We start from the raw sequence: 144,179 nt of genomic DNA on the forward strand, positions 1-144,179 counted from the left end.
ATCTTGCGTTCGCCAAGATCTCTCGCGAAGAGTGAGTTTTTTTTTTTTTTTGAGTAACCACTTGAAAGTCGACGTCAATATTGATACTTCTCGATTACTGATTTCGTTCAAATATAAGAGAATACTTTGAAATATGCTATGAAGTATATCCTGTAATTTTGGTGCGATTTGGTTTAGTGAAATTTGAGATATCTACATGGATAGAACAGTACACAAGCGCCGCCTGCTAGCTAAATTAGGCCTAAGCGTCGTCTGCTACTCGATACGAATTATATAATGCACGCGTATGCGAGCACTTGTAATCAGTAATAGTGAGAGCACCTGTGACATCATAACATCCGGGCTCGTCAGCTCATTAGCATAATTCTCACCTAAAAAGTTCCATTTTTAACATTAAATTACGGACTTAATCGTTATGAAATTTTGATTATGTTTGCACCGCTGGGTCTTTTAAAATTAAAAGAACAACATATAAAAAAATAAAAAAACCGGTAAAATGCCCTTTTAAACCGTGGTAGCTGTGCGATGAATGGGACAAAAAAAACAGCATGTAAACCACTGGAGCAACAACAATGAAGGGATTATCAGATTAGATTGAAATTGAGCATGCTCTATTAACATAATATGTTAATAGAGCATGCTCAATTATTCTGTCCATGATAAATGCCAACTTTCAAAGCAGTAGCATTATCCATTCCAAAGTTATTAGACTTGAAAGTGAAGAGTGTGCAAAGGGTCATCAAGAAATGAAAAGGAGCCTCTAAGGCATACCTGATCTCACTTCTCTACAAAAAAAAGGGTTGTAGACAAACTCCTGAAAATGCACTTTTCCTTTCATTTCATAATCCCAAACTTAAGAATAGTGTAGAAGAAGGGTAACTCTTTAAGAAGATATGAAAAACTGAATATGGCCTTGGTTGACCCATTTCACTTCTTTTTTTTTTTTTTTTTTTTGAGTCCTCACGTGAAATCAAGGGGTGCGACTTTTTGTTCGTTTTGTGATGCACGGTCACATCTATAATTATACAATCATGATTGTAAAAGCGACGTATATCGCATGAAACGCGAGTGCAAATCGAATTTCTGTAATGTGGACAGCAAAGTTATTGAATATCAACCATCAACAAGCAACTCATTTGTGAACAATTGACAATCAAATAACAACTACCAATTATATGAGCCAGCGGCTATCAACTATAAACAAGGGAGTTTTCACTTTTTAACTCTTGACAAGCAACTATCAATTTTTTTTTTTCAATCACCAACGTCGAACAATCAAAAATGAGATATCAACTATCAACTTGCAGATACCAGCAAGCAACTAACTATACACAAAAAGGGGAGAGGGAGGGGCTTCAACTTTGCACCTTTAAAGGGGAAGGCTAGTAACTGATCAGTGGGAATCAGTGGGAATGCTGGAGGATGATTGTTCCAATCCTTTTGGGATTCATTTACGAGTACATTATATATCTATTGTTGTGTGAAAATTATTTGCTTCAGAATGGTCTCATATTCAAGTAATGTGCAGTTTAATGTTTCGAGGTTAGCGTGCCTGGTCAGTGACGGGGCATTAATCTGCACATTACTTGAATATGAGACCGTTCTGAAGCAAATAGTTTTCACACAACTGTAGATATATAATGTACTCTTAAATGAATCCCACAAGGATTGGAACAAGCATCCCTCAGCATTCCCACAGATTCCCACTGATCAGTTACTAGCCATCCCCTTTAAAGAAGCAGACCAATTGCATTGGACCAAAGCTGCACCTGTCAAGGTGCTTCCTTTGTTACAAGGTGCAAAGTTCAGCCTATTTTTCTCAGAGTGTATAGCAACGATAAACAATAACAAATAATTAGCAAATCAACTATCCATTATCAATAAAAAAAAACTGATATTTAAGAAATATCAACAATAAATTCTTAACTACCAACTATCACCTTACATCTCTCCTCTTGGTTTCTACACAAGTCTGTGACCAATTTCATTTTGGGGGCAATGATTCTGTAAATTATCATTTTTCTGTCAAAGATATTTGAATTGATGACATTGCCTTTACCTTTTGGAAAACGTGGTTGTGCCGAATGACAGAATTGTGGAAACATGGGACATTTTGAAAGCCCATGTTTCTTACTAGGTTTCTTACCGCTTTTCAATGTTTGTGTGACTTCATTCTGTTCAGTAAAATTAGCATAGATATAGCTTGTTAAACAAATGTTGAAGAACATGTCAAGTTTGTTGCGTCGATATACATCTAGTTGGGGCAGCTGTTCAAATACATGAACTATGATTATTTGCCATGTTAACTCTCCTCGTTGGACCCTGCGCTGTTGATATCACTATGTGTATATTGCCTCCTCTTTGTTTGCTAAGCTACTACCAGGGGCGAGCGTTTTCAAAAGTGTGTGGGGGGCACTTCCGGGCCGGGTTTCATGAGCTAACAAGCAAAAAAAAAAAAAAAAAAAAAAAAAAAACCGGTAAAGGTCCTCAGCTTATCTCTTCCCTACGATTACGGGGTTTCTTCAGCTGACAAGCAAGCAAAAAATAAATGAAATAAAAAAAGAATAAAGGTCTTCCGACGAAAAAAACATAACCTTACCACGCGCACACCTCAAGATCTATTTCTATTTAGTGCCACTTAAATACTACTAAAGTGGGGGGGGGGGGGGCAAAAGTGAGCACACCTTATGTGTACCTATAGTTGGAAATCACTGATCTCTATGGAAGAGCCCAAACAGCTCTTCCCCAGTGGTGGAGAGGAGAAAAATCTTTTTGGGAAGAGCAAGATCATCAGGGGAAAGTAACCACTTTCATAATTATTATGATTCACATATTTTTAGAACACAATCACAGAAATAAATAATATTGAACACGGCATAAGACCACCACCTCACTACTTACTAAACGGTTCAGGCATGACATGATAATAATATGTCATGCCTGAAACGATATCAATCAAAAATTCATCAATCGCTGTTAAGAAACACACACACACACACACACACACACACACACACACACACATATATATATATATATATATATATATATATACTCTTTTTTTTTCAAGTTTACACAGCACAAGGCATGTTTATTTGATGATGTACAAAATTCTTCATGAAATGGCACCTACCTACTTACGTGATAAATTTATTTACAAAGAAACCGGTTACTCTTTAAGACAATGTGAGAAACTGATTTTACCGAAACCTAATTCTCAGAATTGCAAACGTACATTTTTATATCGTGGTAGTACATTGTACAATGATCTACCTTTGTCTATTAGACAGTCGAGCAGCCTTACTGATTTCCACAGAGAAATCAAAAATCGTATATGTAGATTTTGAACCGTAAAATAGTATAATTATTGCAAATGAATTGATGAATATATGTTGTATGTATTTACATGTATATTACCCTATGTCACCAGAGATCTAAGATGATTCGGGGGGGGGGGGGGGAGGGGGTGTTTGAGGGATTGTTTTTTGATATGATTTTAGATATTATGTTTGGTATGAATGAAAGACATGTTAGTTATTATATGTTTATAAATCTTGGACCCCATGGAAGAACAGATCTATCATGTTGACAGATCTGAAATGGGCTATCCACCGTTACATGTTATCATCATTATCACATGTCAACTTGTTTTCATTGTATTTTGATACTTCAATCTTGATTCATGTTTCAGTTATGTCATGTTCAACGCTGTTTATCTTGTATATGATTTTATTGTTTCGGAAATAAAAACAAACAAACAAACAAACTGCTATCATTACTATATGTCATAATAGATTTCAATTACAGAACACTTCCATGTTAGAAATACTCCTCTAAAGTAAAGCGTATAGTAAAAAAAAAAAAAAAAAAAAAAAAAAAAAAAAAAAAAAACTTTGGTGCTTAAAGACTTATGAAGCCATGTCTCCATGCATAGGTTCAACAAACGGTTGCAGGAGCAGACTACCTAGTGGCTTTATACCTATATTTGCATTATGATATCAGACATGTTTGCTCTACCATCAATTGTTATGTGGACAGAACAGTGGCGACGCGTGGTTGACTGAAAATTAATGTAAATACTCATGAAATAATATTGTTTATTGATATTCAAGAGGAGCAGGTGTGCGGTAGAGCTTGTAAGGTATCAAGCTACTTTCGTTTTGTTTAACTTGTTTTCACCAAACCTAAACGTAAATAATGTAGTAAACTGTTCTGGCTCCCAGAATTACATTAATGTCTTATATTTAAAGAACTTTCAACCAAAACGCGCTCAATTCATTGATAAATGTTGGATATAGCGCCTTTTGGAAGCAAGCTCTTCACTTACTGATTGTTCTACCTTTACCAGTAACATTGCTAGCATTAAAACTATGCTGGCTCCGAGAATTATTAATGTTCCAATACTTAATGCTTGTACTATATACCATTACCACTAACAATGCTAAAGGGAACGCAAACCCAAAGAGCAATGTGGTTTGAGTGAAAATAGCAACATTAGTAGAACATATCAGTGAAAAATTGAGAAAAATCGGACAATCGATGCAAAAGTTAAAAATTTTCAAAGGTTTGGTGTTGGAACCGCTGGATGAGGAGGCTACTAGAGGATATGACGTATGAGTAGACAACAATAGGAAGAAAATATGAAGGAAATTCCACAAAAATTCATTTTTCATTAAAATTAAAATTTCTATCAACTTGATATTGACATATTTAAGGGTAGCAATGATTATTCCCCTGCTTTCTGAAAGCGTAGTCAAATGCTCTTTGATATCGCTAGAAAAGTAAATTTTTGTTGAATTTTCTTTACATTTTCTTCGTTTTGTTGTCCAATCATACGTCATAACCTCTAGTAGTCTCCTCGTCCAGCGGTTCCAACAGCAAATTTTAAAATCCATAAGTTTTGCATCGATTGTCCGATTTTTCTCAAACTTTCACTGATGTGTTCTAATCATGTCGCTGCTTTCACTCAATCCACATTGCTCTTTGGGTATGCGTTCCCTTTAACATTATAGGAAATATTTACCGTCATATGAGCTTCATCCATTTGTTAAAAAAACAAAAACAAACAAACATAGAAACAGAAACAAAGAAACAGAGAGAAATAGATAGATAAATTGACATATAGATAGATAGAAAGATAAATAAATAGATGAATACGATAGATAGATACAGTAGATAGATACATACATATATAGATGAATGGACAGATCGATTCGATGGTGACACCTATGGATTAAAAACAACAACAACATCGAGAACAGACTAACTTACTCCAGAGAATTGCAGTTTTCAGATCTATCTTTATTTGGTGTGTAAAGTGTTATTATGTACATCTAGTCTACATTGAACACACAAAGTTACGGCAGCCGTCGAGTCAATGCAAAACAAAGTCAATAACATTGGAGATTTACAATCATGATCGAGCGAAATATGACTTAAATGATCTTGACACAACCACTGAGCGGGAGCAGATGACTCTCTCTGATAATGTAGGCTACACACACATTATGGGTCTGTATAGAAAAGGGGTCCATTCAAACTTTGCAGTAAGCGCCGATATGATACCGATAAATCACCCTTGACCTCTGGGTGTGTACTGCATGGCCAATAAAACCAGCTGGCGTAGAGTGCAAATTCAAGTAGTCGTCTACCGGTCGACCGGACTGGAAATGAACTAGACTTGACGAGGTCAATTCATTATTTCACACTCATTCTGTTGCGAATGTAAAGGGTGCCACCCCTTGGCCGGAAAGCGAGATCTTCCATTGTTTTGCTTTTTCGTCACTATAATTGACAACAGTCATATCTCGTGAGAAGAATACAACCGGTTGTTATGTTATTATTTTACGGCATACACATTAAGGCTGACACGACGTTGTAGTCACTTGAACAAACAGAAAGAGCAGAAAAGAATAAAACGCAAGAACATACAGAAGTCCCATGCAATACTGTTCTAAGCGAACATAAACGCTACACGTATTTTCAATTTGCATAGTATCAAACAACGGTTATAAGTACTTTTCCTTGTCGAATCACATTGTAACATCAAATAAGGGAGAACATAGCATTTAAAGAGTGGATGGAAACTCACATTCATTGGTGTTTCTGTACTACTGAGTTTGACTACACGCTTGATGTAAACTTCTCTACACCTTGACAAAAGTCGTAAGGGACATCGCGTGCATTAGAAATCCACCAGCTCGTAAATCTAGGCACTACACCAGCACTACTCGGACAGTGTCGACAAGTGGGACACCATATTAAAGGATTTAAACACGAGCAGGTGTCAGGTGTGTACTATTGTATATGAGATAATGGTACACAAGACAATACACGTGTACATCTTCAAGAGTCGTGTGTAACACAAGGCTTACACCTTTCAACCTCCTTGTGACAGCAAAATACCGCCACCGTTAATCCTAGTTTGAGTTATATAGCTCAAAGTCGTTCCTATTATACGTGTTCAATACCTCACTTTTTGAAATAAACTTTAACAAAACATAAGATCGTCAGAACAAATCAATCCAAAGTATAGGGGAAACAAAACTAGAATAAGACCCTTTAGCTAGGGCTGTTTTGTTTTGTTTTGTTTTGTTTTTTTGCAGAGAAAAAATACCTTGAAAATAAAGGAGTAAAGAAACGAAGAATGACACTGCGAGAAAGCTCACACTGAACTGCTGAGAAATGAATGTATTATGTTTTATTCTCAACGGTTATAATTACCATGGAAACGCGGACCTGCACAGAATAACAAATTCATTTTTTCATGCTTTCAATACCTCCATTTTTCCCATTGCTTTCTTATATGTCACATAAACTTTTTACATAGACACATGAATACAAAAAAAGATACAAAATATCATGGTATGGTTTTACCATACGTTTCTTAGAAAAAAAAAGCACGTAGTAATTTTCCTCCTATAATACGAAATCGCTGCGGTATACGACTATGTATTTACACTTAAAAATGCATACATAAACTTTGTTACAATTCAGAGTACCGTCATCACATAGTATTATCATCTGTTATCGTCTTTTCGTAAGGCTGTAGATTAAAACGCATGCTGAAAAGCGACACTAAGACGACATAATAATCGTTCAAATTAAAACGCCACATAAAGTGAAAAAAAGAAAGCAAAAAGACAACTGCAATTAAGAACATCGAATGCCAGAAATAAACTAACGGCGCAGTTGAACCTCTTTCCCCGGTCCAGTAGACCTTTACACTGCTACGAAATGTCCTGCGATTTCTTTTAACCCGCCGTCTCAACTAAGCGGTTCAACAAAGACTGCGTGAACCTCGAAAAGTTTATTTCTGAAATAGCACTTTCGTTACGCATCTACATCTGAACATTTTCTAAGATATATCAATGTTTAAGTGAACACTCATGGTCTGCTTGTGATATTAAGCAAAGTGAATGATTTCATCATTGATATCATACTCGTCAGAGATGATAAATTCTTCTATCTCTGATTCTTTTCTTATGTTTTTTATCGATTTAAATATGCATTAGTATGGGACAGCAGGATTTAGTGTGAATATTAGTTCCAAAAGGCATTAAGTTTAAAATTTACAAGTTTTTGGATTGACCTTACTGTCAATATAAACACTGTAAAATTGGTATAATGGTAAGGGCGACATCTGAACGAGATAACCTCGTGTAATTTGTTCGAAAAAAATCTCCCTACGTTTGTTCCCCTGTGGTAAATCCTTACAACTTACATCAAAGACTTTAGAGCAGTCAGTTCAACAATATCATGATGAAAAAAAGGAAAGAAGCAAAAATCATCAAGGACATTCTTTGTGCGATATCTTAGGTACTTTTTTTTCAGGAATGACACGCAATGTTATGCTCCATTGTCAGTATTATAACCTCAATTTTAGAATAATTGCTTTGCCCAAAACATCACTGTTCATTACACCTTACGTCTTACACTTAATGATTGTCTAGATTATACACATTGTCTTGCAAGAAAAGCTTGTAAAAAAGAATCAGTTACTTGGACTGATGACAGTACAAACAATCATTATCGCTTTAAGTTATTTTAAAGAACGGAAGTAACGAAGACACAAAATAATACGTCAGATTCCGCTTATCAAAGATGTAATCCCATGATGACGTAGAGGGCAGGCTATTCAGTTGTCCGGTGCCCATGCACCCAGCGTCCGACACTGTACGTCTTCAGTGACGACGTGCCCCATCGCTGGAACAACGGACTGGATTTCGTACAGAGTCGCATACGTCCCTCGAGCATGATAGCACTCACTGTGCTTGCATCAAATACATGTATCCTCAATGGACGGACACACCTTGTAAGTAATGTAACCGTTCAGCAAAGGCCTAAAAGAGACCTCAAAACTGCCCGCCACTTTTGACGGGGACATACCGCTCCCGGCGGGCGCGGGATTTCCTGGGGCCATTCCTTTCCCTGTCCCGACCTCCTCGCTCGCGGCGCCTGCCACGCCTCGCGCCATTTTTTCTCCGCCGCGGCGTAGGCGGCGTCTCGTCCGACATGACCTGCTCCGCGTTTGTTGGCACGCCCTCACGTGGTGGCGCGTTGGTCAGCTCGGTCACGGAGTCCGTTTGAGCGTTCTGCGTCCCAGCGGCCTGCGGGTCGTCGGCCTCAACTGCGTCAAGATCAGACGCGTCCGCATCTACGGTCGGGTCGTGTCGTCGGCCATCGCTCGCGTTCTCCGTCATCGCGGCCAAGTCGGCGCAAACGTCGGGGTCTTCGAAGGATTTGATGGCGCGCCGGAAGTCACGTGTCTTCTCCCAGCTGTGTACGAAGTGAATGAATAGCTTCTTGGGGTTGTTGCGATCCCGATGACCCATGATAAGTTGGTAGTTCCGGCTATTCTCCAGCATGTCACAACGACAGTTGGCTCCTTCACGCACATAGAAAGTTAGCCGCTTCAGATCCTTATTCTTCAGGCTACCTTGTTTCAGCACCTCCATCTTTTTGGGATTCGTGTCGCCAAGGTATTTCTTCCCGTCAGTCTTGCTCGTTCGCACTTTCTTGAACTTCATCTTTAAAACTGGAGAGGGCAAGAGAAGAGAATGGAAAAGAAAATTAATGACATTCCTTGCTGTGGAAGACATAAAAAGCATCGAAAAAAAAAAAAAAAACATTACAAATGCACCCAAAGCACTGTCGCGGACAGAAATATCGTGCACTAAAAGCACTCGAATATCAAAGCCGGCCCTCCCTGCCCTCTTCATACCCACAACCATTGACGTGGGGCGGGGGGGGGGGGAGGGGGGAGAGGGGGGAGGGGGAGGGGGGAGGGAAGGGAATCAGTCAGTTTTGATCGTGTCGTTCATAGCAGTCTGTAGAGGGCGCTATATCGACTTGCTGCAGCTGAAACTGTTCTGTAGTTCTTTCGAACAGAATAGTCTTTCCCTCTGCCTTTCTTCATATCATTTCATTTATTACCTCATCTTGGTGAAAAAATACAGGACAAAACAAAACAAAAAATAGCAATAACAAAATAAACGAAACAGCATAATGTATAGGACCTATCAGTGCAATATTCAAAAATGCACTACGTACAAATCATCACATCAATTCAGTGTGGGAAGAAGAAGCAAAGGCCGTTGACCTGTAGTGTCATTTCTGCTTTCTGATATCAATTAGAATAATATTGCTAATAATAATGATAACAATCATAATGATAATAATAATGATAACAGTAAAAATAATATGTATAAGATATGATAAAATAATATGAATAATAACACTTATGATTATTATAGTTATGTAACTGAATTTCACACGAACAAAACAACATAACGCAGAACAAAACAAAAATTTCTTCAAGCAACATCTCTCTAACTCATATATCGCCGGTCACCATGCAATCCTCCTCACAAATTTCGTTACTCAATGATTTTCAAATTTTACTGCTGCTGCTTGGACTCTTATGGGGTGTTGCAAGAAAGTTGCAATCAATTGCAAATAATTGCTAATTTTGAAACAACCATTCTGATTGGCTCAGGGTCTGCCCTATTAAGAAGACATGCATGCAAAAATGATTTTGATTGGCCAGTGACAATCAGTTGCAAGTTGCAATCGATTGCAACTTTCTTGCAACACCCCATTAGAGACTCTTTATGACGTAACACTTTATTTGCAAAGGAAAACCTATCATAGAAGTAATATGAATCTTATTCATAAAAAAGTAAGTTTACACGTAGTGATACAGTGATGAAATGATATCTGTACGCACAGAGACAAAATCAAAACATATAGGCCCGAATTCACGAAGATGGTACAAATGAAACCATGGTTTAAACCATGGACAAAAACCATGGAATGCCAAGTGTCGCATGGGATATTTCGCTACGAAATCGGTCATTTCGTCGATGAAATGATTATTTTGTAAAGAAATGACAACATTTTGTAACTAAATGAACATTTCGTCCACGAAATGATAATTTCGTTAATGAAACAGTCATTTTGTCGACGAAATGACCAATTTCGTAATGAAATATTCCGTTTGACACTTGGCGCTCCATGGTTTTTGTCCATGGTTTAGACCATGGTTTCGTTTGTACCACCTTCGTGAATTCGGGCCTTTGAATGTTACATAGTTCTATAAATGCTGAAGTTTTGGACTGGACGCAAAGCCCTGTATCCTGTATGAAGCGCAGAGTCGAATTCTAAAATTATTTTAAACTCTGAAATTTAAACAGAGGGTTTTTTTTTTTTCTTTTTGATAATTATATCAATTATAATAATGATAACATTCAGTTTATAGAAACGGATAGTACTATAATTTTCGTAATCTGTGTGCGTGTATAAGAAAACATAACAAACAAAAATTCAATTTTCACATAAACATGGAATCAACAATAATCAAAAAGATGAGATTGCAGCACAGATTTTAGTGATGTGAATGAGTCTCAAGTTTAAGGGAGACAGTTCAATAATGCGGATCTCAGGTTCAGAACTTCTTCTCTATCCATATCAATAACACATTTGCATTTGAATACTATTGTCTTTAAAGGACAAGTTCACCTTCATTAACATAAGTATTAAGAGAATGCAGCAATATTAGTAGAACACATACGTGAAAGTTTGAGGAAAATTGGACAATCGATGCAAAAGTTATGAATTTTTAAAACTTTTGTGCTGGAACCGCTGGATGAGGAGACTACTAAGGCTCGTGATGTCATATGAGTACAACAGTATAAAGAAAATGTAAAGAAAATTCAACATATTTTCACTTTTTTCGCATAATAAAAGAGCACTTAACTTGCTTCTTTATAAAGGCAATGGGAATAATATTACCCATAACATAATGTCAGTAACGAGTCAAGGGAAAGTGCACTTTTTTCAAAAGATGAACTTTTGTGAAATTCTCTTTATATTTTCCTTATATTGTTGTACGCATGTGACGTCATACACTGCAGTAGTCTTCTCATCCAGCGGTGACTGCACAAAAACTTCTAAACTTCATATCTTTTGAACGGATTATCCGATTTTCCTCAAACTTCCAATGATGTGTTCTACTAATATTGCTACATTCTCTCAATCCTTATGTTAATGAAGGTGAACTTGTCCTTTAATATTAAATTTTGCATTCGTTTTTCGTTGGCGTAAACGGTGACGGGTCATAACTACAACGCGAAATTTGCTTCCCACAGGAGGAAAAAAAAAAAGACACTATTCAGTTCAATTAAGGTAAAACAAACGAGAACAAGGGACAGGTGCAAAATGTATGGCGAAAAATAACACGACCTGAGAAATAATACCATCTGGGAGCTATTAATTTTCATTCGTTTACATTGAAATCCATTCTTCCTCGGTTTCGGCATTCATCTTCACCGAAATACCCGGAAAATGCCAGAGACGCAAAGCTAAATCAAACAACAACAATTAAATCACGCCATCCCTTTTCGGAATATTATTTCTGCGGTATATCCGTGCCCTATATATTTCATGTGGTTGTTTATATGACGTCTTCTCTGTTTGCGCCCTCAGTTGTCATCTTGAAACAACTTACCCCCCAAAGTACGAACAACTAGTCTTCCTATACAGACTTTTCATTCAAGTGTTTTACGAGAACGAAAAGTGGCCAGAATCCATTAAATTGGAAATATGTTTAGGAAATATGGGATATATTTGGGTGTTGGTCTTAAAAGACTGTAGAGAGACACCACTGTCAGTCGTCGTTCTGTTGAATTGTGATTTTGACGTCCGTTTGTCGTTTCCTTTACGGCACGGAAACGGATTGAATAAACGTTTGTAGTTTGATGTCCCTCAGATGTCAAGACAAAATAATCCTCCGAAACCATGGAAAAGGAATGCGTCTTTCTTTCTTTCTTTTTGATCTGGACTGACATGTCTTTTATCGAAAAAAAAAAAAATGTCTCGATAGTATGTCTCATATGGTCTCCATGTAAACCCCGTCGCTCCTAAAATCCAACAGAGAAGAAGTCAATTACAAGTTCTACAAGAGTAAACTGACTATGTATTGATCACATGAAAATTTGTACTTCCTAGACAAAGTGATTATAAACTTGAGTCCATGAAATATTTTCGATATGCTATTAGAATATTACTACTTCATACGAGTTGCAGCAAGACGCTATTTTATGCACTCTCTTCAGTAAATATTTTGTTTGTTAATACGATAAAATGTCAGGATAATTCTGTAATCGTAATCCATCATGTAATCTTTCCATAATACATTTAGCCTTGACCGACTGAGACTTTACACGCTCGTGTTGTAAAAGATATCACGCTTACCTGCGATGTTAAACCACACTTTCCTATTAACATTAGGTCTAGCACACTAAGTATGAGCACAATTAGGGAAGTCTGTTCTTCATACCCAGGACATTTTTCGCTGGAATATGATATTATTGAAAATCGCTAAAGCTACCACGGCGAGACTATGCGAAAACATTGTTTTTGCCCCCAGACAACGGCGAACAAAGCTCGTTGATCAAACGAGCTATCACGGGAGCGAATTTGGGTCAGAGACTGGGGCGATAATTGCCTATTTTTGCAGATAAATCCGCTAAAATGGGTACTAAATCTCCGTGGTTATGAGTTCTTGTTTTGATTACTGAATACCGTAGTGGTGCCGCTGTTTGTTGTGATAACAATTCACCTCCACAGAGCTTCCACTGCAAAATGCTCAGCATTCAGCAAATCCTAATTCTGCACTTTAAAGGTAGCAGCGCACTTTTATCAGTCCTGCTAGTTTGCAGCAGTACGCCGAGAGTTCAACATCTTACCTCAAATAATGATTGTCAAAGGGTCAAAGAGCGGCCTGTGTCATAACCAATATGCAAATAGGTGATTTAAGAAATAACTTTAAACATCGATCATGTTTCTAACAGATCACGATACACGCACTGGTAAAGAGGTGATGGCCGTAACAGTTATTATGCAATCTTTAATCTTCAACCATTTTATTCAATTTTCTTTTGTTATTACTTCTTCAATTGCAATATTTATTCTTTCATTGCAATATATTGTAGACATTCAGCTCTTTTCTTCGAAGGCGATTATTAGCATATTTCACATTATAATCTGATCGTACACCACATACAGAATAAAGGTCGTCAACTTATTTCATTCAATGTTTTTATCGTAAGAATATTTCACGTTTCGTAATTGTTGTTTTTCTAAACTCCCCTTTAGTCACCACAGTCGATATACTGTTATTAAACTAGGCCAAAGTATCAGTCAGGAAAATCGTGCACAAACAAACAAAGAAAAATAAAACAAAACAACGGAATGAGTACCATTCTGAGTGCCCATGGAATCATGTGTGTGTGTTTTATCACGAAGGTACTGTTTTATCTTTGCAATTAGACTGCATGGTAGTGTTCTCTTTACCATCTTCCCTTTGCAAGATCGCTTGTACAACTCAGTATGCTTTCGCGTGCCATTGTCTACGTGACTAATGATAAATCACACGCTAAACCCTCCGAGGACCACCCTCTTCAAGAATATTCATTGCTTTTCCAGACCAAGAGATTTCCCATAGAAGTGACGGTGTAAAGAATCGCGTTCACTTTACACTTGGCATCCCACCTGGGCACTTTGGGGCTTAGCGCAGACTGTCTTGACTCTGAATAGCGCCATCTTGTGTTGCACTCAGTTCCTGTTCACTGGGCAGTTAGTACTTGCAGCAATTGCAAACGGAGTGTATTCACGATAATGTGCACTTTTATGACAAACCACGAAGTTTCTTCACCAACTTGAGGACGAAAGTGATTTTACCCAGAATGCAATATGATTATGAGGAGGTAAATGTAGGAGTAATGATGTGGCTGGTGCAGGCGATGGGACTTGCATGATTCTGGAACTTTTTTTTTTTTTTAAAGTAGCCATGGTAACGGCGAATACAATTTTTTTTATGCTTCGTTTGATACAGGTGGGCTTGAGCGTGGTATCATATTGATCAACTTTACAAAAAAAAATGATAGCAATAATAACATTGATAGCACTGATTGATCTTAGAAATGTTTCTTTTTATTACGACTTAAAAATGTGCGACAAAGTAATAATCAATGTGAATTGATTAATTCAACGTGCTTGACTGTTGACTGGACACTAATAATCGTGCCCTTTCAAAGAAACAGCGAAGTCCTTACCGAAATCGGAAGTGCAGAATTTCTGTCTCAGAACCTCGGGCGTGCTGTCGTTGCGGCACTGTGTAAAGAGCGTCATGTACCGCTCACCCAAAACTGTGACGAGAAAAGACAAGTAGAAAGTAAGAAGCAACTATGATAAACGTCTCGATATATAACATGCATAATTATATGTGTATAATAGTGTATATTCTTTTGTTTAAAAAAAACGCATTACAAAACAAGCAAATACAGTTTTAGGTTAACAAAAGTAAACATCTATACATCATTTTGCAAAGCATCTGTCCCATGGAATATGGTCATGAACAAGCGAAAGATGACGAGGTAGGAAAGAGGAATCGTAAGTATCAAAGAATACTAATGCATGGAACTAGAAACACACATTTTTTATCAAGCCATAAGTCTTTTGTCTGGAATTTACATTTCAATAAAAATGTTCAGCTTTAAGGAGAAAAGAAACAACAAGGTAAATTACACACCTTTTCGGTTTTATTGCGATCTATATATGGATAGAAAGTAGTACTTATAACACACATGTCTCAATTTCCGTTATCCAAACTTGGACCCTAGTTTGGGTAACGAAAATATAGACATGATTGTGTCGCGACTCGCTGTAATACATGAAAGCAGCTATTATGTCTTCCAGTTATAGGTTAAGAAAAAAAAATCATCTTGCAAACATTCTCACCCTGTTGTTACGTAATGGAATGGGATTTCGTGACGCAGTTTTGAGACTGTAAATCGATTTTTGTTCTTGAGGTTTCTAGATCCGGGCTGCTGTCATCACACTCAATTAATTCATATTCGCATGCTTATACTTTGTAATTTTTTTTTTCTTTCTCTAGAGAATTTCAGTAAAGATATGAATTTTAATCATGCACATGGAAATGTCTTCTCGTGGATTGAGTTGAGCTGAGACGTTTATAACACATAATGAAACTCTTTCTGAAGACTTTGGTGGATGCAGAAACCTCCAGACCAAGACAGCTGCCACTTTTCCAGGAAGACAAGTACCTATAGAAAGTCGAGGGGAGATCACTAAATGTCGCGTCGGGTAGATCGAGAGATCGAGTATTGAGGAGAGACGCCAATATTTTGTCCTCTCCCATCTCAGCCCATTACTGATTACGGATGATGAGAAGAGAGCAAGGCGGCTCGTATCTTCCCCTGGATGAAGTTTGTGCCAGCCATCATGGCCATCCTTAGAGGATGTGTTTCGGTGAGAGAGAGGCAGGGGATGTCACAAGTCGACATCAAGGAAGGAAAAGTTGAAATGTCTTGACATGCCCTTCGTGCGATGTCTCGAAGTGAGTACGTGACTACTTGGAACGCTTCCGTCCTTATCACGCACTCTTTGTCCGCCTGTCCGTTTGAAAATTTATCTGTCGACCTCAACCCAAAGTACCATCATCTCTTCACCCTCTTCCTCCTCCTCCTCCTCCTCCTCCTCCTCCTCCTCCTCATCTTCTTCTTCTTCTTCGCCCCTTTCTATATTCCCTTTTCCTCTTTCTTATAGTTTTTTCATCATTCACTCTTGAGCTCCCCACCACCAGTCCTTCCCTCCACCTCGTCCTTCTCCTCATCCTAATCCTCCCCTCATCTCCCACCTCCTTCTACCCGCCTCTTTATCTTCCTTTTTCTCTCTTTCTCTTCTTTCCCTCGTCCGCCTTCCCTCTACCCCTTTTTCCTCCTCTTCCCCCATCTCCCAATACTTTTGAAATCAATTGACTCAACTATTTAAAATTCCTAGACAATGATAATTCTGACAGGAGGTCCTTATCAGCCCAACAGATCACGATCAACTATTTTTTTTTTCCTGTGGATTTATACAGGTATGTTTATTGCAAAGAAAGATATATCAATCAATTAAGAGATTCAAAAAGAGAGGAAAAAACAACTTTGGTAGTTTGTTGAATAGATTTCATATCAGAATTAATAAATCAGAAAGTGAGCCAATTACTATGGCTCACTTACTCAGAGCAATACAGTTTACTTCGTAGGTGTTGTGCTAGTCTAAATTAATACGTACCAAAATGACGTTAGTTGTCTCAAACACTTTCCTTTTCATGTTTGTACAGTCCCCCTTCATTGGAAGACGGCAATGTGGTAGGGTACAACTTACAAAGTACTCTGAACTGTACAGCTAAAACTGTATGGCTAAACGTCTGGGGGAATTATTCATTAATGTAACAGAGAACCTCGAGTTTTCCCTCCTTGAATATTCCAAAATTTTAAGGCACATCAGCATTTACAATGTACGAGACATCGTGGACATGGAAAGTACGTCAGTGGGGGAGAATTGGTTACATAATATTGCCACAACCGCTTGTCAGTTTATTGTACACCACAATCGAGTAGTCACTGCTTAACGGCTCTTTATACAAGGTTTTATATCATGTATATGCAGGTAAATTCAACACGGACCTCAAACACGAGACTACGTCACAGCCAAAGGCATTTCCAGGTCAAAATATGACGAGCGACTCGTCTTGGCGAGGTTTCAGAAACTCTGATACGAATCGAAAGTGTCAGGCGAAAGGCTGTCGACAAGGTCTATCGCTGGAGTTTGCCAGACATATTTGTAATAGTTCCGAATTTTGCCATCTCCCGTAACGACTTTCTTTTCATTATCGAATCCTCATAGACCTCTTTAAGACTTTTCAGACAGGCAGTTTATCTAACTCAATATCAAGATTTGATATTTTTGCTCTGAGGACCCAGTCAAAATCCAGTCCAATCCATCCGTATACATAACCACCCATACATGGGAATCTCCTTTTCTTTCCAGCAGTTGTTGCGATCACAAGCAACCCACTGGAAATCGGGCTGTTTGTCTACTAGAACAAGATTTGTAATAAACAATTCATAAAGTTGCTTTGTTTGATCACCGGTCTATTCAATGCATTTCGTTGTAAGTTGTAAAATATATTTGACGATGAGAGCAGCTGAATCCAATAGATCGTTACTATAGATACTCAATTAGGACGTGATAGGAGGAGAAGAAGCAGAAGGAAAAAAGAATATTCAAAAGAAGAAAAAAGAAGAGTAAGAAAAAGCGGAAGAAGAGTAGAAACATAAAAAGAACATGCTGAAGAAGAGAAAGAAGATTTCTAATAGGCCTGAATAAGATACAAATTTATATATTATAAACCTGAAAACGGATGAATCATGGCAAGCTGCTCTTTCATTCTCTCCCTGTTCCGCCCCTCAAAGAGTTGAAGACGTTCCACTAGACAACCTCATGAAGTGCCTCATTGTCAAAAAGGTATTGTCCAGTCTCGCAATAACATATCACCCTTTTTTATCCATTGTTTCATGTATAACACGGGACAGTTGTCATAACGAATTTTACGAAACAAGTCGTTCAAAACTGGGCGTATTTTCTGGTACCTCACTGCGCTCGCAGTGTAAAAGCGATTGACATTTTCTTCCCACATGTGATAGTTTTCAGCATGACTTACGCATAACGAAAGTACATTCGCTTTGTTTTGGTGGGTTTTTCTTCTTCTTCTTCTTCTTCTTCTTCTTCTTCTTCTTCTTCTTCTTCTTCTTCTTCTTCTTCTTCTTTTCATTCTGCGACTGAGGAATCCCAAACACGGGAGTCACAGCATGACGTATTCACGATTCTACGCGGACAATAAAATAGTGATGTTGAATCAGATTACAAATCAAATCAATGTAGAAGCCAACATTACATTTCTTCGACAAATGACAAACGGTAACTCAATGATATCCGAACTTTGTTAAAATACGACTCTCTGTCCTGTATAATGATGCGTCCGGTGTATACACTGCTATTATGTCCCTGATGCTTTCTCATCATTGTGATGAATGGAAATTGACACAAATGACGAATAATTTTCTCAAATAACAAGATGTTCTAATACAAATATTGGCTATTTCCTTGGGGATGAGTGAAATCAGGGCGGTTGAGAGAAATTCCCCAGTGGAGATTATTATGATATAGTAATAATTCATATCGTATCATTTACACATGGTGCCATCTATGCTGACAGTGTATTCCCAGAGGCTGGGGCTCTGCCATCATTATTACATCCTTTGTGACCAAAACCCAGTTACAATAATGTGAACCACATTAAGGGTGAAAACAACTCGCCCAATGACGTGCGCGCCTGGGAGGAATAGAACCCCGCGTATCATCTTCAAGTATTCCACTACATGTCCACTACACCACAGCCACAGACACCATAATAAAAAATAAAATTAAAAAATGAGTATAAGGCCTACATGTACAAGTACATCATCTAGTCCACGTAACCTTTTTCATCCCAATGCTTTAGAAAATTCCAAGAACGTTTGATGTAAAGAAGAAAAAAATAAAAGATCGAGGAAACGAGGAGTCTATTAGACTCATCGGTTTCAACGACCCCCCCCCCCCCTGCCCATTGCCACCCCATAGGCCTAGGGTACGATTTATTACTTTTTTTCTGTTGAACCGCAAAATTTATGACAGTATTAAGATTATCGGTGCTTCGATAATTACGGCCATTTCATCACAATGCGTGAATTAGACTGCTTTGTAGACGATATATTGATATTCGATTTGTTGTGACTTTAGTGACCTATAATGTCTGTAAATACAACCTAAGTGAGATAATGAGAAACCTCTTATGAAATAATTATGAGAGTGCATGTAATTTTAAGAAGGACTCAAAGTTTATTTGATGAAAATTGGTTTTCAAATGACTGAGATATCCACAAAAAAAAAAAGTGATAACAATAAAAACGTCAGGCCACGCCTTTTTACTAAGATCTCTTTGTTTCACCTTGTTTTTGGATATCTCAGCCATTCCAAAATCGATTTTCATCAAATAAGCTTTTGATACCTCTTAGAATTGCATGCTATATTTGACAGCTCATAGAGTGGTTTCTGAATATCTCGGAAAACGTTGAAAGCTATTCTAAATCCTCATCTAAACCAGAACTGTACACCCCTTTAATTCTCTCAGGACTATAATTTCAAACTTAACGTTCGAAGACAGACTGTCAGTGGGAAGGTAAGGGTTAATCTAAATCATATCAGGAAAAGCAGAGAGAATAGGAGATGAGTAAAAGGCGGCCTTCCGTAATGACATTCCGACAAACGATCGTCCCCACACGAGACGGCTATTCCGCTGTAATTGGGGCTGCTAACTCTAATTTCCTATATTTTCAGATTACTTTCCCCCCGAATGACACAGTATAACAGCAAGAACATTTTACTCTCTCCCTTTCGTTTTCTATCTCGCCCCCCCCCCTCGTTCTCTCCCCGCCACACACACACACACACACACACACGCACACACAGACACAAACACACACACACACACACACACACTTACACACACACACACACACACACACACACACACAAATCTCTTTCTGACATTACAGCACATAGGTACACCTTTACCCATAGGTGCACTTGTACCTGACACATCAAGCACATCTGTGCCTAGTTTTATTTTCCAAAGATTGTGTAGAGAGTACTGCAGTATTTCATGAATTCACAGAAGGAGGGGCTATGTGCGCGTGTTACAGCTGCTCGTAGTGTGTAATTATGGAGCTACCAAAAAGCTCCATGGTGTAATCATGAACTTAAAGGCTCTTACAACTTTTGCTGTGCTTCAATGTTGACGGTAACGCGGACTAAATCTCGAATTAGAGGCATTCAGAATCTCGGCAGCAGCGATGAAGCCTTCAAGTCAATAAAGCAATTATCATTACCATCATTATCAAGTCCTTCGAAGGCATCTTACATACAGGTTTTTGTTTTACAAGCATCTGACGTGTCTGATTGCTGCCCCTAGTTGTCTTTGTAACATAAATCCTATAACTGCAAAGTCAAGCCACAACTCGTGTGCCCTTTTCAGTCTTTCTGACGCAGGGCACACTCCGTACACCTGTACCTACTATGACGTCAGGTTAATGAGATTTGCACCTGAGATCTTGCACTATTAGAAACCACTCATCATGCATCACCGTCCGGGCGTTCATGCTCGAGCCTGTAGCCCAGCCATGCCCGTTCTAGCAATTATTGTGCGAGCATGGTCATCCTCATTTACAGTCAAACATGTCGTAGCGAGCAGCCTGCCGTATACGACCATGAAAACAATTTCCTCCTAGAGAAAAAGCATGTTAATAGAACCTGTCTATGGCAGCCACCTGTGTATCTAACAGCCACTTTTTTGCCGGGTGCTGTTCGTTATTCCGAAGGCTCGCTATTCCGAAGATTCGTTATTCCCAAGGTTCGTTAATCCGAAACACACAAATTTCCTATATTTTCGTTAATCCAAAAATGAAAAAGGGTTCGTTAATCCGAAAATTTGTGGCGTTATTCCGAAGGTTCGTTATTCCGAAGATTTGTTAATCCGAAAATGAAATTCGGAATAACTAACCTTCGGAATAACGAATCTTCGGACTTACGAGCCTTCGGAATAACGAACCTTCGGAATAACGAGCTGTAATATTTTTGCCTCCCTCCCTGGGGGGTGGTCGTTCTAGAAAGGTTTTACTGTACGGTTACAGTCACACCTGTCTCAGCGACTAACTATCTATAGTGGCCACCTGCCGTATACGACCATTATAACAGGTCACTCCGAGATTTAAAAAAAAACATATAAAAGACCCTGTCTATAGCGGCCACCTGTCTTTAACGACCACTTTATTCGTTTCCCTTGGGTGGCTGCTACGGACAGGTTTGACTGTAGAGTTTTGAATAGGAGGTTTGATGACAAATGTTAAAGCTCATCACATTAAGGTCAACGCATGAGTTCGCGTGAGCTTTCGGTCTGAGAATTAAGCAATTAAGTAGGCTCCTTAGTGTGAACGACCAGCGAAGCGTCGACTCGGGTCGGTTTATAGTACAAGGCCTCAGGTAGAAGTCGCATTAGAGTGATGTCATAAAATATACAGGTGCGCATAAACGTAGAATACAATCTCAGTGTAATCACACTGTGGAGTGACAACTATCTATACTTTCCCATACAAAATATGTGCATGTGATAAGCACAAGTTCATGTTGTAATGATGGCCTTCGACATGACAAAATAAGTATATATATAACCAATTTCCTTCCGAGTTCAGGGCATTCTCCAAGACATTGCACATGACTCTTGTTAATGCCATAGTCAATGGGTTCAGTGGAAGACTACCCGTAAGCACAAAGTCCCTCAGAGGGGCAGCGGCGGCTTGCCGCTTTATTTTGAACGACACGTGGATGTAAAGGGATGGTGATACGTACAGTCTTTGTCTGGTATAAACGTGCCGTCGAATTATTATACTAATGGTTTACAATGCATATCATTCATTCACAAAACAATCGGCCTCGTGGGCTTATGTGGAGTTAAGGAAAATGACATTAGAATATTTGCAGAAACATTCCCTCTGCTAATGTTGGTTAGCTTGTTCAATTGTGTTTGTTTTCCTGCTATTGTTCGTGTTTTTTCTGTATGTTTGTTTGCTTTTGTTTTGTTTTGTTTTTTCACAAGACAGGAAAAGCATACGGGCTTCAACACGGCGGGGGAACATGTTGTAGAAAATCGCGCATACCAGCTGCCCAAAATGATATTATCTTTGACTCGAGATCCGCTGTTTGTCCATCGCACTCGAGTCACGCTAGCCAGCCGGCTGGTCCCCCGATACATCAAGGTTGCGTGCCGATAGAATTCCCCCGACGGAGGGAACCACTATACGGTTATGTCCTGAAAATTCCGAAGGCGGAATGGTATGTGGATCCTGAGAATTGAGTTAAAGGTAAACTGGCTTTATCTATCAAATTATTGGTTGATCGATTGATTGGTTGCTTTACATATTCGTTTCTTTCATGTGATTGTGCTCTTTTATCGATATATCTAGGCCTATAGTATTAAAGACATTATGCAGATGAAACAAAAACTCAGAATTAGTGCTTTAAAATAGTTCTAAAATGTGATAGAAACAACCGCTGTAAAAAATTGAATCTGTATTATCGTTGTTAAGTATTGTTAAATACACAAAATGTGAACAATCGCTATTTGTTTCCAGACTAAACAGTCTACAGTTATGGTTTATGGAGAAAATACTGATATCCCCTTATATTTTAGGCTTCATTGCGAACATTTTATATGGTAGGATGTTTTGTGATACAACAGACACCTACAAATATGCATCAAATGTGACATCTTAATTTTAAATCACTGCTCCCAAAGGTAGACAGGACCTTTAATTTCTTATTTATTCAATTCCTTCGTTGTGATAGTTATCCTTTTCTTTTTTAGCCAAACTCAGCCATAACTGTTGTAAGACGATCGTCCAGGAAAAAATCCATCAATGGTAAGTTCAAGGAGTATCACCGTAAGACATTCCCTTCATATTTTTTCCTTCGAGCTCTAGTCTAATATATATGTTTAAGAAATGAAAAGAGAGACATGTATAAACGTAGATTCCAAGGAAAACTGGTATACAGTGTAATAAACTTCTACTTTACGATAATACCGCAGACGTTTTGTTTGATATTTCATTTCACAAAACCGTCTACACTTATGGTTAATTGAGAAAAACAGTGATACATCCTTATATTTTAGGCTTTATTGCAAAATTTTTACATGGTAGGATGGTTTGTAATACAGCTGACCTACACATATGCATCAATATTGTGATATCTCGAACATTTTTAAATCACTGCTCCCAAAGGTAAACTGTACCTTTAATGTACAGCTGAGTAAAGGGATGATTTGTGACAAAAACAAATACATGACAGGCAATTGGAAGATAAGGATGATACACGTTACCCTACAAACAACAGTCAACATCGTAACATCGTGAGACAGCTACCGAAATTCATCCATATAAAGTACAGTAGTTAATTTAAAGTGAAAACAACGAACGAATAAAAAGCAACAAAAATGAGTCCCCCTCCTAATGCGAATAGAAAATGAAAGTCAACAAAGATTGTTTTTTTTTTTTTTCGGGAGAATATATTACATGATAATAATTAAACAATAATCTTTCGATAATGTTCTGAGATCATGTGTATGACGATAGAGTGAAACTTTGGTTATTGTTTTCAGCGGGACGGGAGGGGGCGCACTACTAATCCAATTTAAAATAATGTGATAAATAATGGTCACAAATAGGATATATGATTTTAAAAATGGGATGACGTAGTTTACTTGCGTGAACATGTTTATGCCAACACTACTGTAATCTATGTCAATTTGAGCCAATAAAGATCTGAGAATAGACTTCCTCATACAAGAAAAAAAGAAGAAAGTAACAATTTAAATGATTATCAAAGCGGTTTGCGAGTGACAAGAATACCCTTTAAAATATCTGAACATATTTCCATATACTTTGCGCAATTACGAATCATATGCATTTTGCATCCGTAAAATTAACGTGGTTATGACATCGACAGCAATAATTTGTCCCAAAATCATTTTTCTTCTCATCTCTGTAGTCTCTCTCCATATCTCAAAATTGAACTTGTATCCAAATGAAACGCAATATCATGTATTTTGGCATAATATGTACAGTTAATATCGTGAAATACGACTAGGCAGTATTTATGCTGGGGCAGCAATGGAACGTCTCAGATTCTAAGAACACGGACAAGAGTGAAAATCATCTCGAACAAGGAGGAACTACGTCCCATGAGTGCATTATTATCCGTCTGAGCATTCGACGGACTAATATTTGTGCGATATATTCTTGTCCCTAGCGGTTTGGAAATTATTGTATAAATATGAACTATTTTTCCGTAGGGCCTCAGGAAGACAGCTCAAAGAAACTGGTATCGTGCCTTATACAAACAGATGCGCTCGGTCCAGACATAAACACTTCACACACAGCAGTGCGCTCGAGTACATCCGAAACGATCACGTAGTCTTTCTGACGCAGTCCCCTGCTCTTGAAAAAAAAAAAAAGTCTCAACACATTCCCCACGGGTGAGGAATGTTCTGAAAGAGTACGGCCATCTTGAGAAATCGTGTAAATACATACTCTTCTTTCTTGTGAGGTGGATGTGGGGAATGGTTTTCACAGTCGAAAGTTTACGGATTTTTCACGAAATTGATTTCGACAGATCGAAACTGTGTCGATAATATTCATGCTCGTCCCCATCTACATCGGAGCTTTTCACATTGTCATGATCCATGTCTACTATTCGAAGGCTATAGGGGTTAGATGGGGTTGAAAAGTGTGGTCTTGTTAACCTTTGACCTTTGAGGTCGAATTGCTTTCGGGGTCGAGGGCGCGGGGTTCAAGTGCAAGACAAGGTGGGGGAGAAGACAAGGAGATAAATACGGCAAGACAATTATTTGTGAGGAGGATAATCCAGGCTATAGAGTCCTGTAAACATCTGGTAAACAAACCAGCATCGGGTAGTCAAAGAGTCCAAACTCTTGTGATTCATAATTTTGTGAGTAAAAGTTGGTCATGCGCTAGTCTTACTCTGACTCCTCTACATATTGTGAGACTGGTTGCCCAAAGAAAAAAAAAAAGGGGGGGGGAGCACATGCAGAGACAGTGGAACAACACTTCGAGACGCTTTCATGATATAAGGGTTTTACAAAATAATACTGTGACTTTATACTAATTAAGAGGAAACACAAATGCTCCAAGCGGAATTAGCTAGCAGTCCTGCTCAACTTTGATACATGGAAACAAAATGACTGGCAAAAATAAATGTTGCATGTTATTAATGTAATAAGCAACATGTATTGACTTTATACAAGCATCAGTACAATATATCACGAAATAACCATTATTGCTCGATACGGGATGCGAGACAACACACTTTAGATCATGCAATCGTCAATCTAAGTACATTTGTACCTCGCATTTTTAAATGACTTATAGCTTGCGTACTTAATTCTTTTAAAGTTGCGAAGCATGATGGGCGCAGCTCATATCATTAAAATTCATAAAATGACGCAATTTGTCATGAGTGAATTTGCAATTATTTATGTATGTATATTTATTGCAGTTCCTCCCACGCCTCTGCTTTTCAAGTACCTTGAGTCCTTATTATAATATTGAATTATAATGATTTTTTTTCTTAGGAATGTAATGGTCAAAAACATTCACGAGCACTCATCAAAGTTAACTGGTTGCGTAGCATCACATCACGCAAACTGCCAATAAAACTCCGTGGGCACAACATTGTGGTTGATATATTACATACAGTGCATATACACACATATATGTCGTTTTCCTTTGCAACCGATCCAACGAGTATAAAAATAATCGGAGAGTTATACATCCTTTTTATTGTTATTATCGTTGAAGTGATAGTATCGTGTTAACGACCGGGATACGAGCTCGTTTGCTTGGGTTGTAAAGCATCTAGAGATAAATACTGAAATGCCATGTCCAAAATTTATCTTCGATTTTTATTGATAACGTGTGTGGTGGTCGTGCCTTTACCCATGGACGTGGAGGGGTATATAAGAAAGAATATAGAAATGTATTTAATGTTGCACACAGCTTAAAGGCATAATATCGACAAAAGTTGAGAATATATTATACTCATGAGTTCTTATTTGATTCATTCTATTCATAGCAGTATATTAATTGATTGATATCTCCGTCGTATTTTCAACATTTGGTTGAGAGTCTTCGGAAAGAATCAACGTTGGTTGAAAGTCTGTGGGAAGGATCGTCATATGGCAATTAATTGATTCCTTCAACGAATTCTTATCGAATTTATTGATTTATTGTAACTCTTAATCAGATCATTTGAAGAGTGTCTCATAATTATGTACATGTGATACACACCTAATATGGGAAAGAGGAGTTTCTTGGTTTCGGGCATCGCGTACATATAATTATGACTTGTGAAAAGAACATTAACCAGATAGGGCCTACATGGAAATGTTTCAGATTCATTCAATCTTCTTTTACGGTCTTCACTCAGACGTTTGCACAAAATCATTTCAATCTCGAGCACCATGAATATTAATGCATTTCCGGGATACGTTGAAATTTCCACAACTGTTGCACCAAAACCGTATACATTTCCCTCATTCAAAAAAAAAAAAAAATGTATTTCTCTCAAATTGATACTGCAGTGCACGTGTAGTGATGTATTACAAGAATGCCTTCATGCATTCGACATAGACATGATTTTTCCGGAGGAGGGATGGCTCTCCGAGCAATGCAAAGAGCCCAAGCATTATTGTAAACTTTCGCATTTAAGGAGATACTTGACATCCACGTCTTGTTTATATAAATGTAAGCAGACACACACACACACACACACACACACACATACAAGAAAATATCTCACTTTGTCACCCCCAAAACAAGGCAAAACAAAACAAAACAGAGACAAAACAGAGTATGTAATTAGAAAAGCCGCAGCCACAAGCAAGGAGCCGTATAGGATTAGTTTGGGCGACACTCGTGATAATGATGAAATTTTTACTCACCGGGAGCAATTCATTACAAGCAACAGAAATTTCCCGGTCCCCGCCCCCCTTTTTTTCTTCAAGATTATTATGTAACAGCTCCCGCAACGTGTCCTCCGCATGTCGGCTGGCGTGACGCAGAGATGGCGCATCAAGGCTGCGCGCTCTCACTCTATTGATAAAAATTTTCAGGAGCCGGAAGAGAATAAGATGGGTTAATTATTTTCACTCTTTCCCCACTGTGGTACCTGATGTGCACCTGTACGCTACGTACGGCTGGCAATTAATAACCACCGTCTGTGGCTTATGGAAGGGGGCCAAACGGCGGGCCTGACTTCTCCAAACTGAAGGGGAAATTCTCCATCGGATTTTCCAACGACAAGTGTTTTCATTAAAGGCAACGTTTATCATAGTGATTGTTTAATTCTGAGTGAGTTACGGAAACGACCGTGATAATATGCATGGAGAATCCTGAAAGAATGCTACAATTTTTGTTAGCATTATGCTGACCAATAATCAGATGAATCTAAGAACAAATTCCATTGTCAGTACACCTTTTCCGAAATAATCCATATACTGTCTAGCTTTATTTATTTGTTATTGTAAATGGAAGGAAAACATACATTAATTTCGGTCCCTTCCACATGACTTTTCCATTCTGTATGAAGACACCAAGGAACATAATTTTCATGAGCAATATTTTGTTTATAATCTCATGTCTTACGCAATATATAGGAAACACGAGTAACATGCAGGCCTATGAAGCTGAGATCGCGAATAATATATGGAAGTAGGTATGTTGGCTTTAATATATCCGTAATGTCACAAGCATGATTGTGCCGCGTAGGCTCCAGACACTTAATTAATAACCTGCTGGTATTGAGCGCAAGCCTCCCAAATTGCTGGCCGGGCTTATGAATGTTTCCTGGCAAAATGATATTTCAATGAAAGATTCATGCCATTGGGGTGACTGGTGGGTCAGGAATAACACACTCTGGGCAGTTTGTTATGTCTGTCTGTTTGACTGTCTCTTTGTCTGCTCGTTTGTTTTTGTTTTTGTTGGTTTTGCTTTCATTTCACTGTCGATTCAATGCTACGTGTGTCACCATAGTGTGGTTTTGAAGTAGTTGCTCATTTTAACTGATTAAATTCATAGCTAAAATCGAAGGTTCCTTGCTGGAATTGATCAGTTTACCAGTCCTCAGCAAGAAACTCCTCAATAAGAAAGAAATAGTACATTAACTGTTCTTAACAGTATGATAATATTTAAACGTTCTTAAAGCAAAGACAATAACTATTCAAAACTTAGCTGTGGTTTGGGCCATAAGGAGTAAGTAGGATCGTTTATGCCACCTCCTTGGTTTCTGTGTACGGTGAAATCGCATTGTTTCATCATCTTCGTGGTTGCCATGGCGACGTGCAATCACAATCACCGGCAAGAAGAAAGTGGGACGCCACCACACATACCAGATGTAGAAATACTGCTCAGACATCAAAGGAGCTACCGCGGGAGGAATTTATGATACGGCCATAAAAGTGAAAAACACGCCATTTAACCAATTCGAATCGGGAAGCGGAGAAAAAGAACTTTCGATTACAAACCGTGCCATAACATCAGAATTTATGGCCCTTTGCGACGCTTACATCCGACTGTCCTTCTCTTCAAAACGATGTGGTTTGATGCAGCAAATTCACTTCTTTTCGACACATGAGATGAGGAAATGAATCGGGCATGTTATTAGAGAAAGAGCTATAAACACCTCATCAACGATACAATCGTTGAATGCACTTTACTTGCAAGAGGTTACAGGGCGCCCTCTTGGGTCATGCAATTTTTTTTTTCATTTTTTTTTTTGAAGATAACAGGCAGACTCTTATGGGTGTTTAAGTTCCTCGAATTCTAAGAAGGGGAATTAATGAATAAAAACATTCGCAGAGCTAACTGTCGGATCATTAACTGTGTAGTCCAGTGTATACGGTCTACACTCAAACAAGTTCCGAGACTAAACAAAAACATACCGGTTATCACGATGTACAGTAGTGATTATTTAAGAAGGAAGAGACAGCAGTAACAACTGCATACAAATTATAGGAAACGCATTACTCTCTCCTTTTGGTTAAAGTAACAGATATATTAGTTTTTCACTCATATTTCATTATATCAGAGCGATAAATTACAATATGATATCACACTTGCTTTTCTTGTCTGTCTAAGGTTATGTGTTTGTTTGGGTTTTCTTTTTCTTCCTTACTTTCTTTCTCAGATAATTTGATAGCATCTGCGGGGAAATAATGATCATTTTGGTCACATTATTTTACAGTGGCACTCGTGTTCCTGTTCGAATTGACAATGGTTTAATTGTCATCGCAGGATGAAAACCGATGCCAATGCCTGTCTGGGGAGATCATTACACAGCGTGTCGTATTCGCATAGGCATTTCCATCTTTCTGCTTCTTGTTGTGTATATCCTAGAGGATGGGACAAACCGGAGAACTACATAACAGCTACTTCTCTTATTTACAATATCTGCAAACAAAAAAAAAAGCTAACCAGTGGTAGCGCGGATGAGGCGATGTAATTCAAAGTGCAAGGTCCACAATTCGAACCCCGTCAGGTGCGTTCTCCAAAGGACATACAATTTCCCCATGATCCTTCGTTTGTATTATTCCGTCCAACACCGGTGTATAAACAGAGATTTGGATTTGTTCTTTTGAAGAAAAATAAATGCATAGCATCTCTCAGTATCAAGTCGAGGAATAGGCCTATGTATTTATAAAACAACAAAACAAAATAAACCAAAATAACGAAGGTCTGTGGAATTCCTTTTAGGTCCGTGCGGAGAAAGAGCCATTTCAAAACCGTGTTTCATCAAATAAACTTTGAATCCCTTCATAAAATCATATGCTCTTTCACATATCATTATTAGTGGTTTCTCATTATCGCAAGAAATAAAGATGAAAATCTGAAGCGCCGACTCAAATAAAACGATATCATCCCTTTAAAGACACCCAGTCGCGAGGATACATGGACATATTTCAGCCGCGGGCGGCAGCAAGTAAACTCGCTTCCGAAGTTGCTACGAAGCGAAATGTGTGTGTGCGCAAGACATCCCTAAAGCAATGTATCGCGCTATAGTATCTCGTTTGCTCGCTTGATTGATCTGAGCGCTGGGAGTACGTTTTGTGTAATGTGAATTGAATGTATGGTACGGTACTGTGTGATGCAATGTTCGCATGAGCTATAGTAGCTAGCTGCCTATACTTGTACGACTACAGTGTACGCCTTCTCTTCATCGCACCGTCGATCGTCGTCAGTCGTTAACTACACTGTAATCGTCAGATCAGATTATATATAGGTAGGGTGGCCATCATGGACGATGACACATCGTCATGGGTAGCGGATATTACCGCCGAGTTGTCCATTCTGAACGCGGACGATTGGGTCGGAGACCCTGTGTCTTGTGTAGCCCTACTACATATCGACCACCCTTATTGAAACCGACGCGACCGCGTATAATTCGCGCACTGAACACTTAGTACGCACTTCTCTGCGCGCAAAGCACATAAAAATGGATTGGCTTTGAATGTAGATGAGGATGGTGTGGGAAAACGAGATAATTCATTGTTCATTAATGGTTTTAATCAAGGACAAAATTTCGAATGAATATTTTCACCGAATCGTAATGACAGCACAATGTAACGTCTATGGAAGTTTCTAAAAAGGCTTCTAAAAAGCTTCGTACAACACGGTGTTCAATACAACTCGGTTTGCGTGCATTGTCAATGCAAAAACAGCGGTCGATCCTATTAACGCGATTTACCGCGGGGAGCTGAAACGAGGCCACGCAAGTTCGTCGGCGATATTTTTGCACTGAAACTTCGAATCGAAAACGGAACAACGGCATTATTGATAGAGCTGGATTTTCTCAATCACGTAGGTCAAGTTTTTTTACGTGAATTTCAGTGTTAAATATTCTTATCAAGCAGATAAACATTAGGCGGTCGATTAGTAGTAGGTCCAACCATACTTGCCCTGGCGTGTGTAAATTCAGGACGGGGACCGGAAGCGACTGTGCCCGTGCAGGGCCAACGGCCACAGTTGCACTGCACAGTGTAACTGTGGCCGTGATAACTATACACAGCCCAGTCGCTGCACATGGTACGTCGAGTTTTCGCATAGCGTAACAGTGTCTGGTCGGGCTATGGCCGTGATAGAAGGGGGCCGTGCACCAACCGACATACCTTCAAGTCGAAGTAGGGCCTAAACTAGAATCTATTATTGTTAGATCTATCATCTTTGAACCTTTAGTTCCCCTGTTTAAACGTTAGAGTTCTACCAGATCTATTGGGTTAGACTACATGTATGATGGAGCTTGCGATGGATCTATTCATTTTTTTTTAAATTTATTTGCAAATCCTAAATCATATTCTTGGGGAATTTGCATGACATGATTGATATGAAAAACTTCTCATTTAATGGGACTAATGACATTAAACTGACCCAGCAAATGTCATTTCAATTACGGCATTATCATAATTTGACATAAATGAGAACGCGGAATTATACATAGAAAAATAGGCCTACTTGTCGATCAAACGCAAATGCCCTAAAGTTACTGATACTAGATTAGAAAAAGTCATTCCACTTCAATCACTGATTCATGTGTAGACTTCTACTTACACATCATCTGGATCTGGATTCCTTGAAGTTGTTGACTTGGCCAGCTGGGGTTGCTTGATTGGCGTAAGCCGTGGCAACACAATTCCACCGTGCATGTCGTAACACGAATTTGCACATTCTAAATAAAAATTCCTGCAAAACTGTTCATGCAACTCCAGCAAGTGGAAAGCAAAATTTTCATCGGCACGCTGACGCTGAAGCCTCCCCCTCTGGTCTCTTACTTGTCCTCCAGCTAAGAACACGTCTCTCTGCGTTCTCCGCTCGTCGATAGCGTCAAACAAGTAGATACGTTGCCTCGAGTTGGACGGCTGTTTGATCTCCATTGTGAGGTTTCATTACTAAACCAAAGCCAAGGCTAAGCCGAAACAGTACAGCACTTTTTATTGCAAACAGTACTCGCATACCACACACAATATTGATACTGACATACCGGTACCGACGATTTTCTATCAACTTTGTTATGTTACGATCCGGCCCAACGTACTGTAAGCTGTACGTATAACACATGCAGCTGACGCAGCAGACAACATTGCACGATGAGATCATAACAACCTGCCATATGGCCATATGCATTGCAACTTGCTATATATGAAGCTTAGAGTTTTAATATTTCTTCATCAAAGCATATTTATAAATACCAAATATTAAACAACGTAATTTATATGAATAATTTATGATATTGTTATATAATATTTTCAGACATTTTTAAATATTATTGCCTAGATTGCTGAAATTGGCACCATAGTGCATATAAACAGAGACTGGAGCCAGATACGTACGTACGTACACCCTACAGCTCTCACTTGTTGTGTCGCGGACCGGGAGAGATTTTCATGCGCATGGCTGTTGTGCGGTTTTGTGCATGCACCCATTCGGCCCCATTCGGTAGGTATTCGGGCGTCCATGTTGAAATTACAGTGGACAGCTCGCGCGGCGCTCGTGCCCCATCAGGTTTTCGCTGGTGCGCTGCGTAGCGTCGTGTTCGGCATTCGGTACGTACGGGGGTACAATAACGGGAGGAGCAGCTTGTCGTGCTTTTCTACTGAGCTGCGAATCGCCTGCGACGACCGGCTGCTTTTAAGCCGAAGAAAGAATTTATTACAACAATAGCAGGTGAGTGACTTAAAGCTGTGCTCTGGTGTGACGGCGCTCGAAGGTTAATGTTTTCAACTTATTGCCATACATTCGTTTTCAATTCGTGTAAACGTATGCGTTCGGCGCACATTTCGGAAATGCATTCGTCATGTGTGTATGAGTGTAACGCTCCCTCGAGATAATTATGATCATCGTCCATGAGCGTATGTCAATAGTTCATCAAGCATTATTATATGAAGAGTTTGTTTGCAAAAACCGATAAGTCCATATTTGCCAAATGGAGATATTTGCGATTAAAGGTCAAGAAAAATAAAGAGAATGATAAGAAAATGCTTGCTTCTTTTGACCATAACTTCAAAAATGTACCTTTATATGTAGTGACCAATATATCATTTTAAAGGTATTATTTTGTACTTTATGACAGAGACCGTACTTCAAAATCTTCAAAAATGGACTTATCGTTTTTTGCGAACAAACTCTTCAAATTTTGATCGTATCAATAAGCTAAGTCACGTGTTATCACGCATGGTGGTCTAGCAATATGACAAACGTGTGCACACGATGGCTAGGCTCTCACCAAGTACAGTGGAAACTCGATATAAAGAGATCTGATATAACAAAATACCTGATATAACAAACGAACTTCTCCGGTCGGTCCCAAGGAATTTATTTCCTTCGTTTTGTATTGTTTATTGACTACTGATATAACAAAATATTTGACGTAGAGAACGAAATTGTCTTGGTCCCATGGATTTTGTTATACCGAGTTTTCACTGTATAACACGAGAGTGAAAGAAGTAAACAAAGGGGGGGGGCAAACTTGCTTCTCATATTCCAGAATTTCGCGGGAGCACGTTCATTCGGCCACATCCACGTTTCCAACTATTTACCCAAGATCTCATTAAACCCGCTGGTCCGTATTCACAAAGTCAAATTCACGGTTTAAAGTGGGGTCGCCGAACTATACAGCAAGCTCGAAATAGGGGTCTACACCTTGCCAATGCGAGTGTCATCTTTGGATACCTGTAGCAACGTGCTAACCGCATATCTTTTTTTTTTAAATCTAAATTCGCATAATCCTAGAAGGATATTCAAATAACCTTCCTGCTATACGTCACCATGACCATACGTCACAAGCAAACAAACATGCATTATAGTAAAAACAATAAAAAATTAAAAAAAAATTCCGAGCAGTAAAATGACACAGTGTGGTAAAGGTCTAAAGTATGCAAATGGGATTGGGACATAAAATGAGAAAGGGATTTCAAATTTTGAAAACAGCAATCCTACGAAACGATGACAGTCGTTGCAATCACAAAATTAGAATAGATGATTATGATGTCTCTAACAAGTTCCCCAAGGAATTTAATACACATTTTTTACATCATGTTTGACATAAAGTGAAGACGAGTTAATTCGGAGCTACCTGCTATGAATAATGAATGATTTACTGAGGGCGTTGAAGTAGCATAATGTGTGTCCAAAATTTGATCTTGAGCAGTTTTCCCTTTGCTTAAATAAAAGAAAAATAGTCAGGCAATGACATCATCGGTATACCTAATCTGCATAACTGGTTCATTTGTTTCTGATTTGATGACGCTTCTTCCACCAAATTTGCTGCATTCACTTTGTTTACCATGTTTACTTCGAACAAACATCATTGAAACATCAAAGGATTTCAATGTCGCTTTAAGCTTCCGAAATTCCGAAATACATGTACCACATTTCCACCGCTTCGCTGCTGTTCCTGGTTTATCCATCTCGGCAACGCATTAAACACATTGGACAAGGGGTGATAGTGTCAATCGGTATAGCCGTGCAACAGGTGGCGCAGACCCCACTCGACCGCTAGACTCAAGTCACGTCGTTTGAAATGTATTTGCCCTCGTTTCTGCGAGGTATTATAGCAGCCATGTACTTTTGCAAGTGCAACTGCGAGAATCCTCTTTCTAGGGTGCCGGAAACTCCGGAGTACATTTCATTACACTTTCATTTTATATCTCACCGAGTTATAATCTTTTCTTTCTTTCTTTCTTTCTTTTTTTTTTCCAAAAATGTAGCATACATAAAAATTGTCCCTATTAAAAAACGACAAGATAATCTTCTTTTAACTGTTTTTTTTTTCTCTATAAGTAGGGCCTATCGTATAAGAGAAAAATGTGATTTTTTTTTTTTCGTTTTTGGCATAAAAGAGCCTGGACGAGAAAACTAGTTTGACGGCGGACCACCGTGCGCGCGTACGTGCTCCTGTATCGAACACAGGTGCTACACATTGTTGAATGTTACCACAGTTATGATACATACTGCGTCTCGCTACAATAACAGTCTAAGGCGAGTCATACTGCGCGCTGCGGGCTACCATAATTGAATCTAGGCTCCACGCAACCTCGTAGCCCGGAGGCGAAAGGAATGGCTGTTGCGTGATACGTATGGTCGTCTGATCACGGACTGCAAGTGGAAAAACATTGAACAGCTATACACCAAAAATATAGAATCATAATCCTAGAATAGGCTTGAGGGGTTACGAATGTATCAAACGAAGTTTCCTCTTCGCGTATCGCGCATAATTATCATGATAAAATAGCCTCCGATGTGTAAGATGCCGAATCCGGACTTTCCGTCAGAAGGTCTCGGCATACCGAAAAAGGTAACGGCAACGGGCCCGTGTTTTTGCTATGGTACGCCAAAAGAAACCATGTCTGATTCTGTTACTATATCATTTCCGCACTAATGATTGTGTAACAAAATACATCTTCACCTGGTGATTTTGTTGCTTTTAAATTATTGTTTTTGTTGTTGCTGTGTTTTGTTTTGTTTTTTAACGAACCATATACATGGTTTCTTTTGGCATCCCATAAAAAAAACCGGACCGTTGCCGTTACCGTGTGTGGTGTTTTGAGGCCTTTTAACACGCAATACCAAGTTGACCTCGTAGAAGTATACTGTGTCTGCTGACTACTGGTGGATTATAAGAATAGAAACAGAAATGTACAGCTCCCCCCCCCTCCCCCCCCCCCCACACACACACACATATCCCTGCGTTGTGTTGCAAAGTAGGTCTATAGCCTTAGATTTCGCGAAGATGTAGCCTAAACAAAGTAAAATTGCGCGTCATTTAATTAGGTTCATTACATCAAGCAGCTCTCCAAGTGGTGAATATAATTCAAGCGGACGCTAAAAAGGCCCAGAACTCGTCGTGAAGACTGAGATAACGCGAGATCCATTTCTGCAATAAATGCTGCGCATTCGCAGAACAGTTTTTTTTTTCATTTAACGTCCGCGTCACGAATACCTAGAGCGCCCAATACTCGCTGACTAGCGCTAATTGTGGTTTTCAAATGAGCACTCGATGTGTAGCGAATGCAGGTCGTTTCAATCCGTCATGTCACCCCATGCCACCCAATGCAACTGGGCCTTTAAAGGCATAATTTACCATTTGCAGATGAAACAAAAGCCAGCATTTATTTAGTGCTTCAATATAGTTTTAAATGTGAATTAGGGATAGGAACAACCACTGTATAAATTTGAACCAGTATTATAATCAATGTTATGTATTTTTGATATACAAAATGTGAACAATACTTATAATAACAATGCTTCCAGACTAAACCGTCTACAGTAATGGTTTTATGAGAAAATAGTGATATTTTCAACATTTTTTAATCACTGTTCCCAAAAGTAAACAGGATCTTTTAAACCATGAGGGTTTACCTGTAAACATTCCCTTATAGCCTTAATGGACTGCACACGCTGTCAAAATCCACACCGCTACGTTATACTCAGTTCGAATCCCATCATGGAGTCTCACTCAGCAATGTTGTATGTTATCATACCGTCCCCTCCATTAGAGGCAAAACATGTCCCTCGGATAGGACATAAAATGGAGGTCCCGCGTGTGACAGAGAGTCACAAATATTGCACGAGAAAGATCCCGCTTCTTTCATTCGTCGCAAAGAGCAGAGTGCACAACCACCTAATAACCCGATGAAGTGGTCCGTCCCCAATGACCCTACGAAAGACGAACTAAGGCAGCTTAAAAGGACAAGTTCACCTTCATTAACATAAGGATTAAACGAATGCAGCAATATTACTAGAACACATCAGTGAAAGTTTGAGGAAAATTGGACAATCGATGCAAAAATTATGCATTTTTTAAACTTTTGTGTTGGAACCGCTGGATAAGGAGACTACTAAGGCTCGTGATGTCATATGAGTACAACAGTATAAAGAAAATGTAAAGAAAATTCAACATATTTTCACTTTTTTTCGCATAACAAAAGCGCAATTGACTTGCCTCTTTTCTAAAGGCGATGGGAATAATATTACCCATAACATATGTCAGTAACGAGTCAAGGGAATTTGTACTTTTTTCAAAAGATGAAATTTTGTGAAATTCTCTTTATATTTTCCTTACATTGTTGTACGCATGTGACATCATACACTGCAGTAGTCTTCTCATCCAGCGGTGACTGATGTGTTCTACTAATTCAAAAATTCATAACTTTTGAACGGATTGTCCGATTTTCCTCAAACTTTCAATGATAATTATGTTCTACTAATATTGCTACATTCTCTCAATCCTTATGTTAATGAAGGTGAACTTGTCCTTTAAAGGACAAGTTCACCTTCATTAACACAAGGATTGAGAGAATGTAGCAATATTAGTAGAACATAATTATCATTGAAAGTTTGAGGAAAATCGGACAATCCGTTCAAAAGTTATGAATTTTTGAATTTTTTGTGCAGTCACCGCTGGATGAGAAGACTACTGCAGTGTATGATGTCACATGCGTACAACAATATAAGGAAAATATAAAGAGAATTTCCCAAAATTTCATCTTTTAAAAAAAAGTACTCATTCCCTTGACTCGTTACTGACATATGTTTTGGGTAATATTATTCCCATTGCCTTTAGAAAGAGGCAAGTCCGAGTGCTCTTTTATTATGCGAAAAAAAGTGAAAATATGTTGATTTTTTTTCATATTTTCTTTATACTATTGTATTCATAATTTTTTTAATGACATCACGAGCCTTAGTAGTCTCCTCATCCAGCGGTTTCCAACACAAAAATTTTAAAAAATCATAACTTTTGCATCGATTGCAACAATTTTCCTCAAACTTTCAATGATGTGTTCTACTACTGCTGCATTCTCTCAATCCTTATGTTAATGAAGGTAAACTTGTCCTTTAACTTGGGGCTATTCAGCCACCTTGTACAGATGACAAAACGAAAACAAACAAACATCAATCAACACTGATATGATTACGTGGCAGGCCAGTGACGTCACTTACATTTTATTCGTTTGTTTGTTTTGGATGTTCATGGTATGAATTTGAGTAACGCAACAGGTGCTCTTGATATTATGATTCTTTCTGTTTATACCACTGTTACAGAAACTTTTCTATAGATTAACTTCTCGAACTCTCAATGACGCTTTCTCTGATCTATTTCTATGATTTCATATTTTCCAAGTCAAACCAACTTGCTCTTTGAAACAAAGTCCAGTTTTAAACGGAAATTATACTCATCTATCATAAAGAAGGCACTTCACGCATTGCTCATGACTCCGGTTCCAAAATCTTTCCAAATATGACAGAAAAAAAAAAAAAAAACAAATAAGAAACCTCGAAACAACATTTTTGGTAATAAAATCTATCGGGATATAGAATTGATTTGTAAACTACGGACCATAAAAATATTTAGACCAGGGGGCTCCTCGTCTCCCTTTCAGGCCTACGTCATATTCATAGATACTAGCACCATGTTTTCATATGAAGAGTTTGTTTGCAAAAACCGATAAGTCCATATTTGCGAAATGGAGATATTTGCGATTAAAGGTCAAGAAAAATAAAGAGAATAATAAGAAAAATTTAGCTTCTTTTGACCATAACTTTGAAAATGTACCGTTATATGTAGTGACCAATATTTCATTTAAAAGGTATTATTTTGTACTTTATGACAAAGACCGTAACCTAAAATCTTCAAAAATGGACTTATCGGTTTTTGCAAACAAACTCTTCATATCATTAATATTCAGTTTCTTTATGATAACATAACCATTACAATTACATCTCTGCCAACCGGCCTAAAACCAAGGAAATATGGGAATAATTGGGAGAAAACACGGCAAATACAGAAATTTTAACCGTCTCCGTTGCATATACTAGCAGCAGGTGTTCACAAAAAATAGTAGCACATGCAAGGTTGAATGAAGCTCCGTCGTTCCCATGCAAGAGATAGGAATATTCCAATTAAAATAGTGACAACAGTTAGAAGGTACGCGAATATCAGATATTAGTTGATTATTACAGAACGTTTTGGATTCTGACTAATTGTCCATTTCGTTGCTCCGAATATAAACCCCAACATGCCCTTGCAGGGAACGAGAAATAGTCAAGAGAGAGGTGAAAAGCAAATAATTTGAGCTCCTCCGGAAATCGCCTCGCCACATTTTAGCCAGTGCAAACATAATGTCCAGAAGTACTGTCCGGTATTGTCCATCTGTTTGCTGACCATCCGGTGTTTACGTCAGACCACTCTAACCTCCGCCTCTTCCCTTTCAAATAGTGAAAGTTTGGCTAGTTGTTCAAGGAGTTAGACGTTGGGGAAAAAAGAGCAAACAATCGTCACTCACAAAGAATGAAGATGTATTCGGATTGTGGAATGTAAATCGGTTTTAAAAAGACAACAGTATTGTGGTTTCTTTGTCTTGTTATTTTCAGGTTTTTTTATTCTGTTTCCATTATTTTTTTTTCTCCAGTGACAACAGTTGACGGCAACATGACGTGTGCCTAAGCGTCAAACCACAACAAGCTATTCCAATGTGCATCCTCTTTTAAGAGAAGACCTCTACTTCATTGAATAGCAGCTAGAAATGTGTAAAACTCTAGATACCTTGTGGCATACATCACCACATCCTGACTTCAGTCTCCATATAGGACCAATCCTATGAAGATGGTCGTATGTAACCTGGCAGGGAAAAGTGACCACTGGAAGATGAAACCCCCATCGTGATGCAGGAGAAATGAATTCAATTCGCCCCATTTAAGGGACACGTACTGAATTCAGAGAATGACAAATTTCAAAGGATGGAATTCAGAGCGGGGGAGGACTTCAGGAATAAGATGTACCCCGATGTTTACCAATAATATTGAGATAGGTCTGTGTGTGTGTGTGTGTGTGTGTGTGTGTGTGTGTGTTTATGTTGTATAAGCACTACTTCAGAACTTCACAATGTAATAAAATGTTGAAATTTACGTTGCAAGTTCTGTGGTCAGTTAATGGCACAGTGTTTGATCTAAAGATTGTCAAACTATTTTTACACTTCTCTTGGACCACCCCCTCCCTCTCTCTCTGTTTAAAGGAAACCTGTATTGCAATAGAGCTATATACAGAATACTTAATTGTTGATAATGAGGAATCACACTCATAAACAAGTTTTACCTTTTGTTGAATGAGTTTACATTACCGCTAGCTTCTCCCCGCCTGCTAGAATGCTCAGCGGCGCGCGTAACTCTTCGAGGGCATAGGGTTGGAACTGAGGTAAATATATCTAGAGCTCCGTGACGTTATACGCAGCAAGTTCATGAGGTCAGAGTTGAAACATGCAACATGCATAAATCCACGGAGCTATGAAAGAAGATTCGTCCCCCCCCCCCTCCCCCCTCAGTAATAAATCTTAGCAAGGAGCGAGGAGGCTTTTTGGTTCGTATCCTTTCGTCTGCACCTAAAGGCTGAGCTATTTTTGAGGACTATTTGCGGACAAGGCGGTAGATGAGCTCACGGGTAGCTTCTTTTTCTTTTCCGACAGTAATCGCTCGCGAGTTTACTTATAGCGGTTTTAGATACACCGAGTTATCTCATATTCATATGACAGTATTGATTCAAGACCATTTGGACATCCAGTGACGTTCCGATGTGCGATTATCATAATGATAGCAGCATCCGACTTCGCATTCAGTCCTTTTTTCATGAGAAGTCATGAATATGTATGAGTCTCTCCCTTGCGCTGTACGAACTTTGCGCGGGATTTGCGCATTGTGATTTGACATTGCTTTGGATTCGCAAACAAGCCCAACCTTTGACACGACGTATGAATAGGAGAGCTTTCAGATATGAGAATAGTATGTCATAATCACCGAAACGATGCTCAAGCCATCGACATCCATAAGAGGTACCAAGATACTGCCCTTCAAACATGTAAAAAACGTTACATGTCCATACGCCGTAAATCCATATGAGAACTCTCTAATCTGAAAGAAGACTGTCTCCTGTATTGCCCTGGGACAAGCTCGTCTTGACAAATATTCGTCGACACAGAGTCTTGTCAAACGGCTAGTTGTCCTGTGACGGTTGCGCTAAAACTCTTCACGTGCGCATGCTCCCAAACTCATTCATTATAAATTCATCGATATCATCAGAGGGGTAATAACGTTCGACCACAAGTTAGCTGACGAGTACATTGTTCGAAATATCACTCATCGTGTTGTAGAGAGCCGTCCGGGTGAGGGACGGGGCCGGAGGGCGGGGCTACGGGAGGGGCGTAGTTTCAAAATATTTCCAGTACAGATAGAGTTGATATGCAGTTTGCAGTAATAGTCTTTTTACCAGAGAATAAATTGAAATAATACCATCCCTTAGATATATGAATCACTTAGTTCCAGCCATTTCAACATCTACTTTCATCAAGTAATCTTTGAATTCCTCGTAAATTGTTCGCTCTTTTGCATTTCATAAGAGGTTTCTCACTATCTCACAAAAAGATGTTGGAAACCTGAGGCCCCATCTAAACCAAAAACTGTATCATCCCTTTAAAGCACGAGTATGCACGCTGCAGTGAGGACTGCTAGACTCTCTCAGAAACTTACCTCATGGAGCTACAGTAGTTCCATGCTGTCTGTACAAGATAACTTCAAAGCCATAATATTTGAGACTGTGTGTTGTTGTTGTTGTTTTTTTTTTTTTTTTTTGGGTTAATCAAAATCAATCCAATCAGAGAGGGCGTCCTGAGGGAAAACAAATATTCAGTCATCATCTACGAGGAAACCCCCCCCCCCCCCTCCCGTCACCTTAAAAGCATCCCGAATCAGACGCCTCGACTGACCGACCTGGGCTGACATACGATTTCCGTTTCTTCATTATCACAATAATTGAAATGTCTCGGCTTGCCATCATACTTTTACCTTTGGTTCGGCAGAGTGATTTATGGGCGAGGGGAACCGCGCAAGATTGAAATCGGCGCTGAGTGAAGCACGCTAACCGCCATACATCTCCTGCAGTTTTTTTTTTTGAGCAAAATTAAGCTTTTCTTTACTTATTTTTTCCACATGCCAACCAATTTTTAAAAACAATCCTTAAAAAAAATGCGGTGGCTCTCCCTTCATGCTAAAACTAATGAGCTGTAAAATGACGTTTGCGTGGATAACGGAACACTTCGTCATACACAACGTTTGGGAATTATGCTGCTACTATAAAAATATCTATAACAAACATCACCATCCGATCAAGTTGATTTTTTTTTTCTGGGTTTATTCTAACAATAATCGGGTCCAATTAAAAACGATACGGATCGTGAGAATGGTTATGAAGATTTCAGTCTTACATGCAAACAGCATAAAACAAATTATATTTCATCCTTCTCAAGCTTTAATGAATTTCTGAGGTGGTTTACATCTATTTCAAATTATCTTTTACGGCTGACGTCATTATGAATGAGGGAACTGTGATATTCAGCTCGGCTTGGAACTTTAACCCGTTCTGTGCCACTGACTTTGAAGAGTGTGCATGTCGAACACCATGGAGCTGCTTGTGCCAATCGGCACTCGTAGCATATACTGGAGTTACGACACAGCTCAAAAGTTGAACGGACCCGTCTTTTCAGGGGGAACTTTGGCGTCCGATACTATTTGGAAATAAAAGTATACATTTTGTCGAGGACGGAGAGACTGGTTCGCAATAACAGCTGAGTACACTTTTCGTCCCATCGTGAGATGGGGCTTAGTAAAATAAACTGCATTTGTCATTTGATGACAGGTAAATCCCCGACGCTTTCTGCACTGCATTCTGACACGTGACTTAGCGAGGGGTCACATCTCAGCCTGAGTTATTAGGTTCAATTCCAGACGTACAATCGGATTGGGGAGGGGGGGGGGGGGTAGCCAGTCTGTGTCCTGTATCCACAGTCTATAGCGCATTTTATGACACAAGACAGCATTATCTTGATCTTACAATGATCAGGGTATAGTTATTAATCCCGTTTTTCATTATTCCCGACCGATTCCCGCGTAAGACGCGATTGTCCTTTCGTAAGTGTAGGACCTACGTGTAACGTCATAGTTCAATGCACTCGCCAATCTGATTTTCTCAGCTTCAATCACTTTTCTCATTTTCACTTCTTCTCTCATCATTTCTTCGCCATTTCCTCCTCTCCTTCCATATCTGTGCTCTTCCAATTATTTCCATCAATATCAAATTCTTCTCTTCTTCCAGCCATTAACGTTCTTTTTCCATGCAGTATGTCTGTCTGTCTGTCTGCCTGTCTGTCTTGTAAATTCTACTCCTGGTATTATTTTTCCTCTACCTCGTCTTTATCATTCATTAATTCATCTTCCTACTCACAGTACTCTTCTTCTCCTCATTCTTTTCTTCATCTTCATCTTATCTTTTTTTTTCGGCAAGGAGGGCGCACAACGAGTTCGCATCTTGACAGATTAACAGGGGAAAAACAAATGAGTGAGGTCTTTTCTTTTTATGGGAAGATTGTACACAACCTTGACATAAAGCTAAACGCTAGTAACTTTCTTTCCTCCCCCCCCCCCCCTCCATACGTCATACTTCAACTTCGCTATCCCCCCCCCCTCCCGCTTTCTACTCCCCCCTGTCCCGACCTCTTTGGATGTCAGAATGTCAAAGTCGCAGCCGATTCTGTGTATTTTTCCGGCCAGAAATGTTTGCTTTCCGCGGCGGCGACGGCCGCTACTCGAGCGCCGTTCCCTCGGCACTGTCCTTCCGGGTTTAACCGCCCTCGGCGGTGACAGGCGAACAAAAGAGAGAACTTTTCATCTTGCATATTTTCCCCTTTCTTGTTCCTTTTCCCCCTTTTTACACACTTCCCTTTAGGGTTTCATATACTGATACAATCAGGGGGTAGGCTTTGCAGACATCCAACAGATATGTCGATGTTGCTGCACGTTTATAAACTTTAGCGCAATGAGACAAAGTGATAAGAAAGAGAACACTTTTAAGTTTCAGATACTGATACAATCCGAGGATAGGCTTTGCAGACGTCCAGCAGAAATGCCAAAGTTACTATACACGATTATAAACTTTGGTGAAATGAGACACATTGATAAGACAAATAACACTTTTTAATGTCAAATCCTGCAAGGGAACATTTCCACCTTCCTGGTTTTACAAGAGGAGGTGGTCCCACCTCCCTTTTTTACACGTCTGTCCGTCAATGTACAATGTATAAAGCAAGCACTGACCTCTAAGTCAGTGAGAGCAAGAGAGTTATGTGGGATTTGTGCTTTGAGGGCCTATGGTGGCGTCCTCCACACGTCACAAACCATTCTCGCTTGCCAGCTCGATTGGCCTAATTAACTCGTTGTTACCGATACCTGGTAATCTCACATGAAGATCACACAAGACAAATTACAGTGCCCGCAAGCAAAGGTGCGATTAGTGACAGTGTTTGAAACGCGTTTGTGTAGTCATAAATTGATAACTGACAGAATGCTGTAGGTGAGGCGACCTCAACGACAGGTATTGTTCCAAAAATTGCCGGCATACTCTGTGTGGATTGACATACACGAGAGAGCTACGAGTAAGTTACGAGACAACCACGGGAGACCAGTCCGCGCGGTACGAATTCAGCTCCTGAGAAATCTAATGTAGAGACAGTAAGCATACACCTTGACCTTAAGTTCTGAAAGCAGAGAATGGTCAAATATTTTGTTCACTACAGTTTGCCTTGTTGTAATACTGAGTACAACAATAATTCCTCTCTAGTATGGAAAGGACCATCTTAAAGTCATAATTTACCATTTGCAGATGAAACAAAAACCCAGCATTGGTGCCTTAAAATAGTTCGAAAATGTGAGTTAGGGATAGAAACAATCACTGTAAAAATTTGAATCTGTATAATCGATGTTAAGTGTTGTTAATACACAAATTGTGAACAATAGTTATAATAAGAATGTTTTCAGACTAAACCGTCTACAGTTACGCTTTATTGAGAAAAACACTGATAGCTCCTTATATTTTAGGCTTTATTGCGAAAATTTTATATGGTAGGATGTTTTGTGATACAACAGAACTACACATATGCATCAAATGTGATATCTTGGACATTTTTGAAATCACCGCTCCCAAAGGTAAAGTGGACCTTTAAACAAAGTGAGCTCGCCTTCTTCACGACTGCGTTGAAAGAGATATGAGCGCATGACAGATTCTCAATTGTCCGTTCAGAGACTAGTGAGGAAAACAATATGAAGATCCAGATGCCAAATATAGCTCATAATTATTATTTGTCACATTTTCATTTCGAAGAATGATCGTGTCACTCAATCATCTTCGGAATTCCGTCGTCGCCTAGCAACGTCTGAACACATGACTGACGTCTTGCATTTATTAGCATAAACGTTGCATGTATTTCGCAATATGCTTAAAGGGATGGTACGGTATTGTTGGAGATGGGAATTGGGCTTTTAACTTTTTGCGAGATACCAAGAAAACACTTATGATATAGTACAGAACATACAATTTTAAGAGGAATTCAAAGTTTATTTGATGAAAATCGGGTTTGGAATGACTGAAACATCCAAAAACAAAGTAAAAAAGAGCAATTCTAATAAAGTGTGGGTCCCACACTTTATTAGAATTGAAGGGTTTGTTTGCAAAAACCGATAAGTCCATTTTTGAAGATTTTGAAGTACATGTACGATCTCTGTCATAAAGTACAAAATAATATCTTTTAAATGATGTATTGGTCACTACATAAAAAGCTATATTTTTTTAAGTTATGGTCAAAAGAAGCAAAAATTTTCTTATTATTCTCTTTATTTTTCTTGACCTTTAATCGCAAGTATCTCCATTTGGCAAATATGGACTTATCGGTTTTTGCAAACAAACTCTTCAATTGCTCTTTAAATAAAGTGTGGGACCCACACTTTATCAGAATTGCTCTTTTTTTTTTTGGATATCTCAGCCATTTCAAAATCAATTTTCATCAAATAAACGCTGAATTCCTCATAGAATTACATGCTCTTTCATATTAGGTAAGGGGTTTCTCATTATCTCACCAAAAAATGTTAGAAACCTGAAATTAGGTCTCAACCAAAACTATACGGTCCCTTTATCATAATCACGTATGATTTTGATTGACTCTTTTTCTTACTCAACTGTCTTTCAAGATGTGATTAAGGAAGCAATTTCCACACTGCACGCTGACACATCGATATTTTAGAGTAAAATATCATTGTTATTGAAAAGGGGTATAAATCCAAGGTAAGACACAATCGTGTGATTACATTGAAAAAATACTCGAGTCATTCTGTAGTCTATACCAGAGAAATTGTCATGCATAAGATATTCATATCAGAAATTCTAATACTAATAGTTCTGACTGATTTCTTGAGACTTTCTATCCAGCAAAGAGTCTTTGTTAGAGTGCTTTCGTCAAAATGAAGTTCCGTTGAAGTAAATTCTCCTCCAACTCCGTTCTAGCATGGACTACTTGTAGCTCCATGGTTCTAGCATGGTTCTAGCAAGGAAAATAGTACAAGGTGGCATGGAGCTAACCCCTAGCTCCGTGAAGGGGGTACAGGAACCAACGAACAAGTACATTAGACATGAAGGAAGGGAGCTTGCCGTGATGCCCCATGGGATAATGTAGAGAGAACATTGCTCATTTGTCAATTTTCGCAAAATAGGATGGCATGTTCGTTTTGTCTCGCTCAAACAAGAAAACGCGGTTCCGCGAAATGAGAAATGACAAGATGTATGAAGGGCAGTATAAGGTGGTAACGATTTATTCATTATACTGCCTTTGTGACATAAAGATAAACTCTTCTCTTTGAAATAGACGTGAGTCACTTTCCTGCGATGCGAAATCCGACTCTGTTCTATTCATTTCTTTTCTCTTTTTTTTTTCTCAGTGTAAATACTGAATGCGAGAAGAGAGGAGGGGGAACATTATTGGCATACATCATTTTTCAACATCCAAATGCTTTTTGAATATTTCTGTACTCTTGTCTACATATTCTCCAATCCCCCTCCGGCGTTTCTGGCTAGACGTCAGTCACCAGTCGCGTCATTATTTCAACCTTGATTGGTAACTCCCATTTTTGATTGATTCCAACATTCTGTTCCAGACATCATTCCCCGCAAAGCATTTGCTCGTAACGAGGTCTATCTTGCAGTCTGAATCATTGGCAGTTAAAGGCAGAATCAAGCATAAATTCCATGCAAAAAAAAAAAAAAAAAAAAAAAGAATCATCAACAGATAAAGAGTTTTTTTTAACATTTTGAATTAGGTCCATCATCGGATTGAGTAAAATAAAACCTTTCCTGTGATACCTTACTTCTTACGTAATGATTAAGGATCACTAATGATAAAAGACATCCAATACTACACTGCAAAATGTCCGGTGTTAAATATGAAACACCGAGCTGGTGTTAAATTTCCGGTGCTCATTCATGGTGTTAGATTAACACCTCCGGGTGTCATTTCAAAATGTAAAATTGTTTTTTGAATAGTTTCTTAGTTACTGCACTTCTTGTTAATTTTGAACTTCAACAAGACGATAAAGAATTTTCCGATAAAGTACTTGATTTTTGAAAAAATGTGTAAACACATTTACACCACAGTAACACCAGTTGGTGTGGTCTCCTATTGAAGCTGGACGGGTGTTATACCATTGAAATTAACACCACCAATATCAAATCAACACCATGCGGTGTCATTATTGAATTAACTCTAGCGCAGTGTCAAAAAGATCACCAGCCACAGTGTCAAATTAACACCACGAAGTGCCAGGTGAACACTTTTTAACACCGTCACAATACATTTTCTACACCTGTGGGTGTGGTCCTCTATTGAAGTTTGATCGGTGTTAGATTTAACACCCATGGTGTTAAATCTAACACCGATGTTTTTACAGTGTATCTTAGTATTTTTCTCGATTTTAGAAGGTTTAATCGCTCATACACATGTAGGTTTATCTCATAAAGATAAGAATGGAGTTAACATCTTTTGCAATCAATCTCCTCAAGAATAGATTATTTCATAGTTAGAGTTGTAATGAAGATAAATATGACGATAATGATAATAATAACATCAATTGATTATTAATAACAATAATTAGGTCATTCTACTAATTTAAATTTTAATCTAAACTGCATCAAGATTAAAGTGATTTGGTTGGTCGCTTTTAATGTTCATTATTATTTGTTTCATTATGCACACGATGTTTTGTGTTGTCCTGTTAAGTTCGCTCTTGTTTTGGCCCGTCTCTTCTCCCGATCCCCTTCCCTATTTACTTCTTGTTGTTTAAGTTGTTTTCTTCTTCTTCTTCTTCTCCTCCTCCTCCTCATCCTTTTTGCATTTTCCTTCTCATTCTCACCGTCCTTATACTCCTTCTCCGCAGGTATATTCGTTTGTCATCTCCCCCCCCCCCCTCTCTCTCTCTCTCTCTCTCTCTCTCTCTCTCTGAGGACCACTCTTTGAATAATGTCGTCTGTCCATCACTCAGACAACTGGTGAACTCACTTAATTCACGGACCCAGCGCTAGTACGGCTGATACGCTGTGATAATTACTCGAAGACCATCGAGGGAAAGAAAAAGAAAAAGGCGAGAAAAAAGGGTCTCCAATACATCCTCTCTTCAACATCACCTCTGTATTAGTCTCTTCCAAGGCGTTCGCCCATCAGGGGCAGGGGGCGTCTTTATGTATCACTGTCGGCTCAGCCTCATTATAGTCCAACAGGGAAATGAATATACAATCCCATACGCTGATGCGCCGTGTCTTATTTAAGCTTCAAAGCAATGTAGTGGGAGAGCTCAGTAGCAGTTGGTATCCTAGAAGAAATCGCAACCGTCTAATTCATCAAACCCACCCACCCCCCGCCCAAGTATTTAGTACCAAACTTTAAGAAACAAAACTAGTGACATTATAGACATGTACACAAATATAAACATAACAAAGATCTAACCAAGTTTTCAATAATTTCATTCAGTTCCTAAAATCAATGTCAATGGCTCTGCTTTAATATTCCAAGTTCTTTCTTCTGTCCCCGACGTCATTGAGGAAGATTTATTCATCTGGATTCCAGAGATACTGCACATTGTCTGTTACCAGTCTTACGCTTGTTGGGGTTTATTCTCAACAAAGACCATTAACCAATTGATCAGAAATAATCCAGTTATGGTCTCCTCGTCCTTCCCTTTTCCAAACGCAAGAAGGAAAGAGAAAGGAAATCAAACGGCAAATTTCGACGAAGAAATATTCAAACAAACACACACAAACACACACACACACACACAAACACACACACAAAACAATAAACACCCATTATTTCATCCTCTCTCCCCGCCAGTTACCCTCCTCCTGTCATTAGTGAGACCACAGCCCACAAGGAAAGAGAGGGGTGACCTCTTCCCCCTTCTTTCCAAACAAAGAAGACAATGATCAGTAAGGGAATGAAATGGGCAGCAGACAGGACTGACACACAACGCAAACACACACAATGATAAACATTCACCATTCGGTCCCCTCCGCTACCATCAGGTCATCTCGTAACTCCATTAGAGAGACCACAAAAGTTTGGAAAGACCACAAAAAGTTTTGAAAGATGACGACCACACCCATTCATGTTGCCCCATATGCGGAGTATATTTGACATGTTTGACATTGTGCCAATGACAAGTGCCTTCCCAGAATCCCGTTTGCGGACGAGATGGGCGACCCAGTGGCGGATCGGGGGGGGGGGGGGGGGGGGGGGACGTGGGGGTGGAGGCGCACCTGGCGCCCCGTACTTTTTGTTGAAACAAAAGACATAAAAACAAACGAAAACTGAGGGGACAGCCCCCCCCCCCTTTTACGAAATTCCTGAATCCGCTCCTGCGATTCGCTCACGATTGACTCCGATGACTTAAATACGCAATGACACTTTGTTCATTTCAAGGTGAATTTGATGATTAAAGTGAATCATCCAAACGGAATGCTTTTATTTCTCACGTTTCACTAAACTCGGGCATTAAAGCAGTTTATTGAATTCTTATGCGTTTCACGCATGTTCACGAAACAGCGATGTCAGCCCAAATTACACACCAACGACAAAGTCGATTAGCTGATGTACAGTTACCATCACTCCATAAATCACAGAAATCCGTCAATTGCTGTTTTACAAATCTTCACCAAATCTCTTTCTAAATTCACCACTTTAAAATTCCAAATCATGCTAACGTTCCTTTTGTTTTAGAAGAAACTCTGATCTTATTTGATTAATGTTAAATATTGAACATGCACGATCTCGAGCTTCTCTGAGAGATCCTACAGCCGACGTCATTCTGCTGACGAAAACAGGGAATTAAAGTAACTGATTAATGAACAATGCGAGAAGAACAGCATATGTACAGACAAGACTAACACGCCGAGCATCACGTGACGAAGTCTCCAATGCATTTGCGCAATACGTGCAGAGAAAATGACAATGTCGGTCCGCTCGGTTTACCGAAGGGGGGTGTTTGACATGGGCCTGATGAACATTACGACTGTGGCAGTTGTCTGGAGGTAGCGGCCTGTGTTTGCCGAGACGCGACGTTCCTTCGACCGGCACTGGCGGCTAGAACAGCCGTTCATCACCGCCGAGAAATTAATGTTTTAGGGATCGCAATTATCATACGAATAATACGAAGAACTGATGAAGTTCGCAACCATGAGGTTCTTGGTTTGAGTCCCCTGGCGCAGTAGTTGTCATTGTGCCCCTATAGGTATGAGGTCCTCAGTACGAGGCTTTCAAGAGGTGATGGTCGATCGCGAAGTAACTTGCTTTCAAGCACCCATTGCTTCAATCAAAAGTGACTATACGAAAAACATATCAGATCAAGTCAAAACAGAAACACTATGATATCGTGAAAAACTTCCATGCAAAATAGACCCTCTCATGAGGCCCTACCTAATAATGCCAGCGCTAATCAAAGAAAACAAATGCAGAATTTGCCTACGATTTAAAAAAAAAAAAAAAAAAAAAAAAAAGCTAAAGTTGTTCTGAGTAGGACCTGACAAAAGAGGTTTAAAGGGATCGCATAGTTTCGGTTGACACCTAACTTCAGGTTTTCATCATTTTTTGGCGAGATAGTAAGAAACCTCTTATGAAATATGAAAGAGCATGTAATTCCATGGGGATTTCAACGTTTATTTGATGAAGATTGATTTTGAAATGGCTGAGATATCCAAAACAGAGTGACACTAATAAAGTGTTGGACCAACACTTTATTACGATCTTTTTGTTTTACTTTGTTTTTTGGATGTTTCAGATATTCCAAACCAATTTTCATCAAATACAATTTGAATTCCTCTTAAAATGGTATGCTCTGTACTATTTCATAAGTGTTTTCTTGGTTAGTTGGTATCTCGTAAAAAAGTTAAAGCCCAATTTTCATCTCTATCAATACTGTACCATCCCTTCAAGTACCTTGAAAAAAAAAACATACAAACATGCATACATTCATGTCATTATACAAGTGTTATCAGCAACATAATTATTAACACACACAACAACAAAAAAACATAATCATTAACAACTCATGCGTCAATCATGGTCATCATTGTACATGTATGACCTATTCTTACATAATATTTCTCTATTTCTGAATCTATTTCATATTGATCATTGCTTTTATTTGGCTATTATTATAATACCATGATGCACAAAAAAAAAAAGAGCAATGTTCATAATGCAACATTTGTATTAAATTTGGGTGAAAGTATTCCAGCGGTTTCATGTTTATCTTGTATATGAAGAGTTTGTTTGCAAAAACCGATAAGTCCATATTTGCCAAATTGAGATATTTGCGATTAAAGGTCAAGAAAAATAAAGAGAATAATAAGAAATTGTTTGCTTCTTTTGACCATAACTTCAAAAATATACCTTTATATGTAGTGACCAATACATCATTTAAAAGGTATTATTTTGTACTTTATGACAGAGACCGTACTTCAAAATCTTCAAAAATGGACTTATCGGTTTTTGCGAACAAACTCTTCATATTTTCCTTCAGAATTCTGATATTCTAAACTGAACTGAACAGAATAAAAACAAACAGGTATTTGCTGTATTAAGTACCTACATGCAGGAATAAGCAGTCGAAACGTTCTGACCATTTAACTTGAATGCTCAGTTGCCAAAGTTTAGACTTATAGAGAGAGAGAGCATCAGACAAGTTTCTGAAGTTGGCCGAAGCAAAACAGGAAATGGGTTACTCATGGGGGAAGACCCGGGAGGCGAACGGGTATCTCGCCTGACACGTGCACTCAATTTACCACAATCTCACCCGGACGTGGCAATGGTAGTAACTCGCGAAAGAAACCTAAACAAAATTCAAGTCCTGATCGCAATAGGCATGGCCATGCAGGTTTCATCTGTGTTCGAGACATTGGCCGTGTGATGTTTGGATTCTCATTTAGAAAAGGGAGTCATATCTGCCATCTTTGGTACCAAATCTGTATACACTATAACGAAGATACAGCAACAAGTACATATGACCTTTGACCCCACTTTGCACAACCTAGATGGCATCTGAGCAAAAAGTGGTTATTTTGTGAAATGATTCTTGTAACATGATCTTTGCGTGTGCAAAATATGGGAAAGATAAGACATGTGTTCACCAAGATACAGGATGAAACATTTGTGACCTTTGACCCTAATTTACATACCCAAGATGTTGTCCGATCAAGTATTTGTTATTTTATGAAATAATGTGCGTGACATGAACTAAACATGTGCAAAATATGGGGGTGATAGGGGCTGTTTTTCTTGAGTTATTGCAAAGAAAGTTGCAGAAACATAGAAATAGCTCAATACATCGAAGATAAGCTTTAATTTCAACCAAGTATTGTAACATGATCCCGACATCATATGAAAAAACAAAGGGCACGGAACGATAGCGCAAAATCTCAGTTACAACATATTAAAATCTGAGAAAAATTCACCGAAGGGTAAGTGAGCTAGTGCTCGATAAAGACAATCATGTCAATTTTCACATCTAGAAAAATTCCCTCCCATAGAGATAACACGTCATAACGAAGAAACAAAAAGAAGTACATATGACCTTTTGACACCACTTTGCACAGACAAGATGGCATCTGAGCAAAGAGTGTTTTTTTTTTGTGAAATGATTCTTGTAACATGATCTTTGCGTGTGCAAAATATGGGAAAGACAGGACATGTATTCACCAATATACAGGATAAAACATTTATGACCTTTGACCCTAATTTACATACCCAAGATGGCGTCTGATCAAGTAGTTGTTATTTTATGAAATAATGTTCGTGACATGAACTAAACATGTGCAAAATATGGTGGTGATAGGGTATGTTTTTCTTCAGTTATTGCACATAAAGTTGTAAAAAGAAAGAAATATTACAATACATCGAAGATAAGCTTTTTTCACGTGATCCCGACAACGTATGAAAAAACGAAGGGCACACTTACGATAGCCCTACGTCTCAGCTACAACATATTAAAATCTTAGAGAAATTCACCGAAGCATAAGTGAGCTAGTGCTCGATAAAGATAGTCATGTCAATTTTCATTTCCATAAAAATTGCACTCCCATAGAGATTACACGTAAACTGGTCAAATTTGACAAGGTTACCTTCAATCCATTTTTTCGAGGTGATGTCGTCATCTAATCAAATTTGTGTAATTACATTTATGAAAGAGCATTTCATAAGCTACAACATATTGAAATTTAGGTGAAAATTGGCAAAGGATAAGTGAGATACGCTCGAGCAAACTTGAAATTTGATGACGTCATTTTGAAAATTTACTTTTTTTACTTTATTCAGAAATTTGATATCTTTCAATAATTTTTTCAGCATAGCCAGCCCATGAAATGACATGTACAACTCATCAGCTTTCAGAATATGTCAAGAAAATGGGGGGTCACCGTCCATCCTGACGAGTAAAATCCGATTTAAAATTGGCGGTTTTTTGGCATAGTTGCACTGTGTATCCCCATTGACGCACGCGCGGAATTTTGAATTTGACGGGTCTGTATGACGTCATATTGAATCGGATCGACTTGAAACTTGGCATAAATATTCCTTGACATTTCGGACATCCGATCCGTGTGAAAAAATTGAAAATTTCTATTTCATATGAGCTGTGCGTGCGAATATGTGCGCGCGCGTACGCGTCCGTCCAATTTTTTCAATTTTTCAAAAAATGTTCCAAATGGTCTGAAACGTGTGCAAAAAAGTTTTGAGCTCGATTTGAGCATACAAATATTTCAACGCGCGCGTACGCGCGCGTTTTGAGATTAAAATGAATTTTGAGAATATGAGTAGAATTCGCATGACTTGAAATATATGTGACGTAAATTTCACTGAAATATTCTATTCCATTAATGAGATATGCCTGAAAATGTGTTTTCATATAATGACGTCATAGTGACGTCACGGTCGACTGATCACTATGATTTTACTTGCGCTGTCGTCTTTGCGACATGATACATATATGGTATAAGTTTGACATTGAGAGGCAATGCACTTTCTGAGCTAACCTCTGCACAACTTTTGAGGAGAAATAAAGAAAGAAACAAAGAAAGAAGAAAGATTCAGTACAGATACAGAAGGTGATCCGAGAGGATACTCGGATCACCTAATGAGAAAATTTGGTACATTTTGCAAGGAGGAAGAGGGGCAGGGAGAGAGAGATGGAGAAAGAAGGAAGAGAGAATTGAGGGTCTATACTACCCTTATTTGCTACACACTGAATTGCTGGGGAGGGGGAGATAATTCCCTAACTTAGTTAGGTGATCCGAGTATCCTCTCGGATCACCTTCTGTATCTGTACTGATTCTTTGTTCTTCTTTTTAATTAGGTGATCCGAGTATCCTCTCGGATCACCTTCTGTATCTGTACTGAATCTTTCTTCTTTCTTTGTTTCTTTCTTTATTTCTCCTCAAAAGTTGTGCAGAGGTTAGCTCAGAAAGTGTATTGCCTCTCAATGTCAAACTTATACCATATATGTATCATGTCGCAAAGACGACAGCGCAAGTAAAATCATAGTGATCAGTCGACCGTGACGTCACTATGACGTCATTATATGAAAACACATTTTCATGCATATCTCATTAATGGAACAGAATATTTCAATGAAATTTACGTCACATATATTTCAAGTCATGCGAATTCTACTCATATTCTCAAAATTCATTTTTATATCAAAACGTGCGCGTACGCGCGCGTTGAAATATTTGTATGCCCAAATCGAGCTCAAAATTTTTTTGCACACGTTTCAGACCATTTGGAGCATTTATTGAAAAATTGAAAAAATTGGACGGACGCGTACGCGCGCGCACATATTCGCACGCACAGCTCATATGGAATAGAAATTTTCAATTTTTTCACATGGATCGGATGTCCGAAATGTCAAGGAATATTTATGCCAAGTTTCAAGTCGATCCGATTCAATATGACGTCATACGGGCCCCTCAAATTCAAAATTCCGCGCGTGCGTCAATGGGGATACACAGTGCAACTATGCCAAAAAACCGCCAATTTTAAATCGGATTTTACTCGTCAGGATGGACGGTGACCCCCCATTTTCTTGACATATTCTGAAAGCTGATGAGTTGTACATGTCATTTCATGGGCTGGCTATGCTGACAAAATGATTAAAAGATATCAAATTTCTTAATAAAGTAAAAAAAGTAAATTTTCAAAATGACGTCATCAAATTTCAAGTTTGCTCGAGCGTATCTCACTTATCCTTTGCCAATTTTCACCTAAATTTCAATATGTTGTAGCTTATGAAATGCTCTTTCATAAATGTAATTACACAATTTTGATTAGATGACGACATCACCTCGAAAAAATGGATTGAAGGTAACCTTGTCCAATTTGACCAGTTTACGTGTAATCTCTATGGGAGTGCAATTTTTAGGGAAATGAAAATTGACATGACTATCTTTATCGAGCACTAGCTCACTTATGCTTCGGTGAATTTCTCTAAGATTTTGATATGTTGTAGCTGAGACATAGGGCTATCGTGAATGTGCCATTCATTTTTTCATACGTTGTCGGGATCACGTCAAAAAAATTGGTTGAAATTAAAGCTTATCTTCGATGTATTGTAATATTTCTTTCTTTTTACAACTTTATGTGCAATAACTCAAGAAAAACATACCCTATCACCACCATATTTTGCACATGTTTAGTTCATGTCACGAACATTATTTCACAAAATAACAACTACTTGATCAGACGCCATCTTGGGTATGTAAATTAGGGTCAAAGGTCATAAATGTATCATCCTGTATCTTGGTGAATACATGTCCTATCTTTCCCATATTTTGCACACGTAAAGACCATGTTACAAGAATCATTTCACTAAATAACCACTTTTTGCTCAGATGCCATCTTGTCTGTGCAAAGTGGGGTGAAAGGTCATATGTACTTTTTTCTGTATCTTCGTTATGACGTGTTATCTCTATGGGAGGGAATTTTTCTAGATGTTAATATTGACACGATTGTCTTTATCGAGCACTAGCTCACTTACCCTTCGGTGAATTTTTCTCAGATTTTAATATGTTGTAACTCAGACTTTGCGCTATCGTTACGTGCCCTTTGCTTTTTTCATATGATGTCGGGATCATGTTAAAATACTTGGTTGAAATTAAAGCTTATCTTCGATGTGCTGAGATATTTCTATGTTTCTGCAACTTTCTTTGCATAACTCAAGAAAAACAGCCCCTATCACCCCCATATTTTGCACATGTTTAGTTCATGTCACGTAGATTATTTCATAAAATAACAACTACTTGATCGGACAACATCTTGGGTATGTAAATTAGGGTCAAAGGTCACAAATGTCTCATCCTGAATCTTGGTGAATACATGTCTTATCTTTCCCATATTTTGCACACGCAAAGATCATGTTACAAGAATCATTTCACAAAATAACCACTTTTTGCTCAGATGCCATCTAGGTTGTGCAAAGTGGGGTCAAAGGTCATATGTACTTGTTGCTGTATCTTCGTTATAGTGTATACAGAGTTGGTACCAAAGATGGCAGATACGACTCCCTTTTCTAAATGAGAATCCAAACATCACACGGCCAATGTCTCTGAACACAGAAGAAACCTGCATGGTCATGCCTATTGCGATCAGGACTTGAATCATTGAGTAAAAAAAAAATCGGATCACCTTAATTTGTCAGTGATGACAAATTACAATCTCTAGTCTTCTTTATTTCTGGACAAAATTTGTGCAGAGGTTAGCTCAGAAAGTGCATTGCCTCTCAATGTCAAACTTATACCATATATGTATCATGTCGCAAAGACGACAGCGCAAGTAGAATCATAGTGATCAGTCGACCGTGACGTCACTATGACGTCATTATATGAAAACACATTTTCATGCATATCTCATTAATAGAATGGAATTCTTCAATGAAATTTACGTCACACATATTTCAAGTCAAGTGAATTCTACTCATATTCTCAAAATTCATTTTTATCTCAAAACGCGCGCGTACGCGCGCGTTGAAATATTTGTATGCTCAAATCGAGCTCAAATTTTTTTTGCACACGTTTCAGACCATTTGGAGCATTTTTTGAAAAATTGAAAAAATTGGACGGACGCGTACGCGCGCGCACATATTCGCACACACAGCTCATATGCAATAGAAATTTCCCGTTTTTTTACATTTATCGGATGCCTGAAATGTCAGGGAATATTTCTAACAAGTTTCAAGTCAATCCGACTTAATATGACGTCATACGGGCCCGTTAAAGTTGAAATTCCGCGCGCGCGTCAATGGCGATATACAGTGCAACGATGCCAAAAAAACGCCAATTTTAAATCCGATTTTACTTGTCAGGATGGACGGTGACCCCCCATTTTCTTTACATATTCTGAAAGCTGATGAGTTGAATATGTTATTTCATGGGTTGGCGATGCTGGAAAAATGATTAAAAGATATCAAATATCTTAATAAAGTAAAAAAAGTAAATTTTCAAAATGACGTCATCAAATTTCAAGTTCACTCAAGCGTATCTCACTTATCCTTTGCCAATTTACACCCAGATTTCAGTATGTTGTAGCTTATTATATGATCTTTCATTAATATAATTACAACATTTTGATTGGATGACGGCATCACCTCGTAAAAATGGATTGAAAGTAATATTGTCAAATTTGACCAGTGTACGTGTTATCTCTATGGGAGAGCAGTTTTTCTTGCAGTGAAAATTGACATGACTCTCTTTTTCGAGCACTAGCTCACTTATGCTTCGGTGAATTTCTCCCAGATTTTAGTATGTTGTAGCTGAGACTTTGGGCTATCGTAAGTGTGCCCTCCATTTTTTCATACGATGTCGGCATCACGTCGAAAAACTTGGTTGAAAATGGCACGAGGCTTCGATGCAGCGTCATTTTGCTTAATACACAGGGCCTATGGAGAATGAAATAGGTCATTGCGTAGCGCATCCGACTCGTAATCCTAAGGTCCCTGGTTCGAGGCTCACCCCTGCCAATATTTTTTTTAATTTTTTAAACACTTTTTTTCTTCTTTTTCTTTAGTTAATCTTAATCTCCCTTTCCTTACTTTATCTTTTTCTAATTTTTTTATGCTTCTCCTTCAAATTTCTATAAAATAACATAATTTTTTCTTTATTTTTCTTTCTTTCTACTTTCTGTGCAATAGATGAACAACAACAATGGCTATCAATCCCATATTTTGCACATGTTTAGTACATGTCACGTACATTATTTCATAAAATAACAACTACTTGATCGGACACCATCTTGGGTATGTAAATTAGGGTCAAAGGTCATAAATGTTTCATCCAGTATCTTGGTGAATACATGTCCTATCTTTCCCATATTTTGCACACGCAAAGACCATGTTACAAGAATCATTTCATAAAATAATCACTTTTTGCTTAGACGCCATTTTGGGTGTGCAAAGTGAGGTCAAAGGTCAAATATACTTCATTCTGTATTTCCGTTAGTGTATACGGAATTCGGTACCAAAGATGGCAGGTCTCACTCCCTTTTCTAAATGAGAATCCAAATATCACACGGCCAATGTCTCTAAACAAGGATGAAACCTTATGGTCATGCCTATTGTGATCAGGACTCGAATCATTGATTTAAAAAAAAATCGGATCACCTAATTTGTCAGTCTTGACAAATTCCGGGTCTAGTTTATTTGAGAGTTTACACTGATATCCTAAATTTGGGGTCTTTTATACCAGTTTAACATCGCTTCTCTTCAGTTCATCGACATTTATTCTCTGTTTTCACAGTGTTGTATATACCGTTTGTAGTATTGACTTGTTGAATTTCATGACGTCAGCGTCAAACAATGCAAAGTTTATTCTAGCTGCTATATTAATTGCCCATTGCACGAACGGCATAGCAAACCTGTTACGCGAAATCAATGTTGCCATAGTAACAGCGGACAAGATATTCAGTGTTTCATTCAATGAATACGGTGTTTCTTGCGTGTCAGTATCTTCGTCTGTCAAATTGTAAATACCATGTATATGTTTGTGATGTATCTGAATATTTCTCGAATATAAATCCACCTCAAAGCAGTGTGAAATCGCACTTGACATAGGGTAGTATTCTTTCGGTCTGTATACCAATCTCCCCCCCCCCCCCCTATTTTTCTTCCCGATGCTATCATCACGCTTATTCCCTGCAGGGCTGGTTTGACAGCCGCGCAACTGTTCGTTTCGACGGCCCATTAAAGAATTGATTTACGCCAGTGTACTTCTGTGTTGTCGAAACATCGACTAAACATCAAGAATTCGTGTTGGGGCCACATTCCATCAGGAATATTATGTATATAATTAAAGGGCTGGGTAAAGCTCCATTATAGCACTGCGCATAGCCTGAAGAAACATGCATTCACTGATTAAACGCACCATTTAGATGAAAACATTCAATCAGCCAGGTAATCTTCGGAATGTCAACAAACAGATAAATCAAACAATGACAACAGATAAGTGCTTTCCGACTAAAAAAAAAAAAAAGGTAAATAGTGTAATCTTCAAATAATACTTTGCGGTCGGTGACACTTTACGACGTATTCAACACGACAGCTTGTATCTAAGTCCATTGATTAAGGATTGTGAAGGAAATGATATGTGTGCGAACTTGTCGATAAGTGTACTTCTTCCCTCTCTCCCTATCTCTCTCCTTCTCTTCATCTGTCTTATTATTTTACAATTCTCTTGCCGTCCTTGTGAGTTTAAAAGTTCAAATAAAGCATTACCTCGAACTCTACAAATATATATATATATATATATATATATATTTGTGAGTCTGTCGCAAAAAAAAAAAAAAATTTAAACCCTGTATGTATGTATGTATTTTATTGTATCATAAATGTGATTTGTACAGCAGGGCTCCCTTGGAAAGCAGGCCTTGCGGCTTGAATGGGACTACCCTGCTTTTATAAAGAAGACAATAAAGAAAGAAAGAAAGAAAATGTACGTTAATAAAAAGAGAAAGATTTAAAAAAAAAACTGCATGATGTTCAGCAAACGTATTAATGACAATTCGACTAATGAAATAGTCGTTTCCTAAATTAAACGTGACTAGATTTATCATACGACTGGACGACGCTTTACGAGTTTATATATATTAGACTTTCATTAAAGACAACTAGCTTGAACAACAGAAAAATAGCATACTATTAAAACAGCTAAATCAGTTCATTAATACGCTACCAGTGTACCTATTTGTCAAATATCAAACTTGGGATATTCATAAGCAACGTTGACTCATTGTAATCTAAGAGAAGATAAGTGGAAAGTTTTCAGTTAGATTCGCATTTTTTTCTTCAATTCTTTAGTCTGGAGGAGAGGAATTTGACCTACATTAACACACGGGCTTCATTTAATGTCAGCTGCTATCGCTTCCAGCTGAAAGTTTATGGAAATCTGAACGTCAGGTGAAAAGCCAAAGGTAAACGATATTTCTTGACTTAACGACAAAGTTTCCAAAGTTTCTTTATCCCTTTGTGAGTCGCGATCAAGTTATCCCGTGTCCTTAGAAAACAAGTGGAAGAGGAGAGAAGGGAAAAACGAGGGAGACAGTGTTTGAAATGGCGAGAGAGGGGGCAGAAAGAACTGCGACATGGAGTAGAATAATCACTATTAGATATAAACTGGGGGACGGTTTTATTTACATCAAATGGAGCCGACTCGTTCCAGCCTCGCTAGACGAGAAAGCGGCCTTTAAACACGCATCAAATCCCGCTCATCACCTTGCAATTGAATATAAAGCGAGGGTCGGTTTCGGCGACTTCAAAGATGCCGACTCTTATCCGCCGTGAAGATACGCAATTGAGGAAAACTCGTCTACGCAGATGAATATCCCTGCCTCCTTTCCTTTCTCTAGCCGAGAGTATTGAAAGGGAAGACATACATTTCAGCGAGTGTAACACTTTCCACATTCACTCCCACCTTGGAACATCACTTCTATTCAATCTCTCGCAGCTCGAAAACACGTAAATGTGTCTACGCAATTCTTATGAAGGTTGATTATGTTCACGATCTCGTCGAAATTACCACACCAGTGCTACATCGAACGATCAAGGGATAAATACGATTCTGATTAAAAACATCTTTAGAGAAGTTGGTCTACAGGAAATAAGCAACTGGAAACTCTTCTGTCCAAAGAAAGTATCGTGATTATATTTATTTTTACTCATCTTGATTGTTTCAAGATTCTCAAAATCGGATATTCTTTTGAACCTCTCGTTTCATTCTCTTATCTAGCTAGCGGCGTGTTTTTACTAATTATGTTTATTGGTGTTCAGTTGTTATCACATCAAAGCCACAAACAAACACAAGGACGTCATGTACATAAGATGACCTTTACACGACCCATGCACACAATAAAACATCCCCTATAAACACACATACAAACATGTTTTGCACACACAGTTCACATTTTCGAACGTAGACGTGTCGACGAACAAACCGAAGGGTTTGAGCGCAAACGGGTTAAGCGTCATCTTCAATACACGTGTAATGCAGTCCATCATCAAATATAATAAAGCAAGATAAAACCTTTCCGGTGATACCTCACTTGCTAGGAAACAAAGGATATTTTGGAAGTTTTGATTTATAATCTCCTACCTCTTTTCTGAATAATTATTTTCTTTGTTTTTGGCATTTTAAACGCAAATAAATCGTAATAAAACAAGAATGAAATTAACTCGTTTTGCGATGGAAACTCAACAGATTCAGGTTTGTGTGTGTGTGTGTGATAGTGGAAAAAATGGAGTTACGGCTCGTTATTCCGGAGGTTCGTTATTCCGAAGGCTCTTCAGTCCGTAGATTCCTTATTCCGAAGGGGTTTTTTTTTCCGAATTTCATTTTCGGATGAGCAAATCTTCGGAATAACGAACCTTCGGAATAACGAACCCTTCTTCATTTTCGGATTAACGAACCTCTAGGTATAGGGAATTTGCGTGTTTCGGATTAACGAACCTTCGGAATAACGAACCTTCGGAATATCGAACCTTCGGAATAACGAACAGCACCCAAAAATGGACCATCTACTTTTTGCTCAAGGGACATTATCGTGAAATTTTGCAGAGGTGTGGCAGGTGGATTGGCACTGTAGATTCTTTGTTTTTTACAAACCCTTTTTTTTTCGGGTGGGTGGGTGGGTGATCTATTCCCGATTCATCATTAGTTTGTCCTGCGGCACGATCCGAATCCTTGGAAATGTTCCCCCAAAATGTGATTCAGCGCTGGCCACATTGAGGACGAGTTTAATCCCCCGCCGACGTGAAGTCTACGTGGCGGGAATGCCAATTTTTCGTGTCAGCCTAAATGAAGAACACGTGTATACATAACTTCCATTCATACACCTTATTCTTAATTGCCCCCATTTTACCCCCCCCCCCTTTCCCCTCTCGAGTCTCTCTCTCTCTCCCTCTCTCTCTCTCTCTCTCTCTCTCTCTCTTTCTGTTTGACAAACTACAAGAGCGCAATGACACAATCCTACAAGGACACAGACTGTTGAACCTCATCAAACCTCACAAAACCACAGACGTGCTTGGAAAGAGGAAGACAGAGAAAAAAAAATAATAAATCAGCTCATCATATATAGGGTTTCATTAGCATCAATCAAAGTGAACACACACACACACACACACACATACATATCGCCACTGGCACTGGTTCTGCGATGTTGTTAAAGGACACACTACAAAAATGTTGCCGATTGAGACATTAAACTGAAGTGTCCCTTTTGCTCATTATTCTTGAGGCAAGTGATACATTCTTCTTCTTCTACCAATGAAGTGGGAGAATGCACTTGAATCCTGTCTTGAGGCCCACTCTTTACAGAATCGTTTCCTATCTTCCTATTTTTCGACATAAAGTGCATCACTCTTTTGATCTTTTCAATTGACACGCTGTCAACGCAGATGACGCCCCTCCATAACGAAATACGAAAATGTGAAGCTCCCAAATCATGCATGTGTGTGTGGGGGGGGGGGGGGGGAGGGAATCATCCAGTATTAAATTATGTTGTAGGTGAAGGATGACAACGGCAAAGGATGTCGTACAGAGAGACATATATCATTTCATCTCATTCATGCACCATTTTTTTCTTTTCGTGATTTTGTGATGTGAAATTTCGGATATAGACAAGACTCCCCCCCCCCCCCACCCTACCCCTCTTTCCCCTATCTGCGGAATGACACGTCCTCACCAAATTTCCCATATATTCGTTGTACACTCGAAAGTTATGTGCGTCACTGTTACGTAATCAATGCATAATATACACTTTACCGTCTTGAATCTCAATTTCATTGTATGATTTCAAGTAGTATAAGATCCAGATATTACTAACAATAAAGATTCAAGCACCAACACAACATCGACACAATTGATAGAGCATCAACTCAGGAATAATTGAACTGTTATGCAAGGAAAGTTCACATTGCTCCTAAAGAATTCGAGAAATCTTGGCCTTTCTACTTGTAAAGCAACATGAATAACGAGTACAATTCCACGAGTGACAAAGAAGAGGCCCGAAATATACCAAACAAAGCACAGACTGAAGGGCAGACAGACAGATGGACAAACGGACAGATGTACAGACAGACACAGAAGAGTGTGTCATCCCAAACTGACCACAGAAGAGACCCGTTGTCACAGCTGCACCATGAAGAGATTCAACCAACAATCGAAGGAATCAAACGGAGCCAAAAATGTCCGTATTTTGCTTCTTTTTCATTTCCGTTTCAAGATTTGCTTCAAATCTATAAGCTTCGACTCTTTTCTGTTGGCATTTTTTTAAAGAAAAACCTTTTCTGTGTATACACTGTTCTCTATAAAGATAGCGATAATTACCGTAAACATATTTCTGCATTTTGTATGCCCACTGAGGATTAGGAGGGACATACTGTGTCTGGAACAGAGTTGGTCATAGCATTCGCGGAGATACCCTGCTGGAAAGAACACAGTGTCCCACAGTGTGAGAATCACAGTGTGATATCTTGTCACACGATTAAATTTGAACAGTGTGAACACAATGTGAGTCATCAATTCACAGTGTGAAACAAAGCATTACTATGTGATCACTCTGTGAAAACCACACCACAGTGTGAAATCATCTTCACATTGTTAAATTCGAGCGTTTTCACATAGTCGACTATATTATGAGCACTGCGAACACACTGTGGGACACTGTGTCTGCGAACACACTGTGGGACACTGTGTTCTTTCCAGTAGGGTATGCTCCTGGTAAGGTTCGAACCCAGGATCTCCTCTTGAAAGTGTTTCAAGACTTATCCACTGTCCCACTGTGATCGCAGTGCTCTAAAATCGATAACAGATGGAACATTATTGTTGATGGACTCATATATATACAATCATACATAACTGTATGCAAGACTAGGCTATAGCGGTGGTGAACTACGCCGGTACGATCTCGAAACTCGGAGTTTGTTTCGGAAACAAGCAACGAGGAGCGACAGACCAACCGACCATAAAATGCGACCTCGTATCAAACCTCGTGAGAGAGGGAAGTGATCGACTTTGTACAGCTCAAATATCATGACAAACAAAACAATTGCAATCTTGTCCCTTTCATCTCTCTCTTCTTATATATTCCCATCATTATTTTTTTATTATTGGGGAAAATATAATGAAATGACACACCACAATTATTCTACTGAAGTGACGTGCGAAAACAATCGCTCGGGAACACATTCCAATTGTTGGTAAACATTTTGGCGAATTATTACATCGGGCATAATAGAAATGATACCGGAGCTCAGCTTTCCAATCGACTTTATGGATAATTTCCCCCGTGGGAAGCTGTAGTCACGAGATATCGTTTTCAATTAAATTGTTGTGTGAAACAGGGTCTGTTTTTCCAGTACATGGAGTTGAAAACTAGTTCACACGCAATAATCGTTACGTCAGGCAAACCTGAAGTATTTAATAAAGGTTTTCGTTTATTGAGACTATTAACCATGTTTGATCGTTGTGAGTTAACTGCGATTTTGTAAGTTTTCTTCTGTGCTACAAAGCACATAAAAAGAGTGTGTAAGGGCATAAAGGGTGAACTGTGTGTTTGTGGTAAGGAACGTAATGGTGATGATGATGATGATGATGATGATGATGATGATGATGATGATGACAATAATGTTGTTGTTATTTTAAAGATCGAAAGAAGAGAGAGAGAGAGAGAAATGGGGCCCTATACAAATAATTTGCCCCAAAATTTGCGCCAATAATGATATTAATGATTAGAATGATTAGAATAATAATAACAGTAAAAACAATAATAATCATCATCGCCGCAATCATATTCATAATATTCATGACAAGAACAGGAAGAAAACGAGTAAATGGAGAGAAAGAGAGGAAAGAAAAATAAAAAGAAGCGAGAGTATAACTTTTTTATACAAATGAAACAAAAATGTACTACAGTTTATGAGTTACAATATCAATTTCATGCAATTAGGGCCTACTCATTACTCTCAGCGAACCGTTACATTTCGATTGACTCTTAGGCAATAAAATTCTGAAGGTTACTTTTTCTTTCTCTCTTCCTCTGCCTTTTTTTCTATGGTAACAACGTATTGCGTCATTGTCGAGTTCGCTCATTAATGGCTTCTCATTAAGAGCACAAATAATTAAATACTGAATCATTACACACAAATCATTCATGCACGCATACACACATGTCCATAATAATCCACGGCCTGCGTATCTCCTTACGAAGTCTCCCAGTACAGCCATGTAGAATGCGATTGATACTGTGATATGCAGGCCTACTGTACAAACTGGTTGGAGGATGTGAGAATGAACGGGTTAATATCAACGCTCTCTTCTCGTTTTCCTCGCCGCACACGCGATTCTTTCATCTCGCATTTCTTCTCCATTCACGCCCACACCTCACCTCACCTCCAACGTATCGCATGTCGCCTATGACATCTCATTCAGTATGAACTGGATATGAAAGTGCATATTTCTGTGACAATACACCCGAGCATTACACCCCCGGCCTTTGATTATCACACCCATTGCGCGCACGTCATTTGAGTTCAAAGAGATTATTTAATCATTACGAAAACTCTTGGTTTGAATTATACCATTTTTTGTCTTCATCTTCAGCCCAAAGGATTATTAAATATGGACTTACAGTTGATATGTTTGTTTGTTTTCATTCTGTCCCTGAAAAATTTCGGCTTTTGTTGTTTTGTTTATTTTTCATGGTACGTTCCTTAAACCGTACAATTCAATCGTTCTGAAGAGTTTTCAAGCGAAACAAGCTACACATTGTAACTCCATTCGTATTAATTTGGGATATCTGCGATAAAGGCTGCGAAATCTGATGATACGAAAATGGGAGATATTTTTAAGCATAACTTTAAGAAGAGTCCTTTGTGCCATGATATGTAACAAGTAAGATAAACTACATGGAAACGTCTTACTTTGCTCTATGTGACGGTGGACTCTCTTTAAAATCTTTAAAATTGTCGCTTAACATGTTTTTTGATTAAATTCTTCAGAATATTCTCAATCATGCCGACGCTTTCCTCGTGAACGCAGGAGGACAAAAAAAAAAGAATCCGATACTAGTATTTTTGTAACGAAATATGCCTCGCTGACGTGACGAACTCTTTCGCTTTTGTCTCAATAACATATGAAATATCTCAATGTATCTTAAGGTGACTTTTTTTTTCTCGCTGCTTATGTAACTCCCTGTGGTATGATAGTCAAGGCTTCCTGTTTCCAAGCATCTTTTGTACAGTTTTCTCGACAAATCCGAATCAAAACGAAATAATTTTAACCGCGCTTCGCCTGAGGAGTGCTGTCGGGTTCCTACATGGGGGTAGTAAGGCCTATCTGTCGTTGAGAATGGCGCTGTAGCTCCATGGTCGTACCATGGTCGTACCATGGTCGTACCGACATTATATACATGCTATAAAATCAATGATGGCTTTTATCGAGTAAAAATTGGTTCCCGCAATTATTAGGTCATTTGGCGACAATCGATTTACGGACATCCGACTGCACTTTTGATGGGATTCATGAACTGCAGATGCGTATATTATGAGAATGTGCGTGAGAGTGTAGGCACATGTACGTGTGTGTGTGTGTGTGTGTGTGTGTGTGTGTGTGTGTGTGTGTGTGTATGGGAAGAAGCATGTGTTTGTGTGTGTGTGTGTGTGTTTGTGTGAGTAATTGCCTTGAAGATGTATTGAAGATCCCGTAAAAATAGGGACGCTATAAAGTGGTCGTTTGGTTTCTCGATTACAGTGTAACAGGTGGTTTGGATATAACTTACGAACGTTTGAAACTGGCGTAGATCTGCAAAATAGATTTTTTGCGATTCAATTGCAAGTTCTCCGTACAAGGGCAAATTTTCTTCAGTTAAAGGATATCAGCCCTCATTCAAGAAGCACAAAGGGAGATGCATTAAGTATAATAATATAGGCCTTTTTCACTGCAGCTCAAATGAATACGAAAGTACAGGTTTATAAAATGAAAAGACACAACCTGGAAGCGCCTTTACGCCCTGTCCACACAACATTCACATAATGCGCGGAGTGAAATCAGAGAAAAAAGTAAAGGAATAGACGGAGTTACGTCCAAATCGGACTCGGTATAAGAAAATTGAGGGACTTTACATATTTACATGTTTTCTGGAACCAGCTGGAACGATGACGAGATCGTTTTAAGTGAACTAGGCCAATATGTAATGCAAAAGCATATTAAGGTGTGTAAGTTCATGATACCGGGCCTTCAAGATCGCTTCCCAATGTGGTCAAATGTTAAAATCCCCATATCTCGGAAATGGTTCAAGGTACAATGTACATTCATGGAACTTAGTGAATATGTACTGATTGGCAGTGATTGTTTTGGTAACTTTAGGGCCAGAGGTCCACGGCAATTCAAACTTTCATTATTTTTCTTATGTATGCAGTGCCTGAGGGTTTTCTTTTATGTTGATTGCTCTTGTTTTGCATGAGCCTGCGTGTTATTTTGACTTTGTAATTTTACATTTGTATACTTATGTAATACCGTGTAGGCCTACAGCTGTATGTATATTTGAAGAAATTGTTCGCAAAAACCGATAAGTCCATTTTTGAAGATTTTGAAGTACGGTCCCTGTCATAAAGTACAAAATAATAACTTTTAAATGATATATTGGTCACTACGTATAAAGGTACATTTTTGAAGTTATGGCCAAAAGAAGCAAAAAATGTTCTCATTATTCTCTTTATTTTTCTTGACCTTTAATCGCAAATATCTCCATTTGGCAGAAATGGACTTTATAATCGGTTTTTGCGAACAAACTCGTCATTTTTCACTTTTGTAAAGTCATTAAAGTAATTCAGCCTCTGGCTGCGATCAATGATTCGTTGAATAAAGATATCATTAATAATAATAATAACAATAATAATAATAATAATAATAATAATAATAATAATAATAACAATAATAATAATAATAATAATAATAATTCAACAATAACAATAATAATAATAAATATCCAATTACGTGTCATACAGGCCTATCTTATCAAAATTTGTCTATAGGTCCTACCTTCTTTTCTCAAGATTACTCGGATATAATTTTGGTGTGAATGCCCACAAGAAAGTTTTCCAAACCAAGATTCTGTTGATGACATCATTTTTGTCAATCACTACTAAATTACTGATTAGCAAAAGACAGAACGATACAACATCCCTTTAACCCCTGAGCATAACATCACTCGCATGTTTTTATGTTACTAATAATAATTCACAAAAGACATTATGCACAGTCCTAGGAAAGGTGCATTCCACTGTCTTTTCTTAATCATTATTACTCCCAGGATGGACAGGTGATGTCATTGACAGAATCTTGTTTATGAAGTTGTTGTTGTTATTGTTGCTGTTGTTGTTGTTGCTGCTGCTGCTGTTGTTGTTGTTGCTGTTGCTGTTGCTGTTGTTGTTCATAGTGGTGGTGGTGGGTTGGTTGTTGTTGTTGTTGTTGTTGTTGTTTTGTTTTGTTTTGTTTTGTTTTTTTTTTTTTGGGGGGGGGGGGTTCTACGTAAACTGAGGAGAAATAGTAGAAAATTATTACAAAATATTTGGTACATATTCAGATATTCTTTAGGCCACACAGTGGACGATCAAGTTATTATGAATCAATACAAATCAACAATGCATTGCACGGCCCCTTTCATACTCTTTCATGCTTTTAGAAGGGGAGGGTAGAATAAGTCGTACTGATCAAACCCTGAGAAAAGAATCAAGCCATGACGACACGACCTCCCAAGCCATTTTGCTTGTTACAGTGCGATACGGTCAGGAATATACCGCCACCAACGACAATTTAATTGCAATCCAATTTGTTTTCAGGAGAAATCAGATTTCCGGGGAAAATCCATGTGCAACCCTACAACATACCAGTGCACAGAAAGAGGGGGAGAGAGAGAGAGAGAAATAGAGAAGTGAAGAAAAGAGGAAGGAAGTAACAGAGGGGGGAAGGACGAGTGACGAAGAGAGAGAGACATTCAATTAAATTCACCCATTTTGGAAGATAAGTGGAAGAAATCAATTACTGTTGCGTGAGAGCGCTGAATAAAGGACGATTTTCGGTCTCGATGACTTTACGCCATCACTCATTCGACGGTAATTTACTGTCCCGCCGCAGGAGCGCCGCATTTTATCACAGACCCTGACAGAAATTGGGACTCGTTCAAGAAAACTTTGAAGTTTGTTTGTGTCCCTGCGAAGGCAGAGATTCTGAATATTTCACTGAACGCTCATTGTGGATGTATTAAAATGATTAATGATTATTACGATAGTACATTCACAGATGAGAATCGGTTACTCTTCGGAGCATACAGAAACCATGGAATTATACAAAGACGTTCCCAAGCATGCAGCATTCATATACAGAGCATTTTTTTTTCTTTTAATGCCGACTTACATAAATCCTTTGATAATCACAAATTTGGCGTGTGAGATTTTCACACAGATGTTCTCGCGAGCGAATGTTTTCATTGTGCGGAGAGCTTGGAGAGTTGTAGCGGAGCAAAGGTGTCGAAAATGACATTGTCGTGATTGTTGGGGCTCCATGTGCAGGGGTTAAAAGACGTATGGCCAGGAAGGTGAACCCCTTCCTGGTATGACCATCATTTCATGAAGCATAGAAAATTAATCAGCACTCAGTCAATCCTGAAAGCGAATTTTAATAGCAGTTTTGAAATGTCATTTTGTCTAGCAAGACCGTATATTGTAAAGAAGATTTTGATGATTCTCATTACTTACCTGGAGAAATTTCAAATGTGGGTGAAGTGGCGGTTCCGTTCTGGTCTCGCATGTCCGACTTGATGCAAAGGTCGTTGTCGGGTGGGAATTTGGAACACTCCAGCATGGCGGGCCAAGGGAAGCAATTCGATTCCATGACCGGAGCGCACCCGCCCCGGACCTCCTCGCATAGAGACCGGCAGGGGTAGATGGGTCGGTCCAGGCACACTGGAGCGAAGAGAGTACAGAGAAACAGCTGGGTCTCTGCGTGGCATCGCTGCATGAGCAGCGGGACCCAGCTCTGGGCTTGGTGCTTGACTTCCTCCATCGTATCGTGATCCAACAGGTTCGGCATTCTCATCTGGGAGTAGCCGATGTTCTGGCAGAGGCTGAGGTCGCTGGGAATGTCCACGCACGTCGGCTTGGTGATCCGCGCCGTCAGCTCGAGGGGATAGTTGCGAGAGTTCATAGGGGAAAAATCCCCGTCGGCTTCGGCTGCGCTTCCAACGGGCATCACGGGGGAAGCAGCGAGCGCTGCTAGGGCAACGAGCACCCACATTATCATGACGAAACGATGACCTCTTTCACTAATTCCCTCACTCTCGTAGAAGTAACCAGGAGCAACGAGTTGTCTCAAAGCGCTAGCCCTGCCGAAAGTTGCTATTTAGTCCCGACGAAAGTGTGCTGTAGGGATCGTGAGAGCAAAATCTTCTCGGAGGAGTTATAGTCCTCGGAAAGAAAGTGAGCATCAATGGGGTAGGGAAAACTTCGCTTTCCCCGTAAAGGCGAGACCTAATGAGGAATGCTGAAGACCTCAGGCCAACGTGTGATGTGTTAGCTCCACGCCCGACTGTCTGGGATAGGACTGATGTGCAGACGATGGTGGCGGTTGACTGACGGACTGTCGTCTGGGCTGAGGTTTTGCGCGATCTGCCAAGTACGCACACGTACACAAGAAAAGCCCCTCCGGTGAAGTACGTATTGTTCGGCGAGTGTTGTCCTCGGAAAGAAAGTGAGCATCAATGGGGTAGGGAAAACTTCGCTTTCCCCGTAAAGGCGAGACCTAATGAGGAATGCTGAAGACCTCAGGCCAACGTGTGATGTGTTAGCTCCACGCCCGACTGTCTGGGATAGGACTGATGTGCAGACGATGGTGGCGGTTGACTGACGGACTGTCGTCTGGGCTGAGGTTTTGCGCGATCTGCCAAGTACGCACACGTACACAAGAAAAGCCCCTCCGGTGAAGTACGTATTGTTCGGCGAGTGTTAAATACCCGGTACTCCCCTTTTTCACGTGAACAATGGGGCTCCGGTTTGTGTACACTTGTGCCCCTTGTGACGGACGGGACCTTGCTTTTCAAACAGGAACGATAGTTTTTCTTCCAAACATAATGACACAAAACCGCGGCAGGACACCCCATTACACGTGTCAATCAGGCGTAAAGACCATTAAAGACAGGGCCAAGATTCAGCGCCTATTCACCCCTACCCTCACAAAAAAGAAGAGGAAAAAATAGAGCGTCTTTCGAAGAGGCGTTTCTACATTTTACTTTGCAAACAAGTGTTCTGGAAACAAGCGTGAAGTAGGTATCCCGCCGAGTATGTTCGTTGTCTGTTCAGCGTTGTCTGTTTGACAAATGTTTTGACAGACTATTCTGGGGTCTCTTGAAAGAAAGAGAAAGAAACAGCAAGAGGGAGAAAGAGAGACAGGGAGAGTATAAAGGAGAGAAAATGAGCATCTTTCATTTCTCTTTTGATGCCTAGGAAAAGTTGATCTAGGAAAGTCTGTCTGTCATCTGTCTGTCCTGTTGTTTTATTCGTGTCTCTTCCTTTTCCTTCAAGGGGTGTTTTGTTGTGTTTTTTTTTTTTTTTTTTTTTTCAATTTACGTCTCCCTTCACTAGAAGAGGCATGATGCTGGCTGATGACAGGGCCATCTTTTTTTTTTTTTGATGGACACAGAAACACAAGAGAAAAATCTTCTAAAAATCCACCGAAGGAGCTTCTGATTGGCTGTCAATTAATCTTGGAATCATTAACATTTTCTTGTGAAGGATTGACAGTATGTAATCTCCGTTTAGTTGGCCTGAAATAAAAACAAAGGTCGTAATGACGAACAAGATTTTCACATCTTGCTGCCTATGTATAAGCCTATCTCAACTATTTGAGTGACTCTTTAGTCAAACAATAAATCTATTTCAAACATACTTATGTATAACATGTAAGCATACAGATAGATAGATACTAGGTAGACTGATTGATTAATTCATCGATTGATTGATTGATTGATTGATTGACTGATTGATTGATTGATTGATTGACAGGTAGATGTCGATATAGGTGTATAGGTGTGTGTATGTGTGTGTGTTTGCGTCTGACTGAAAATTTTGCATGAACATGCATAAATTTTACTCTGTACAGCTCCCTACAATGACATTTTGCCAGAATATGCATAGATCTTAAACCTTAAATCTTAGACCTTAAATGCATAGATCTTTTACTGTAGCCATTGAGAGACTACTAAGTGTTTTTGCTGAAATTGAAATGAGTGCTACGTGGTCAACCATTATTGGAGTTTACAAGTTTCACTGTTTAATCTATAAAGGTAACGAGACATTGTAAGGTGATTGTGAGAAGATTATGAGCACATGACATCGTTACTATTTGTCACATTTCAAAAATAGTGATATAACATGACATCAATGAAGATTTGAGTCGTTTTTGTTTTGTTGTTGTAGTTAAGGGATGTTCGACATGAAGTTTGAATTGAAGTCGGATTTCTAATTTTGTCAGCTGCGGGAAAGTTCGTGTCGGGAAGGAAGATTTGGGGAATGGTATAATTGGGGGATGTTCCTGCGCATTTACAGCAATAACTGATATTAGTGAATGATCACCCACTCAACCTCACCTGGAGTATGATGGAATATAGAGGTTAAAGGGATCGTATAGTTTTGGTTGAGACCTAATTTCAGGTTTCTAACATTTTTGGTGAGATAATGGGAAACATCTTGTGAAATATGAAAGAGCGTATAATTCCACGAGGAATTCAACCTTTATTTGATGAAAATTGGTTTTGAAATGGCTGAGATATCCAAAACAGAGCGATTCTAGTAAAGTGTGGGGCCCACACTTTATTACGATCTCTTCGTTTTACTTTGTTTTTGGATGTTTCAGTCATTCTAAATCCGATTTTCATCAAATAAACTTTGAATTCCCCCTAAAATGGTATGCACTGTACTATTTTGTAAGTGTTTTCTTGGTATCTTGCAAAAAGTTAAAAGCCCAATTCTCATCTCCACCAATACTGTAACATCCCTTTAATCCTTTCTGTAGCAGGGACTCCGGGACAGTGTGTACATTGCTATGGGGGTTCTTTGTGTCAATCAACACTCGAGCAGTATGAAGACACCGCACAACGCTTTACTCTTCTTGGGGCATTTCCCTTCACTGGAAATTAGGACAGGTAGTTGCTCAAGAAAAATGTTGCTGTCGGTAAATTATTACAGGAAACGAGGCATTTCTGATGTTTCGTCTATAAAAGATCATCTCATACACGGATAATGCTCTAGATTAAGTGTGTGCAACTGCATTTTATTCTGCGTTGCCTTCAATATCGAATATATTAATAGTTTTACAATTTTCATCGGAAGAAAATTGTCTGTTCGACCAGGAAACTAGGGGCACAAAACGACTATAATGTCCAAAATTTAATATTTGCCATATTACGCAAATCAAGATGCTATTTTAAGAAGAACTGTAAACTGCTGTTCAAGATTCTTTAGTATCCATGTCTAATGCATGAGACGTGCGAGACCATAATGTGGAAGGGATACAAGTAATAATAGTCCCCATAGTGTTCAGTCGTGTACGTTCCACGTGTATGTGTGTAGGCCCTATATCTGTGTTTGGTCTGATAAGTCATGATTGTCTTTATGGCATTAAATCAGTTGATTTGTAACACGGTATGACGTAATGCCGTGCGAGAGGTTGGCCGAACTTACTGAAAACATTCAACGTACCCGTGTGCGTGCCAAGTCAGGGCCTGTTTTGAAAACTCGTTGCTCTTTTTTTTTCCCCCATCCATATTTTCTTCAAACTATAAACCAATCGTCAACCGATCGCTCTGAAATGATCATAATCCATTCGTGTTGTCGTTGCAGTTTATTGTTCCCATCTGTTTTCCTCCTCCAGGAAAAAAAAAAAAGAGGGTACCATTAAAAAGAAAACAACAAGAATAGAAATGATGAGAAGCGGAGGGAAAAGCCGACATAACAAACATAATTTGCTCGAGTGATATTGATGCTGATTAACGATGAAGGCGAACAATCGCAAACAAACACATGGGAGACAACTGGGGGTACAGTATCGGAACTAGACTGGAGCGGTGAACAGGTGCATTGGAAGTAGAGCGCGCGCGCGCGCCAGTGACGGGGAGGGGGAGCGTATGGTTTAGTCTTACTATTTAGACCCATATCGCTCTTAAATTTTTCTTACGAAAAAAAAAAAATATATATATATATAATATTGCTAGGACACGAAAGTTATAACAAGAACAATGATGAAAGTTATAACAAGAACAAATATGAAAGAAATGGGTTGTTTGTATGACTACCACTGAATATCTTGCCTAACACATGCGTTTACGCGGAGAGGATTGTAAGTTTAATTGGTACATACCTGGTAGAACATTACAAGTAGGGCTCCTCTTAAGGAAATAATAAACTTTGAATTCCTCTTAGAATCGTATACTCTTTCAAGTTTCATAAGTGGTTTCCATTATTGTCTCAGAAAAAGGAAATAAAACCTGAATCCCCACTCTCAACCAAAACTTTACGATCCATTTAAGGGAGCTAAGTAAGAGAGCAGGCGGAAACATGGAAATAATGTGAGGAGGATTGAAACAACAAAACAAATGTAATCAAGACTATGAGGCAGTTTGTGGGGGAGTGGGAGACGTCACCACAATGTAATGTAGAAATTGACTCCCATTGGTTAGTTTAATTTGTCTCTTGAGAGTCCCTCAGCGCTGTCTAGGAATGCCTTCCCTGCGGCCAAGAGTTGACAGGTCCTGACAGACGGGAGGCCGGACCGTACCATTTCTACACGAACTCGAGAGGGGGGTGATGTGCAGAGTTTGCAGAGGCAAACAATTGAAGAGGTTCATCGCAAAACGAGCTAAATCCATTCTTGCTAAGTTGAGACGTTTGTGCTTAAAGCTGCTAAAAAAATGAAATAATAAGAAAATACAGGATATTTTTTATCATAACTTCTAGAATATTTCTTGTTTTGTTACAAATTAGGTATCACTGGAAAGGTTAATTTTTGCTGTATCTGATGACGAATTTACTTTGAAATGTTTAAAAATGGCGCTTAGCCCATTTTGCAATTTAACTCTTCAAATGTGTCGTTTATGGACATCGCACTAACTCCTTGTTTGCGGTCCGCTTCTGGAGAGTACAGCAAACAGACTCTCACTTCTTTTTTGTTTGTTTGTTTGTTGGTTGGTTGGTTGTTGCTGGGTTTTGTTTTGTTTTTGTTTTTGTTTTTGTTTTTGTGTTTGTTGTTTTTGGTGAGGGGGCTATTTCCGTAGTATTTCCGTAGTATTTCTCTTTTCTTTTCTTTTCTAAGGAAGACGCCAGTCGGTATGGCAGCATAAGATATTATTCTCGGTAATGAAAATGTCCGTTTGAATAATTTCCATCTGTGTGCATGGTAATACAGGCGCAGATAATGTGCTTTATTCTGATTTTTACATTCCCCTTGTCTCCTATTCACCCCCTTCTTTCAATCTCTATCTGTCTATCCATCTATCTATCTATCTATCTATCCATCTATCTATCTATATATCTATCTATCTATCTATCTATATATCTATCCATCTATCTATCTATCTATCTATCCATCTATCTATCTATCTATCTATCCATCTATCTATCTATCTATCCATCTATCTATCTATCTAACTATCTATCTATTCATCTATCTATCTATCTATCTATCCATCTATCTATCTATCTATCTATCCATCTATCTATCTATCTATCTATCCATCTATCTATCTATCTAACTATCTATCTATTTATCTATCTATCTATCTATCTATCTATCTTTCTATCGATCCATTATTTTGTATATCTCCCTCTCTCCCTCTCTCTCTCTATCCGCACGTGTGCATCTCACTCACTCTCATCACTATCTTTATCGATGTTTGATCTCTCTTTTCTTTCCATCTCCTCACACACTCTATCTCTCAATAGTTCATTGGTTGCCATGGAAACGAAGGGAGCCAGGACCAGCCCGCGTTGTTTCACGACGGCCCGTGACAGACGCGCAGACGAGATAACCAAATGTAGCACGATATTCGACGCCGAGTTCAGTCAGAATGTGTGTGTGCACGCACGAACGCGTCGATGAAAGTTTATGCCTGTAACAATGCGTATAAACAAACAGCGCGCAATATCATGATACTACACACACGAAGCTATCTATATACCTCGTCGTATTCACACTCAAAAAGGACATGGAAAAAAGAAATAATCTGCAAGAATACATCACATCAAGGTTTTCCTCTCCGTTATCTATAAGGCCTACCAAATCTATGCATGTCAGATTAAAAATACTCAGAGCTACAACAAAATTGTCCGGTGGTAAACATTTTTTTTCTGTTTTGTTTGTTGGTTGTTTCGTCTTTTATTTGCTTGTTTATTTGTTCACTCATTTATTCATTTGTTTGTTTGTTTGTTTGTTTGTTTGAATACTTGTCTGTGTTCTAGCTTTTTTGACGAATTTAGAACAAAATCATATGCTACATGTAACTAGGAAAGTATACGCGCGATGAGTGTCTCATTGTACAAGACTAAGTTGTTACAGTCGAGGATGGACTATTCCATTGTTTGCCACTGTGCATCAGGGAGGGGGTGACGAGAGGTTACTAGACGTGACGGTATGTGAGGGATGTGACTTTTGATGGAGAGGTCAAAGATAGTCTTTGCCACAGACCGCAGGCTGTTTCGACATCTGCAGCTTACTGCAGGAGCTGCCACAGCCCCCCCCCCCCCCCGATCCCAATACACGTATTTACATACGCACCAGCCGTACGAGCTCTTGACCAATACAAGAGTAACAGAGTTTGGCTCGTTAGTAACGTGTTATCAGCTTTGAGTGGAACATCAACATGAAATTTTGAAAACGTAGAGTAACATAGAAGAATGGCATGACTGTATCTGTTGAACCCTGCATCAGGATTTTAATTGAATTATAACTTAGAAGTTTAATCAATCGCATATATTCAAGCATGATGACAATGAAGCCATTATCATCATCTACAAGAAATATGTATATTGATCTGTCTTAAAATAAAAAAGGTTAACTGTGATAACAATTCCCTTGTTTCAAACTGCTTCCACTGTCCAACCCGGGAGGCTGTTTCGTCGTATGTTCGCGTCACAGATCTGAATGTTGTTGATATGACAAGGTAGAAAACATGATGTTGATGTTGTAGATGTTCTTCTTCTCCTCCTTATCTGTTTCTTCCTTCTGCTCTCTTTCTCTCTATCTATCTTTCTCTTGTTTCTTCTTCATCTTCGTTTCTTTCTTTTCCCATCCATGCTATTTTTATTCCTTCTATTTTTCTTATTCTCTCAGTCTGTCTTCTTCCTCAGTAAGTTCGCTTTTACCTTTTTTTCTTTATTATAGTCTCCTTCTTGTTATTTTTTTCTCTCTCTTCATTGTATGATAATGGAATACCATCGCCTGCAACAGGTAACAAGAGGGAGAGAGACAGAGAGATATAGATGGGGAAAAGAGAGGGGAGATCTTAAATTACTGATTGAAACATAACTGGTCTCTTTCTTATGATAGTCAAAATTCACACTTGCATTCAATTAGAATTAAAAACAGAAAATGAATGCCTCGTTACATGAAGTTGGAAATAATTATTATGCGACTTCCTAAATCTTAACTCACGTGGAAAAGTAGTCCGAATACCATGATAGTGGAACTGCATTCTTTTACAAAAGGGGTTGGATAACGCGATGGTGCATGTTTAACATAGCTAATCATAGTTTTCATTAGAATGTGCAAGACTGAAGAAAAATGGATTCCGATCACGGAGGAAATTACAGTTGGCAGGTGAATGACCCTTCCCTTTCTTGGTTTACCGTTTAAAGGGGAAATCCAGTCTAAATATACTTAGTAGTCTGATAAAAAAGAGTCAAATATTACGAGTTTAACGGTAAAATTGTAATCGAAATCGGATGAAAAATAAGGAAGTTGTGAAATGTTGAAATTTTGCTAATTTTTTTAGGAAACAGTTCTTGAACGGACAATATGAATATGTAAATGGAAAAATGAGCATGCTATCCCCTCACAACTTGCCATATAGGCCTAGTTGATACATTTCCAGTTTTTCATTCAAACGAAATTATTCCCGTGGCTCAAATCCTGATACATCTAACTGATCACTGTTCTAAAGTTATTCAACCAGGAATAATGACGTTTCAGACTTCAATGACAGAAACATTGAATTTTCGTCATTTTATTGTACATGATCAACCGAAAATTGTGAGGTTATGACATGGTTAGCTCACTCATTTGCATATTCATATCCACTGTACAAGAACTGTGAAGCAAAATAAGCAAAACTTCAAAATTTCATAACTTCCTTATTTTTCACCCGATTTCAGTCAAATCGTAAGATTTTACTCTTTTTATCAGACTTATTTTTTTTTTTGACTGGATTTCCCCGTTAAGGGAAAGCAGCAATCATCGAGTGTGTTAAATGGGGAAGGGGCTCTTGGAGCCGGGCGGGCGGGGGGGGGGGGAGGGGGAATTCTTAATCAGAAATACATTTATGAGAGATTAAACCCTCAAAGACTGCTGTACTGTCTCAAAGGATATTGAAATGAGAAATTATAAAACCTTCTTTTGCATCGCCGTCAAAACGCATTAAGCATGATGTGTGTCAGTTAAGTAATTTGAAATTATGAATTAAAATAACGCAAGATTTGAAAAGAAAAAGCGCAGAGAACAGGTTTATATCGTTCACTGTTCAAGTTCTAGAAACCTCTTTTTTCAGTTTTTTTTTTTGTTTCTTTGTTTGGTACTATATTGAGTGCTTCGTAAGATAAGATCAATTTTCTATTTGTCATTTATAGTGTAAACTTGTTTGTTTTGCTTTTTTTTAATTCAAAATTCAAATAGCCTCTCGATCAGTTAAAGCAACATATTTTTTTTTCTTTCGCTGCAATGTCTGTAAATCTGTACCTTGCTTATTTTCTTTCCTTCTTTGTTAGTGTATTTGCGTGTGTTTGTACATATTTGTTGTATCCATAATTATTGTATTGAAATTGCTCTAGTGTATAGAGGCATCAGTTTAGGTTTTTCTCTCAAGTTGGCGTGTTTGTGAATTTCTTTCCCATATTTTGGAGATTTGATAAGTTCAACCAATTCACGTCGTCATCATCATCCGTATCATTATCGAAAGGTTTGTCTTTCATTAAGGACGAGGATGCGTTTGAATAATTCATTCGTAACACATCACCGTCAGTAACTGACGATTGTCATTTAAAGGGATAGCATAGTATTGGTGGAGATGAGGATTGGGCTTTTACCTTTTTGCAAGATACCAAGAAACCACTTATGAAATAGTAGAGAGGAATTCAAAGTTCATTTGATAAAAATAGGTTTTGGAATGGCTGGAACATCCCAGAACAAGTTAAAACATAGCGGCCGTTTTAAAACGTGGGTTCCACCTTATATTAAGATTGCTCCCTTTTGGATATTTCAGTCATTTCAAAACTAGTTTTCATCAGATATACGTTGAATTCATGTAAAAATTACATGCTCTTTGTTACTTTAGAAGATGTTTCTCATTATCTCACCCAAAGCTGTTATAAACCTGAAGCTAGGTCTCCACAGACGACTAAAACTACACGACCCCTTTATTGTTCGGTGCCGTCACTGCCGGGATAACACCAACGAGCCATGCTTTGTCTGATTATTCACACCAAGTTTGGAATAAAAAGTATTTCAAAATTTAAACTACAAAAAAGAGAGAAATGTCTCCAGGTCGAGACTATTGTGATTGCCAAGAAGCTTTCTTCCACCGGCTTGGCGCAAAATATATGGCTTTCACCGAGCCATCGAGTTTTATGGCTTGTCTGAAGTTTAGTAACAACTTGAACGAAAACTCATAAAACATGTCGACGGAACTAGAGCGGAGAGGACCGCGGGAATTCCTGGCCGCACTCTACCGACGATCGGCGCCCGCGTACTGTTATGTGGAGGCTCGTGGACTTGGAAGTTGAACTTTAGGTGCCGCCGCCGAGGTAAAGCCTGGAGGTATTTTACTTTGGTGACAATAAAGGCTGTACGAAGATTTCTTTTTTTTTTTTTTTTTGGGGGGGGAGGGGCAGTGGGGGAGGGGGAGAGGGAGGGGGAATGCTCTTTTGCCACACATATCCTTTTTCATATTTCTTAAAATAAACAAGCATGATGTACAGAAGCATTGAACGTGACATTTGTACCCCCTTTCTTCAATGAAAAAAGAGGGAAATTCCTTATAAGTTCTCTTTCCATAAATTTAACACTGTGACGTCAGAAATTGTTGTAGACTTCCCAACTAGAGAATGAATAAATTTAAAGCTTGAAATTCCTCGAGTTTAGAAAATTTTCCAATTTGCTTTAAAGGACAAGTTCACCTTCATAAACATAAGGATTGAGAGAATGCAGCAATATTGGTAGAACCCATCAGTGAAAGTTCGAGGAAAATTGGACAATCGATGCAAAAGTTATGAATTTTTAAAACTTTTGTGTTGGAACCGCTGGGTGAGGAGACTACTAAAGCTCGTGATGTCATATGAGTACAACAGTATAAAGAAAATATAAAGAAAATTCAACATATTTTCACTTTTTTAGCATAATAAAAGAGCACTTGACTTGCCTCTTTCTAAAGGCAATGGGAATAATATTACCCATAATATATGTCAGTAACGAGTCAAGGGAATGTGTACTTTTTTCAAAAGATGAAATTTTGTGAAATTCTCTTTATATTTTCCTTATATTGTTGTACGCATGTGACATCATACACTGCAGGAGTCTTTTCATCCAACGGTGACTGCACAAAAACTTCAAAAATTCATAACTTTTGCATCGATCGTCCAATTTTCCTCAAACTTTCAATGATGTGTTCTACTAATATTGCTACATTCTCTCAATCCTTATGTTAATGAAGGTGAACTTGTCCTTTAAGATGTCACTGAGTGGTTCAATCTCGATGCATCCGTCAAATGCACATTACTGTTTGATGCAGCTTATCCTGTCTAGCTGAGTTCCCAGCGAGTTCCATCGGGTAAACCTGCAGCAAGTATACCGGACCGTAACTGTTCGTGAACCATTAATGAAACATTTGCACATGCCCAACTGGCAGGGGTCTATACCTTCAACCATGACCCTATGCAGCCGTAGTTTATAAACAATACAACGTCTTTTCCTTTCAAATTAAATATATTGTGGACACACGGCATCTATTCTGACTATTCAGAATTGATTAAAGGATGACAGGAGGGGAAGCGATTGAGAGATAATGTACATCAGCTGTGTAGGGACAGTGATGAGGTCACGAACTATAATAGAACCTTGGTAAGCCCTACTGTACTAAAACCCAAGTACAGTGTAATATTCTACAACACGTGTGAACAGCACGGCAGAATGTCATACCCAAAATCGACCAGAAATGAGTCTTAATGTCTGTACAAGAATTTTTTATTGTGTTTACACTGTACTGTAAATAACATGTTGTGCCATAATTCATTCCACAGTCATTCTTTCCGAATGTATAATACGAGGTGTAGTGTAGTGGAGAATGAAGAATAAAAGAACACGTGCATTCTGACTTCAGACCATAGCGGTCAGGTCGACGTTTACGATACCAGTATACACACATACACGAATTTAAGTTAAGATGTTTTTGAGTTTGACATGTTTTAGACAAATATCAATTTTGCTCGCATTCATGTAATAAAATGGTAAAAAGAAGGACTAAGAGAAGGATGAGGATAGTATAAAAACAAAACAAAACAAAACAAAGCAAAACAAAAAAACACAGAAGCATCCGAAGAAGAAGAAGAAGCAAAAAGTAAAGACCTGGGCCCTGTTTTATGATGAGTTAAAATTGATTATAAAGTTGATTTCGACTGTAAGTCTGCGGCAGCCTGTGTGGTAAGGAAATTTAAAATTTTATCTTTTGATAGAATGGGGCCCAGGAAATAAGAAAAAGGAAACTAGAGCAAACGAAAATGAAGGAGGAGGAGGAAAAGAAATTGATGATGAAGAAGAAGAAGTCGAAACGAAGGCGAAAAGGAAGAAGCTGAGGAGAAAGCTGCAGAGAGAAAGAGCGGCTGTCACCTGTCACTCACAACCATCAATCAAGCAGCCTCATTGTCTCGGCCCAATTGGGGAGGCGTGAACGGATAAATGGTGGAGGGCTCACTAATTGGGCTTTGCGGTCGCTAATGAGGGGGTAATACGATTTGAATAAGGATTAGGGAGGTGTATTTGGGTGAAGGAGGAAATCCTCCAACCCCGAGGTAGGGTATAAGAGACTGGACCCAATGGGGTAAAGCTTCGTACGAGACAGGTTTGGGGTGGAGTGGTATCTCTCCTTATTTCCCAAACCACACTGGTTTAGAGTTCAGGAAGTTATGTTTTATCTGGTAATAACGAGGGGTGGTTCCCTATGTCTGTACTCGCAAACATGCAGTCAGGTCCTTGTAGGGGGTGTAAAAGCAAGCGAGTCCACACATGACATTAAAAATCTCTCTCTACGTGTCTTTTGTATTGCTCTGATGTGCAAGCATCCCTTTTATTTAGCCCATTGACTTTATTGAATGATAGCGACGACTGGAACAAAGACCAGCGTCATAGCAGTCACATGTACTGAGGGTAATGTATTAGTATAGTACTCCCAACATGCGATATACAAGTATGTAGATATGAAATAAATAACATGTCATCCACAAGTTGTAAACAACATGTTATCTTGGTAATCTAATTAGATGCAACCTGCATCAATACACGACAGGTTATTTTGACCTTTGACCTACAACTTTGACCCATCGATGATAAACAGCAATAGCAACAAAACTCTTTTCTGCGTTTTACCGGATGATAAGGAACTTTAGTGGATTTATAATCTAATAACAATTAAAAAAGCCGATGTTAACTGAGATGCAGATTCAAGGCTGCGAAAAAAGTAACGAATGCATTGACCTTATTGACATAACACATTAGTTGTTAAATTATACCATCTGATATGTGATAAGACGAGAATAAGTGGTACTCATAACATTGTCACGCATTTGGTTAAGATGTTTGGTGTATCATTGTGTGTATAGCATTACATGTTTTGCATTGCTTTCATGATTATTGTACAAGTCTATGTACAGGATGTTACGCCAACGCTATCGCAAATTTCTAGTCTAGCTAGCCCAATCCCAGTTGCTTTGCATACAGCGGAGTTCACTCTTTGTCCATCTTCTTTGTTCTTCTGACCTTCACAAGTCTATTCTATACTCTCACCACTTTGAGCTTGTGCTCACTAACCTTGTTCTTCTGACCTTCACAAGTTCATTCTGTGCCTCCCTCGCTTTGACCTTGCTCTCCCTTCAGAACTTTCGCTTTGTCCCTTCTCACTTTGACTTTGCTTTGTCTTTCAGAACTCTTGCCTTGCTCCCCTAAGTTCAACTTTGTCTTGACTTTCAGAGTCCTTGCCCTTACCCTTCGCCCTTGCCTCTCACTGCCCTTCAGCCTTTACAGCCTGCTCCCTACGTCCTTGACTCTCACTGTCCTTCAGCCCTTTTCAGCTTGCTCCCTTTGCCCTTGACTCTCACTGTCCTTCAACCCTTTCTGCTTGCTTCCTAACTTGACTTTCTCCTGTCCTTGTATCCTCTCCACCTTGCCTATGACTTTGAGCTCCCTATCTATGCGCTCAAAGACGTCCTTCTCCACTCCGCAGCGCGATAAACGTCTTTCTCGTGACCTTCATGACTGGTCCTCTGTATCTCTCTCGAACAAGAGGAGCTTGTTTGAAAGCGGTATATAAGCCAGACTCTATGCTTATCTAAAAGTTCACTTGCTTCAAGTCCACTTGCTTGGGAGACGGAGTGAAGAGTGTGTCAGCTATAGTGAAACCCGTGTTTGAACAGCGAGAGAGTAACCATGGTAACAAACGAAAGAGATAAAGAGTCAACCAGTCCAGAAACTTTCTCTAGTTATGTTAGCTTATTGTATTAGTCAGTCTAAGTCCTTCACCGCATCGCACCTCTCATGCCTGGCGAGACATCCTCAAAATCCATCCCTGTAAATGTGTTCGAGTGATTCTTCATAATAAACTCATTTAACCGTGATTTCTGCCTGATGACTGTAATTTCTATCTGACCCTCGGCATCCTTCGACAATGAACTTCAACATATAGCGGGACTTTATTTTGGGACCTTCACAGAATAGGAATTATATTCTGCCCATCTTCGACAAATATAAGTCGCCGTTACAATATCAATAATAATGATAATATTGTGAAGGATAAGGAAACAAGTGATATTCTGTTACTACTACATTATTGATTTTACTGCAGACTCTCCTACGGTTATCACCACCGGGGTAATAATTACCACTAAATCTCTATTCTCATACAGATTATTGTTACTTTCTCTGACGGCTGAATAAAAGACGAAAGATGATATTGACAGTGTGTGCAGGAGTACCATGGAAAGACAATAATGTTGTCATTACCTTGTTAGGACTGAATAAACATCATCCAAATCAGTTTGGTCGATTACAAACATTTTGAACGTCAACAAAGAATGTGTACAACTGAAACTGTTGATATAGATTTGCCGATATAATGTCCCCTCTCTTTCATACCTTTTGCATTATAAAGTAAAACATTCCTTGTCATTAAAAGAAAAAAAAAACAGAGAAAATAGGCCTCCCTTTTCTCCTTTTTCTTCTCTTCCTCCTTCTATTCCTTTTTTTTTTTTCTTCTTCTTCTGCTAATTTTATTTCTTTCCTGACTCGTCAATATCCAACCATTTCGATCAGCAAGGGCTTTTCACTTCAACATGCAGCCAAACACAATTTGCTTTCATGAGATTTATTGAATGTGAGATTTTTCTGCCCGTAGGTTTTTCTGGAGTACGTCACATGGGGGCGCTATCCCCTGTCGACCTGTTAGAAACTAATAATCTATTCGGTTACAGTGTTGGGGAGATGCAACCAGAGAGCAAAACCTAACACATGTCTCTGGCAAACGACCAAAATTTGCACAAATTTACGAAAACGCAGGGTGGCACATGGAATTGTAGAAGAAGAGACACATGTATTATCAAAAAAGAAAAGAAAAAAAAAAGATAATATATTCCCGTTTGACACGAAAGTACTAGCAAAAAATAAAATGAAATATTTCTAATTTCACATTACTGACATTCGAAGTATCTAATATTTTTCTTCATTATACTGAAAAGAATTCAATACCAAAATCGCAAAGGATAGTATAAACTACAACAGCTGCTAGTAATCACAGAGTCCACATGAACTGCCAATATTTTCTGCTCTCACTGCAGACTACACATTCAAATCTTGATTCATTCTAGCCCTACGATCTCAGCGCCGAACATGGGTGAGCCCCGCACATGTCTGGACTATCCGTCATCGACTGTAATGTTCTTGTCGCTAGGTGGCGCTAAGAAACTATGAGACGGCTGTCTATTTGAGCATGCCTGCGAGGATTTCGCAAGTCTTCGACGGGTGGTCCTTCCGAATCACGGAAAACGAGCAAGACTCGTCGTCCCACACGGACTCACACTGGTCTCGATCGTAGACTAGCGGCATCCAGAAACTGTAGCAAGGGAAGAGGGCATGGAGTGAAAGATAATTAAATAGGTAGATAGAGACATAGATAGATAGATAGATAGATAGATAGATAGATAGATAGATAGATAGATAGATAGATAAATATATAGATAGATAGATTGACAGATAGATAGATGGATAGATAGATAGATAGATGAATAGAAAGATTGACAGACAGATATAGATTGACAGATAGATAGATAGATAGATAGATAGACAAATACTCAATAGATATATTGATAGATTGATTGAGAGATAGATAAATCAATGATGAATGAATAAATGAATAAATCGAAACCAGATAAATAAATAAACAAATAAATCGATAGATAATTGAGAGAAAGAGAGAGGGGGTTGGAGGGGGACAGAAATATGAATAATATTGAATATGAAAAATGTCTGGATGTAGTATGTGGCCTCCTTGATAATATCACTGTTACAATTTAAATATGTTATTATGAGTTGATGGTGATGGCGATCATATTTTTTTAATTATAATCAACATCATCATCATCATCAACATCATCATCACTATTGTAATATTAATTGTAGATTAATGTTGTTGTTATTATCTTGTTAGACGGAGGGGATATAATTTTCTACAGTGACTATTAATTATCCTTCGTTGATTTGTTTTGTGAAGTTTTAAGGGTTTTTTTTTCCTCTACTCTGGTTTGAACTATGACATTGCTCATAGACAAGCTCAAATGACGTGCAATTTCACCAACAATCATTTATGTTGAGGATAAGAATGTCTTGGCAGCAGACTCTGGACCAGTTTAGGGTGCCCGGCAGCGACAGACGATATAATACTAATAGCGAATTTAGAACAATGAGGGCGCCTTACCTTTGACAGCATTGGTATCCGTATCCATTGAAAACGGTGCAGGAACACTCCCAGCAATATTTGGTCTTCCATACTTCACCAAATGTGTAACTCTTCCCTCGCTACTTACACGCTTTTCCTATAATTCAAAAACTGTCATTGAAACACGGAACTGTGATGTGAGATGTGTTTATATTGTTGTACTATTAACCAGAATGGAAACAAAGTTTCGTTGTCCTATCATAGACCAATAAAGATGAATCTTAATCTTAATCTTAATCTGAATCCAACAGGACTGTTCTCATAGAAGTGTTCGTCAGCGAATTCAATGTACATCGAATCGTATAGGCTCACTGGGTATACCAGAGGCGGATCTAGGAATTCCGTAAAGGAGGTGGTGCCTTTTAAACAAAATTAAAGGGAGATCGCACGCCATCCCCCCCCCATCCATTTTCTTTCTTTTGTTAAAAAAAAAAAAAAAAAAAATAAGGGGGGGGGGGGTGCGCGCCCGGTGCGCCCCCACCTATCCGCAGATCCGGCACTGGTATAATACGGCTCATCAGTTTCAAACATTTTGACTGTAGTTGAGGTTTTGTCGGGTTTTTTTTTTTTTTTTTTTTGTCTCTGATTACGCACTTCCCAAGAGATCAGTGATAAATTTGAGTGGTCCACAATTTACAAGCATTGCTTTTTAGTGGACCTCTCAGTTCTCTTTTTTCCCCTCTAAACATAACTTTGTATTTTTCGGTATTATATGCATATCCGCTTTATAAGTTTGTTGACTATCGTTCATTTTTCGTACTTTGTAATGTATATAATGCTTATGATAGAATTCCAGATTTACTTTGTGTCATGTTTTGTTGGAAGAAAAATGAGAATGAAAATAAATGAATTTAATTTAATTGAATAAAGCTGTACACACTTCGTTACGGGGATTCTCGAATATATCCCAGCTCGGCCAGACTTCCCATTGCATGGCATTCTGCACATTTCCCGCCTCTACACATCGCCACATTCCCGGGTCTTCAGGAGTCACTCTGCACACTGTAATGCTGCATTGGTAGCTGAGTACCGTTTTAATAATGGTTTTGAGAATTTAAGAGCGATATCTTTCATACTATTACAGAGGGCCTTAATTGGTACCGATTAAACCGATACTCACGTTGAAATCTGCATCCATCTGCCCGACCTCCTTCTGACGGCGGAAGAATACAAGCTACCATCACCATGACAAAGAGAAAAGTGCAGCACAACCTATCCATTACCTGAAAAGGAGATAAGCAAAAAATACAATGATACGTTGACAGAGAATGGTAAACAACAAAAAGTATACTGTAACGAATAAAAGAAAGAGAGGGAAAATATTGTGATTGCTTAAATTGATACTGATGCTGCAGAAATGGTTATTTCTTCCGTTTTCTAATAAATTACTACTTTAATGATACCGTAAGAAGCACTTTATAGATGTCTATGGAAAGCAACAAATTATGCTGAACAAAAAAGCGTGTCATTTCGGCATAGGAGAAGGAGAAAACAACATGATGTAATAGTCGTCTCTACACCTTCAGTTCTGTCCGGTGTAGACGAAATTTCCTCTATGAAAAAAAAAAATCGGTATAAATTATCTATCTATTTAGTTATTTTTATTTCATTTTGTTTATGTTTGTTTGTTTGTTTGTTTTGTTTTGTTTTCTGGGTTTTGTTTTGTTTTTCTGCGTGTGGTTAAAGCGAAATCAACACGCATTCGTAATTGTTTCAGTGAGACAAAAATGAAAATTAATTACACATGTATTATTGTGAGCTACTTTCTTCTTCCTCTTCTTCCTATTTTTTCTTTCTTTCTTTCTTTCTTTCTTTCTTTGATAATACTTTTATATACACACACATGATGACTAAACTTCTAATGGGTTATGTTACTATCACGATTTTTCGACTTGTAAAAGCTGCATTTATTCAGATGTGCTAATTTGACCCTGAGTGAAAGTGGAGCGACAAAAATAACAACAACCAACTCATTATTTAGTATTTATGTCATCCGCAACAACCATGCACGCAATTAACAAACACAGAACATGTAACAAAGTAACACACACACAGACACCCACCCACACACACACATACACACACACACAGACACACACACAGACACACACGGACACACACACACACACACACACACACACACACAATGTAGGCTCCTAGGCATCCTTGTGATCGTAAATCATCAAAAGCAAACAACTCGCTGTCAATCCCTCCTCCTCTTCCCCTCAACCCATCTCACTTGAACCTCACCCCAACCCCAACCCCTTTCATATCCCCATCGTCACCCCCACACTACCCTCATAATGATAATCTGTATTTGCGATACCACACCCTTAATTTTATCAGATCTTCATCGATAGGCGGTGTCCAAAGTTACCATTGGTTACGCATAATCTCAAAGAATCTTAATAATTCACCAGTCACGTGGTGAATGTAATTACTCTTCTGACGTTGATTAATCACTCTAAAAATATGGGATGCATGTATTTGGATAAATTCTTATGAAGTATATTTTGTTTTCTTTTCATTTTCATGATATAAATCAACAATGCGTGGGATACGCGGATATAATAATACAATTTCAATTTTTAGGTATACCATCAATATGCTTCATTTTTTATTCCTTTTTTGTTTTGTTTCTATTCCTCTGCGGGGCTATTTTTTACTTCCTCATAAATAGTTGATAATAAATGGTTCATGAATGATAGAAGCACTAAATCAATAATTTGCAAAATCCGCCACTGATTATGTCGCTCTGAAAACAAGTGAAGTGTCTATAACCAACTGAGAAAAGAGAATTATGCCATTGGATTGTGTACATGAGCTATATACAGTAGCCAATGAATGAACAAAAACGTGAATTTGCTATTTACAGGGAAGCACAGAAACTCGAATCTTTTTAGATGTGTTGCTGTTGAAACAGCAGTAGATTAGGCAATGAACAGGCTTTTGAGCATTCCTCTTGTTTATACCGAAATAAACAAGGTTGAATTACATTATGAAACAGTGAAAGTGTGACACGTTTCTGGGACTATAAATGCCGGAATACAGTTAATACCTTTGATAACGTATAGCCAACCGGATATCCAATCAATAAGTACATTGGAGAGAATGGTAAAGGCAGCTGCGTATACGCATGCGTTATGGCGCGACTTAACATGTTTCCTTTACATAATCATCAAACTTCTTTGCTCGCTTTGATTTTCACCAAAATGTTTTTCTTATCCCTAATGTATCCATTTTTGTATTATGAGCTGATACCTAGATGATTCTGGAAATATTTCTCGATACCAATATCAATACTATACGATTGAAGATTTCGTTTCAAAAGTAGACTACCTTATAAGGTTAACGCACTTGGTACCTTCTCTCTCTCTCTCTCTCTCTCTGCCTTTCTTTCCACAACGCCGGTGATTTTTTTTTCCTGAAGTCTTGTGGAAGAATTCTTTGTAAATTTCCCAAATCATTTGCAGACTTCGAAGTCCCCATCTTGTTTTTTTAACGATTGCAACCTTTCATGATATCAGGCTCCTGTCACCAGCAAGGGGTCAAAAATAAATGTCGATATTTCTTTTGCTGTTCAACTTAAAGAGCAATTAAACAGGAATTGTCCAAACTTGTTTGGCTCCTCTATAAGAACCACGTAACCACAACGAGTGAGATGAGTTCCAATGACAAACGCCCTCAACGACTTGTTCTTCAGCAAAATCGTGTCTGAGGAGGCAGACGGAAGTCACCCTACAATGCATGCTGTCTAATAGGTTCAAGGTCTTATAGAACTTTCACTTGTGGTATCGGTAATATACCATTAGTGGTATGTTATAAATGGATTTGGTAAAGAAATCTGAGGGACTCGTACAAGACGAAATATATTAACAGGACGTGCTAGGTACAAGCGTTTCCGTGCGTGTTAGTTGAGACAATTAATGTTAGATAATGAAATAGCGTTTATAACAGCTGAAACATCTTCTAGTGTTATAGTCTTATTTGCGGCGTAGTTATCAATAGTGATGTGGTAAAAGTGTAGTGGTCGAAGAAGTCTTAGAACAATAACGTCTTTGAATATTCTTGAAAGTCGTTAACGAAGAAGAGGTGAAGAGATAATGTCATATTGTATAATATCATGAATATAGAGCTATGAAATAATAGGGGTTATTCCCGATAATAATGTTTTCTGAAATGGCAAGAAATTGTATTATGATAAGAGGAAAAATGCTTAGCTTGACATTGCTCTAGAAGGAAAGAAACAATGATCTATGAAGTTGAGGGTTAAAAATTCGGTCTATTGTCTAAGAGAATGTGATACACAATATCTTGATCGACTGTGTGTAAATACTGGAGGGGGTGGGGTTGTTTTCCTAACGAGGTAGCGATAACATCATTTCGTTTTAACAGAAAGTGTGTAATTAAAAATTAGAAATAGAATTCTTACGTTTACGTCTGTCTTTAAAGGACAAGCACATATATCAATATTGCTCGACTTTGTCGAATTAAGACCCTATGGAATCTGATGCAGGTTTTCGAACATTCTACCTTAAGGAGTCGAGATGATTCTGTAAGCACAAACACTGATGTCATACATCTCCTTCAAGTTCGAAAAAAAAAGACGAAATCGTTGTTCGCTAGAATTTTACTTTGCAAGATTTGTAGCGTCTTGTTGACAGTTTTGGACGAGGATGAGTCGAAGGTTTGATACACACGTCACTATGACGTTGAATTACATTTTAATGAATTCTTTGAAGGGTCATTAAAGGCTGCGCAAGGTTTTTTTCTCTTTCTCTTGATGATGAATATGTTATATATAATCGATAATTATTATCATTCACAACATGGATGCATATGTAGTATGTGTGCACGATTGATATGACAGTGAAATTCAAAGCATGTATCTGCGCACACAGTCACTGTGCATGTCTGCTATGCATAAATAGTAACATAAGTATACAGCGTGTATATTTTCACGCGGAACCTGTATATAGAATGACAAACGTCAACAAAAAACGGTAAATTGCCAGGCAGTGAAAACAAGCGCAACAAAAAGTGAGATTCTCTGCGGATATAGCTTGGTGGTAAATATAACAACATGTAGGTTATTGATTTTAAAATCCAGTAATGATACACTGCAAAAAGTCTGGTGTTCAATATGAAACATCGAGCTGGACTTAAATTTTCGGTGCTCATTTGAGGTGTTACATTATTTACGGGTGTCTGCTTCAGTATATAGACATATATTATAATGTGTGATTAGTTCCTGTTCTTCTTGTTGATTTTGAACTTCAACAAGACGAACAAGAAGTTCCTGATAGAGTACTTAAAAAAAAATTGAACACATTTTCACCACAATGACAGTAGAGTGTGTATACGGGGTCTCCTTTTCACACTCTCTGGGCGTGTAATACCATTGAAATTAACACCAACATGGCAAATCAGCATCATGATATTATGATAGTGTCATTGTTGAGTTAACACCATGGAGCGCAGTGTCAAAAATATCACCAGCTACAGTGTCAAATTATCACCACGCGGTTCCTGGTGAACACTTTCCAACACCGTCACGACATGTTTCCTTCACGCTTGTCGGTGAGGTCTTGTATTGACACTGATTTGTTAAATCTAACACCAATCTTTCTTCTTTTTTTTGGCAGTGTAGGTGGTGCCTTGTTTCCCATTTTTGATTGATTCGTCCATTAATGACCATTCATTCAAAGTTATGTCATTTCAACATCATTTATTTTTTAAATTCGTTGTCATATGGTCCATTGACTTTCGGCTGTTTTTATATTCTAACCTGTTTCGCTAAATGAACATGCTGCTTCTAATACCGCTTTCAGTAATTGCATCAATTAGAAGTCATTTTAAATCTATCTGTAGCGAACTTATATGATGAGTAAGAATACAGATTAATTCATACCATCCAAATAAAAAAAAAATAAAAATGTTATTCAAGTCCGTAAAACATGCAAATTTTTTCGGAAAATTTGTCAGTTTCATATTACTGATACAAATTTATATTAGTAAACATGCTTAATTAATATCTGTAGCGAAAATCGGCACTGAACACAATGCATTTGATGACATCAGTTTTGTTGATATGACTGAATAATTTCAGAGAGGAAACATAATACAGTTATTATGCCACCATTGTCAAATTACTTGAAATTGCCTGCTCTCCGATGGAACCGTAGAGACATTATGAACATGATGAACTTAGCAGATTGCAAATTGAATGTATAAAGCTCTTATCAGCAAAATACTGATGAAATAGGGATTGAGAATGTAAAGACAATTATTTTAATGTCTGACAAAAATGCAAATGTTTCTGCAAAGTATAGTCACTATTAGCAACAGTATGATCAAACATAGGTTAGAAATGTACATTTGAAACGTTCCAGTATGGAATGTGTAAGGTGAAGAAGGCTTTAAAGACCAAACTCTGTTAGAGCAAAGGATTCAAGCGCCGTGTCGAAATTAGATTGAAAAGCGTCAGACCAGATGTTTTCTGACGCTGGGCGGAGGAATATTGTTGATTTCCTCACGTAACTTGTCCCTTTCCTATCAGTGACTCAATAAAAACAAGGAAGTTTGGAGACGAAATATGATTGAAACCAGCTTTCAACCAAAGGACGTAGACAAGTAGGGCATCTCCGGAAATTTGAAAAGAAATTTCTTCTAATGATTTCCACATACCAATGCATATTGTGAGTATCTGTATAGAAGTCGGGGTATGATGAGTTTCTTTCTTTTTTTTTTTTTCCCTGTCAAACTACTATTTTTTCTTATTCTTGATACCCATTCTTCTTTTCCAGGTCACTAAAGTTGAATACAACAAAATTGTACGTGGTGAGTAATGAATGCTTTTACTGATACATTATGTATTAAGCCTACGTCTTTGTGAATGCCTATAATAACATGGTAACTGGCCTATTAAATTTTATCTTCTTTATTTTATCCAGCAGGTTTCTCATGTTATCCAGGAATCTCATCAAAATGACTGACAGCCGAGTGTTGGTTCAGGTCGGGATTCTTCTCATGAATATTTACTATAGTGGTAAGGAGTAGGATCGTTTTAATCTAGTTATTAATTTTCATTATTACATCGCTCGTTTTTCCGTAGATTGATGTTGATGTTAAGAGCTCTTCAATACTGAAAGTGGGAAGTTAGCATGGCAATAGGAGAATAATAAGGTGATAAAAGACCGAGCTTATAGCCTTATATTATTGCTACAGTTTTCAATATTGCAACGATTTTCCATCCATACGTTGTGTATAAACTCATTTTAAATTTGTTTACCCTGGAGCCCACATTTGACCACTATACTCCCCTTATAAATGATATGTATACATAAGTCAATTGATGCAATTACCCGCAACAACTATGTGTGTGTGCGGAGCGCGAGCGTGAGCGTGTGTGTGTGTTCCATTGTGAGTGTGTGTTCATTATTTTCTTCAAGACTCAGAATAATTCCTCTTATTTTCTGTTATTATTCTTTCAGTTGCAATGACAATGAACCTCGAGGTACCCTCGCCTCTCCTTGCTGGCCGTGAAGTCACCGCAATATGCTCCGGAAATGACATCCACGGCTCGGCTGCTCTGACATGGTATTTGAACGGCGTCCAAATCAAAGAAGGCTTCACCACCACTAGCGAAATCAGTCGAAACGATGATTACTGCACCTTTTTTCAATAGAAAGTTCACAAAAACTTCAAATACCCTCAATCATTAACTTTTCTGCAAGAAAGTAAGTGAGAAACGTTCATCGAATCGTTTTGGGCCATTTTAAAGATGACAGTTTAACTAGTTGCCAAGAAATAGCTCCAAAACCATGTTGAAATGAGCAGACGTTTTCGTCTTTGTTCAGAAACAGATAACAAAGGAAATTCTGTCGAGTCAAACACCAAGCAATTAATTGCTGATAGAAATGTCCCAGTGGCCGTGGTTTGCCAAGTTGTAAAGTTTCTTATATCATGATAGAGTGTATAAATAAACAATTTGCAGCTTTAAAACTTACAGGAAACTTTTTCTCTTTCTCTCTTTATTCTTGAAAAAACACCGACAACTTGTCTCTTAAGGAATAATTCATTCTATAAAAGTTGTTGTTAGTTGTTGCTAATCAATATTTAAAATGCTTCTAAAAGTATATGACAATATAAATGACGGTGCATAGATCTATCAACGTATTGTCCATGCCCACTCCTCATCGATCTGTCCACACATAACACTAAAAAAGAGTGCGCTACCTTATGAGCAGCTCGATCGGATGTGACCTTTCACCGACAATCAAGTCAGGACACCAAAACCAGCCGTTTTTTCATCGTTACTAACACTATATATGTTAGATTAACGCAGCGACCTATCCTGCAAAGTATCACAATGCAGAACTAAGTCCACTTTTTCAAACTTCAACCGAATATCATCATAAATTTGATTTTTTGAAGGCACGGTGGTAAATATTTTCAAGAGAGACAAATGGCAGAACTGGAGGCTTTGATAACGGACCCTCTAACTACACTAGGCTGACCGCTAAAAATAGTCAAATCAAATTTAGACACAAAAGAGTCTTTGACAGGTATGTCCTTAATGCAAATAACTATCGGAAACTGACTGTGCCTTAAAAGACACACCAAATCGAATATAAAGTGGAAATTACTCTTGAAAAAAGACATAAGGTTTCTGCCCTGTGGTTGTAAGGGTTATAATTAAAATTTTTGTCCCTGTGCAAATGCATCGTCTCTATACGTCAAAATTGATCTCTTTACACCGACACCCACAGACACACACACATAATCCTAGACTAAATAAAAAAGGAAAAATGTGTGTAATATCTATATTATGGATTTTCTATGGAAACTATTTAGAAGGCCATAACGGTTTTAACACGCAGAAAAATCCTTAGTGACAAAGACATTCAACACAGATGACAAAGCGTAAAGCAATGGAGTTTGAGGTCGGATGTCAACTTTTACCAACTGTGATGCAAACTGGGGAGGGTATAGGATTTTAAAACCGGTTAAAGTAAGCATTCTGTAGAAGCTATAGAGAAGGTACTGTGTTTCATTCCCTATCGATCTTATTCGGGTTGTAATAACTAATTTTTCTGTCAATTACTAACTTTGTACAGCCAGAGCCAGAGGCAGTATACGTGCTGTGAGACGAATGAACTGTAGAGCATAACGACCACTCTACTTCATGCCGCGACATATGTGGAAATACATGTCCCGGATATAAGGGTGAGTACATGCGACTTGAGTACTGTAGTTGGATGTGTTCCAAAATACAAACGACACCATAACACTTGCGAGCATAGTCCAGTGCATAGTCGACGCATAGAACATGTACATGATCTGGAAAAGTTGTTAAGTACAAGGTTATTAATTCGTGTTCTGGAAGGGTATTCTATAGTTTGGTTGCCACCTTCGCAACCTTGGGTAACTTTTTTTTTTTTTTTTAGCATAATTAGCATAATCATAGTCATCAGCATTATGTGCAATATAATTGCTCTGAGGATGCCTGAAAACAGAAATTACACGACTTTTCAAGATTTGTTCTAACCTGAGGTATCTATCTATAACACCTGTTTCCAATTCCAAATGTTGCAAGTGTCTAGAATAGCATAATTAGCATAATGAGCTAATTTGCATATGAAGAGTTTGTTCGCAAAACCGATAAGTCCATATTTGCCAAATGGAGATATTTGCGATTAAAGGTCAAGAAAAATAAAGAGAATAATAAGAAAAATTTTGCTTCTTTTGACCATAACTTTAAAAATGTACCTTTATGTAGTGACCAATATATAATTTTAAAAGTATTATTTTGTACTTTATGACAGAGACCTTACTTCAAAATCTTCAAAAATGGACTTATCGGTTTTTGCGAACAAACTCTTCATAATTAATACAATAGTATCGCAGCACTACATGACACACCACGTAGTTGACCGGGAAAAGTTGAAAAGTACATTTTTGTTGTTGTTGTTGTTGTTGTTGCTTCATGTCTTACATTGTAGATGGGCATTAAAGTAAATTAAGCTTTGTTGTCACCTTGGCAGCCTATAGGGCAATTACAGTAAATCGCCTAATAATGGCATATTCACCTAATTAGCGCAATATGTATGCCTATAATATCTTGGCAATTTCAATGCAGGAAGCCTGTAAACAAAAACAAAAAAGTACGTTTTTTTTTATTAGGTTTCTATGACAAGGTGTCCATTTTTAACATCGGTTTTTATATACTTTCAAACGGTACAAGTGTTTTAAATAATATTATCATAATTAGCATAATGAGCTAATTTCCATATTTCCAATAGTGGAAATGGTACCAGACACTATGTGTCCTTGAAAAGTTCGTAGATACAAGTTTGTGTTGTTGGTGGTCTTGGGTAATGTTGTACAAATCACGTTTCTTAATGTGTCAGAAACTGTGTTGCCATGGTGACGGCATATTACGGCGATAGATCGGGAAATAGGAGATAGGGATCGGAAAAGTTCCACTTTTCTTTTTCTAGGAAAGATGTTCACGAAGCTTGCCATATACACCCCATTCTTAGTATCGGGGTAAAGATGTGCAAGACGCATTTTTCGAATGTATTGACAACTGCGTTGCCATGGTAACGGCATATTATGGCGATAAATTGAGAAAATATTGCGGATCGAAGAACTTCCTTATTTTTCAAGAACAATGTTTACGAAGCTATTATTATCATTTTGTTATTATTTCGTAATCTTCGTCATTGTCACCTCGTATATATTTCCATATTTCTGATCACTATAAAAACGATTCTCTTCTGCCTCTGATGGGACGGTGTCACTAAATGTTTATCAAGTGACGTATACAACTTGGTATATGGGGTAAATGCGTAACTCTTTACCGCTATTGTGATCATTATAATTTGTATTATTACAACGTTGAGGACGAGTCACGAGTATACTCGGGCAAGTGTCTATGGGAAATGCGTGTTGTAGCAAAATCTGCTCGTCCACAATGGGTTACTAATTCTTGTCTAGTAATCTTGAAACTAGCACACCTGCAGTACAGAGAGCGCCTTTGTCATTGAAAGGTGCGTCAGCGCTTACGCTTATAACAGCACTGTATGATTTTAATACTCAACCGTTAGGTTACCAAATCACTCAATGTTTATTTTGCTCACTCTTTTAATTGAAAACTTTCTCAAAATTTCACCAAGAGAGTGCACCAGATCGTTGAACTTCGATTCTAAAAATTCAAAAACTACCACGTGAAGGAGGAAGAACTCCATCCCACACCTTCCCCCGCTAGTTTCACCGCCATAAACTATTAGTAGATAGTGAAAAGACGCACACGCAGAAACATCACGATCTACAATTAGACCTACATGTCTGAATGGCCTCAGCAGTCTAGAGTATGCTGCAGATCGTTAAATTTCAGTTCTAATTAAATATGCATTTAAGCTCGCTTGAAATCACCGGACACATGCGACTTGTTGATTGGTTAAAGTGGACTTATCGGCTTTTCCTACGTTTTGTTTGATTTTACTTTGCTTTACTTTGTTTCCTTTTGTTTTTTTCTTCTTCCTAAAGAGAGCCGTTATCAGGGTGAGCCTTTCCCCGCCAATTAACACATGAAGGACCAAGGTCCTCTGTTGTCAGCAATGATGAAGTATTGTCTTCTATTATATACCTAATAACCTTATATACCCACAGTTTGCTGGCATATACACATTATAGTATAGACCAGTAATTTTGTTGAAAGTAATAAATAGCGGCATTGAGGGGACTTTTATTGTATACTAGTGTTTTTTGATCATTGGTTAGAAGTATTTTTATCATGTTGGACGATGCTTTGAAATACAGGAGACATATAAATTTTGTGATTTTCCTGTTACATCTTTTATTATCTCATTTTTTTTTTGTGACCCATGCATGCATCCCCCCCCCCCAAAAAAAAAAAAGTCGCCAGACGTGTTATGGCCAAATTCTAAAAAAAGCAGACTCTGAGCTTCAAAACGATGCATTACTGATGTATACAACTGCTCCTTTCCGACCTAGATGTCTAGATAATGAAGAGAAAGTACACACTTTGAAAAAAGTCTTTACTGAGAAAAGAATCTTTGAAGTTTAAGGTCTATTACAGTAGTGCTTAATCTCACCATGTTGCACGAGGTGCAATTAATGAGACAAAAAACCAAAACAGGATCTTAAAATCTGTGATAACTATAATAAAGGAATTATCAGATTAACCTGAAATTGTCCACACTGGTTAGACACATTCTATTCATGGATGCATATACTACAACTTTATATACAGTAGCACTATCCTTTCAAAAGTTATCAGAGTTGCAAGTGAAGAGTGAGTAAAGGGTTTTCATGAAATGAAAAAGGGTCTCGACATGTCGCAGACATTTTGTACTGTCTGCACCATTCTAAAAAAAAAAAAATAGTGTTCTGTAAAAACTGCTGAAAACAGTTCCACATTCGTTTTACAAACTCAAAATTTAAAGTAATTACAAAGAAGAATTTCTCTTTCTGAAGATATTCAAAGAGATCGACTATAAGTTCACCCATTTCACCTATTTTGAGTCCACGCGCAAAATCAGGGTGCGGCGGGTTTTTTTTTTTTTTTTTTTTTTTTTTTTTTGTTGTTGGTTTTCTGATGCATCGTCACATTTATGATCATAATTGGAAAATTCGTGTATAGGCTGCATATTGGAACTTCTCGTTTGACCCATCGACAACCTCAGTTTGAAAAGAACGCCTTTAGGACTTCCTGCTCATAGCTATTGCGGTAGTTACTTCATCTGTCTGTGCAACAGGGAATAAACCCTATTAGCTTATGACAAGCATGTACGTTTTATGGGACTGGGCACTCACTTGTGCAAATTTTGTAACGCAAGTGATAGATATAGGCCTATGCTCCATAGAGCTGTTTGTATAAATTATGTAATATATATGTATTATGTAAAATGAATGTCCCATTAATGTAATGCATGTATTATGTATTTTAAGTTGGTAGCATAATTATTATAGGCGTATTTGTCTTTTATTTTTTTCATAATATTCGCAACTATGAAGTCTTCCTCTTGTGGTTATCAACAATACCATAAAACCCTGAATTTGAGAACGATCCATGCAAGCTATAATGTGGTCATAATCATATCATCTTTGAAAACCATGCACATGTAACGTAATACAAATAGATTTGATAATCATGCAAAATTTGAATAATTTAATTCTACTTTTTGATTTGTATTATATGCATGATATTCACAGTACATTTGAAAAATGAATAAGAATATTAGCATGTGCCTTGGTGGTTTTTTTTTGTCCCTCAGATTCTTCTTTATTGTGATGGAGTTGGGACTTGCAGCGTACTACATAGTACATGATTGTTTGAAGATCTGTCAGAGAAGGTGGGGGGGGGGTACTAGTAAAGCAACGAATTTATTTCAAGATCTCAATCATGGTATTTATGTGTTTGCAAAAAAAAAAACAAAAACAAAAACAAACTAGGCCCTACATACAATCTAATAGAACAGCTGATAACAAGTTAATATCGTCCAGCAAGAAATCTTCTCTCTCAGTAAAAACTTTTGTTGTACACTCCTACAATATCAGCACAGTTTTATGGCGCAAAATCTTTTCAATTGGCAGCGGAGTTATCGAACAAGTTACCCACGTATATCTCAAGCAAACCGACAAAGTAAAAATTTTAAGCGTTTTTTGAAAACACATTTTTTTAAACATGTCCGTAGACTATAGGCTTACACTGTACAATGTATGTCGCAGCTCTGTCACTTTTCGCCTTGTTTTGTCTCCTCTCTCTCCTTCTCCCTCCCTCTCTCTCTCTCTCTCTCATGTCTATTTTCCCAATTTCTATTAGTTCCTTCCTTGAATGTGCATATGAAGAGTTTGTTCGCAAAAACCGATAAGTCCATTTTTGAAGATTTTGAAGTACGGTCTCCGTCATAAAGTACAAAATAATACCTTTTAAATGATATATTGGTCACTACATATAAAGGTACATTTTTGAAGTTGTGGTCAAAAGAAGCAAAATTGTTCATATTATTCTCATTTTTCTTGACCTTTAATCGCAAATATCTCCATTTGGCAAATATGGACTTATCGGTTTTTGCAAACAAGCTCTTCATATAGAGACATCAATCTTTTTTTTTTTTTTTTTTTTTTTTTTTGATATGCGCTATACAAATACGGTTTGGTAGTATCACCCTGTGCTGTTGCAGTCACTGGTCAACTGTAGAGGGCTCACTCCCATAGGCTCTCGCGCGAAGCGCGAATCTCGATGCGATATGATGATGATGGTATGGGCCATGCCAGGGGCCGGGAGGATCGATCGATCATCATCATCAGGCAGCTCTGTTTGTTCCCAGATCCTAGCAGGATGGTGAGTCGAGCCTATTGTAAAGTGATATTTAAAGCTGTATTTCGGGGTATTATAATGGCAATTAAGATATGATTACCAGTGCATGTTCATTGTATAATGTTTGAGGGCGATAGTACTAAACAATGTTTATTCTTAGGATAGAATTTTAGCTGTCAGTTATCGGCTCCTGCTGCAGCTACAGTGGGATTGTATGTTATGCTGTCTTGGTATTGGGCATTTACTAACGTGTTTCTAGTATTCATCCACAGTCACGCGTAGTGTGTGTATGTTGTATAGTTTTGTGCGCGTAGTGTATGTATGTCGGCTGATAGACGCTTGGGCGAAAGAAATTCGGTGGGATAATGTAGACTAAAGTTGATGGCAGGTTTGGAGAAATTGTAAGGTTACGTGAACTTTTAAACTATTGGGATTGAAGGATCATTGAAATGCTCTCGTGATCATGAGGCCATAGCCGTGAGAAATTTAACGTGTAACTAATAAGGGGGATTGTTAAAGTTGATAGAGCATTTAATAGGGTTTAGTTCTCCAATAATTCTATGTTGTTTACAGCCTCAGCATGTGCAAGTTACAAAACACTACGTTCAGTTGATTTCATTGTGTTTTGATCAAAGCGAAATGAAAAAAAAAAAACAACGAAAATTATGTTGCTTTACTGTAAGGGAAGTGGTTTGACTATTATTTTGTAGACAGTAACATTATATTTGTAGGATTTATTGTTTTTGGGTTTATCGTGGGCGTAAAGGAAACGTTTAATTGTAATGTAGGCCTAGATCTACCGCCTACCGGTAAGTTCTCACAATCATTCATACAACATTTAGGTCTGTAACAAGTTAGTTTTATAGAGAAGAGAACAATTAAGAGATTGCTATTTCAATTTGTTATTTTAATTTAAATGTCTAACTGTACGTTATTCATTCTCATTTCAGGACGGTGTCAGAATGTTAGTGTTAACATCATGGAGTTTTGACGTGTTGCCGTACTTTCAAGAAGACCTCTCTGTTTGTTCGTGTCAGAGGCGTCGTTTGTGATCTACGAGAGATGTCACTGATAAACATCGACCTGAAGACACACGACACACTCACACCAAACCTCAGATTATTGTCTGTGAATATAAAGATATTCGCATATGAATGAATATGAAAACCTCCATTGGATTGCTGTAAAATGATATAGGGTCTAAGGTTTGTGTGTGTGAAGGGTTTTGTTTGGTTTCGAGTGTTGTGTTCATTTGTAGTTATTTACAAATAGTTGTGTGTATCAAACCATGTCATGCAATGACTTATTTAACTCATATTACAATTCAACCTTTTGGTTGCCAATCATGTGATTTTGACATTACCATTTATCTATCTATTTATCTTTTTATCTCATGTTTATTACAGTGAGGCTGGTTGGTGGATCAACCCAAAATGAAGGCCGAGTTGAGATATCGTGTAACGGGCAGTGGGGCACGGTGTGTGATGATTTCTGGGATATGAGAGACGCGCACGTGGTGTGCAGAGATCTCGGCTACTCATCGGCCTCAGCTAGTTATGGGTCAGCGCACTTTGGGCAGGGATCTGGACCAATCTGGGTTTACAGGGCTCTCTGTGATGGAACGGAAAACTCTCTGGTTTATTGTCTTCGTGATCCATGGGGATGTCATGGGTGTGATCACAGTCAAGACGCCGGAGTGAGGTGTGAAGGAGACCGTAAGTTTGATTCATTTATTCACGTATTTCATAATGTAGGCTACTGAGTAACTCAGGCCAAGTTACAGAAATGAAAATAATAATATAAAAATCTAAGATAAAAAAAAATTATCTAAGATTGAATTAAAGAAGTCTCTCGCTCGAGTTTTGTTTCTTTCTTCATCTCTCTCCCTCTCTCTCTCTCTCTCTCTCTGTATCTTAAGCCAATTCATACAGTGTTGTATGTACAAGCTTGTACGTCTAAATCAATGCACAATCTAGCGGGAGGCACAGTGATTGTGTAGTGTGGTTTGCATCGCCACACAAATTTGAAACGTGCACAAACTCTCCCTAAATATCTTACAAACGAAAGTCCCTACAACTGAGTCTACAAAGTCTGGTAAAAATGTAATATTTGTTGTTAATTTTTTCACTTTTAGACTCATTTAGAAATGACTGTACTTCGCTGCCGTGTACGTGTACACTACCATACCGCGGCCAACTGTTTGAGTGCAGCGCAGAGTTTCCATTCAAACTATCGAGTTATTTTGAAATGGGTACAAGTGTCTTAACAGAAAATATTCAACTTTTACCAGACTTTGACGAGATTCAGACAATCTGTTTTAGGTTGTGAATTATTGAGGGCGAGTTTGTAAATGTGCAATTTACTATAAATATCACAATACGAGGCGATACGAAACTATAACTTGTCCTGTAGTACAAGTAAAAGAATGATCGCCCGGCCCAGCGCGATGTCGGGCACGAGTCCTAGGGTAATACTATTCTGAAAATCTTCCTGTTTCTTTTCCAGAATTCTGAGCCAGAAAGTTCAGAAGTGCCTATGGAACTTACAGAATTGGTAATCTGAAACTGTTCCCTGGAAAAAAAAAAATAGGCCATCCTTATCCCCACCCACTGCATTTTCTAATGAAAGCAAATAAAATTACAAATGTTGTTTGGTATTGTGCAAAATTAACCAGTGCGATAACATCCTTACGAAATTATGACGTCTGGTTAAAAACACATGTTTGTCTTCACCCGTGATACAGTTTTGAAAATGTACTACTTAGAAAGAAAGAAACATTAATAGAGAATTGCAGAAATTGTGGGGGGGGGGGGGGTCATTTTTTAAAACAAAAATAGATTAGGCAGTGTATACATACAGCTACACGCGTGTGGTACATTGACGGTATGTGGCCGACAGCTGGCGCGCGGGTTGGATACATCTAGCTAGTTAAACGATCGACCAGCGGGCCGGCGCCCGAGGGCAGCGCGGCGGCCAACGCTACCATCATACATACGCCTGTTCGCTGTGCGTATGTACAGTAACAAGCGAACGCTACAGGTACTGAACCTACGCGGATAATTCTTTCAGAGAATAATTATGTACACACATCAATACTTAGTTTATGCACACATTCGTGTCTAGCTATCAAGTACCGGTAATGTATAAAAACGAAGGATCTGTACAGTTAGAGTAACCACTTAGTTAATAAAAGAAGCAATTAACATCATCATTTTCTTCAAAGAGTCGCGTTGACTTTTAATACATAACAGAAAGTGGGGTAAGACGGCTCCCTTAGCTTTATTGTTCTTCGGAGTTTTTGGTGTATATGTTGTGGCTGCATATTGCTACCCATCCACGTTGATTACATCAGACAAAATGTATCATTGTCTGATTAAAATTTAATATTATTTTTGGTTTGTTTGTTTGTTTGTTTGTTTGGTACTCACCACGGCCCCTTTACCCAAGGCCTCGTATCACTACAAGGTGGCAAAACGGACCACTCTGGCCCTTTTGCCCACCCACACCCCCCCCCCCCCGAAAAAAAATCTGAAAAACACGTTCGTTTCTTTGTTCTTAGAGTTCTTAAAAGATTTAAGAGAACACATTGGCAAAGAGCTGTTTACCTTGCATTTATTAAAGCTCAGTTCATGCAGTTTGAGCAACCTGAGAATTAAAAAAAAAAAACAACAACAACAACCAAACTCCATAAAACATGACTGTGTGCCAACACATTAACACCATTTTAAACACCAATTCACGGAATGGGACCTGCCGGTCTACACCACCGAATGCGTAACTATTTGATTTGTCAGTAGAACAAGAAAAAAAGGATAACTTTCTGGCAAAAAATATGACAAGAACATTTGAACACAAAATGAATGAAATAACCTAAATGAATTGGATAATAAACAGGAACACTTTTTAGCGATGATTCACCTACCACCGGTATACAGTTTATTCATATTTAACGTAGTTGATAGTTGTTGCTGTTGTTTTTTTTTTGTTTTTGAAACAGCCATAGAGCAAAACTGAATAATACGTTAACTTGTTATTCGGCGAAACCAAAGGTCTGGCATGATGTTTTGCCTTTATATTTCGCTATTTCTTTACATTAATTATTATAATAACAGACTTTAGGACAGGGTAAAGGCTTTCCTAATAGCCTTTCTTAAATCATTTCAAATAAAGTGCATTCTGGAATATACCAATTTCCTCCTAAGTCAGAAATTATTATCTTCTTCCTTGATATCATACTCATTAGAAAATTTTCCAATTTCTTCCTCGCTGTATATAGACAAAGTTGATAGGAAATAACATTTTTGAAAAAAGGTTTGGAAGAAAGTTAAAAAGATTTTTAAAATACGGTGTACTTTTTTCCGAAAAATTCCTGATTTTTTAATAGAGAAAAAAAAAATCTTCCTTTGAAGGTTTCACAATACGACTCCCAGTATATAACATTTTGAAACCAAACTACCCTGGCTCATACGAGTGTGCTAAGACAACTTGTCCATTCACGACGTAGGTGGTGATGCTTTCTCAGCAAACCTCAGAAATTCGAGCTGTTTTCCTTGAAGCATGTGTCATTGTAAAATTTGTTCAGCACGAAAATAACAGTAAAACTACCAACTAAACTATCCGGCGAGAATTGATGCTATCATATATTATTATGTGACCGTGCGCCACAAAACGAACATAAAGTCGCACACACTGATTTTGCGTGAGGACTGGAAATGAGTGCAATGGTTCAACCTAGCCGATCTTGACTTTTTCATATTTTCTGAAAGAACAGGTCTTCTTTTACATTATGCTAAAATTTGGTATCATAAAACGGATGGGAAAGTGTGTTTTTAGCAGTTTATCTCGAACATTTTTGGTAGAATAGTGTGATTAGGTGTGTCTTTAGAGTCCCTTTTCCATTTCTGAAAAACCTTGTACACATTCTTCATTTTCAACTCTAATAACTTTTGAAAGGATAGTGCTACTGCTTTGTAAGTTAACATTAATTATGGACAGATTCAATTCAATCTGATAATCCCTTCATTGTTGTTACTCTGGTGGTTTACTTCCTGTTTTTTTGTCCCATTCATCGCACAGCCAGCACGGCTTGGTAAAGATTAAGTGCTTGAATAGACATTATACTTCAGAGCCTCTTTCTCCGTTCACACTTTTCCCGAGTTTGTGCTTTCTTTCCAATATTTAGATAGGTTAGGAGAGTCCATTTTGATTTGAGTTATACATCATTTTAAAGCTTAAAGTCTGTTCTTTCAGAATTAATTATGGTCTTAACTAAAAAGTCATGTCTGGCGACTTTTTGTTTGTTTTTGTGGTGCAGGGTCACATATTGAATTGCGTAGCTGTCACACGCACACTTGCTGTATACCTAAACATGTGGCGGGTAGCTGCGCTGTTCTGTTATTGAGACCGGAACTTAGGAAGATATTTCCAGCGACAATTGTCGTAGAAATCACTAGGATTGAGAAATGTTTGGTTTTGCGAATGTGCAGATTGAATTCACGCCATGCTTCCCTTCCTCTTTCTCTTTCGTCCTTAATCGAAAGCTCGATAATAGGCATTGGCAAATCTTCTGACGATTACCTATGTACAAAGTAAATTTTCCAATGTTATTCAAACTAATTTCGGATTGTTGGTTTCTTTCCCACTCTGTTTCTCATGTATTAAAGGACGAGATAATGTTGTCAACGAGTCTCCTAGTTCTGATCTCGCCTACCGTATCAATCGTTTTACATACTACAACGTTAGTAGCGAATTGACGTTCACTCCAACCGCAGCTGACAATAGGGGCGTACTTCAGTGTCATCTCATCGGCATTGAACGGTCCCGAACCTTGGAAGTTCAGCGTAAGTCGTTTACTTCAGTATCTGAGCTGATATAGGATCTGCGTGCAAATCAAATGATGCTGTCATGCTCGTATGTACGGTCCTCTCCGAGAATTGTTGATGGCTATGCAGGTTGCCAGGTATACGATAATTACGACACGACATATTACTTTCATTAAAAGATAATGATATGCATATATTGTAATTATTAAGAATGTCCTTGATTCCAAAAATGTTAGATAACAAGGCATTCCCCCCCCCCAAAAAAAAAAAAGAAGAAAAAGAAATATCCATGGTTATTTTATAATGTGAAAACAAAGAATTTTGGTGTTAGAAACAAGCTTGCTTAAAATTAGTGCAGGACACACAAGGCGCCAAAATGATATTAGCTGCTGGTTAGCTAATATTCATGGAAGCTTTGTCGATTTTCGAAAATAATTTTTCGTTTCTATGATGAGCAGATTTTACGTACGTGCTTCTGAAGCTATATCAATACTAGCCAATGGCAATAAAAGAACTTCAGGATTAAATTTAAAAAGCAAATAACATCGATTCCTACTTTTTGATTATGCAATGTACTGTATTCGATCAACATCGTTGAATTAAAATGTATATAATTATGAGGATGAATTCCATCATCCATCTACCTTTAACTCTCGTCGTCTCGACAGACACTCCAGCAGACAATATCATATTGATCAAGATCGTTGACAACGAGGACGGACAAGAAACTAATGACCTCAGGATCACGTGTCACGTCGACCCACGTGACCAACCATTTCCACCAGTGGGAATATATGAGATTGCAGTGAATGGCGTCATAGAGTCAACGTCAAGCTCCCCTTCCTTGATCCTTGAGTCCATTCCGAGTGAATGCGTTGAAATATCCTGCAGCGGTATCAACGACATCGGAAGAACGAACGCTACAAAGATTTACTGTCCAAGAAGCAACGGTAAGACAATAAAACGTTCCATAATATCATAATTTTTAAATCCCAAAGCTTTTGTGATTAGTAGAAGGAAAATCAATTTCACTTCATATACCAGTACGTTTTTTTCTCTCCAAATACATTTGGCATGAAGCTTTTTTTTTTTTTAATGTAATGATTCGCAATATACCAAACTCGTTAGTACTAGCTTTATTCCTGGTAATTACACGTTGATCAATTATAACATTACATGACAGTGTCCATTCGTGCAAGTGTTATCCAGGCAAGTATGGGTATTTTCATTCTAAGATTTTTAGATTAATATCTTTCTTCATACCCCGAACTCGTCTCTTTTCAGTTGGCAGTAGCAGATTTGTTCATGTGAACACAAAGGCTATGGTTGTAGAGTAGGTTGTTGTAATTGTTTTCTATACAAGGAAGTTTTAAATTTTAAGATTCAAATGTTTCTCGGGAGTGTTGAGGTGCTTATTTCATGTTTTTGGATAAACAACGCAAATTTTGTTACCATAATAATTCTATGTGCATCGTCAACCAAACTCATCAGTGTCTGGCTCGTTAATAGACTACAATGAGGATGGTAATTCTCCTTCAACCGTTCAATGGACTTTGTTCACCTTTGACCCCTCAAATTCTTGATGGGGGATCTTTATTTTGTTCCTTAAGGATATTCATGATTTGGGGAAAAGGCAGAGTACCTGACAAATAAAGACACATTAAAAAGAAAAAAAAAACACCAACAAGAACAAAACAAACAGATTATATATGTGTGTTGTGTGCCTTTTTTTTTATTCTTAGGTCACGCGCCTCCAGCGAGTGACATCCTCTCCATCGAGACCAAGGAGATCAATGGGGAAGGAAGCCATGTCATTCTCGTTATCACGTGTCACATTAGTCCTGAGGACCAGCCCTCCCCACACCTTCACACATACACCATCGGAGTCGACAACACCACGCTTTCCTCGTCCAGCAGCGCCTCGGCTCTCTTCAGACCACGCCCACACAACAGGTGCATCAATATCACGTGCTCGGGGACGAACGGGATTGGTTGGACCTACACCAGTCTCGAGTACTGCTTGGAGAGAGGTTAATCTACTTTTAATAATAATTTCATTCTCCTCTGGACGTTGAGAGAGCAAGCGTAAAAATGTGTAATGTGAAATAATACATATTGCGGATGACAGCTGCAATTTTGTCTAATATTTGACTCTCACCTTCATCCCTACATGCTAGATGATATCTTTCTTCAATATTCCTATCATATTCAAATTTATACCTCAAGAATTTAATCAAACTAATTCAATTTACTTTCGAGACTTGAGTCATTTTTTTTTTCACTCTTGTTTTGAATATGGTTATGATGTGTTCTTGAAATGACAATGTACAACTTAGGATAAAGCACATGAAAAGACGTGTGTGTAACATTGTCTGGGCCTTGTCCGTTTACCTTCGATCATCCCGTTAATTGCGCTCTGTCAAAACATTACGGTCATTATTTTGGTTTGGCCATACAGCTCACATTGCTTGTCTACATTGCGGAGCTCTTCAGAAGTCGTCGACCACGTACGCCTTGCTCTTCACAGCGTTGTTCATGTCGGTGATGACCTATGTAATCGTGGTGATGAAAAGAAGAAAAATTATCATCCTCTGAAGAGGTACTAAAGACTTCCTTTTTTTCCCTTTTCTACTACATTTTCTTCCTCTCATTTTTTCCCTTACCGGTACTTTTTCTTTCTCTTTTTTTATCCTGCCTCCTACACCCCTTGAAGTGCTCCAAAATATTTTTACTCCTTTACATCTTTGCCTCAATCTTCTTCTTCCCGCTCTTCTCTTGCCTATTCAATTCATTCTTATTTCTCGTTGGCATCTTCCTCTTGTTCTCCTTCGGATCTTTGGTATTTAGCCTTGTTTAAGTTCCCTTATTGCCAGTCATAAGATGCATGGAAGTAATAGCAAAGGAGAGCTGAGGGCGGCAGGTTTTATAATTTGAAAGCTTTATTTAATACTGACTCGACATGTGAATGAAAAAAAGAAATGCGTCTCCATCTTGTACTCATCCTCCGTGACCGGTTTCTATCAAAGTGCAGAGTAGCAATACTATTTGAGACAACAGCATTGGAAACGATTCCCTCGGAACAATAACCAACATTAGTTACTGAGCTTTCTATTTCAATGCGATTTTTCAAAGCGTTTCGTGCGGTTTGCTGATGTAGTAATGATCACATGTAAACATAAAAACCTAAATTTTATAACCTCTGGTGGCTTTACCTTATATCTGAACACTTTAAATGATAGAGGCATTTTCCTATATTCAAATGTGTCTGTCGAATGTCCTAACCTTCAAATTGTTTCTGTCCTTATCTTGTGTATTTTTCTTATAGATGGAGAGCATAAACTGGATTCGTGGTCTCGTATTCATGTTTGCCATTTCGTTCGACAAAGAAAATTCCCCACTGACGGATGTGACAGTAGAGGAGTGCAGTTCGTAGAGTCTTAGATCCATATTTCAGTCGAGATCTTACACTATTTAAACACTAAAACGGACGGAATACGTATAGCCATAGTGTACAAAGAGGTGGAACTCATGCAGCGAATTTGACTATCGTGTCCTACGATTACATGGTGGTATACTTTGTTTAAAATGGACGTGATCTGTAATCAAGATAAATTTACTTATCTCTTTTATTTCTTTTTTTCAAATTAATCGCAATTCAAGTTTGGGTTACCGCATGGAGAAAAAAAAATCACACTTTCCCATCAACATGCGAGATTTAAAAGCAGTAAGGTTGATGATGATGATGAACAGATGATGAACAGAAAACCAAAATATCTCTCATATTTGTAATTACGTAGGTGATGTCGACTGCATATGGACTGATATAGGTAAGAAAAAAAAAAGCAATGTTTGTGAGGATTTTGCATCTCCCTATTCTTTTCTTTTGTCAGACCTTGTTCCCAGTGCTGAAAGATTTGATTTGTTTTGTTTTGATTTGATTTGATTTGATTTGATCTGATTTAATTATTCCACATCTCAAAACACAAATAACATGATACAATCGATTGAACATAAGACTGGACATAGCGTCGTAATTACAAAGAATACAAGAGAAGACAATTTTACAAACATGAAATGTGAAGGACCTACTAAAAAGCAAAGCTTGTAATGTATAGGTCAGTTATAAAGACAGTTGAAGGAAGAGACGATTAGTCCCCGACACGAGGACAATTACTTGAAACCCTTGAAACGAGGACAGTAACTTGAAATATAAAGACAGTTGAAGGAAGAAACGTTTTAAGTCCCCGACACGAGGACAATTACTTGAAACCCTCACAAGTATGGTTAACTAGTTTCAAAACCCGGCGTTACTTTGCTTCGTTATCCAAAGCATTGGATCAAAGCATGATCAGTTTAGACTTCAGTGATGAAAGGATTGCATGACCATAATTAAGCCTTAATACTGTAGTATATAGGATTGTCATTGTAAACGCATTTTACGCAGTAAAGACTTCTTTTGAAGATTGAACAATCATTTCTCTAACACTTGTCTCGTTTCATTATTTAAAGTGTGTATTAAAGTTGTTTAAATTCTCAATTTGTCAAATAAAGAAAAGAGAAGTGTAGAATAGAAATCACAGTGACGAATTGTATGCGATTTCTAAACAGTTTATTTAAGTGTATAGGGAAGGATATTGATAAAGGCGCCTGTAAGTTGACTTTTAAACTATAAGAATAAAGCAACGGTTTGAAGGAAAAAGTGAATGTGGGCGACTGACGGACGTGACATCGAGACGCTTGTGTGTTTGTATGTATGCGTGTATTTTTGTACGTATGTATGATTGTGTGCACATGTGTAGATAAAAAGCCGCCTAATTTCGTGTATGATTATGAAGTAAGTGACGAATGCTAATACTATTCATGTACGTGTATTACGCAAACTGCTGCAGATTATAGGACGTCAGTGTATATATGGTGTTCAGGGGGTGTTTCATCAATTAAGTCAGCGCTGACAAGTTGTCAGTCTCTGACAATTTCAGTAAAATCCTTAGTTTTGATTGCTTGAGATGGTCTGGTCACTGCCTGTTACTATGGTTATTGTCAGCGACTGACAACTTGTTTCAGTTTTTCAGTGTCATTGAGTTTTATTTCTCCACTTGTACATAACAGAAAATAAGTATAACAATATCAATCATATTATTCACAAGTCATGAAAATAATATTATAAACAAGAGTTCACATTACAAGTATATAATCACGTGAAATAATACATGAATTTTATTCAGATCTTTAAGTGTACAGGACCGTGGGGGAGACCGTTATCAATTAAGCAAATGCCTGCCGTGGACAACGGCCTCTGAACATATATGCCTTGTAACATTTTTTTTTTTTTTTTAACTAAGGGAAAGGTACACACACACGTAGAATAAATGACGAAAATATTCAAAGTATTTTGAATGTCATTTGACCAAAAAAAAAAAAAAAGGACAACACAAGGTGGAATGTATAAAGACAAAAAAAAAAAAAAGCGAGAATAAGGGACCCGAATAGGAAGAGTAGAGAGAAGAGAGGAGAAGAGAAGAAAAGCGATGAGATTCAGTGTTCAGGAGTTGGGAGCTAACAAAAGCGAGTGGTACATTGCGAGAAGAACGTTTTTATAGAATGATTTAAAACGTTGTAAAGAAGAACTGCATTTAAGGTCATCATTCTATGAATTCTATACATCTGGACCATGATGTCTTATGGAATTTGAGCTGTAATTAGTTTAGAATTTTCCAAATGATAATCTGTTGCGTGACGGGTAGGATATCAGTACTGAAAGTTGTCAGTGCTGACAACTTTGATGACACGGTACCCTGGACTTGACGACAGAGAATGAATTAATGGTTTGAGAGAGGAATAGAGAGATTAAACCAGATGGATGGATGGATGGATGGATGATTGTAACTGCTTTCTCATGAATTTATGTAAGACTGTACGTATGTATGTATGTACCATCTATCAGTGTGCGTAGCTTTGTATGGATGGATGTATGATTGTATATCCTTACCCATGAAATTCATGTAAGACTTTACGTGTGTATGTATCATCTATAAGTGTGCGTAGCTGTGTATGGATGTACATATGTTTGTATGTATTGTATATCCGTACCCATGAAAATTAATTCATGTAAGACTTTACGTGTGTAAGTATCATCTATAAGTGTGAGTAGCTATGTATGGATGTATGTTTGTATGTATTGTATATCCTTACCAATGAAATTCATGTAAGTCTGTACGTACATGTTGTAAAGTACGGTGTATGTGCCATCTACCAGTGCATGTATAGCTATGTATGTCGTATGCTTGTATGATTGTATATCCTTACCAGTGAAATTCATGTTAGATTGTACATATAAAAAAAAAGATGTATCATCAATAATTAGTGTGCATACATTATGAGAGTGTGAAGACGAATGCAAACATTCATTCACTTATCCAAGACGTATTGACAAACGGATTAAGAACTTGTCATAATCACTTATGCAAAGGCCTATGCATTACAATAAAATAAGGGTTAGATATTGCGCGGATAGTCTCCCGTAGTGTAGTTTGTGCTCACAAGATCTACGTGAAATAGATGACCCTGACTATATAGGCTACGGTCACAACCCCCAAAATCAGCCTGCCCGGCGATCGGTCGGCGAGTTTTTAGCTAATTTCGGTCGGACAACGACCGGTGACAAACCAGGAACTACTGATTTTTAGAGCATCGGTTTTAACGCGGAGTTAAAATTTCAGCGGCGACCGACCAGTTTTCACTCGCTGCTAAAAATACGCTCGGTGTCCGAGCGGCAACCTCCCAGGCACTGACCTAATCGAGCGGTCGCCGCTGAGCGATTTTGGGAACAAAAATAATAGAGACAAAAATGACAAAAGCACAGAAAAACACCAAGGTAATAGATCGAGCGGTCGCCGTCGAGCGAGGAGGGACTGAAAATCAAATAGATATGATAAAAAAAAAAAAACAGATAGGAGCACTGAACGAAACCAGGAATTAGAGGGGAAGAGAAGCCAGGGCAATGTGGAAGAAGCAGGAGGATTGCTAGAGGTTAACAAAAAACAAACAACATCTCAGCATCTCAGCAACAAACATGAGGGACATGAAAAACAGGAACAACCCCTTTGGGGCAAAAGAGATGAAAGCTCAATGAATTAAATTGAATGATGAAAGCTGAATCGAAATAAATGAATTAAATTCAATAAAGAGATAATTTTATTTCTAATGACAACTTGTCTGCTCTGTTTGACTATGAGTTTTAACCTTACCTATTTATAGGGCCTGTTACCCTTTTAGCAGAGCTCTTGTGTTTTTACGTTTGAAAATTCTGAAAAGCTAGAAAATAAATAAAAAGACTATAGAAAATATAACAGGATATCAACACACAACAAACATAATCATTATCTCCACTTGACCTTGTTCTTCAAAAGGGCAGAGAAAACGGCATTTTTTTTTTTTTACATTAATATTATCCCAGTAACATTACAGGTTGACGATTTTTTTTTTTTTTTCATTTGAAAAAGTGGTGTTTTTTGTGTAAAATTCCCTTTCTCTTCTCTTTCCATAGTTTTAACACTGTGACGTCAAAATTTGTTGTAGAGTTCCCAACTGGAGAATTTAGTGATGATGGTCTGTCTGCCCGAGCTCCTAATGAACTCCACGGGCAAAACTATAGCAGGAACTCTTATTGTTCGTGAATCATTAATGAAACATTGACGCATTCTCAACGGGGATCTACCTTCAACTCTGACCCCATGCAGCCGTAGTTTAGAATCAGTACAAAGCCTTTTACTTTTTTTTAAAGAAAACCAGTGAAATAATATGAAGAGTTTGTTCGCAAAAATCAATACCATATTTGCCAAAATACATGGAGATATTTGCGATTAAAGGTCAAGAAAAATAAAGAGAATAATACGTAATTTTTTGTTTCTCTAGACCATAACTTCAAAAATGTACCTTTATTTCTTATGTCGACCAATATATCATTCAAAAGGTATTATTTTGTACTTTATGACATAGACCGTAATTCAAAATCTTCAAAAATGGACCTATCGGTTTTTGCAAACAAAATCTTCATATCTTATGGACACATCGGTAGTAATGACAGCGTTCCACTCAATGAGAAATTGCGATTGACAATGATTGAAAGATAAAATAATGTTCGCTAAGTTTCGTGGTGTATCAGCCCTGTACGTAAAGGGATAGCGATGAGGTCACGAACATACTTGTGTATGAGTTGGGAACTGTAGAAGAAGATTGAAGTACAACTCTACAACACATTTAAGTAAAATCATGTGAACAAATCGCCAGATGTCTTACTAAAACCGACATGAAATAAGTGTAATACACTTATTTCATTTTTTTTTTTTTGTACAGACATACTATGTCTGTACAAAAAAAAAAAAAAAAAAAAATGCTTTGTGTGTCCACAACGTCTTGTATATAACATGTTGCACTACCTATAATTCATTCCACAGTCATCATATCTCAGTGTATATAAGGTGTAGTGTATATAGAGAAGAATTAGGAATAAAAGAACACGTGCACTCTGACTCCAGATTATAGCGGTAAGGTCGCCGTTCATATGCATCTAAGTAACCGGTAACATAGATACACAAAATTACGATGTTCTTAAGTTTGACATGTTTTAAACTAATATCAGATTATTGATCGCATTAAATGTAACAAAATGATAAAAGGAAGGACCAAGAGAGGGATGAGGATAGGATAAAAAAAAAAACAGAAGAAGAAAAAAGAATAAGAAAAAGAAGAAGAAGAAGAGGTAAAGACCTGGAAATAAGAAAAAAGAAACAAAAGCAAACGAAAAAGAAGAAGGAGGAGGAGGAGGAGGAGGAGGAGGAAAAGAAATTGATGAAGAAGAAGAAGAAGAAGAAGAAGAAGAAGAAGTCGAATCGAAGGCGAAAAGGAAGAAGCTGAGGAGTAAGCTTCAAAGAGACGGAGCGGCTGTCACCTGTCACTCACAGCCATCAATCAACCAGCCTCATTGTCTCGGCCCAATTGGGGAGGCGTGAACAGACAAATGGTGGAGAACTCACTAATTGGGCTTCGCGGTCTCTAATGAGGGGGTAATACGATTTTAATAAGGATTAGGTGGGTGTATTTGGGTGAAGGAAGAAATCCTTCGACCACGAGGAAGGGTACGAGGGACTGGACCCAATGGGGTCAAGCTTCTTACGGAACAGGTTTAGGGTGGATTGGTATCCCTCTGTTATTTCCAAACCTTTACCACTGCCTTTACTTAGATTTCATGAAGTTATGCTTTATCTACAATGGTAATAACGAGTGGTCTTTACTCGCAGACATGTAGTCAGTAGGTCATTGTAGGGATGAAAATTAAGCAAGCGAGTCCACACATGACATGAACAAATATCTCTCTCTCTCTCTCTCTCTCTCTCTCTTCGTGTCCTTTGTATTGCTCTGATGTGCAAGCATCCCTTTAGCCCATTGACTTTATTGAATGATAACGACTGGAACAAATCTGAGGGTAATGTATTAGTAGCACTCCCAACATTCTAATGCGTACGTTTATTCGAAATAAAAGACATAGTATTATACACATAATGATAAACAACGTATTATTATGGTAATCTTATTAAAGTTGATGCAACACTGGCATCAATACACTACAGGTTATTTTGACCTTTGACCTACCGACGATAAACAACAGTAGCAATAAAACCTTTTTTTCTGCGTTTCACCGAATTATAAGAAGCTTTAGTAGATATAAAGAGCAGATATTAATAGAGATTCAAGCAAATTTTAAGACAGGGGAAAAAAGTAACGAATGCCTTGACCTTTAATTGGCATTACACAATAGTTGTTAGATTGGCAGTGGTTTGTTAAATTACACCATAATAACAGTAATGGGGTAAGATGAAAATAAGTCCCAGTGATACTCAATAATGGTGATAATATTTTGAAAGATAAGGAAACAAGCGACATTTTTCAACTTTTACATTATCCATATTACTGCAGACTCTTTTACGATTATCAATAAGAAATACCTATTACCGATAAATTTCTGTTCATACACGGATTGTTATTACTTTCTCTGACGGCCGCTGAATAAAAGACGAAAGAAATATGGCATTGATAGTGTGTGCAGGAGTACCCGTCGATGGGAAGACAATAAACCAGTTCGTAATTCCACTGTGCGCATGAGCAGCAAAAAGGTCATTATTTTGTACCAAGAGGCAATTTGATTTATTAATTCACTGAGATAAGCATCTGTGAGGCGATGATTATTCATGTGATCCTTATCTAAATAGTGCTTGCTAGCACATCCACCTGACAGCAAGCCTGGTATTTGGTAATATCAAAAGATAAAGGTTGTTATTGCATTCAATACGAAACAATGAATTAAATGCCTGCTAAAGTGTCAACATAAATTGCTATGTCGGGCAAGCTTATGCATTATACCGCTTTGAAAACGAGTGAAGTGCCTAACCAACTGAGAAAACACAAAGGTCATTTTGTACCAAAGTGTACTTGCGCTAATTACGAACTGGCCTATAATGTTGTTATTTACTTGTTATAGGACTAAATAGACATCATCAAAATCAGTTTGGTCGATTACAAACATTTTGAACGTTAACAAAAAATGTATACAACTGAAACTGGTGATAAAGATTTGCCAATATGATATCACCTCTCTTACTTACCTTTTGCATTATAAAGTAAAATATTCCTTGTCATTAAAAAAAAAAATATATATATATATATTCTTCTCCACCCTTATCTCCTTTTTCTTCTCTTCCTCCTCCTATTCTTTTTTCTTTCTTCTTCTGCTAATTTCACTTCTTTCCTGACTCGTCAATATCCAACCATTTCGATTAGCAGTGACATTTTACTTCAACATGCAGCCGAACACAATTATGTGCTTTCATGAGATTTATTGAACGCGATATTTTTTCTGTGCATTTAGGAGTGACAGTGTACTGATTTGGTCAATTCCTGCTCGTAGGTTTTTCTGGAGTACGTCACATGGAGGCGCTATCCCCTGTCGACCTGTTCGAAACTGATAATCTATTCGGTTACCTTAGGCAGTGTTTGGGAGTGGCAACCAGAGAGCAAAACCTAAAACACGTCTCTGGCAAACGACCAACATTTGCACAAATTTACGAAAACGCAGGGTGGCACATGGAATTGTAAAAGAAGAGACACATGTATTATATAAAAAAAAAGGATATAATTCCCGTTTGACACTAAAGTACTAGCAAAAAGTAAAATGAAATATTTCTAATTTCACATTACATTCGAGGTATCTAATATTTTTCTTCATTATACTGAAAAGAACTCCATACCAAAATCGCAAAGGATAGTATGAACTACAACAGCTGCTAGTAATCACAGAGTCCACATGAACTGCCAATATTTTCTGCTCTCACTGCAGACTACACATTCAAATCTTGATTCATTCTAGCCCTACGATCTCGGCTCCGAACATGGTTGAGCTCCACACGTCTGGACTATCCGTCATCGACTGTAATGTTCTTGTCGCTAGGAGGCGCTAAGAAACGATGAGACGGCTGTCTATTTGAGCACGCCTGCGAGGATTTCGCAAATCTCCGACGGGTCGTCCTTTCGAACGACGGGAAACGAGCAAAACTCGTCGTCCCACACGGACTCACACTGGTCTCGATCGTAGACTAGCGGCACCCAGAAACTGTAGCAAGGGAAGAGGGCATGGAGTGAAAGATAAATAGGTAGATAGATAGATAGATAGATAGATAGATGAATAGAGAGATTGACAGACAGATAGATAGATAGATAGATTGACAGATACAATGTGTAGATAAATAGATAGACAGATAGATAGACATATAGATAAATAGATAGGCAGATAATAGATAGATACATAGATAGGGATACATGGATAGACTGACAGAGAGATAAATAGACTGACAGAAAGATAAATAGACTGACAGAAAAATAAATACTCAGTAGATAATTGTTATTGATAGCTTGATTAATAGATATATTGATAGATATATGGATAGATTGATTGATTAACTGATAAATAGATAGATTGATAGATAGATTGATTGATAGATATTATAATGATATGAATATATAGAGAGATAGATAGACAGATATATAGACAGATGAATACATAGATAAATGAATAAATAAATAGGCAGATAGACAGATAGATAAAATAGATAGACAGATAGACAGACAGATAGATAAATAGGTAGACAGATAGAGAGATTGACAGATAAATAGATAGACAGAGATAGATAGATTGACAAATAGACAAATACTCAGTAGATATATTGATAGATAGGTTGATAGATAGATTAATTGATAGATGAATAGATAGAGAGATAGATAGATAGATTACTGATTGATAGTTAGATTGAGAGATAAATCAATAATGAATGAATAAATAAATAGAAAATAGATAAATGAGTAAATAAATAAATCGATAGATATAATTAGTGACAGAAAGAGAGAGAGAGGGGTTGGAGGACAGAAATAAATAGTACTGAATATCAAAAATGTCTGGATGTAGTATGTGGCCTCCTTGATAATATCAGTTACAATTTAAATATGTTATGAGTTGATGGTGATGGCGATCATATTTTTTTTTATTATAATCAACATCATCATCATCAACAACATCATCATCACTATTGTAGAATTAATTGTAGATTAATGTTGTTGTTAATCTTGTTAGACGGTAAGAATAAAATTTTCTAAAGGGACTATTAATCATCCTTCGTTGATTTGTTTTTTTTTTAGTTTTAAGGTTGTTTTTTCTACTCTGATTTGAAATATGATAATTATTATTGCTCAAAGACATGCTCAAATGTCATGCTATTTCACCAACAATCATTTATGTTGAGGATAAGAATGTCTTGGCAGCAGATTCTGGACCAGTTTAGGGTGCCCGGCAGCGTTTTTTTTTTTTTTTAAAGACGGCAGAGATTGGGGCATGGCGCGTGTTAAACCTATGGGAAAAACGTTGGGTTAGGGTTTATGGTTAGGGTTAGGGTTAGGGTTAGGGTTAGGGTTGGGGTCAGGGTTAGGGTTAGGGTTAGTGTTAGGGTTTGATGGTTAGGGTTAGGATTAGGATTAGGGTTAGGTTTAGGGATAGGGTCCCCAATAGATTATTAGGGTCCCCAATCTGCGCCGTCTAAAAAAAAAACACGCTGCCCGGCAGCGACACACGATAATCATAATAGCGAATTTCGAACAATGAGGGCGCCTTACCGTTGACAGCATCGGTATCCATATCCATTGGAACCGGTGCAGGAACATTCCCAGCAATTGTTGGTCTTCCACTCTTTACCAAATTTACAACTCTTTCCTCTGTACTTGCACGTTTTTGCTATAATTCAAAAAACACACAAACAAACAAACAAACAAACAAACAACAAAATTAGTATGAAACCAACTAGCAAAAATAACCTTCAAGTCGCATCAATTCCTTTTTTTCAGTGGCACAATATTATGCAAAGTTCTTCCGTTGTCTGGTAATTGCATGCGAGTAAAAACTTGGTAAACCTTACTGGAATGAATTATACAACTGTGTCTCATAATGTGAAGCACAATGTGAATCACAGCATGAACACATTGTAAACACACTGTAAAAATGATTTCTTCACACTTTTAAATTTGAGCGTTTTAACAGTGTGAACGCAAAGTAAATCATCAGTTTACAGTTTAAACAGAATACATTATTACAATGCGAATACCCTGTGAAAAACCACACCACAGTGTGAAATAATCTTCACATAGTCGACCATGTGAACGCAGTGTGACCACATTGTGGGATATTTTGTTCTTTTCCAGAGGGATGCAATGAAGGACAGTGTGAAAATAATGGAATGTTTTCACGATTGCATCAACTCGTTTTCATTGGCACAGAATTCGCAATTCTTACGTTGGTGCTTCAGTGTTTTCCTATACATAAGGGATAATACGAAACCAACGAACGAAAATAACTTACAGATCACATCAGCCAGTTTTCAATGGCACATAATTGGTAATTATCATTCTTTCCTCGGTACTTCAAGCTCTATAAATCATAAAGAACAGTATAAGAAACCAACAAACGAATGGATGTAAGGTTGAGATCTCATCTTTGATATTCTTATAACTGCCAGCAACGGTAGTGATCCTGTATAACATGCTGTCTTTATCAAAATCCTTACATGCTCTGAAATTCCACACGAATCTGTCTATAATGTAACATGTGTGCTGCGTTTTTCTCGGTCTTAACAAGTTTTTATTTTTGTTTCTGTTTTTGCTTTCTTCTTGATTTTATTTCGATATAACCATTTCCTATCTGCATGTTTGATCGTAGAGACAAGTATGCATATATTATGTCAAAGAATATGTCAAAACGCTTCTGCATTAAATATTGATAAACCGTGTGAACAAAAAAAAAAGGCACATGGCAAAAGAGAAAATGATGTAATGAAGTCTTGTGGAAGAATTCTTTGTAAATTTCCCAAATCATTTGCAGACTTCTAAGTCTCCGTGTTTTTTTTTTTTTAATGATTGAAACCTTTCATGATATCAGGCTCCTATCATCAGCAAGGGGTCAATTAATGATTGTCGATATTCATTTTGCTGTTCAACTCAAAAAGCAATTGAACAGGAATCGTCTAAACTTGTTTGACTGCTCTATAAGAACCACGTACCCACAACGAGTGAGAATGAGCTCCAGTGACAAACGCCCTCAACGACTCGTTCTTCAGCAAAATTGTGTCTGAGGAGGCAGACGGAAGTCAACTTACAATGCATGCAGTCTAATAGGTCTAAGGTCTTATAGAACTTTCATTTGTGGTATTGGTAATAAACCATTAGTGGTATGCAATAAATGGATTTGGTAAAGGAATTTGAGGGACTTGTTCAAGACGAAATATATTAACAGGACGTGCTAGGTACAAGCGTTTCCGTTCGTGTTAGTTGAGACAATTAAAGTATTGTTAGATAATAATAGCGTTTATAACAGCAGAAACATCTTCTAGTGTTATAGTCTTTGGAAAAATAGGAAAATGCTTAGCTTGACCTTGATTTAGAAGGAAAGAAACTATGATCTGTCAAGTGGAGGGTTAATCCAATTGTCTAATTCGGTCTACTGTCTTAGAGAAGGTACCCACACAATATTTTGATCGACTGTGTTTAATTACGGGGGATGGGGGTGTTGTCTTAACGAGATAGCGACGATATCGTTTCGTTTTAACTCTCACTGACATAATGTGTGCAATTAAAAATTAGAAATATAAATATAAATAGAATTTACGTCTGTCTTAAAATAAAGTACAGGCACATAAATTAATTGCTCGAAGATATCAACTTTGTCCAATTAAGACCCTATTGAATCTGATGCAGGTTTTCGAAGATTCCAGCTTAAGGAGTCGGGATGATTCTGTAAGCACAAACACTGATTTCATACACCTACCTTCAAATTCAAAAAAAAAAAAGGGGGACGAAATCGTTGTTTGCTAAAATTTTAATTTACAAGATTTGCAGCGTCCTGCTGACAGTTTTGGTGAGTGAGTCAAAAGTTTGATATACACACATCAGTATAACGTTGAATTACATTTTAATGGATTCTTTGAAGGGTCAGTAAGGCTGCGCAGTTTTTTTTTCTCTCTCTCTTGATATGTTATATAATCTATTATACACAATATGGATGCATATATGTTCATCATCGTGTGCATGGTATGACTGTGAAATTCAAAGCATGTATCTGCTCACACAGTCACTGTGCATGTCTGCTATGTATATATAGTAACATACAGGAAGTATACAGCGTGTACATTTTCACGAGGAACCTGAGATAGAATGACAAACGTCAACAAAAACCGGTAACTTGCATTCATGCAGTGAAAACAAGCGCAACAAAAAGTGAGATTCTCTACGGATATACATGTAGCTTGATGGAGAATATATAACAACATGTAGGTTATTGATTCTATATAGATGCCAGTAATGATACACTGCAAAAAGTCTGGTGTTAAATGTGAAACACCGAGCTGATATTGAATTTTCGGTGCTCATTAATTTTGAGGTGTTACATTTTCACGGGTGTCACTTCAATATGTAGACCTATATTATAGTGTGTAATTAGTTCGTGTTCTTCTTGTTGATGTTGAACTTCAACAAGACGAACAAGAACTTCCTGATAAAGTACTTGACTTTTGAAAACAAATTGTGAACACATTTACACCACAGTAATAGTACAGGGTGTATACGTGGTCTCCTATTCACACTTTCTGGGCGTGTGTAATACCATTGAAATTAACACCAGAATAGCAAATCAACACCATTATATCATGGTAGTGTCATTGTTGAATTAACACCAGCGCAATGTCAAAAATATCACCAGCTACAGTGTCAAATAACTATTATCACCACGAAGTGCCTGGTGAACACTTTCCAACACCGTCACAACATGTTTACTTTTTACGCCTGTCGGTGTGGTCCTGTATTGACACTGATTTGTTAAATCTAACACCAGTCTTCCTTCTTTCTTTTTTTTTTCAGTGTAGGTAGTGCCTTGTTTCCCATTTTTGATTGATTCGTTCATTAATGACCATTCATTCAAAGTTATGGCATTTCAACATCATTTCTCTATTAAAGGGACTGTACAGTACTGGTTGAGGTGCGGATTCATGTTTTGAACATTCCTAAGTGAGATAATGAAAAGCCTCTTATGAAATATGAAAGAGCATGTAATTTTACGAAGGATTCAACGTTTATTAGATGAAAATTGGTTTTCAAATGGCTGAGATATCCCAAAAAGTGCTAATAATAAAAGGCGACATGCCACAACTTTATTAGGATCTCTTTGTTTCACCTTGTTTTTGGATATCTCAGCCATTTCAAAACCGATTTTCATTGAATAAACTTTTGATACCCCTTAGAACTGCATGCTCTTTGACATCTCATAGAGTGGTTTCTGAATATCTCGCAAAACGTTAAAAGCTAAATCCTCACCTCGACCAGAACTGTACACACCCTTTAAATTCGTTCAGATCATTATGGTCCATCGACTTTCGGCTGTTTTTATATTATATTTGGCTAAATGAACATTCTGCTTCTAATACCGTTCTCAGTAATTCCATCAATTAGAAGTCATGTTAAATTTATCTGTAGGGAACTTGTATGATGAGTAAGAATACAGATTAATTTATGCCATCCAAATGAAAAAAAAAAAAACTAAACATGTTATTTAAGTCCGTAAAACATGCAAACTTTTTTTTTCTGAAAATTAATTTGTCAGTTTCCATTTTTAACTGATACAAATTCACATTAAAAAGCATGCTTAATTAGTATCTGTAGAGAAAATTGGCACTGAACACAATGAAATTTCTTTGATGTGCTATATTCTATTGATGGTCTATTTCTGATCAGCTTGCTTGCGCAAATTCATTTTTTAAATTTTTTAAACATTCATTCCTTCAATAGATTGTGACGTCGGGCAAGCTTATGCATTATCAGGGGCGTATCCTGGGATTCCATAAAGGGAAGGAGCCTTTGCGAAATTAAAGGGGGCGCACGCACCCTACCCCCACCCCATTATTTTTCTTTTTATTTCTGTTGTTTTAACCAAAAGGGGGAGGGGCTCGCACCCGGTGCGCCCCTCCCCCCGATCCGCCACTGAATATGTCGCTCTGAAAACAAGTGAAGTGCCTATATAACCAACTGTGAAAATAGAATTAAGCCATTGGATTGTGTACATGAGCAATTATACAATAGCTAATGAATGAAAAAAAAACATAAATTTGCTATTTACAGGGAAGCACAGAAACTCGAATCTTCTTAGATGTGTTGCTAATTTAAGAAACAGCAGTAGATTAAGCAATGAACAGGCTTTTGAGCATTCCTCTTGGTACCTAAATAATCAAGGTTGAATTAGCAATAAAATACTAAATTGAAAGATCTTTATTATTATGTTATGAAAAACTGAATGTGTGAGAAAAAAAGCAGGAAGAAAGGATACAATAAGTGACACAATTCATGTCGTTTCTGGGACTATAAATGCCGGAATACAGTTAATTTACTTTGATAACGTATAGCCAACTGGATAGTCAATCAATAAGTACATTGGAGAGAATAGTATTAAAGGGACTGGGGAGGAGTGTTGGAACCCAAAATGCAAAAGTACTATTTCATGAAGTGAAACAGGCAAAAACAAGGGCCAATGCCTATGAAAGGACTAAGCAATGAGAAAGAATCGATGAAAAACACGGCATTATGAAGATATCTATGATTTTGTGAAGAGCGTTACATGTAACGCTTGTCAAAATCACAGGGGTTCGGCTTAGAGGCTCTCCGTTCAAGTGTTGTTTTTGCCTCCCTCTTTTGTCCGATTTTGGCACAGCGTTGATTTGTTGCCTTCTCCTCGGCGAAAAGCAAGCCCAAGATAGAGTGTACAGCTGTACATCGCCGCGATCGCGAGGCGAAACCCGGGTGCCTGTTCACTGGCTAGCGAGCGTTATCGGTGCATTTCCCGGCGTCCGCCCGGCAGCTAGCTAGCACGGGTCCGCTCGAACTCTGCTGGCTGCGTATATAGGCCTACTTACCGTACCACTCCATCCACACAACAATGGAGCCGCAGGAGGAGAGCGAGAGATCTGTCTCCAAGAAGAGGAAGACCATGAAAACCAGTGACAGAGTATGGAGATGGCGACAGAAAAATAAAATGAAGTCAATCCCAATTCCCCTCAACTTATCAAGACACTAAGGGGCTGAACGACAGAGATGTCATTTCACTTCTGCTGGATCGGTAATAAATATTTGTGAAACTCGGAAGACTTAACCATTCAGTTCAGTGTGAGTAACAGTTAACTTCAGTTAGGACCTACAATGTTAGTGTAACATTGCTGATAGAGATGTCACTTAGATAGGATCTACACACAATAGAGACACTATTGATATTGTTATGAGTAGGCCTAGATTAGTAGTTTTGTTAGGTGTCCTATGCCACACCCTATAACATGTTTCTATTACGGTAAACTAAAAGATATATCACAATTTGCCTGAGATTTTACTCACATGTGAAGAAAGGCTACATGCAGATTCACAAAGCCAAAGGTGTACCGGTATTCAGAATGCGATTGAGGTAGTATGGTAGGTATCCTAGACCAATGTTCTACCACTCCTAGTCCGAGGCCCTTTTTCTCTGCCAATATATTAGATAACTAGAATTTTTTTTTTTTTTGCGTAATGACATATCCCAAATTTGGCTCAACAGTTCTCCTTTTTGAAATGTGCTTCCGGCAATTGCACAAAATCGCTGTTCACATTGAGAAATGGCATGCTAAAGTGTTTTACATGTAAATACGCGAATTCCGATTTTACCATATTCTGGATTATGTTGCCCTATTCTACCTTCATGTCAAATTATGGGTCTCAAAATTTCGAAATAAGAAAGTTACGACACTCATCAGAACTGCCATTTGTTACAAATCGGCGATAGGCGAGAAATCCCATTTTACGAAACGACACTGAATGAGTGAAAGTGTCAGCGAAGAGCTGCGTAGAGTGATCATCTGGTCACTCTCGGTTTTTACAAATAGTTTGTGGAGAGTCAACCGTGTATATGTTGTCACGGCAGCTATGATCGCGGACCAAAAATGTGAATTCACATGTTTGGTAAGGTACCTAATTATTGTCTCCAGTACACATGGCGTTGCAAAAATGTTGACTGAAGTGTATCTATTGTGCGTGTGTACATAAGTGGCTAATGGCGTATATGCATTGCAGCGCAGTTCACTCAGTCCCTAGTGTAGTGGTTAATGGTGTATGCTTTGTAACACAGTAGGTGCTAGTTGTTGAGAAAGGTCTGTCAGATATTATTGTGGCAAATGTGGGTTCATCTTTTGTAGGGCAACAGCCAGCATCACATTCAAGGACCATCCTGACTAGGCAGCTCAGTGAAGCCAGTGACATCCCCTCTTGTCAGTTGAGACCAGCCCTCCCAGCTACCGAGCTTGATGTCAGAAGCCTGGCAGTGAAATTCCCTCTCGTCAGTTTCGACCAGCTACCCAGCTCGGTGAAGCCAGTGACATCCCCTTTCATCAGTTGAAACCAGCCCTCCTAGCTAACCAGCTTGATGAAGCCAGTGACATTCCCTCTCGTCAGTTTCGACCAGCTATACCCAGCTTGGTGAAGCCAGTGATGTCCCCTCTCATCAGTCGAGACCAGCCCTCCCAGCTACCCGGCTTGATGAAGCCAGTGACATCCCCTCTTACCCATTGAAACCAGCCCTTGCACTGGTACAAAAGGTTTGTACAAACTGTCTTTAATTACCTGGTACATTTTGTTTTAATACACCTAGATCCAACAACTGTTTTGAACCTGCAAATGAAAATTAATGTTGATATTTAGTGAACAAAACATCAATAAATTGTTCGATTTAACTCTGTGTTCTCAAACGATGCTGTTATTATTCTTGCTGTAATATAATTTTGATAACTTTTTTTTTTTGAACCCATAGCTGTGGTAGTGGTTAATAAGATTATGGTTGTCTTGATCATTACTTTTAGGGTTACAAGTTACATAGTTTGTACATTGCAGCCACATATAGGCCTCCTATATGATTGTATGTGGAATTACAGACCCCCAAATCCCATGCATGTGGCTGGATTTAAAGACATAGGCCCTATATGAGCTTGTATACATAGGGCCTACTTTGTAGATGCACAATGAGAGGCTGAGGTCGTCCCGACGTCATGTGCAGTGTCAACTCATCAAAAATTTGGCTAGGGTCTGTAGGTCTTATTTTCCTTTTTGCTATTTAACTTCTACAGTAGACAGTCTATTTCTAACATATTTCATGGAGTTTTCTCTGTTGCATATATGTGAGCACTACAAGATATAGCTACCTGGTAGACTCTACACTGAAATAAAAGGGATAGCAAGTTCTGTGACTAAATTTACAGAGTGGTGAAGAACTAATGCGACTATCCTAATTGTAAGTCAGTGTTAATGCCTTTCATTGTGTCTAATATACAGATGAACTCCTGTCCAGATGCCCCTGTGAAAAGGAAAAGGACAAGTTCGTGAATGTCGTTGCCTTCTCCAATTAGTTGTGGAGGAAAATGCTACTCTGAGGAAAGGACTTGGGTCAGATTGAAGTGGATCAAAACCTGGTGAGAGTGCTGACAGATATTGATTTTATCAGAGCCTGGCAGATGTTAGAAGATAACAGGTTAGATGATGAAGACGTCCCTTTGGCATGCATATTTAGGAATTTTTATGTAAATATCATAAATAAAGTGGGCTCCAAAGTATTTTCATTGGACTTTCAGCATCTAACATAATTACTTTCATCAGTACTAAACTTGTCATTGCTTGAATGTTAGTCATTAAAGAGAATATTTACTATGTGTAATACTGAATAGTTAATTGAGTCTATATGAGTAGTAAAATAATTTGTCATTGTAAATGTGTAGTAGTTACTATATTACCAACATTCAGTCATTAGATGAGAGATCAATAGAATGTGCTTGTTGGCCTCTATTGCAGTGGAACAGCTAGCATCACATCCAAGTGCCATCCCAGATATCCAGGTTGTTGAAGCCAGTGACACCCCCTCTCGCCAAATAAGACTGCCTCTTCTAGGCTACGCAGCTCAGCAAGACCTGTGACATCCATCTCGCCAGTGGAGACCAGCCCTCTCTACCACCAAACTCAGTGAAACCAGTGACATCCCCTCTCATCAATCAGAACCAGCCCTCCCAGCTACTTAGCTCCATGAAGCCAGTGACATCCCCTCTCATGTTCTTCTTTGTGGCTGGCAAATGTTTGAAAACTGAACTTGGATGATGTCAATATCATAATTATGTTGAGTGCATCCAAGTGATGGCAATGATAATAGCTCTGACACCAGCTCTTCCTGTAGGCCTACTGTCAATTTATGCCTTCATTGTGTATAATAGCAAAAGACATGTTAGTAATGAAAAAGCTGCACCTTTGTACCAAGATTGTTGGGGATTCTGATAAATGCACACTGAACATGAATAACATCAATTCCAATCATAGACCTACATTCATGTGATGGCAATACGAACTGATATGACACTACATTCATATTTCTGAACTCTCTATTTCTGTCTTTTCTGTGAGGTAACAATAAACATGTTAGTACTCAAATGTGTGAATCAGAATGAAACATTGAATTGATTGCATAGAAAATTTGTTCTTGCCCCATGTGGCAAGTAGGGAATATAAATCCTGTAAACTCCTAAACTGCATGTGCTTAAATTGTTACTGGAAACTGAAAGGGCTGCAATATCCAGGCACAAAGTGTTTTGTCCTTTTATTTTTTCATTTGGTCTTTTTTCCCCCTGTGTTTCCCAGGTGTTTCAGTGGTGAAAAGCTACAATTACTCCGTTACGATAAAATATTGCATCAGTGTTTTAAAGTGAACTTAAGCAGGGCTGTCATGCACAGCAGTGTACATCACTGAAAGGGCCTTTCACACATTTCATTATTGCTCTAATTGTTATTATTATTATTACTACTACTACTATTGTTGTTATTGCTAATGTTTTTATTACTATCATCTTCATAATGATTATTATCCTCATCATCATTTATGTGATCACTGATATCATGCCATGTGTTACATTCAAGTGGCACAGCAGGTCCTACACAGTAGCATTGTCCATCAGCATTTTGGAAGACACTTTTCAGCACATAATTTTGTGATAACTCTATCAAATCACATTATTATGAGGACAATATTTTTGTGGTAAATGGAGTTTGTGCCCTTGTAATATTCATTGCATCTATATTCTATAGCCAAAAATAGGTATGAATTTTGATAAACAAATGTATTGGAAGTACTTCAAACAAGATGTTCAGTTTTCATTCACATAGATATAAAAATACATTGTAATATACATTTGGTAGGTCCCTACATGATGTTCTTCTGAAATTGTATACGCTAAAACCATAAACTGAATGTGTTTGGACAATGCAATATGTAGAAGGTCTCCACACTGAAATAGTATAGTGTTCTTTGTACTTGAAGTCATCAAACCATGTGACATTGATTCTTGGACCTTCACTTAATTTTTTTTCTCCCCTGCAAATGTGCAAGTTATTTGAAAGTGGTTGCATTTGTTTGGTTTTTTTAATTTACATGTTATATTATTGTCATCATAATTGTTCAATATGATAGGAGTATAATATGTAGATGCCAAAATTGACTAATGACAGAATGCTGAGCAGTGGTTTTTTTTTTGTTTGTTTGTTTTTTTGTTTTGTTTTTGTTTTTTTTGCAAATGACTACCTTATACCTGTGTAAATTGGCAATCTTTGCCATACAACTATTTCTATTATGACATTTCATATTTAAAAGATATAGGCCTACATGCAAGTCGTCAGCACAGATTTGTTATCTCTACATTGTATATCACATCACATTACTGTGAGAGCAGTTTCTACATGTAGCACATTTGCAATTAGAACCTGTGCTCATGATGCAACACCAAATGCAAATATTCATGCAAAGATAAAAGAAAATGTAAGTTCAGTGTACCCTGGTACACACAACTTCTAATGTAGGTCCCATGTACACATGCAATTTATATGTACACATGAAATTTATGCATGGTAGTATAACATACAGTGTAAGTGTAGGGATTTACTTTAAACCATTTATTATAAGTGTATCCCCCTTCTGTTAGAACAGATACCACCCCTCTACACATAAATACGTCAACCCACACATAACAGTAGTATTCACATTTACATTCATCAACGCATCCCACCTATCATAGACACACCACATATCACATGACATTTTCCACTCTTTCACTTCTCACCCATTGTTCCCTGTAATACTGAAATCATGCCTAAATCACCCACGCCTACACACCATTTACATATTATGAATATTTAGTTTTAACCTTTGTTTCCTTATTTGCATGTTTTGTTATGTTGATTTTGTGTATGAATATTTGTTACAACCCACATTTACATGTAAACCCATGCCAAATTATGTGTAGAATAAACTGGCTACAAGTTAGTTAGCCTATCCTTCCAAGTAACACATGTGTGCTGCCCTAGTTTGCTTTAAGTGTGACGAGTGCTAGAGAGCTAAGCGAACCCGAGCCCTATACATAAGAAATGTGTTAGATTTTTATTCACTGAAATATCAGAACAAGATATTTATACCTGTGTAGGTCTAATTGTTAAGCATCAATTTACCACTGAGAAAAAAAAAATGTGTTCTGATGATAAAAACCTAATCAGGGTTCTAGATAAAACTGAGTGAATGTTGTTGGCCTATGTGGAAATAATCGACTTGAACAGATTATTTCTTGTGTCTTTTCGCCTTGTAGGTGAACGAGACATACTAGTATTGCATCATGCGTGGCTGCATTGCATGATGAATAAGAAAATGTAGCCTCAGAAATTGCTGGATTAGTTATTAGACTATTACAGGTGTCACATTATTCAGTGTAGAAGACTGAAAATGATCTGATTCCCAACATTTTTGTGTGTATCTGTGAAATAATTCCAATTAGCCCTATTCATACAGAAAAAAAGGTAGGCCTAAGCCATACCAATGACCAATTTTCTAACCTATTCAGTGCATGTGTCAGTTGTGAAGAAAATCATCCACAATAAATGTTACAACTAAGTCACATTTGAAATTACGAATACATGACAAGTTGTACCGGTAATAAAAATGAACTATTGGTTAGATCCAATGCAAGTTTAACGTTAGATATAACATGGTACCTGGTACTTCTCTAGCCTACTTGTGTTTCAAATCTTTGAAGAGCTAAAAAAAAAAAAAAAAAAAAAAAAAAAATGGGTTTGCCATGAAGATTGCATTTCTTGACAATGTGCATGAAAAGTTTAAGATATGTATTGAATTACATGTACATGTAATAACACAACCCGTTTGTGTTTCGTGTAATTGTAATCAATAATTGAGATTTCGTTGATTTTTTTTTTTTTTTCTACGTAGCCCGACCAGGTCACCAGACGCCGTGCGAAGCACGGTAGCTACTGTAACTGCATACTGGGCAATGGGCTGTGTCCTTACCCGGAAAAGTTTCTACGTACAGCTATGCAGGCACAGCCCAGTCGATCGCTGTATAAATAGCCCGGCGTCTGGTCGGGCTACGTAGTACCGCGTTCACCTATCCCGCTTTCGGTACTCGTACTTCTCAATAAAGAATCTTGTAATGGAGTTTGATGGCTTTTAGGATACGTAGCCTACCGAGTCTTCCGACGATAGAACTATCTCTCATAGTATCTTGGAAGAAGGACATGTGAATCAGAATCGGAGGATCTAGGAGTCCTTTGATTTTAGGTTAGCGCTCTCATCAAATGAAAACACAACGCGAACTCATACACTCGTACATACACAGCATGCAAAGATCGTATAGCTGCTACAGCTAGCTCTCGAGCTTTCACTGCACACTGTGTATGATGCGAGTTATGGCAAGTGATGCGGCCAGCGCTCGCCGCCGCGCCCATAGGCACAGCCAGCCGTCAGAGCTAGCTTGCTCTAACTAACGTGCTCTAACTACTAGTACAGCTGTAGTTCCGCAGCTCACTCGGCATGTTGGCTTGATTTCGCTGTAAATTGGCTTGATGTCCGCAGTCAACAAGCAGTATTCCGCAATTCAAATACGTATCGCCATCGTATCGAAGGATCTTTTTCCAGAAAAGTATGTTTTGTTTTTCGCTTTTTAAAACATTTGAGAAGATTTCGATTTCCAAGATATTTTGACACATGTTAAGTTAAATATCTACCTTTCATTTTATACCCAAAACACCTTCTCTTTCGCATGTTTTGCACAACCGAACACTCCTCCCCAGGCCCTTTAAGGCAGCTGTGTATACGCATGCGTTATGGCGCGACTTAACATGTTTCCTTTACATAATCATCATACTTCTTTGCTCGCTGTGATCTTCACCAAAATGTTTTTCTTATCCCTAATGTATCCATTTTTGTATTGTGAGCTGATACCTCGATGATTCTGGAAACATTTCTCGATACCAATATCAATACTATACGATTGAAGATTTCGTTTCAAAAGTAGACTACTTTGGTTAACGCACTTGACTTCTATCTCTCCCTCTCTCTCTCTCTCCCTCTCTCTCTCTATCTATCTATCTATCTATCTATCTATCTATCTATCTTTCTATCTATCTTTCTTTCCAAGGATTCATTTCAAAGACGCCGGTTAATTTTGTTTTTTCTGAAGTCTTGTGGAAGAATTTTTTGTAAATTTCCAAATCATTTGCAGATTTCTAAGTCTCCATCTTTTCTTTTTAATGATTGCAACCTTTCATGATATCAGGCTCCTGTCATCAGCAACGGGTCAAAAATGATTGTCGGTATTCATTTTGCTGTTCAACTCAAAGAGCAATTGAACAGGAATCGTCTAAACGTGTTTGGCTACTCTATACGGACCACGTATCCACAACGAGAAAGATAAGCTCCAGTCCAGTGATAAACGCCCTCAACGACTTGTTCTTCACCAAAATCGTGTCTTGGGAGGCAGACGGAAGTCAACCTACAATGCATGCAGTCAAGGTCTAAGGTCTTATAGAACTTTCACTTGTGGTATCGGTAATAATCATATGCCATTATTGGTATGCAATAAATGGATTTGGTAAAGGAATCTGAGGGACTCGTACAAGAGGAAATATATTAACAGGACGTGCTAGGTACAAGCGTTTCTGTGCGTGTTAGTTGAGACAAATAACATACATGTTAGATAATGAAATAGCGTTTATAACAGCAGAAAAATCTTCTAGTGTTATAGTCTTATTTGCGGCGGAGTTATCAATATAGTGATGTGGTAAAAGTGTAGTGGTCGCAGAAGTCTAAGGGCAATAACGTCTGTGAATATTATTGAAAGTCGTTAGCGAAGAAAAGGTGAAGAGATAATGTCATATTGTTTAATATCATAAATATAGAGCAAAGACATAATAGGGGTTATTCCCGACAATAATGTTTTCTGAAATAGCAAGAAACATGATAAGGGGAAAAATGCTTAGTTTGACATTGCTCTAGAAGGAAAAAAAAAAACTATGATTTGTGAAGTGTAATCCAATTGTCTAATTCTGTCTATTGTCTTACAGAATGTGATACACAATATTTTGATCGACTGTGTGTAATTACTGGGGGTTGGGGGGTTGGGGTTGTTTTCCTAACGAGGTAGCGATAATATCATTTCGTTTTAACTCTCACTGACAGAAAGTGTGTAATTAAAAATTAGAAATTGAATTCTAACGTTTACGTCTGCCTTAAAATAAAGGACAGGCACATAATATATTAATATTGCTCGAAGATATTTACTTTGTCGAATTAATACCCTATGGAATCTGATGCAGGTTTTCCAAGATTCCACCTTAAGGAGTCGAGATGATTCTGTAAGCACAAACACTGATGTCATACACCTACCTTCAAGTTCGAAAAAAAAAAAAAGAAATCGTTGTTTGCTAGAATTTTAATTTGCGAGATTTGTAGCGTCCTGTTGACAGTATTGGACGAGGGTGAGTCAAAACTTTGATACACACATCACTATAACGTTGAATTACATTTTAATGGATTCTTTGAAGGGTCATTACGGCTGCGCAAGGGTTTTTTTTTTTTCTATCTCTTGATATGTGTGGCGCTCCGACAAAATGAGTCATAAGTCGCACGGGGAGTTTTCCCGTAATGAGCCGAAAACGAAGGGGAAGCACTGCTCGGGTCAAAATTTTTTTTATGACGGATTTTGATTCCTTGATCTTTTATCTGTTTGTACAGAAAATTTCAGCGTGTAAAAATGAGTACAAGTGTCTCAAATCACAGTTTTTCTGAGACAAATTTTTTCGGTTACATTTTTTTCGAACGCTCGCCTTTGCGTTGCGTTTCGCACCTATTGTTCTTGCCCGATCGAGACTCCGCCTCCGTTGCCAGGGTGTATGCTAATGAGGCATTGCTCTAGATCCCATTAAAGACAAAACAAAGCATGTGCGCGCGGCGGCGTCGGCGGCCAAGCTTCGAGGGCTTTAGAATTACGCAATAATAGTGAGCTGACCAAGGCTATCGATTGCATGACCAGCGAGTTTCTTTTGATACATGCACTCCATTTCATGAAGTGGTGATTGATTGGACGCACAAATCGCGCTGAAAACTTAATTTCAACGAACGATCACGCAAAATTTATGATACTTTATCTATGAGCTAATACAATTATCACATATCGAACTTGAAACCTCTTTATGCGTGTGTGTACTCTTACAACGGTTATTAATTGGCCTCATTAATGAATTCATTCAAATAATCATAACTTTCGTTCCCTGGTATGTGACTTGCTGTTTTAAGTTCATCTCTGGAGATATAGTAAGGCCTAAGTTGTCAATTATTCTCGTTTTTATAAAGTCGACAATGCGTGTGATAATTCGCCAAATGTATGTAATGCGTACTATTATTTCCCTGGTTAATAAACATTATTGCCCTATTTCTTATGATGGTTTGGGCCGTGACGGCATGGAGAGAAATCGGAAGACTAACATTATTAATGCCCAAATAGCTCGTGTTCCCTTTGGAGGATATTCTCACCCTTGTCATCTGTGTATTTATTAGAAGTAGGATCTATTTGAGAAAGGGACAGAAAGCTGTGTCGCTACTCAAAAGTGTGCTTCTTCATTTTGTTTTGTATTTTAATCAGAATGTTTGTAATGATAGCTGTTTGTCGTGTATTGCGTTTAGCTGACATATGAGAGGTCAAGTCTGCAAAGAATTTGGCTAACAGCTTTGCGAAGTAGCAGCGCTAATTGCCCATTGAATTTCGTATTCTGGGGAATTTCGAATGAAAGAACTCGGACGACACTGTTCACGCTTTGTATCCGAGTAAACCCCGCATCAACGAAGCCTTAAACAATGAAAGGTAAACTTCCTGCTATCAAGGGGTGGATAATCACGCAACCAGTATTCTTTCTTCGCCATTGATAGCAGAATCAGTGATGGAATGGAGCAACAGTTTTGGAGGATCGGCATTATGTCTGCTAATTTGTAAAAGAATTTTTCAGTCCCCTTTTGTGTTCAGAACCACAGTCAGGGACGCTAACTTCCCTATCTCCTACAAGGTATCGTTACTATCTTAAAACGTGAATTTTATGAAAGGTTAAAAGTGATCGCGGAATCAGTTCTTCTGCGTGACACATGCAGGCTTTTATAATAGGATACCAAGCTTACCTGTAGAAAGGGCGGGGATACACACTAACCGCAATCATCCGGATTTGAGAGTGATACACTCTACTACTTTTCTTCATCTTTCCCCTGACAAAGACCATGGTAGTTCAAAACAAACAAACAAACAAACAAACAAACAAACAAACAAACAAGCAGTTGCATTATATCAGAACGTACAGAATTTTTGTTTCATGTATGTATAGGTCATCTCTTGATGTATAGTAGGCATTTGTTGTCGTTGTTACAGCGTTTGCTAATAAATGCCTATAGCGAAAACCCAACACAACTTTTAACAAGGAGGGAAGGGAACTTAAATTTAAATTTAACATAGTTTACAGAAATCAGACATGTAAATAAGGCAATCATATACATCCGCACGGCCGAGTGTAATCTCTTACTTTGATTATCAAACATGATCGCCTGCATTTACGTGCTTTTTTCTAATTTCTTGAACTTTGCCTTATTTTCTCTTTTTTTTTAAAAAAACAATTGCTCGAAACATTTAAAAATCGTAACACAGTCTGCTGTCCCACAACATAACATTCCATTTAATTTGCCACTTATTGTTGGTCGGGTGACGCCAAATGTTGGAATCTCGAGCGATGATACACGGCATTTTGTTTGTTGGTTTTCGTCTCATCGCTCAAAAGAATTTTGACTACGATTACAAGACATAACTGATGGTTTACAGAAGTGATCATCAATTCAGTAAGGATTAGTCAAGTCATGAATTCACTTTACCCACCATGACTGTCTAATCGAACTACGACATTGTTTGGGTAACCGCGCCTTTTTATTCTCATAGTTTAAACTAATTCTTGACATAATCAAAACAAATAATTCTTTATTAAATTTCTCAAAATACTCAAAAGATACAGGAAGTATACAGCGTGTATGTTTTCACGCCGAACCTGTATATAGAATGACAAACGTCAACAAAAACCGGTAAATTGCCAGGCAGTGAAAACAAGCGCAACAAAAAGTGCGATTCTCTATACGCATATAGCTTGCAAAAGTCTGGTTTTAAATGTGAAACACCGAGCTGGTGTTAAATTTTCGGTGCTCATATGAGGTGTTACATTTTTACAGGTGTCACTTCAATATAATACTGTAGACCTATATATTATAATGTGTGATTAGTTCCTGTTCTTCTTGTTGATTTTGAACTTCAACAAGACCAACAAAAACTTTCTGATAAAGTACTTTATTTTTTAATACAAATTGTGAACGCATTCACACCACAGTAACAGTAGGGTGTATACGTGGTCTCCTATATTCACACTCTCTGGGCGCGTGTAATACCATTGAATTTAACACCAGAATGGCAAATCAACACCACGATAATGTATGGTAGTTTCATTGTTGAATTAACACGAGCAGCGCAGTGTCAAAAATATCACCAGCTGCAGTGTCAAATTATCAGCGCGAAGTGTATTCCTGGTGAACACTTTCCAACACCGTCACAACATGTTTACTTTTTACGCCTGTCGGTGTGGTCCTGTATTGACACTGATTTTTGTTAAATCTAACACCAATCTTTTTTTTTTTTCTCAGTGTGGGTAGGCCTTGTTTCCCATTTTTGATTGATTCGTCCATCAATGACCATTTATTCAAAGTTATGGCATTTCAACATCATTTCTCTTTTAAATTCGTTCAGATACCGTCCATTGACTTTCGGCTGTTTTTATATGCTATTTGGCTAAATGAACATTCTGCTTCTAATACCGTTTCAGTTATGGCATCGATTAGAAGTCATGTTAAATTTATCTGTAGCGAGCTTGTATGATGAGTAAGAATACAGATTAACCATCCAAATAGAGAAAAATAAACTAAAAATGTTATTCAAGTCCGTAAAACATGCAAACTTTTTTTCTGAAAATTGATTTGTCAGTTTCGTTTTTTAACTGATACAAATTCATACTATAGAAAACATGCTTAATTAGTATCTGTAGAGAAAATGGGCACTGAGCACAATGAAATTACTTTGATGACATCAGTTTTGTTGATATGACTGAATAATGTCAGACAGGAAACATCATACAGTTATTATGCCACCATTGCCAAATTTCTTGAAACTGCCTGCTCTCCGAAGGAACCGTAGAGACCGGTATGAACTTAGCAGAATGTAAATTTAATGTTGAAAGCTCTTATCAGCAAAATGTCGATGAAAGGGATTGAGGATATAGATCATTGTTTTAATATCTGACATGAATGCAAATGTGTCTACAAACAATAGTCACTATTATCAACAGCATGATCAAACATAGGTGAGAAATGTATATTTGAAACGTTCCAGTTTAGAATCTGCAAGGTGAAGAAGGCATTAAAGACCAAACTCTATAGTAAAGCAAATGATTCAAGCACCATGTCGAAATTAGATTGAAAAGTGTCAGACCAGATGTCTTCTGACGTTGCGCGGAGGAATATTGATGATTTCTTCACGTGACTTGTCCCTTTAACATACGTTCACCTAACAGTGACTCAATAAAAACAAGGAAGTTTGGAGGCGAAATAGGATTGAAACCAGCTTTCAACCAAAGGACGTAGACAAGTAGGGTATCTCCGAAAATTTGAAAAGAAATTTCTTCTAATGCTTTCCACATATTGTGAGTATCTGTATAGAAGACGGGGTGTGATGAGTTTGTTTCTTTTTTTTCTCTTTATTTTTTCTTTTTTGCTGTCAAACTACTATTTTTTCTTATTCTTGATACCCATTATTCTTTTTCAATCACTACAATTGAATACAACAAAATGTGCGTGGTGAGTACTGAATGTTTTTACTGATTTGTTAGTAAAGCCTATGTCTTTGTGAATGCCTTACATTTTGGTATAATAACATGGTAACTGGCCTATTGAATTTATTTTATCCAGCAGGTTTCTCATGTTTTTCAGAAATCTCATCAAAATGATTGACAGCCGAGTGATGGTTCAGGTCGGGATTCTTCTCATGAATATTCACAATAGTGGTAAGGAGTACGATCGTTTTAATCTAGTTATTAATTTTCATTATTACATCGCTCGTTTTTCCGTAGATTGATGTTGATGTTAAGAGCTATATTCAATGTTTAAAAGTGGGAAGTCGGCATTGCAATAGGAGAACAATAAGGTGATAAAAGACCGAGCTTATAGCCATATCATTGCTACTATTTTCAATATTGCAACGATTTTCCATCCATACTTTGTGTATAAACTCATTTTGAATCTGTTTACTCTGGAGCCCACATTATTTTGACCACTATACTCCCCTTACAAATTGTATGTAATAAGTAAATTGATGCAATTGACGGCGACAACTGACACAGTCTATACGTGTCTGTGTGTGCGGAGCGCGAGCGTGAACGTGTATGTGTGTTCATGTGTGTGTGTTCATTATTTTCTTCAAGACTCAGAATAATTCCTCTTATTTTCTGTTATCATTCTTTCAGTTGCAATGACAATGAACCTCGAGGTACCCTCGCCTCTCCGGGCTGGCCGTGAAGTCACGGCAGTGTGCTTAGGAAATGACATCCACGGCTCGGCTGCTCTGACCTGGTTTTTGAACGGGGTCCAAATCACGGACGGCTTAACCACCACCAGCGAAATCAGTCGAAGCGATGATTACTGCACCTTTTATGAATAGAAAGGTCTCAAAAACTTCAAATACCCTCCGTCATTTAATATTTCTGCAAAAAAAGTACGTTAGAAGACTTCAACCAATAGTTTAAACCATTATAAAGATGATAGTTTTACTGGATGAGAAGAAATAGCTCCAAATCCATGATGAAATGAGCAGACGTTTTCGTCTTTTCTCAGAAACAGATAACAAAAGATATTATGTCGAGTCAAAGAAAAGGCAATAATTGCCGATAGAAAAGTCCCAGTGACCGTGGTTTGCCAAGTTGTAAAGTTTTTTATATCATAATAGAGTGTAGATAAACATTTTGCAGCTTTAAAACTCACCGAAATCTTTTTCTCTTTCTCTCTTCATTCTTGAAAAAACACTTACAACGTGTCTCTTAAGGAATAATTCATTCTATAAAAGTTGTTGTTAGTTGTTGCTAATCAATATTTAAAATGCTTCTAAAGTATATGACAATATAAATGACGGTGCATAGATCTATCAACGTATTTTCCATGCCCACTCCTCATCGATCTGTCCACACATAACAGTAAAAAAGAGTTCGCTACCTTATGAGCAGCTCGAACGGATGTGACCTTTCACCGACAATCAAGTCAGGAAACTAAACCAACATTTTTTTCATCGTTACGAACACTGTATTTGTTGGATTAACGCAGCGACCTATCCCTCGAAGAATCAAGATGCAGAACTGCAGTCCACTTTTTCAAACTTCAACCGAATATCAACATAAAATGATTCTTTGGAGGCACGGTGGTAAATATTTCCAAGAGAGACAAATGGCAGAACTGGCGGCTTTCATAACGGACCCTCTAACTGCACTAGACTGACCGCTAAAAATAGTCAAATCAAATTAAGATACAAAAGAGCCTATGACAGGTATGTCCTTAATGCATATAACTATCGAAAACTGACTGTGCCTTTAAAGACACACCAAATGGAATATAAAATGGAAATTACTCTTGAAAAAAGACATAAGGTTTCTGCCCTGTGGTTGTAAGGGTTATAATTAAAAGTCTTGTCCCTGTGCAAACTCATCGTCTCTATACGTCAAAATTGATTTCTACACCGACACACACAGACACACACACACAATCCTAGAGTAGAAGGAAAAATGTGTGTAATATCTATATTATGGATTTTCTATGGAAACTATCTAGAAGGTAATAACAGTTTTAACACGTAGAAACATGCTTAAAGACAAAGACATTCAACACAGATGACAAAACAAAAAGTAATGGAGTTTGAGATCGGATGTCAACTTTTACCAGCTGTGATGCAAGTCGGGAAGGGTAGAATTTTTATACCGGTTAAAGTAAGAACTCTGTGAAGGCTATAGAGCATCGTGATTGATTCTTTATCGATCTTATCCGGGTTGTAAGAACTCCTGGGGGTGTGAAATTTTCTGTCAAATTACTAACTTTGTATAGCCAGACGCAGTACGTGCTGTGAGACGAATGAACTCTGGAGCATAACGACCACTTTGTGCTAGAAACTGCGGTGACAAATGTGGAAATACGTGTCCCGGGTATGCGGGTGAGTATACATGCGGCTTAAGTACTATATTAGTTGGATGTGTTCCAAAATACAAACGACACCAGTACACTTTCGAGCATAGTCTATTAGACGACGTATAGAACATGTTCATGATCTTGAAGAGTTGTTAAGGGTTATCAATTCGTGTTCTTTTAGAACGGTATTTCAGTTTGGTTGCCACCTTCGCAACTTTTGGCATTTTTTTTTTCTTAGCCTAATTAGCATAATCATTGTCATCAGCATTATGTGCAATATAATTGCTAATTTTAATACAGGAAGCCCGAAAACAGAAATTACACGACTTTTCAAGATTTTTTCCAACCTTAGGAATCTGTCTATAACACCTGTCTCCAATTCCAAATGTTGCAAGTGCATGTCTAGAATAGCATAATTAGCATAATAAGCTATTTGCATAATATGTACAATAGTACACATTGCACTAGATGACACCATATACCATGTATTTGATCTGGAAAAGTCGTAAATAACATTTTTTTTTTTTGGTTGCTTCATGTCTTACACTGAAGATGGGCATTACATTAAGTTGGGGTTTGTTGTCACCTTGGCAACCTGTAGGGCAATTACAGTAAAACGCTTGAATATAGCACATTCCCCTAATTAGCGCAATATAGTCTATATCTCGGCATTTCAATGCAGGAAGCTGGAAAATAAAAAGAAAGTTTTTTTTTTTTGTCATTAGGTTTCTATGACAAGGAATGGTGTCCATTCAATAACGTCTATTTTTATAATATTTTCAAATGGTACGAGTGTCTTAGCTATTAATTAGCACAATGAGCTAATTTGTCTATTTCATTAGTTTAAATGGCATCAGACACTATGTATGTGCTCTTGAAAAGTTCGTAGATACAAGTTTGTGTTGTTGTTGGTCTTGGGTAAAGTTGTGCAAATCACGTTTCTTAATGTGTCAGAAACTGCGTTGCCATGGTGACGGTATATAACGGCGATAGATCGGGAAAATGATTATTAGGGATCGGAAAAGTTCATTATTTTTAAAGCAAAACTTTTACAAAACTTGGTACACACTTTGGTGTACATGGGCGTATAGGCAGCGGGGGGGGGGGGGGGGGGGATGTGTGTGCATTCCCCAGCTCATAATGTTGGGGATGGCATGTATAATTATCCCTCCCGCCGCCCTGTTTCGGGGGAAAATGTTTTTTTTTTTTTCATCACTGGTATAACTGACATTATTTTTTTCCTTTATTATGATTACCACTTTTCTTCTTCTTCTTCTTCTTCTTCTCCTCCTCCTCCTTCTTCTTCTCATTGTTATTGTTATCATCATTATTTTATTATTATTATTGTAACCTTCATCATTGTCACCTCGTATATAATTTCCATATTTCTGAAAACAAAAAAGATTTTCTTCTGCCTCTGATGGGACGGTGTCACTAGTTTATCAAGAGACGTATATACAACTTGGGAAATGGGGTAAATGCGTAACTTTACTGCTATTGTTATCATTATAATTTGTATTATTACCCCGTTGAAGACGAGTCCCAAGTATACTCGATCAGGTGTCTAAATCCGCGTTGTAGCAAAATCAGCCCGTCCACAATGGGTTACTATAGTCTTGTAATCTTGGAACTAGCACACCTGGGCCCCGTTTTATCAAAAGATAAAATTGATTTTAAATTTCCTTACCACACAGGCTGCCATAGACTTACAGTTGAAATCAACTATTTAATCAATTCTAACTCTTCATAAAACAGGGCCCTGCAGTATAAGAGAGCGCCTTTGTCGTTTTTGTCATTGAAAAGCGCGTCAGCGCTTGCGCTTTTATCAGCACGGTACTCAACCGTTCGGATACCATATCACTCAATATCTATTTTTTTTTTACTCTTTTGATTGAAAACTTTCTCAAAATTCCACCAGAAGAGTGCACCAGATCGTTGAATTTCAATTGTAAAAATTCAAAAACTCCTTCCCCCGCTAGTTCCACCGCCATAAACTATAGAGACAGTGAACAGACGCACACGCAGAAATATCACGATTTACAATTACACCTATGTCTGAATGGCCTCAGCAGTTTAGAGTATGCTGCAGATCGTTAAATTTCAGTTTTATGTGCA

At 38.0% G+C, this 144,179-nt stretch overlaps 2 protein-coding genes across 2 annotated transcripts; one reads left to right on the forward strand and one right to left on the reverse strand.

Annotated features, from left to right (window-relative positions):
• Positions 1 to 6,715: 6,715 nt before the first annotated feature.
• Positions 6,716 to 71,370, reverse strand: LOC140226418 (secreted frizzled-related protein 5-like). The gene is made up of 3 exons (XM_072306893.1): positions 70,827 to 71,370; positions 14,616 to 14,708; positions 6,716 to 9,037 (listed from the first exon to the last, which is right to left on the reverse strand). The coding sequence occupies exons 1-3, from the start codon at positions 71,368 to 71,370 to the stop codon at positions 8,355 to 8,357; spliced, it is 1,320 nt and encodes a 439-aa protein (XP_072162994.1). The 3' UTR covers positions 6,716 to 8,354.
• Positions 71,371 to 101,880: 30,510 nt separating this feature from the next.
• Positions 101,881 to 112,477, forward strand: LOC140246923 (uncharacterized). Its single transcript, XM_072326244.1, has 8 exons — positions 101,881 to 101,954; positions 102,881 to 102,894; positions 103,337 to 103,645; positions 107,594 to 107,770; positions 108,421 to 108,702; positions 109,495 to 109,782; positions 110,211 to 110,351; positions 111,078 to 112,477. The coding sequence occupies exons 1-7, from the start codon at positions 101,881 to 101,883 to the stop codon at positions 110,345 to 110,347; spliced, it is 1,281 nt and encodes a 426-aa protein (XP_072182345.1). The 3' UTR covers positions 110,348 to 110,351; positions 111,078 to 112,477.
• Positions 112,478 to 144,179: the final 31,702 nt, after the last annotated feature.

Source organism: Diadema setosum, chromosome 3 (genome assembly GCF_964275005.1).
Source record: "Diadema setosum chromosome 3, eeDiaSeto1, whole genome shotgun sequence".
Lineage (NCBI taxonomy): Eukaryota > Metazoa > Echinodermata > Echinoidea > Diadematoida > Diadematidae > Diadema > Diadema setosum.

Bases quoted from the DNA above. Each gene is read 5' to 3' on its own strand.
- LOC140226418 (XM_072306893.1), bottom strand. From the start codon at position 71,370: ATGATAATGTGGGTGCTCGTTGCCCTAGCAGCGCTCGCTGCTTCCCCC. The intron at 14,709-70,826 runs GTAAGTAATGAG...TTCTCGTCACAG, and splicing joins CACATTTGAAATTTCTCCAG to TTTTGGGTGAGCGGTACATG. The intron at 9,038-14,615 runs GTAAGGACTTCG...TGCCCTCTCCAG, and splicing joins ATTCTGCACTTCCGATTTCG to TTTTAAAGATGAAGTTCAAG.
- LOC140246923 (XM_072326244.1), top strand. From the start codon at position 101,881: ATGCCAGGGGCCGGGAGGATCGATCGATCATCATCATCAGGCAGCTCT. The intron at 107,771-108,420 runs GTAAGTCGTTTA...TCGTCTCGACAG, and splicing joins CCGAACCTTGGAAGTTCAGC to ACACTCCAGCAGACAATATC. The intron at 109,783-110,210 runs GTTAATCTACTT...TTGGCCATACAG, and splicing joins CGAGTACTGCTTGGAGAGAG to CTCACATTGCTTGTCTACAT.